The 144179-nt window shown below is 44.2% G+C and overlaps 1 protein-coding gene across 1 annotated transcript; it reads right to left on the reverse strand.

Annotated features, from left to right (window-relative positions):
- Positions 1–395: 395 nt before the first annotated feature.
- Positions 396–99066, reverse strand: LOC148534452 (alpha-1,4-N-acetylglucosaminyltransferase-like). Its single transcript, XM_088466664.1, has 3 exons — positions 98966–99066; positions 52354–52844; positions 396–2971 (listed from the first exon to the last, which is right to left on the reverse strand). The coding sequence occupies exons 2-3, from the start codon at positions 52822–52824 to the stop codon at positions 2381–2383; spliced, it is 1062 nt and encodes a 353-aa protein (XP_088322790.1). The 5' UTR covers positions 52825–52844; positions 98966–99066; the 3' UTR covers positions 396–2380.
- Positions 99067–144179: the final 45113 nt, after the last annotated feature.

A 144179-nucleotide genomic window follows, 5' to 3' on the forward strand; every position in this document is an offset into this window, starting at 1 on the left:
GTCACCATTGTTTGTTTTAACTTATAGTCTAAAATTGAATGACTTGTCAAAAATAAATTTGACAAAATATTTAAAAGCCAACACTGTTGTCTGTGTCTTTATTTTAGAAGATAATTTACATTGTATTTAAGAAGGTATTATATGGTAACACGATAATACACATTAGTGAGTTTAGTAAGACCGAAGGCTGTCAATTTAAGCCTAAGGGACATTAAACCACGAGTGTTTTGAGTGTTGCCAGTTTAATAACGTGTTGGATATTGCCCCTTTAAATGTAGCTGGTCTTATGCAGCCAATGAATGTTTCATGGGGAGTGGTCTAAGAGTATTTAATGGAGTGATGTATGCAAATCAGCCTCTTTGTTACAGTTTTTCCCACCCTCCCTCCCTCTTTTTTGTTTTGTTTGTTGACTATCTGATGGTGTTTGTGTTTGCAGGAAAGAACGACACTTGGAGTTAGTTAATGTTAATAGTTAGGCTTAGTGGGTGTGCACTCATTGAAGTGGAGTAAGGCGACAGCCAATTGTCCTGGACGGGAAATGGCTATACCACCTGGACCAGTGGTTGGAGTTAAAGGAGCGTTGATCACCAATGCTTGGCTTGTGTGTGTGTGTTTGTATGGAGCCATTTGGTTGTTATTGTTCTGTGCGTTCTTTTGTGCCGTCTGATTATTAGTATTAACTTATAGTCTAAAAATGTAATCACTTGTCAAAAATAAATTTGACAAAATATTTAAACGCCAACACTGTTGTCTGTGTCTTTATTTTAGAAGATAATTTACATTGTATTTAAGAAGGTATTATATGGTAACACGATAATACACGTTAGTGAGTTTAGATCAGTTAATAGAGATATCCCGTCTGAATCAGGCCCATAGACAGGTGGCATTTAGTTCACCAGTCTATGAACTACATCCTGTTATAAAAGTGAAAGCAGGCAGGATGCTTACGTTTCTAAGCATTTCTTTTGGACCCACAACCCGGAAGATAATCACACAAAGTCTGTGCCAATGGTTGAATGGCATGTGCATGTTTTCTGCAGATAAATAGGCACATTAGCATATTATTGTCTCCTTGATGCCAACATCCAGTGTGGGACTGGGGCATGAAGGGCCCATCAGGGAAATGCAGTGGTAGGAGCCCATGCTTTAGGAGTGTGGCAAGCCACTAGTAGGGGTGTGGCCATCCACCGCATAGGTTGGTTAACTATTAGAGAGTGCATGGTCTGGGCCCTTTAATAAATACATATATAGTATATACTGATGGTGCATGCATGATAATGTACCAAACTGATAACAGCAATGCACTATAGTGTATACAACAAAAGGTCTGGGAATGCAGTATAATATAACATGTGTATAGTAATTAAGTACAATAGAGTAACAATATATAATTTGATTACACAGGGCCTGATTCAGCATGCTGCATAATCGCATGCAATTAAGCTACGAAAATATGCTATTGTCTGCTCAGCCAGCATAGAGACGCCCACTACTGCTTTCTCACATCCGTAATACCTCGCAGTCCTGCGTATACACCTGTACCATTGGAGAACATCGGCCCCTCATGCACATTTACAGCAGGTCTGATCTGTCTCAGAATTTGCAAGTCTTGTCGCATGCAGTGAGTACTCAAGCTGCGTAGGCAATCGCAGCAGCTAGTTTATGCATGCCCATGCAACGGCATTCAATTGGACAGGCATCCCTGCGTTTCTGTAACCACACCCCTGTCACCACCCCCAAAGGCTCACGGCCTGTCACTCACTCTGTGATGGATTGCACAGTGCATCTGTAATCACAGTGCAATCTCCACACATGCGCAGTGCAGTGCATACACAAGCGCAGTAAGCAACAATCAGCCGATCTGCGTATGTGGTTGCAATTGCGATCTATGCCAAATCAGGCTCACAGTCTGGATCCTGACCCCTAGAGGAAGGGGTGTACCCTAAGGCACCTGGGATTTCCCCTGTACCCATGTGGGCCAGTCCAACCCTGCCAACATCTCACAGGATTGATGGTGCGAGTTTGTCCTCAGTAAAAAGGAAAAAAAATAAGCTAGCAAGGATCATTTTGTAGGTAGGTAAATATAGACAGAAGAATGTATCTAAGAGAATAATGCTTAGTGTAAGATTATATATGTATATTTGTACAATGAAGCCTGCATCAATCAAAATACAGTGAGAGACACAGTAAAGCCTTTAGTTACTTGCATGAATTCACTATATGGTTACTGTTACTGTTGCCAAATCAGCTTTATGTACAGTAAGTGACCAGAAAGTATTCGCTGTGACCAAGTTCTACAGTTTCCTGTGCTGCCTCAGGGATATGTCCAAAAGGCTAACACATGTCTAACATAAATTGGTAGCTGCTAAACATGGTCTGTTTAAAGAGGATTTGTCTCATTCCTTAAAACAGCAGCATATGTAGAAGGACAGTACTGTTGGTAGAGATGCTCCACCAATGTGTTACTGCCAGGAACCATTGTTTTTTTATGATTTGAATTCATGTAATTCCACAGGTGCAAACCGTAAGAGGTATTGAAGGTTGGCAATGTTTCCCACACATGGTAATACTGTTCCCAAGCTGCGTATGGAATAGGATAAAACCGCTGAGGATGAAGGTAAGTGATGTTTCCACATATGCGATCGTTATTGTCCATAAACTCAGTTGTGTTACAGAGCTGTTTGACAGTACGGGTAAAGAGAATCGGCCCTTGTTTTCCAAACACTTTGCTTTCATAGTACCGAACAAAATCTTCCAAACATATCCTGGGAAAATAATGATGGGAAGAGAATCCAAAGGCACCATTGCTGGAGGACCCAGAATGTGATGCAGCCAGAAAGATCTGATGTGGGATGGTCCGCATTGAGATGAAGTCAGTATCCATATAAATGCCACCAAATTTCCATATCAGAGCCAACCTACAGCCATCAGATGCGACAAGGACCCAATGGATTTCTTCTTTTAGATTGACCTGCAGGTAGAATAAAAACAAGAAGAGTGTCAGTATTTATTATATAAAGGTAAACGGAAATCAGGTGTTCTCCTGTTATTTATATAAGTGGATGTTAATCCATGTTATCATGGTTTGAAGAGTAGAACCATGTAATAATAACCAAAGGAAATATGAAAACACTTAAGTAAGGTGTTAGCCGAAGTTTTGTAAGAAAGTGGGTTAAAGACTCAAAGGGTCCAATGTAGCAAGGAGTACATTTTATGGATGGAACTTTAGCTATAGATTGCAAGTAGAGATCCATATTTTATATCCAGGTCTCAAGTTTGAAATTGCTGCCTGTGTTTTTTTCAGCATAGAACTTGTACCAAGGCTTTTTTAAGTTTTTGTGGCTGGAATAGCAGGAGTAGGTAGAGAGGGAGAAGAAGGACACGATGATGAAGACCATAGACAATATAGAATGAAATAGAAGAGGAGGATTTTTGGAAATGATTAATATGAGCAAACTCAGCATGGAAGAAAAAATCAAATGGGATGCGCTGTCACAGAAGCTGCTGGTGCAAGGGGTAGTCACACCCTTAAAGGTCAGAAACAATAATAGAAAAGAACCAGCGCTTAAATAAATAAATTAAATACAATGATGGACAGTTATATTCAAACAATAAAATGACGTTTATTAATAAAAAACATTAAATAAATAAAATGTATCAAAATAAATATATATTGCACCATATGATAAAAAATGGCATATTCCAAATAAGTAGATCCTGAGCAAAATGAATAAATAAAGTTTCTGTTCCTGTATAGAAATGGTATGAATAGGACCTAGGACTCCTTCCACTGTATCCAATAAGTGAGATTGAATGAGCAGCAAAGATAATTAAGCATAGGTATAAATACAGTCTATAGCATCCGAAGAGCAAAGATAAGTCTGTATATATTGTAATCCACCTGTATTGGTCTCCAACGCCGCACTCAATTAGATGAGGATAAGGAAGTCCAAATATTAGTCCAGTGCAAAACAGGAATGTTCAGTTAGAGGTCTCAACACGTTTTGCTGGGTATTTGTACACCCAGCTTCTTCAGGAGTATAGGATCTATGGGGCAAGAGGTGCTTTAAATACACTAAGATAATTAGTTGATTGGCAACACTTGTGATACATATTAATATAAAAACCGTCCATCAAACATGATTAAAAAACATAATAATCCTAATAGCAATCCTATTAATCCTCGACAAATAAAAATCTTTTATTAGTAACAGTTTTAGAGCAATTCTACAGTCTTTAGGGAGAAATAATATGATACGTAGAGTCCGGATGTGACGTGACCCTATACCGATATCTAATTTGACAGAAAAGATCCCAATATCAACAGTTGTATCACATGATCCTCTATCACGTGACGCCACAATGTTACTTGGCCATGACAGTTTGGAGTCTCAGTGTGCACCACAATATGTCAGCAGTCACTACCGGTCACGTGTTTAACCATCCACACATGACGGAATGTGTTCCGATCACCTGACTGCATAGAGGCTGGTGATAGGTCTCATGGGGGGTACAATATAGACAACAATTACCGACAATCATCACTCCAAGTCATGTGATGCTACAGTATGTCACATGGCTTTCAGCCGGATTGATCAAATTACTATGAAAAACACTACGGTACCCAGCATTCAACGTTCCAGTCATGTGACAAGAGTTTTATTATCACAAGTTGGATAATAAAAAGTTCTTTAATAAACTTTATATCAAAAACAATTAATTTAAGGGTAATAAATTTCACAATTAGGAAAATAAATATAATATCCATATGAAAGTGTATTCAGATCAATAGATCTGTATATCCATATTTATAACAATAATTATATCAGTATATTATAATATTGATCATATTTTGATTAACATTATTATATTTTTATTATTATTAAAAGTTCATATATCAGAAAAATAAAGTAAAAAAATTCTCTCATAGTTCTAAAAAACAAGAAAGATATTATACAATCATCCCATTAACTGTCTCAATATTAATATCCACAAAATAGACCCCTCCTAAGTTTAAACAAAATTCCGAATAAAGGAAAGTGTATCTGTTTAAATGAGTCAGATTCTTTCAATCCTTACATATCAAAGCAGATAAAAGGTGATGTTCCCTACATAACATATGGACATAGTATACTGTGATCCATATTAGAAGATACCTATCTTAAGGATTATGGGCTCTATTTATTAACATTATTTTTACTAAAATAAAGTGAAAAAAGGTGTTTTCACACCCTTTTCAAATTATTTTAGTTTCACCTAAAGTTACTAAATGGCAATTGGAGTAGAATTCATAAAATTCTACTCCAACCCCTAAGTATCACTTATTTTTAGCAAGCAGATCGCATTTCCCATAATTGTAATGGGAAATGTAATCCAACCAAAGTTACTAAAAATAAATTGTAAAAAAATACTGGAGATTGCGATTGTGGGGTCGGGGCTTAACAACGGGGGTGAGGCTTAGCTCCGGGGGGTAGCAGCGGCGGCTGGTCAGCGCATGTGCGGGACACTAGTCACGGTATTTTGTGGCGAAAATCCCGTGACTAGTGTGCGGAGGGGATTCGCAGCGACAGAGCTTTCTCACAAGCTTTGTCCCTGCAAGGGATTTGTAGTAATTCCCTGTGATATTGCCTGAATTCGCAATGCAAATTCAGTCGGTATTATCACACTACAATCTGCTTTACAAATGCAGATTGTAGTAAATAGAGCCCTATATGAGACATTAATTAATCACAGAGTTAAGTTTGATGGCCTCATTGAGACATCGGGGTAAATGGAATTAAATCTAAACATCCAATAGACTTCCCTAGTGCAAAGTCTATTGAATCTGTTCCCCCCTCTAGCAGTAGGTGAAACGGTTTCTAATCCTATGATTTTAAGTCGAGAAGGGTTACTATTCTGTTTGTCAATAAATTGTTGTGAAACACTGTGTTTAATATTTTTGTTAATGATGTTACAGTGGTGTTCCATAAACCTAATTTGTAGAGATCTTATTGTGCGTCCCAGATAAAAGAGGGCACAGTTACATATCAGTAAATAAATAATAAATTTGGAAAAGAAGTTTATAAAAGAACCTAATTTGTATTTTTCATTACAAATTGGTATATCTATTTCAGTGGTACATCTTGCCATGTGGGAACACATGGTACACCTACATTTTCCACATCTATAGAACCCATTAGGTTTTAAAAATAACCAACTGGTGTTTATCTCATTTGTTGAATTTTTATTTATGGTATTTATATTTTTCAAGTGACTTGGTGCGAGAATAGTTTTTAGTGATCTATTTTTTTTGATAGGTAATTATAGGTTTTGATGGTAGGATGTCCCGTAAGATGTTGTCTTGTTTTAACACCCTATAATTTTTCATTATAATGTCTCTAATCTGCTGAAAGCTGTTTTTGTATTTACAAACATAGGATATACAGTCAGGTGCATAAATATTGGGACATTGACAAAATTTTCATATTTTGGCCTCTATTCACCACCACAATGGCTTTGAAATTAAACAAACAAGATGTGATTTAACTGCAGACTTTCAGATTTAATTTGAGGGTAATTACATCCAAATCAGGTGAACGGTGTAGGAATTACAACGGTTTCTATATGTGCCTCCCACTTTTTAAGGGGCCAAAAGTAATGGGACAAACTAAACAATCCTAAATCTAACTTTCACTTTTTAATACTTTGTTGCAAATACTTTGCAGGCAATTACAGCCTGAAGTCTGGAACGCATAGACATCACCAGACGCTGGGTTTCATCCCTGGTGATGCTCTGCCAGGCCTCTACTGCAAATGTCTTCAGTTCCTGCTTGTTCTTGGGGCATTTTCCCTTCAGTTTTGTCTTCATCAAGTGAAATTCATGCTCAATCGGATTCAGGTCAGGGGATTGACTTGGCCATTGCATAATATTCCACTTTTTAGCCTTTAAAACTCTTTGGTTGTTTTTGCAGTATGCTTCGGGTCATTGTCCATCTGCACTGTGAAGCGCCGTCCAATGAGTTCTGAATCATTTGACTGAATATGAGCATATAATATTGCCCGAACCACTTCAGAATTCATTCTGCTGCTTTTGTCAGCAGTCACATCATCAATAAATACAAGGGAACCAGTTCCATTGGCAGCCATACATGCCCACGCCATGACACTACCACCACCATGCTTCACTGATGAGGTGGTATGTTTTTCATCATAAGCAGTTCCTTTCCTTCTCCATACTCTTCTCTTCCCATCACTCTGGTACAAGTTGATCATTGTCTCATCTGTCCATAGGATGTTGTTCCAGAACTGTAATGGCTTTTTTAGATGTTGTTTGGCAAACTCTACTCTGGTCTTCCTGTTTTTGTGGCTCACCAATGGTTTACATCTTGTGGTGAACCCTCTATATGCACTCTTGTGAAGTCTTCTCTTGATTGTTGACTTTGACACATATACACCTACCTCCTGGAGAGTGTTTTTGATTTGACCAACTGTTGTGAAGGGGTTTTTCTTCACCAGGGAAATAATTCTTCTGTCATCCAACACAGTTGTTTTCCGTGGTCTTCCGGATCTTTTGGTGTTGCTGAGCTCTTTGGTGCGTTCTTTCTTTTAAGAATGTTCCAAACAGTTGATTTGGCCACACCTAATGTTTTTGCTATCTCTCTGATGGGTTTGTTTTGATTTTTCAGCCTAATGATGGCTTGCTTCACTGTTAGTGACAGCTCTTTGGATCTCATATTGAGAGTCGACAGCAACTGATTCGAAATGCAAATGTCACACCTAGAATCAACTCCAGACCTTTTACCTGCTTAATTGATAATGAAATAACGAGGGAATAGCCCACACCTGTCCATGAAATATCTTTTGAGTTGATAGTCCCATTACTTTTGGCCCCTTAAAAAGTGGGAGGCACATATAGAAACCGTTGTAATTCCTACACCGTTCACATGAATTTGGATGTAATTACCCTCAAATTAAATCTGAAAGTCTGCAGTTAAAGCACATCTTGTTTGTTTCATTTCAAAGCCATTGTGGTGGTGAATAGAGGCCAAAATATGAAAATTCTGTCAATGTCCCAATATTTATGCACCTGACTGTATCTCTGTTTTGATCTATCTCCTTTTGAGAGTGTTTAAACAAATCTCTAGGTTTCAATAATTTTGTCTATCCATTTGACGTATTTCTTGGAAAGATCTATCTAATAAGGTTTCTGGATAACCTCACTGTTTAAAGGTATGTATCATGTCAGATGCCTGTTTTGAAAAAGTCTCTACATCTGTACAGTTACGATACAAGCGCATAAACTGGCCTTTCAGTATGTTATATTTCCAAGGTGCAAAGTGTGCACTATCGAAATGTAGATAAGCGTTTGTGTTTATTGGTTTCATAAAATTAGATGTTATAATTAAATTATCTCTAATTTCGAGGGTCACATCCAGAAAGTCCATCTGGCTCTTGTGAAAGGTATGTGTAAAGTGAAGGTTGTGAGTATTAGTATTAAGAAAAGTGATGAAAAATGAAGCTCATAGTAAATCCCCATCCCAAATCATAAAAAGATCATCTATATAATGGCCATAGAAGAAAAGGTTCACAGCCCAGTCACTCCTTCAAATATGGGTTTCCTCAAGGTCCCCCATATAGAGGTTAACGTAACTAGGTGCAAACCTGGTCCCCATGGCCATTCCCATCACCTGTAAATAATAAGTGTCAAGAAAAAGAAAATAATTGTGAGAGAGAATAAATGAAATACAGTCCAGAAGTAATAATTTGTGTTTTTCCCCCAGGTCATCATCAAGGTCCAACCATCTAGATATAGTGTCCCTACCGAGAGAGTGAGGGATATGTGTATATAATGCAGTTAAATCCAAGGTGAGAAATGCATATGAAGGTTTCCACTGTATCAACTGAATCTGATTAAGGAAGTGTGTTGTATCTTTGAGGTGTGACCTGAGGGAACTAACACAAGGTTGCAGATAGGAGTCAATGTAAAATGAAAGATTAAAGGTAAGAGAGTTAACCACAGCACAGGGAAGAATTTCAACCCAATTGTTAAAGAGCTCTTTGATGAGAAAAAAAGAAGATACTATTTTTAATGTTTAATTACCACCTCTAATCAATACAGGGACAGAGTCTACCATCCGTATTAACTTAACAGAAGCCAGCACCAGCATTAAAGGTAGTTGGGCAGATACAGCCTTACTGTAGATTTTCTGTAAACTATTCCTAAATGACTTGAGTCTCTGAGAGAGACAGTGGATACTTCCATTTACCTAGTGGAAGTTTGTCTGTGAAGTAAATTCATGGGGCAGTCCAATTCCTGATGAGCAGCAAACCTGAAAAGCATCTATACATAAAGGTAAATCTTGCAGGTAATGCATCAACTGTGCTTGGTTGCCTCACATATTTTACAATTTTTAACTGGACCCAATAAAAATTTGGAGTCGATTTAGAAGCAGGATTCATTTCTAGCCAGGATTTATTGTTATGCTGCACAGTGAATTCAAGGACCCTCATCCAATCTACCCTGATTTAAGACTAGTAACCTGGAGGTGATGGAGTCTCCTGGTTTTCACCAAAAACTGACAAAAAGTGACCACTGGATATCCAACATGCGGTTTCTGTGGTAACTGACAATGGATTTTTTAACTAGAATAGAAGAACGAACATTAGCAGCATTAATCCAGTGTCTTGCTGGATTTTCAATGCTGGGAGTCTACAAGTTATCACAGGGTGAGACCAGTGAGGTACAAAGGGTAAAAGAAGGCTCCCTGAGATTGAATGGAGCAATGAGGTGTGAGGCATTGTTAAACATTGGGGGCCAGGTCCTTGTTACTGTGTCTGGCAGTGTTACCTTACTAGCATCTGTATCCTAACTGGTTGCCTGTGGCATTCCTAAGACTTGTGGTCACTCATCTTTAATGTTGAGTACCTGCTGTTATGCAAAATGGGTGCCAACATCTTGTAAAGTATCATATGATCCTCTCTTACCAGGGTCATTAAGAGCCAGTCTATGCCCGGGGGAAGGTGCGTGGCCTAATCATGGGAGGCATGGTCTCACCCCTTTGAAAAATTAGAATAAAAAAAATCTGATAGCTGGGGAGGGGGTGCTGTGAGCCCCTCAACCCTGTTCAAGTCCAGGGGGGGCATGATCAGTGTGATTGCTCCCCTCACAGGCAGGAGAAATTTCTGCTCAGCAGCAAGTAGTTTCCCACTGCAGCCCAGCACACAGCAGCGTGTCCTGGGCTGCTGACAGGAAAGAGGAAGGGGAGGCGATATTGGACCTGGACCCTCGGTAATTAGTACCCACTCCCCCCTCTCTGCACTCCTGTCTTTGACAAACTAATCTCCATCAACTCTGCTCACATGATTCATCCAGCCTATCAGTTCTAAGGGTACCCTGTTTAAACCAGGAACCTGCTGACTGCTCATTGCCTGAAAAACATCTCTCTGAAGATCAGCACCCTGACTCCTGGTTCAGTATCTGCACCAGTATTGCTTAACAGCATTTTATGCCAGACCTATTCAGAAAACCTATTCCAGTATTGCTTCACAGCATTCATCTCCAGTGCTATCCAAAAAAACTCCAATATTGCTTTACTGTATTCTGCTCCAGTGCTATCGAGAAAACCTCTTCAAAGCCTATTTCATTGCAGCCTGACTCAATTGTGCTTTTGGCACCCGGTTCCAAGTAATTGCTATCACAAGAACACCTGTGGCTCCCCGCTGCAGGCTCCGCCAGCTGCAGAGCAGGATCCTTTCTGGGGATTCCCTTCCTACAGCTATGGCTGTGGTCTCTGCTGCTTGTCCCTCTTCCCTCAAGTGTCTGTGTGCAGGGCTTGCTGCTTCCTGTGGCGTTCTATGTGTGGCAGTTCCCGCTGGCTTCTGGTACTGGGCACTACCATGTTTCTCCAACAGCCTGTCCAATCATAACCCAGATCCCAGCCACCTGACTCCAGCAGCCTGCAGCTGCTATGAAAGGTTTTCCTGGAACTGCAGCAGGTTGCCAGGGTAATGTCAGTCACAGCCTGTGCTTTATGAAGATGTTCTGTGCTTCTCAGAGTATGCTCTTAGCTTCTGCTGACAGTGATCCTGCTATGCCTTCTAACCAGTCAGCAATTCCGGTTTCAGCCAAGATTCAGACAATACCGGTCCCAGACCAGTTTCCTGCAATTCCGGTTCTAGCTCGAATACCGCCAATACCGGATCCAGTCCGATTCCCTGCAATTTCTAATCGAGCCTGGATTCAGACATTACCGGTCATGTCTGGTTCCCTGCAATTCCAGTTCCAGCTTGGATTCAACCAATATCAGTTCTAGTCCGGGGCCCTGCAATTCTGGTTCCAACCAGGTTTCAGTCATTACCGGTCCCAGTCCTGTGCCCTGCCATTCCGATTCCAGACTGGATTCAAGCAATACCGGTTCCAGTCCAGTTTCCTGCAATTCCAGTTCCAGCCCAGATTCCAAAAGTCTCAGTACCAGCTCCTAACCCAAATTCTGTGGAATCCAGTTTCTAAGACAGTCCTAGTTCTCCTCAGTGCACTCACTGCTGCTCCAAGCAGCTTTAACAAGTTCCTACTTTGTGCTACCCTTCCACCCTATCCAGCATGAGTAGAAACTTTATTTAGCCATCAGCTTTGTTTACTTTACCTCCAATCCATCTTCAACCTCAGATTCCAGTCAGGGTACATCAAATTCAAAAGTCGTGACAATTGCAGACTGCCTCTGAATATTCTACTTTTAGCTGCAGCCACAGGTAATCCTTCTAGTCTGCATATGTTCTCAATACCATTGTCCAGCATCAGTTTTCTACTGCTAGTATATTTGCATGGGAAACAGAATTATTAACCCAATTAGCTTCATCCACACTCCAGCTCACACAGCTAGCCCAAGGGTCACAGACCCAAATAAACACACTCCTAGTGCTGTGACAAGTATGACATAGGATGCACTGCAGACAGGAGCTGACACTAGAGCATTCAAGGTGAATTTGGAACATTGAGAAGTTACAAAGAGAATGGATATTCTCAAACACTGAATAGATCAGCAATGCATGAGGCATAAGTCACCACAGAGGCTCACTGAAGATACTCAAAAAACAGGCTTCAGCTTAAGACACCTGGGGGCCTATTCATCAAAACATAATTATCACATGTGATAATTATGGTTTGAACTCGCTGTGAGTTGAAACACAGTTTAGGAGGCACTCATCATGCCTCCTGCCCTAAACTATCACTTCCGAATAACTGCTATTTCTACTAAGCAGTTTTTCAGAAATAATAAAATTTTCTCCTGCAACTGGTCATTTTTCACTGCCTGTCTTCAAGCTGTTCATGCACAGCTTGAAGACAGGCTGCAAAGAATGAGCTGCAGCAGAAGAGACCTCCTTCTCCCTGCCTGTCTGCCCGTCCACCAACCCCACCAGTGTCTGTCTGTCCTGTTTCCCACATCTTTGCTACACCCACCGAAGCTAAAGAGTGTGCCCCCCCACCTACCTCAGACCTACAGCTCTGGTCCCCCGTGTGGCTGTGCAGTGTCTGACACCCCTCTTCATCCTCTGCAATGCTCCAGCATCATCCGCCGCAACCTCTGGAGACTTGGGCCGCCCCCCTCCTCCCTCCGGTCAGACCTGCAGACCCGTGCAGATCCATGGTTGCCACTGCTGTGCCCTCTCCTGCTTCCGGCTCACAGAAGGACTGTTCTGGGAGCCGGGAGTGAATTTGTTGAAGTAAGAGGACACAGCAGGGAGGAATCTTTTCAGATCCCTCTGCTGTATCAGATTCTGTGGGCCATCTCGGGGTAGTGTACAGCATCACTGTCAAGTTCTGAAAAAAATGCCTTTTCGGAACTTGATGAATTTCATAATTTCCACATCCATGTTTAGTATGGGGACTGATATCTCCTGGACAATTGTAACCAGGAGATATCAGTGATATCTCCTGTGTTACATTAATGATGAATAGGGCGGACACTTAATTTAAAAATCTTAATTTTCACCAGCTTTTGTAGAAATTGATGAATAGACCCCCCTGAACACCAGAAAAAAACTAGAGACACAAGAAAACCAGAAGCCAGGGAACTGTATTTACAGAGGCTAAGAAAATGTTCTGAAAAAAAAACAAATGCCAGAACTAAGGGCTGCCTACAGCAATGTACACCAGTGATCAGCCTGATTCAGTCACATAATTGGAGTTAACAAGGAAGAGAGGCAGCAGCTTCCTTGGGGATCAACAATATGGTGGCCAGTATGTAAAGTTGCAATCCCACGGTGAGGCAGTAGAAGACCCACCATGCATACCGGACCACGATGGAGGCCCTCAGACACCAATGGTCCACAGAGAAAGCTCTCACACTATGCCAGACCTAGTAAGAAGCACCTGCAGTCTGCCTTGTGACAGGTGACAAAGCAGCCAAATGTGTGCATGATATTTTGTGGTATCAGGCTATTTTTGTGGATTTGTATCTGTTTAAGTCAGAGGTGGGAAGCCTTTTTTCTGATATATATAACATTATTCGCGGGTCTGGTGCAGGCCATGTCCTATCCTTGTGATGTTATATGGGGACAGGGGTCAAAATCGCCAGTGATTACAGCAATGCCTGGAGCATCCTGTGGATGCTTCGGGAAGCTGTAAGGACAGTGGTGTGACCATCTGAAGCATCATGAGGATGCTCCAGATTGAACTGCTGCATAAATTCTGCCTGCAGGGTGCCATTATAGGCAACTTGCTATCCAGATGAGGAAGCAGAAAAAAGCTCTGAGGGCCAGACCGAATGATTCCGGGGGGCCCCGGCCTGAGGTTCCCCATCCCTGGTTTAAATAAATACAGTAAGTGATTGACTAAATGCATTACTATGGTGATATATGGAGGATAAAAATCTTGTTTGTGAAACAATTTGTGTTTTTCTTTCTGAATTCAGACTATCTTCCTCAATTCCACTTTCTCCTTCACTCCTCGTGTAAAGCCATCCATCGTACTTGCTGCTCCCAACTCTGCAACATCAGCAGAATTTGTCCCTTATTTATCCCCAATGCCAACAAAACTCTTATTCACATTGTCATCATTTTCCACTTAGAATTTTATAACTTCCTCCCTCTCTCGCATAACCACACTTTAATATATTCTTACCACCACTGGTCATCTTGCTTTCACCTCCTGCCATATGACTTCTGCCTCTCCCCTGCAACTTGCTTCTCTGGCTCACTATCTCAATAAAATAACTCACTTACTCCTCCACACCCTACAGCACTATCCTAGTCTCTCTTTACACTCCCTCCCAACCATTCCATTCTTCTCTGAACAATGCCTCTCATCCTCCCTGGTCAATTCTTCTCACACTCTCCTCCAATATTGTGATTGAGGTGCCACCATCTTCTGGAATTCATTCCCTTACCCAGTCATACTCTCACCAGTCTCCCCAGCATTAACACACCCTTAAAATATACTTGTTTATTAAATCCCACTAGCACCCATCATAATTATTATTATTCTCCACCCCCCACAATTTATGCTCAAGTTCACCCTCCAACTGTTCCCACCTCACCCTAAGCACTGTATGTAAGCTCTTAAGGGCAAGGCCCTCCTCTTTCTTGTTCTTTTCTAGCAAACTCCATATCACCAGTGCTCTTCTTTCTTGTCTCCTTCTCCCTTTCAGTGACCCACACTTTGGTCTACATTAAATTGAGTAAAGTACTGAATTGATCCCACCTGCGACTTGCCTCTGGGTATGATTCAGACCCGCTTGCAAGCACTATGAGCTCGCAAGCAGGTCGATGTTTCCCCCCTGTGCATGCGCCGCCTCCAACGCTATGGGTCTCGCACCAAAACGGGGTGGCGGTCAATGGTGATTGACAGCTCAACGCGTTTTGGAGTTGGGCAGGGGGGTGGCTGGACAAACTGAGGTGTTCCTGAAGGAACGCTTGCTGTTTGTGGGCGGCCCTACTGACATCACCAGTGATGTCGTAGTGAACTTCCGGCTCTATTAGAGCCGGAAGCTTACTGGGGCTTTCGGCAGATGAGACCCTACCACAAGGGTCTCGTCGCAAGCCTGATGGTTGCGACCATCGTGACCATCATCTGGCCACTTTCAAAAGTTGTGGGTGGTCATCCAAAGCTTAGCGAGCGGCCAGGAGGCAGAGCAAAAAAAAAAAAGGCTGCCCAGATTCAGAGCAAGTGCTCTTAAAGAGCGTGCGGCTCTGAATCAGGCCCACTGTACAGTATATTCCTGCTAGCTTCAGTGATCTGTCCTACCTATGCCCCAGTATCTATCCTATATGATATGTGGTGTGAAACTAATGTTTGGTACTTATGCTATGTTCTGCCAAAGTGTATTTTACTGTTTTTCTGATGGAATAGGTAGGTAATGCTGCCGGATCTATTCCCAGTAGATAAAATACCGATGCCGGAAGGCTGAAGCATGAAGATCCTGACTGGGGCAGGTAAGTACCTTAACCCTCCCTTAGTGGTGTCTAACCCTAAAACTCCCAGGCTGCTGCCTAACCTTAAGACTACCCAGTGGTGCTTAAACCAAACCCCACCTCCCCGCACCCTAAACCTTACCCTCCCGGGTGGGTGCCTAACCCTATGTCTGCCCAGGGGTGCCTAAACCTAACCCTCCCCCCGTGGCTACATGCTACGATACCCCGCTTACCTTCATTCGGGATGCTGGCCATTGGGATTTTGGCGTCTGGCTAAAGATAGGCATCAGGATTTAGATGCCTATCTTTAGTACCATGTCGGTCTTCCAGCTTCGGGATTCCATCAACCAACATTCCGGACGCCGGTAATTGAACTGCATCCTGTTCTGATACCATTACTGTTTTTTATCTTTATTCTGTGCCACGCTGGATATACTTTATTAATAGCAATATAAATACAGTAGGATATTTCCTAACTTTTCAGTTCTGGTTTAAGATATTTAAATGCATTACCTGGGGCAAAGTTTGGCTTTTAGAAGGAATCTACCACTTTCTCAGGTGTCTAACAATTATCTGATTATTTTTACACATCCTCTGTGATGGGAAGATGTGGAAATCCTATTGTACTTAAGATATACAGTATATGTAACAAATCAGCCACACTACTTAAAGTAAAGTACTGTATATTTTAATGAGCACAAATTCTAGTGTGATGACAACATTAATATGTAAAATTGTGATACATGCAATATCGACAGTCCCAATAGGACCTTACTCTCCTGATTTAGATCATTTAGAAAAAAGGCCCTAATGAGAAGTATTTTAGTGGTAACATGGGAACATCTTTATTATGTTACAAAAGTGGTAGAAGGCAGGATGTTTACATTTCTGTGCATTTACTTTTGGGCCCACAACCCTGAACGTAGTCACACAAAGCCTCTGCACTTCCCAGTGGTTGAATGTGGACATGGCTTTTGCATGTTGTCTTCTTATTATTGACTTCTTGATGCCACATCTCACAGAATGGTCAGAGTTTGTCCCCAGTTAAAAAGAAAATAAAAAAGCTAGCTAGAATCACTTTGTATTTTCCTCGTGTTTTGGTTTTAGTTCTAATTCGTCGTCGAGTTTTGGTTTTGCCAAAATCGCCTTCACGTTTTGGTTTTGGATCTGTATTTTTTTTCAAAATCACTTAATTTGGATCCGCTTTTGTTTTTACAGTATTATTAACCTCAATAAAATTAATTTCCGATAATTTTCAGTCAATTTTGACCACCTCACAGAATGTTTGCGGAAGCCTGCACTGATCAGTGTGATCTGTGTAGTGCTTCTGTGTGTAAAGAATTGAAAAACAAATGCACAGAGTCCTTCCCCCCCAAAGCTCAACCTGCACCGGGACTTTTTTGAGCCGGTCCTGGCTGTGAAATTACGGGGGGGAGGGGAAATGTAGGGATCCCATGTATTTTACACAACTAGCACCGGACTCCTGAGCCGGTACTGGTTGTGAAAATATGGGGAAAAATTACGTAGGGGTTCCCCGTATTTTACACAACCATGACCAGGCTCCTGAGCCAGTCCTGTTTCTGAAAATACAGGGGGAGTATTACTTAGGGGTCTCCTGTATTATACACAACCAACACTGGACTCTTTCTATCAGGGGTGTAATGCCACAGCAGGAGGACACACTTCACTGGATTCCTCTGCCAAAGTGTTCAGCACCCCCTACCTATCAGTGGAGGATAAGATTTTCTTGGGAAGTGTGGAACCCCCACTAAAGGGTCCCCCATCCTGGGAACACCCCAGGTCCAGGCTGATAGCCTGGGGCTAAACTTGGAACCCCTGGTGGTGATGGGTGGCTAAGTTCATGGTGTAATAGAAAAAATACTATTGTTTTTTACAGTGGACTACATGTCCCAGCAAGCCTGCCCAACTTGCCGGTACTTGGAGAACCACAAGTACCAGCATTAAGGACCCACTGGTGTCTGTATTCCTCCTGTAAAAGAAATAGTCAAAAAAATATAAGACACACACACCAAATATTGTATTATTTTATTAAACATTCACACACACACACACACACAATCACTCACTCACACACACTTGTGGTTCTCCAAGTAATGGCAAGCAGGGAATGCTTGCTAGGAACTATAGTCCCATGTAAAAGATGATAGAAAAAAAATACTATCTTTTACACCATGAACTTTGCACCTACCACCATCAGAGGTGCCAAACATAGCTCTGGGCTATCGGCCTGGGCCTGTGGTGTCCCTGGGAGGGGGACCCCTTTATTGGGGGAAGTTCCTCACATCTTGAGGAATCCCTGGCCTAAGCTGACTAGTAGAGGGTGCTGAATGCTTTGCAAGGGGAGCCAGTGAATCGTGTCCTCCTGATGTGGCATTACACCCCTGTTAGAAAGAGCCCAGTGCTGCTTGTGTAAAATACGGGTGACCCCTAAGTCTTTTTCCCTCCATATTTTCACAACCAGGACTGGCTCAGGAGCCTGGTGCTGGTTGTGTAAAATACGGGGGACCCCTACATAATCTTCCCCCCTGTAATTGCACAACCAGGACTGGCTCAAAAAAGCACAGTGCTGGTTATGATTAGGATAGGGGGACCCCATGCCAGTTAAAAAATATATATTTTGTGCAGGCTTGTGTGTTTGATGCAACCAGCAGTCGCTACCATGGTAACAGCCCGCTGGTTGGCTGAGGTGGCTGAGATGGGCCCATTGAAGTCTATGGGGACATGTGGATTTGCTGAGAGATTAGCCATTCTCAGCCAACCAGCGGCCTGTTGCCATGGTAGTGGCCGCTGGTTGGATCTGGCAGTCTGCACTCTGGGTCCATAAAATGGGAGATCCAACACCGGAGCTGGTGAGAAGATTCAAGCTAGCAAGGATCATTTTGTAGGTAGGTAAATATAGATAAAAGAATGTACTTAAGAGAATAATGCTTAGTGTAAGATTATATATGTATATTTGTACAATTATGCCTGCATCAATCAAACTACAGTGAAAGACATGGTAAAGCCTTTAGTTACTTGCATAATTTAACTATATAGTTACTGTTGCCAAATCATGTACAGTAAGTGACCATAAAGTAATCACTGTGACCAAGATCCATATTTTCCTGTGCTTCCTCAGGGATATGTCCAAAAGGCTAACACATGTCTAACATAAATTGGTAGCTGCTAAATGTGGTCTCTTTGAAGAGGATTAGTGTCATTCCTTAAAACAGCAGCATATGTAGAAGGACAGTACTGTAGGAAGAGATGCTCCAGCAATGTGTTACTGCTAGGAACCATTGTTTTTTTATGATAAGAATTCATGTAATTCCACAGGTGCAAACCGTAAGAGTTATTGAAGGTTGGCAATGTTTTCCACACCTGGTAATACTTTTCCCAAGCTGTGTAAAATATAGGATAAAGCGGCTGAGGATGAAAGCAAGTGATGTTTCCACATATGCGATAGTTTTTGGCCATAAACTTCATTGTGTTACAGAGCTGTTTGACAGTACGGGTAAAGAGACTCGGCCCTTGTTGTCCATACACTTTGCTTTTATAGTACCGAACAAAATCTTCCAAACATTTCCTGGGGAAATAATGATGGGAAGAGAATCCAAAGGCAGCATTGCTGGAGGACCCAGAATGCTCTGCAGCCAGAAAGATCTGATGTGGGATGGTCGGCACTGAGATGATGTCAGTATACATATAAAGTAGAAGGTGCGCCGGACCATTTTTGCCGGATTTGGATTTGGTTCTAATTCGTCGTCCGGCTTTGGATTTGGATTTGGATTTGCCAAACTGCGGTGAATGGATTTGGATTTGGATTCGGATTTGCCAAACTGCAGTGACTGGCTTTGGATTTGGATTTACAAAAATTGACAAAAAAAGCTAAATTCACATAAATTGGTCCTTTTTTTCTTCTTAGAGTATCATTAACCTCAATAACATTAATTTCCAGTCATTTACAGTCAATTTAGACCACCTCACAGCTTATAATATTGTTTTCAACATTATTGGCCAAAGGTTGCAATGAGTTTACTGGTGACAGTGAGCGAAAAAGCAGCGACACAGCGGCACAGACACCACAATTTAAAGCACATCTATGAAACATTGCCACACAGTGGCAGAAATGAAAAGTAGTGCACCCACCCAGTGGGGTACGGCCAGCAGAATCACAGAACTTGTTTACAAAGTAGGCTACGGCCCAAGGAGTCACAGTGCACAATCTTATTCACATTACACCGCATATGATACCCCTGATTCACATTACACCATAAAGTAGTGTCTCTTATTTATGTTATGACACACAGTAGTGCCCCTTTTACACAATGCCCACAGTAGTGCCCCTTTAACACAATGCCCACAGTAGTGACCCTTTTACACAATCCCCACAGTAGTGACCCTTATACACAAAGCCCACAGTAGTAATGTCCCTTATACAATGCCCACAGTAGTAGGGCCACTTATACAATGCCCCCAGCAGTGGTTTCCCTTACACAATGGCCCCAGTAGTAGTGCCCCCATTAACATGCCCCCAGTAGTAGTGCACCCATTAACATGCCTCCAGTAGTGGTATGCCCCCCCTTAGCAGGCCCCCAGTAGTAGTAGTGTCCCCAGTAGTAGTGCCCCCAATAGTAGTGCCCCAATTAACATGCTCCCAGTAGTGGCATGCCCCCTTAGCAGGCCCCCAGTAGTAGTAGTGCCCCCCCTTAGCAGGCCCCTAGTAGTAGTAGTGCCCCCCTTAGCAGTTCCCTAGTAGTAGTATGCCCCCCATTAGCAGGCCCCCACTTAGCAGGCCCCCAATAGTAGTATGCCACCCAGTAATGCCCCCTTACACACACACACATAAAAAAAAAAAACTTACCTGAATCCCCGCTCCCGCCGCCCTCCGCTCTGCTGTAGAATGCGCGGAGGAAGCCGGAAGCCGGAGCTCATGAGTGAGCTCCAACCGGCTCCCTCTGTGCAGCAGCCAATGAGAGTCTGTGTGACTCGCATTGGCTGCTATTACAAACACACTGCTGCCGCTGAGGCTGTGTGTTTGATCTGTGTAGGGCAGACCGCTATCACAGCGGTCTGCCCACCACTAGAGGAGCCCTGACGTCGGATTCTCTCGCGAGAATCTGACTTGAGGAGACTGCTGCTTGGCCTCGAACGGGGATCCGAGTCAGGCAGGGAACACCCGAACAGCATTCGGGTGGACTCGGATCCCCAGTGTTCGGAGCAGTTCGGATTCCACAGAATCCGAACCACTTATCTTTAATATAAAGGCCACCAAATTTCCATATCAGGGCAAACCTACAGCCATTTGAAGCAACATTGACCCAATGGATTTCTTCTTTTAGATTGACCTGCAGGTAGAATAAAAACAAAGAAAAGTGTCAGTATTTAATATACTGTATAAAGGTAAGGGTGTGGATTAGGGGTGAGCAGGTTCGGATTTCTGAAACCCGAACCCCCCCGAGCCCCCCCGATCCGAGGCAGATCTGAGTCAGGCTCGACTTTTGCCGCCTGACTCGGATCTGAAATCGAGGCAAGAGGTCATCATCCCGCCTTCCGAGTCTCGCGGGTTTTGGAACCTATATAAGGTACCCACATCGGCGCCATTTTCTCACTTGGCTGTGGACAGTGAAGAGGGAGGGTGGGAGTTAGGGCTGGCTGGGCTGTGTAGTGTAGTGTAGTGCAGAGTAGTGTTGTGCTGTGCTGCGCTGTGCTGCTGTTGTCCACTACTTCAAAGTCCATAGGGGCTGGCTGTGCTGTGCTGTGCTGCTGTTGTTAATAGGGGCTGTGTCCACTACTTCAAAGTCCATAGGGGCTGGCTGGACTGTGTTGTGCAGTCACTTGTCCATAGGGGCTGTGTCCACTCCAAAGTCCTGTGCAGTGTCCCATTCCTAAAGGGGTGCTGTAGTGTTGTCCAGGGGGTGCTCTGTCCATCAGGGGTGCTCCCCCCAAGTGCTAAAAAAATAATATTTTTTGTGTGTTTGTGAATTGTGTGCGCAGTAGCCGCACGTGCATCAACAAAGTAGTGCCAAGCGTGCGCCTGTGTCATAAGTAAAGGGCCGGCTGGCTTGACCATTAAAGGGTGCTGTGACCCCCAAAGTACACTCCAGTCCAAACCAAAAAAAAAATTATTTTCTGTGTTTGTGAATTGTGTGCGCAGTAGCCGCACGTGCATCAACAAAGTAGTGCCAAGCGTGCGCCTGTGTCATAAGTAAAGGGCCGACTGGCTTGACCATTAAAGGGTGCTGTAACCCCCAAAGTACACTCCAGTCCAAACCAAAAAAATATATATTTTCTGTGTTTGTGAATTGTGTGCGCAGTAGCCGCACGTGCATCAACAAAGTAGTGCCAAGCGTGCGCCTGTGTCATAAGTAAAGGGCCGGCTGGCTTGACCGTTAAAGGGTGCTGTAACCCCCAAAGTACACTCCAGTCCAAACCAAAAAAAAAATAATTTTCTGTGTTTGTGAATTGTGTGCGCAGTAGCCGCACGTGCATCAACAAAGTAGTGCCAAGCATGCGCCTGTGTCATAAGTAAAGGGCCGGCTGGCTTGACCGTTAAAGGGTGCTGTAACCCCCAAGTACACTCCAGTCCAAACCAAAAAAATATATATTTTCTGTGTTTGTGAATTGTGTGCGCAGTAGCCGCACGTGCATCAACAAAGTAGTGCCAAGCGTGCGCCTGTGTCATAAGTAAAGGGCCAGCTGGCTTGACCGTTAAAGGGTGCTGTAACCCCCAAAGTACACTCCAGTCCAAACCAAAAAAAAAATTATTTTCTGTGTTTGTGAATTGTGTGCGCAGTAGCCGCACGTGCATCAACATAAGTAAAGAGCCAGCTGGCTCATTTCTTAAAGGCTGGTGTAACCCACAAAGTGCACTACTCTCCAGCAAAAATAAAAAAAATATTTTCTGTGTTTAGCCGCACGTATATATCAAATCGATATAACATAAATGGAGGACCAAACTTTCTCCGATAAAAATAAAATAGAGAAAGATCAAGAACCACTTCCTCCTAGTGCTGAAGCTGCTGCCACTAGTCATGACATAGACGATAACATGCCATCAACGTCGTCTGCCAAGGCCGATGCCCAATGTCATAATAGAGGGCATATACAATCCCAAATGTCAAAGTTCAGGAAAATGACCTTGAAAAAAAACATTTAAATCATCTGAAGAGAAACGTAAACTTGCCAATATGCCATTTACGACACGGAGTGGCAAGGAACGGCTAAGGTCGATCCCTAGTATGTTCATGACTAGTGGTTCAGCTTCACATGACGATAGAAGCCCTCCTCCCACTAAAAAAATCAAAAGAGTTAAGCTGGCAAAAGCACAGCGAAGAACTGTGCTTTCTAAGAAGATATCACAAATCCCCAAGGAGAGTCCAAGTGTGGTGGTGGTTGCGATGCCTGACCTTCCCAGCACTGGACTGGAAGAGGTGGCTCTTTCCACCATTTGCACGCCCCTTGCACCCACAGTCCACTTGCTGATATGCAAATTGAAGATGTCACTGTTGAAGTACAACAGGATGAGGATACTGGTTTAGCTGTCGCTGAGGAGGAAGTTGGCGAGGAGGATTCTGATGGTGATGTGGTTTGTTTAAATCAGGCTCCGGGGGAGACAGTTGTTGTCCGTGGGATGAAAAAGCCCATCACGGTCATGCCTGGGCAGAAGACCAAACATTCCACCTCTAAGGTCTGGCAATATTTCTATCCAAATCCAGACAACAACTGTCTTGCCATATGTACCTTATGTAAAGGTGGAATAAGTAGGGGTAGGGACGTTAACCACCTAGGAACATCCTCCCTTATACGGCACCTGCAGCGCGTTCATAATAAGTTACTGTCAAGTTCAGAAACTTTGGCTAAGACCGTAAGCAGTCCAGGGACACCTAAATCCCGTTGTCCTGCTGTATCCAAGCGCCTGCAAACCACACCATCAACTCCCTCCTCATCAATTTCCTCCTTAGTCAGGATCGGAAGTAGTCCTGCAGGCCATGTCACTGGCATGACTGACTCTCCTATCGGGGATTCCTCTGGAGGATCCTGCATTGCTACGCCTCCTGTTGCTGCTGCTGCTGTTGCTACTGCTGGGAGTCATTCATCATCCCAGAGAGGAAGTAGGAACACTACTACTTTTACTAAACAATTGACCCTCCAACAGTCCTTAGCGATGAGGATGAAGTACGACAGCAGTCATCCTGAAGCAAAACGTATAACTGAGGCCTTGACTGCTATGTTGGTGTTAGACGTGCGTCCGGTATCCGCCATTAGTGCAGTGGGATTTAGACAATTGCTGGAGGTAGTGTGTCCCTGGTTCCAAATCCCGTCTAGATTCCACTTCACTAAGCAGGCGATACCGAGACTGTACAGAAACGTCAGAAAAAGTGTCCTCAGTGTCCTGAAAAATGCTGTTGTACCCAATGTCCACTTAACCACGGACATGTGGACAAGTGGAACAGGGCAGACTAAGGACTATATGACTGTGACAGCCCACTGAGTAGATGTATCACCTTACACAGCAACAGCAGCAGTGTCACCAGTCGCAGCATCTCAGAAACGCCAGCTCGTTCCAAGGCAGGCTACGCTGTGTATCACTGGTTTCAGTAAGAGGCACACCGCCGACAACCTCTTAGAGAAACTGAGGGAAATCATCGCCCAGTGGCTTACCCCACTTAGACTCTCCTGGGGATTTGTGATATCTGACAACGCCACCTATATTGTGCGGGCATTACATCTGGGCAAATTCCAGCACGTCCCATGTTTTGCTCACACAATAAACTTGGTGGTGCAGAATTTTCTGAAAAGCGACAGGGGCGTGCAGGAGATGCTTTGGGTGGCCCAAAAAATTTCAGGCCACTTTCGCCATTCAGCGACTGCGTGCCGAAGACTGGAGCGTCAGCAAACACTCTTGAACCTGCCCTACCATCACCTGAAGCAAGAGGTTGTGACGCGGTGGAACTCAACCCTCTATATGCTTCAGAGGATGGAGGAGCAGCAAAAGGCCATTCAAGCCTATACATCCACCTATGACATAGGCAAAAGAGGGGGTATGCACCTGACTCAAGCGCAGTGGAGAATGATTTCTGTGTTGTGCAAGGTTCTCCAGCCCTTCGAACTTGCCACACGTGAAGTCAGTTCAGACACTGCCAGCTTGAGTCAGGTCTTTCCCCTCATCAGGCTTTTGCAGAAGCAGCTGGAGAAAGTGAAGGAGGTGCAAAGACCTGCTGGTGAACACACTGTCAGCTGAAGCGGAACGTGACACGTCAACAGCTCCTTCTTCATTTTCTCCCGCAACTGGGGCTGCCAGGAAAAAACTTAGGTATCCTAAGCAACCCGCTGGCGGTGATGCAGGGCAGGCAGTACCAAGTTTGGACATCTGGTCTGGACTGAAGGACCTGGCAACAATTTCTGACATTTCTACTGTCACTGCATATGATACTGTCACCATTGACAGAATGGTGGAGGATTACATCGGTGATAGCATCCAAGTAGGCATGTCAGACAGTCCATACCTGTACTGGCAGGAAAAAGAGGCAATTTGGAGGCCCCTGTACAAACTGGCTCTATTTTACCCGAGTTGCCCCCCCTCCAGTGTGTACTCCGAAAGAGTGTTTAGTGCAGCCGGAAACCTTGTCAGCGAAAGGCGTAGGAGGTTGCTTCCACAGAATGTGGAGAAGATGATGTTCATCAAAATGAATTATCAGCTCTTCCAGGGAGACCAGCCTCCAGAACGTACAGAGGGACCTGTGGTGGTGGATTCAAGTGGGGACAAGTTAATACTTTGTGAGGATGAGGATGTACACACTGAAGAGGGTGAGGAATCGGTGGATGAGGAGGATGAGGATGACATCTTGCCTCCGTAGAGCCAGTTTGTGCAGGGACACATTAATTGACAGCTTGTTTTGTGGGGGCCTAAACGAACCAATCATTTCAGCCACAGTTGTGTGGCAGACCCTGGCGCTGAAATGATTGGTTTGTTAAAGTGTGCATGTCCTGTTTATACATCATAAGGGTGGGTGGGAGGGCCCAAGGACAATTCCATCTTGCACCTCTTTTTTTTCTTTGCATTAGGTACAGTTTGGGGCCTAGTTTTTCAAACTGCCATCCTGTCTGCCACTGCAGTATCACGCCTAGATGGGTCACGTGTTTGTGCCGCCCACTCGTGTCGCTTAGCATAGTCATCCAGCTACCTCGGTGCAACCTTTTGGACATAAAAACACTATTGTGAGGTGTGAGGTGTTCAGAATAGACTGGAAATGAGTGGAAATTAAGGTTATTGAGGTTAATAATAGCATAGGAGCAGAAAAACCTACAAATTCTGTGATTTTAGCTGTTTTTATGCTTTTTTTCAAAAAAATACAGATCCAAAACACAAAACCCAGAACCCAAAACACGGAAGGGTGGTTTTGGCAAAACCAATCCAGATCCAAAACACGAAGAAAGATCCAGATCCAAAATCAAAACACAAAACACAAAAGTGGCCTGTGCACACCCCTAGTGTGGATTAACAGCTAGACAGTAAAAAGGTCAACAGTGTCTAGATAGACACCAGATGTTAGACAGTCAATAGGTCGACTGGGACAAAAGGCCAACATGGATAAATGGCTGACACACTAAAGGTAGGCAGACATGTAAAAAGGTCGACAGGTACACATGATCGACACAAAATTGGTCAACACATGATTTTTTATTTATTTTTTGCCCTAATCTTCACCCTAACCCTCCCCTTGGTGTGTAACCCTAACCTTCCCTCCTGGTGCCTAACCCTAACCATCGGGGTAAGTGCATAACCCTAAGCATCGGGGTAAGTGCTTAACCCTAACCTTACAGTAAGTGCCTAACCCTAAAAATAAAACAAAAAATGTGTCGACCATTATTGTGTCGACCATTTGTACCTGTTGACCTTCTTACATGTCTACCTTTAGTGTGTCTACCTTTTGACTGTCTAACACTTGGTGTCTATCTAGACATTGTCGACCTTTTTACTGTCTATCTATAGTCCGGAACACTACAGAAAAATGGAGATCAGATGTTCCCGTTATTTATATAAATGGATGTTAAATATAATTCTGACAAATAATTCTATACATATTTGCATATTTACAGGCTTTTAATTTCTAATGTCAATTGTTTATGGATACTTCTCCTTCCCTTCCAGTTTATTGGAAATGTGGGTAAAAATAAAGACCAATCTATGTAAACCCATAGCAAAACACATATGTCTATATGCATGTTTACTTTTCTTGTGTGTTTTGATGTGCATTAAAAAATACATTTCATAAACCAGTCTAAGGGGCCTATTCATCATCACTTAATTTTCACAAAAGCAGATAAAAATGCACATTTTCACCTGCAATTGTGAAAATTAAGTTATAGGGCCATTCATCAAGAAGATAAAGCAGGAGATATCACAGATATCTCCTACTTTCCTTCCTCTGGCAGAATGGCTCACTGTCCCCATACACTAGTATCACAGATATCTCCTACTTACCTTCCTTTCGCGGAATGGGCCGCTGTCCCCATCAACTAGTATCACAGATATCTCCTACTTACCTTCCTCTGGTGGAATGGCTCGCTGTCCTCATACACTAGTATCACAGATATCTCCTACTTACCTTCCTCTGGCGGAATGGCCCTCTGTCCCCATACACTAGTATGGGGACAGTATTCATCAAGCTCTGAAAATATAATATTTTCGGAGCTTAACTGCGGGAGCAATCGCCATCTTCAGATGGTGAATGCTCCTGCTTTGGCATCGCATCCTGCTTCTTCCCTATGAGAATAAGGTTCGGGTTGTGAAGAGGTATCCTTTAGGATCCCCCCACCGGTGTCTGGCTCCTTCCGCCGGATGTCGGGGCACTTGTGTGCATGCATGACCTGTAGGATTCACTGGTCCAAAAATGATCAGTGTAGCCACTTGCGGGGGCAGCTGATTTCGCATCAGATGTCAGCATGCCGGAGCAATGATGAATTGCTCCGGCAGCCATGGTGAGTTAGGATGTTAATTAGTGGGCTCCATTCGGACCCCGATAATTAACATGATGAATAGGCCCCTAAAACAGGTACTGCACCACATATACATAGAGAATTATCACCATGAACTAAAACAGGGGTATGCAAGGAAAGAGACACCATGCACCACTGGGAAAGATGCCAGATAAGAAGAAAGTGCCAATAGCTGGAAGTGGCCAGAAGATGATACAGTATGTCAAGAGTATGCTGTTTGCAAAGGAGACAATAGGGAAGAGCTATTACCTTTAGTCTGCTGTCTTCGATCCTGTATGGGACACATTTTCTTTTCTCAGTAAGAACCAGAGTACAGGGCCTTAACACAATCAGGCCACCAGGCTGTGCCCCATTGCTCAAGCATTCTGTTCAGTAGATGCCCATCTGCAGGCCACTAAACCCCTAAGACATCAGCTTGAATACCCCTTTACCTGCTTGGGCTTCAGATTTTACCCCACTAGATCACCAGGAAGTAGGCTGCATATACTGAGGGTGGTTTTGTAATTCACCCTATTGTGCTAGGCCAAATCATTTTGTTAGGAAAGGGGCCTGTTGACCCATTAGTAAATTGCAGGGAGTGTATTCAGGGTCGCACCTTGAGGTCCCATTTTGCAATCTCCATTTTCCTGCCCAAACCAGGCTATGCCCATAATTTTACATTAAATTGGCCCACACCTACTTCATAGGATATTACCCTGGTAGATTGAAATAGTTGTAGGCAATAGATACCTCCCCATGTTCCTCTGTAGTATGTTCCCCATTAGTCAGGCCCCAATTAAAATCAAGGTTTGGGTGTACCTGCTGTTCATTGCACATTGTTTTCTGCCTGTTCTCTGTTGTTTTACTTTCATTTGCATTGTACATGTTTCCATATTGTACAGTTCTGTACAAAGTTAAGGTTGCTTACCATACCTATGGCCTGATTCAGATATGATTGGTAATGCAATTGCGATTGCATACGCTCTCGCAATAGTGCTTGTGGGAATATCGACATTTGTGGTAGCCTACAGTTTACACTAGCTACTCTCCTTAAATCCAATTTAACATGGCCTCCGAACCAATGGATTTGCAATTGGAAGGCATCAGCATTCCTAATCACTTCCATGACACTGCCAAAACACACGCATGAAACAGACCCTTTTTGCGATCACTTTAGATAACCTCCTAGTCTCCTCTATGAATCACCCATGGATCGCAAACCTTTTCACAACTGTTAGCGATGCTGTATGCATTGTGAATGACATCAGACACTTCATGCGTGCATAGTGAGGGTTTTCAACACTTTTTGTGCATGTGCAGTAGCAAAACATCAGCACTGCTTGCATCTCAGAATCTTACCCCTGGTTGATTAGTTTGTAGTTGTGCAGTTGTACTGTATGGTCACATAGATGTTGCTTGTTAGGGTCAGCACCTTGTGAGATTGGAGTGGGTTGCACACATAATCCTGTGGGAGTGCATTGCATTGTATCATTTTCAGGATGTGCCAGGTGAGACAATAAGGATCAATCAAGATGACTCTGGGCCCTATTCAGCTTTGATCACTACTGCAATCTAAGCTGCGATTACGCACGCAGTTCAACTGTGATAGCATGCTAAATCATTGAGATCACTATGTCGCCGCAGCACTACATAAGGATGCCCACTTTACCTTACACACATTCGTAATGTTTAGAAAGACTGTACTGCCCCGCACTAAGTGTCTGACAAATTTGGAGCAGCCAGCATAACCAAAACTCTATCTTCCAATAATCCAGTCAGATATGATCTGAAGAACTGAGTTTATTATTCAATAGAGGAACTTGCATAGAAATGATAAGTAATATGATGATAAGTGATGATATGACAATTGATGTGAAGTAATGGCAAGTGGTGTGAAGTAATGGCAAGTGGTGTTGGTAAAACTGAAAACAAACAATGAAAAGCAATTACTATATGTACATGGGAATGCAAGGCAAACATATACATAACATGGGATATGCAAACGACATGAAACATGCAGTATGCAAAGTAAAGGCTGCAATGTCACATAGTACAGCAAACATGCATTACTGACTAAGCAGATCTATGGCACAGTTGAAGTTTAGAACTCACCATCGGATGCTGTACCAGGTTGAGCAAATGTAATAATGACTGTCTGGGACCATGTGAAAAAGGAAATGGCTGCTTACAGCTCCTTTAGCCCAGAATGCACTGCTAGACTGCTATGGAATGCTAAGAAGGTCAAAATGGATCAGATTTAAACTGCTGCTGTCCTGACCACTAGGTGGGGCTGCTAATGTGAATTAGTGCAACATAACAAACCCTATGCTGAAGGCATGATACTACCCGTCTTGTATTGTTGATACCACAAATTTAAACTCTAAGTAGGTAACAATAAGAACAGTTCAGACACTGGTCTGAGAAACAACTTAGTCTCTCCTTGCTTACAGATCTTGACTTTGACCTTATGAATTTTCCCATCCTTACATGGGAACGTCTTGGTGACAATACTCAAAGGCCACTCGTTACGTTGTGACTGACAATCTCTGACAAGCACAATGTCACCAGGTTTTAGGTTGGGTTTGGCAACTTGCCACTTGGTCCTTAGCTGCAGGGTAGAGATATATTGTCTTTTCCACCTGTCCCAAAAGGTGTTTGCTAGGCTTTGAACTTGCCTCCATTGTCATTTGAATAAGTCTTTGTTGGTAAACTCTCCAGAAGAAGCATAGATAGTCCCGGTCTTCTGAGTAAGAAGAGTAGCTGGAGTAAGTAGAAGCGGATCTTCTGTGTCATTAGAAACTCAAGTCAAAGGTCTAGCATTGACGATAGCTGAGACTTCAGCCATGAAAGTTGTTAAACTCTCGTGAGTAAGTCTTGCAGTACCTACTTGTAGGAATATGGAATCAAGGATTCTGCATATGATGCCAATCATCCTTTCCCATGTACCTTCCATATGAGAAGAATGAGGAGGGTTGAAAGTCCATGTACAACTTTGCTCACTGAGGTATCTCTCTACACCTTTAGTGTTAATGTTTGAGTGAATTTGTAATTTTTTGGTTGCATAAATATTTTGGCAGTGATGCCAACCTATACATTCTGTCACTCTTAGAAATTTGGCACGTTTAAATGAACGGGCTATATGAGTTAGGCAGGTAATTGCTCTAAGAAGTGATTTCCAAGTAGAGAATCTTTGGAATCTGTGTGGCTCAAGTTGACATTGTGAGATCATGGTATGGATCGTTTTCACAGCTAGCGCTGCAGCACAAAGTTCTAGCCTGGGTATGGTATGCTCTGGAAGTGGTGCTAACTTTGCTTTGCCCATGACAAACCCAATATGACACTGGTCTCTAATATCCACAGTTTTAAGATATGCAACAGTGGCAATTGCTTGGATTGAAGCATCAGAAGATACACATAGGGCCAAATGTAATAGGGTGAGAGTTTAGAAAATGTGAGAGTTTAGCAGTAAACTCTCACATTAGTTGAGTTTTATCTTCAAAATGGGAAAACATCTGAATGAGATTTTAAATCGTGAGAGTTTTTTAAGTCTGAAAAAACATGCAAGTTCACTCTGTTACTTTGTTTTTGGACTCTATTACATTGGCAAAGTTTAAAAAGTGTCAGAAACTCTCACTTTTCTAAACTCTCACCCTATTACATTTGGCCCATAGTCTCTGGTTTTGTACTTCTGTAGAAGGCACAGTAGCATATGAACGTGTAATATAAAGGTTGGTTAAGGTGGACAGAGAACTTTTCCACTCCTCCCACAAATCTCTTTTCTGAGGAGATAGTGGCGCGTCCCAGTCGGATGAATCGCAGGTTAGGTCTCTGAGCAAGGCTTTACCATGGATAGTGACAGGAGCAGCAAATCCTAAGGGGTCATACAAGCTATTTATAACAGACAAGACACCTCTGCGGGTGTAGGGTCTTTCCCCACTGTTCACTTGGAAGGTAAAGGAGTCAGATTTTAAGTCCCATAAGAGTCCAAGGCTACGTTGAGCTGGTGGAGATTCAGTTCCTAAATCTGAATCCCTTAAGTCACTGCTATGATCTTGAGAAGGGAAGGCTTCCATCACTCTTTTGCTGTTGGAAGCTATTTTGTGAAGCCTGAGATTTGAGCAGGCAAGCATTTCCTGAGCTCTCTTGAGGAGGCTGATTGCTGTCTCATCCGTTGGCATAGATTTTAAACAGTCATCAACATAGAAATCTTTTTCCACAAGTTGTCTAACATCAGAACCATACTCTAGCTCACCCTCTTGAGCTGAACGTCTGAGTCTGTAGATGGCAACTGCAGGGGAAGGGCTGTTACCAAAGATGTGTACCCTCATGTGGTATTCTGCAATATCTTTAGAGGGGTCGTTGTCTCTGAACCGAAGGAATCTTAGGAAATTCCTGTCACTTTCCCTCACGAGGAAGCAATAAAACATTTGTTGAATGTCAGCTGTGAAGGCAATAGAGTCCTTGCGGAAATGTTTGAGTACTACAAGGAGTTTGTTGTTAAGGTCTGGTCCTGTCAGGAGAACATCATTTAAGGAGATGCCTTCAAACTTGGCACTGGAATCAAACACGACTCTGATCTGACCTGGTTTCTTTGGGTGGTATACTCCAAACACTGGTAAGTACCAGCATTCATCTGTGTCTTTAAGAATGGGAGCTATCTCAGCATGACCGTTCTCAAATATTTTGTCCATGAAAGAGAAGAAGTGATTTTTCATTTCTGGCTGCCTGTGGAAATTGCGTTGTAGTGAAAAGAAGCATTTAAATACTTGTTCTCTGTTGTTAGGTAGGCGCCGTCTGTGTGTTTTAAAGGGTAGAGGTGCAACCCAGCTGTTGGCATCATCTTTGACTAGTCCCTTTTTCATTATTTCCAGGAACAGATTGTCCTCTATGGACATTGCGACTTGGTCATCCCTTTTTGTTCTTTGGAAGACTGTGCACCCCAAATGTTCTTGGTAGCTGTCACAGATGTGGTTGTCACTAGGAGAGTCTATGACAGTGCAGTGTGGTAGTTCCTTTATGAGGAAGTGATTGTGACATGGTTGAAATAGAGATGGGCATCCGTTTTCTAAAGTACAGGTAAGCATGCTGTTGACAGTAGCTGGTTTATGCACCTTTCCAAGACATACTTCTCCTATTATGACCCATCCTAGGTCTAATCTTTGAGCATAAGGAGCAGTGTGTGGACTGTTAATCTGACTTCTGACTTTGTGGACTCATAAGATATCTCTCCCAATGAGTAGAATTATCTGGGCTAGTGGGTCCAGTTCTGGTATCAGATGTGCTATACATTTCAAATGTGCATGATGGATAGCTGCATCTCGTGTTGGGATTTCAGACCTATTATCAGGAATTTCATTGCATTCAGTGATAGTGGGTAAGGGAAGGCATGTCTTTCCATCTAAGGACTCAACTTGATAGCCGATTGCTCATCTCCCCATTGTCTCGAAACTCCCTGCACAAGTCCTTAAGGAGTATGGAGTGCTGGGTCCTTTGATATTAAAGGTCTCAAAGAAGTTTGATCTGGCTAGGGACTTGTTACTTTGATCATCTAGGATTGCAAAAAAGTTTGACGGCTTTCTCTGGTTGGCAGTTAGGGTAGACTCTGACTAAACAGCTTTTGGCGCAAGATCTGCCACTAATAGTGTCTTTGCAGACTTCAGTACATTGAGAAGTTATCTCTGGTATGACTGCAGTAGTGTCTCTTTGCTCCACACTGAGCTCCCCGCCATGCTCTGTGTCACCATAACTGTGTTGTAAAGTCAATGGGGAAAGTCCAGGGTGTAGAGCTGTTTTGTGTTCTGTGCTGTGACATTCTATGCAGTTAACACAAACCTTACAATCCTTGGCAAGGTGGGTTTTAGAAGAGCAGCACTTGTAGCAGATGCCGTTTTCTCTTAGGAATGCTTTGCGGTTCTCCAGGGACTTTTCTCTGAAGGCTCTGCATTTCAAGAGAGGATGCGGTTTGTTATGCAGGGGACACTGCTTGGCAGGATCTTTATCTTTGTTCTCTTGATGAGTAGAATAGGTAGACCTGTGGGAAGAATCTGTATAATTCACATTAGTCTTGTGAACTACGACTGACATTTTGTGGGGGTTAGGTAGAATAGGGTTTGAGCTGGTCAGTGTAAAGTCAAAACTAGGATCATTCCTGGTCTTAGCTTGTTGGTGCACGAAGTCCACAAAAACAGAGAATGGCGGAAATGGCACATTGTGCCGCTGCTTATATTTGGAACCATGGGTGAGCTATTGCTCCTGCAGATTGTAAGGTACCTTTTGCACTCTAGGGTTAATGCCTATGGCTGTGTCGAGGAAGGCAAGTCCTGGTAAGTCTCCCTCACACTTGGCTACTTGAAGCTCCATTAGTATGTCACTTAATTCTCTCAGTCTCTGATAGCTTTTGTTAGGTAACCAAGAGAAATCATCAATTCTTTTGAATAGTGCACTTTCTATTATCTCTGGTGAGCCATAGCACTCATTTAATCTATCCCAGATATTATTAAGGCCATTCTCAGGGTGGTTAATATTGATCACTCTTATCATTCTAGCATGTTCAGCGGATTCATTCCCAAGCCATTTAATTAAAAGGTCTATCTCTTTGCTATGTGAAAGGTCTAACCCTCTGATTACATTTTGGAAAGAGGATTGCCAGGCTCTGAAGCTCTCAGGATGATAATTGAACTTTGAGAGTCCGTTTGTGACCAGCTCACGGCGAGCAAGAAACTTGGCAAAGTCTAATATGTCTTGATTGGCTCTAGGAGATGCTGTTTGTGCGTTAACATGGTGAGTAAATGGTGCGTGGTCATACCTGTTAGGATTGTATGGTTCCTGTTGGCTTGTATCATACCACTTTTGTGTGTGGGTAGTTGTGCCTTTGTTGTAGTTTGCAGATTCAGACACCTGGTGTGGGGGAAGGTTGTTCCTCATGGGTTCCTTGTGTCTAGAATTTTCTTGTTTGCAAGTTGGCAGTTCACTGTTGACTAGTGGGGGCACTACATTGTGTGTTTGGCTTGTTTCACTGATGAAATATGAATGCATGCTTCGTACTGATTGAGGTTTGCTACTCATTTTGGATGCTTGATTGACATATTCTGATGTGCGTTGCAATGAATTCTGTGATCCAAGCTCTGCATCAAGCACACTGAGCTTCCTTATATTAATAAGTTCTACAGATTCTAAGAATGCTGCTTCAGCGATGGCAGCTGCTGCCTCCTTCTCTGCAGTGAGCTTCTCACTAATTGCTTCTAGGCATTGTTTCCCCATAACTCTTTCTGCATCCAGACATGACCTCTACCATATCTCTTACTGCATCCAGACATGACCTCTCTATTTTCAATTGCATCTCTTGTTCAGCAAAGGTGACCCGCACTTTTGCAGCTTCCGCTTTTGCGCTTGCATTATGGCTGCATTGCTGAGAGATAAAGATTTGGAGGAACTAGAGACTTGGGACCTTGTTTTGTATGAAGATGTTGTTTTCTGTGACATGATGATGATGCAATGGAAATGCTTGACTGTGTAGAGGCTGCTGTATTGTAATGTGCAGATAACTGAGCTGACACTGTAGCAGGTCTCTGAGTAGTCAGGGTCTTGGGACTGTTGTTAGGCTGTTTGACTGTGCAGGGACTGTTGTCTTGCCATATGCAGGTGGCTGTACTGACAGTGTGAAATTCCTGTGTAGTCAATGGTGGTACTCCTATTGCTGAGCTGCCATGGTTAGACTGTATAGAAACTTTTGTGCTGTCATATGCAGGTGGCTATACTGACAGTGTGAAATTCCTGTGTAGTCAATGGCGGTTCTCCTATTGCTGAGCTGCCAAGGTTAGACTGTATAGAAACTCTTGTGCTCTCATAGGCAGATAGCTCTGGCTGGCAGTGTAACAGATCTGTGAGTCGGTATGTGAGTCTGACTGAAAATGTTGCTGACGAAGTCAGATATATGCATCACGCGCTGGGAGCCCAATGTTTTACTGTACTGCCCCGCACTAAGTGTCTGACAAATTTGGAGCACCAAGTGTCTCACATGTTTTGGATCCAATATAAGTCTCTCCCATGATTCGGTATCTTTTGTCTTAGGACCGCCTTAGGGGTAGGAGCTCAGGTTAGTTTGTGAGAGAGTTAGTTAGTGAGTGAGACAGAGTTCAGAACAGGTTCAGTGACACGGTGTTTGAAGTGCAGTGCCAACCACATTAATCCCCCCGGTAATAATGCCCAAGCTAGTTTTTTGGAAAGGCAGTCAGCAAATCATTGTTTTTTTTTATAGTGCAGGAAAGTAATTTATTAATATTACTAATAGTAATAATAATTACTTGTGTGTGCTTTAAAAAAAAGTGTTTTTTTTTGTTTAAAAAAAAACTTAATGCAGTAATACTGTGATATATAACAGTAACGGTCAGTAGGTCAAGGAACACCACCTTAATATTATCTGTGCAGTGTGTCATGGTCGGTGGACATTTTTTTTTTTAATTATTAAAAAACTTCAGGTGTTGATATGGAACATGATGATCAATCAATAGAACAGCAGGAGCAGCAGCCAAACACTAGTTTTGCAGCTGCTGCCACCACCATACTACTACAACATCATCTACACAAGGGCATAGAGGTTTTTAGTCATGGCTTCTAAAATCCCCCAAAAATATTTTACTACATTGCCAAAGAAAAAACACCTTTTATAAAGGGAAAGTTTCTGGCAGAAAAACATAAAATTGCCAACACACTCAGTGGTAAGGATAGGCTCTCACTTGTCCTTTATTTCTGAGTGGAGGTTCTGCAGTTGCCTTCAGTCAGGCATCTTCATCTGCCTCACATGACGATGCAAGAGCATGCAAGAGTTTAGAAGTGGTGTCAAAAAATGAAAACCATAATATCAGTGGTGAGACAAACCATTTATACAGTAGAACAATCTTTGTATTGTTCAGAAACATCACAAATCCCTGAGGAAAGTCTAAATGTGTTCGTGAATGCTATGTTTGAGCCTGACCTTTCTGATACTGCACTCATTGAGATGCCTCCTTCCACCATATCTGCACCTCTGCCAATGTGGGGATGAGCAGCACAAGTCAAGATGATACTGATCTAAACATCGAAGATGCTACGTTGGAAGTGCAACAGGATGAGGGTAATATTTGTGTAGCTGATGCCAGAGTTATTGAATATGTTGATGGTGAGGATGTTGATGATGAGGATGTTCTTTGTGTAAGTGAGGCATCAGTGGAAGCAATTCTTGCCCTTGATAAGAAGAAGGCCATTGTCATGCCTGAGCATAAGATGAAAAATCCACCTCTTATGTGTGGAATTATTATCCAAATCCTGACAACAATTGTCTTGCCAACTGTTGCATTTGTAAAGCCACAGTATGTAGAGGTATGGGCTTTAACCATCTAGGAACCTCATCCCTGTTACATCATTTGCAGCGCATTCATGAGAAGTTCTTCTCTAAATTAGAAACTTATGCTAAAAAAGTAACAACAAACAGTCCAGCATCAGCTAACTCCCTTCTTTCTGCTAGACCCCCGTACCTACAATCTCCACCACCAACACCTTCATCCCAGCAGGGGACCAATAAGATTACTAGTAGTAGTTTAAAAAACAATTGACTGTCAAACAATCCTTTGCTAGAGGAAGTAAGTACAATATGACATCTCTCACCCAGTTGCACAGCGTATCACTGATGGCATGACATCTATGCTGATATTTGATCTGCATCCAATATCTGCCATTAATGCAGTGGGTTTTAGACAGTTAATTGAGTTCCTGTGTTCCCACTACATAATTCCATATAGATTAAATTTTACTAGAAAAGCAATTTCCCGCCTGTACATGGATGTTAAAAAAACATAATTATTGGCCTACAACATGCTTTTTACCCACTGTCCACTTAACTACAGGTATGTGGACAAGCAAAACTGGGCAAACTAAAGATTACATGGCTGTGATATATCTCTGGGTGGGTGTATTGCCATACGCTCTGAGCGTATGGAAATTCGGCTAAGTGACATCAAGGCTGCAGCTCGCAGGACAAGTCATAAGCACTCCCACTTTGTTTTGATGAGCAATCACTTTTTGTGTGTAGACACCCACCAGCCTGTCTAAAGACACCCACTTGCGTACGTCATCTCCAGGAAGTGCATGAAACCATTGGTACATCGAGCACCATCGGATGCGATTGCAGTGCTCGAGGTTGACTATACCCTGCCACAAGCACTGCGAGCACTTCAGTGAATATTTCTAGCAAGTGATGTATCCTAGGATGCTGTCTGTTAATTATGCATGCCTCTGAAACGCTCAGGCATGCCTGCATCTGCAACTCCACTCCCCCATTAATGGGCAGGGCAGTAGTAACACCAACAAATGGCCTCTCCTGTCACTCATTCTTCTGGGCTGTCTTTGTAGGGTGAGTGAGCATATCCCGATCACTCGTACTAGTTTGCACACGTGCACTGTGAACTATATGCATGCGCACATTTGAAAACATCGCCAGCAATGAGCGGTTGCTTGCTAGCGAGCAGGTCTGAATCAGGTCCAAAATCCACCAGTGATTTTAAATAAAGCACTGGCGGATACTATAAAACTAACACAAATTGTATATACGAAAAATAAGAATCTCAAAAAGTCTCAAAAAGTTCCTAGCACCTAGCTTTATTAAACTTATTGACAAAGAAGAGGATGTAGTCATATAGATAATAACAAGACCATAACATTCTCTAATGTAAATTCAGCAACAACAGTTGATATTAAACAATTTATCAATTGTGACATGGTGTTTATGACCATGTTATTATGTAGGTAGAACCACCTCCTGTTATTATGTAGGTAGAACTACTTCCTGGTAAAAGAGAAGATTTTAGAACACAGATGTAACATTCTAAAGAAAGCTGTAAACCATAGTGTTCCAAGACATTTCTTGGAACACCATGAGGGACAAATAAAAGATCTAAGGGTAATTGGCTTGGAACACATCCCCAATACTAATAGAGGTGGTGAAAGATACCTAAAACTATGTCAACAAGAAGTATATTGAATGTATAAATTAAACACCTTGATTCCTGAAGGTCTGAATGAGGCAGTGGAGTTAAACATTATTAGGTGAGCAACTCGGCATAGGGGGGATTTTAGAGACTGTCTGGTCTCATTATCCGATACCTGCCTCTCTCACCTGATGTTTTTTAGAACTCCCCCATAATCACAGACTAACACTTTTACTAGCCCTATCTGAACATGTCCCCCACTTGAGATCCATCTTTTTCTGTTCTTTTTTCTTGTTGTTTTTTATGTGATTGTTTATACGATTTATATGTATACACTGGAATAATATCATTATTACTGAGAGTATTCTCTCAGGTTTAATGTATATCAAACATATTGTCTCCTAATATAAGGGGGGTATAGAAAAGAATTCTGTGACTTTTTATAATATAGTAACAAAGTGTAAGATAATTCTATCGCTTATAATACATATGTCACGCTGGGTGCTGAGGTATTGAAAGCCGAGGCCTTAGGTTGTGGGAAGAAATGAAGGCGAGGGGCCTGGATGTACGATCTCCGCATCCACAGGTCTTGGTCATTGGCGAGACCTGGTGAATGGTGCGGATTCTAACTCACAGGGAGGTGTTCGCCAGTGACCCCTCCAAGTGGGATATGGGCTTAGCTGCACCCTGCAAGCAGATCGCGGTCCTTTGACCAGGTGTCCAAGACCAGCGGGGTAGAGGAACAAATATCCATGGCCCGAAGGAGGTGCCTAACAAGGCACGTGCAAGGTAACTGGGTGATGCTCCTGTGACTCCAGGTTGGCACTTGAGGTGCTAGTAGATAGTGGATGCACTCTTATACTACTTCCTGGTTAAAGAGGAAATCTCACGGGTGCGGCAGGATGCACTTCATATATTGTTTGCTAGCAGGTGAGAGACACTACGGTAGTGTGGTGGGACGCACTATAGTGCAGGTTTCTGGCTTAAAGGCTGGGAAGTAGGACACACTGCTGCTATGAAGATGGTAGAGAATGGGCACACAGGCTGAGGTGGTGGACGCACCGCTGCTATGAAGATTGTAGAGAATGGGCACACAGGCTGAGGTGTTAGACGCTCTGCTGCTACGGAGAAATACACTAGTAACGGCTCACAAGAATCAAGGGGACCTGGAACGAGACTCCACTAGTTTGCACTAGAAGCAACAATTGTTGTTCAGGCAATTACCTGGAGCACAGGAGCGCACCAGCCGCCCGACTGGCCGGGAAGACAGGAGAAGCCAGCGTGATGGTAAGGGACTGCCGATGCCCGGCTGAACCTTGACAACATATACATATGTCTTGTCATGGATCAATTAGTGATTTAAATAAATTATGCAAATGAGAATGTTTTATTGTCATTTTAGGTAGATATATATATATATATATATATATATATATTGTGACACAGTTAAGTTAGGGGGTCCCTCTCCTGGGTAGAGGACTCCTTCCTTTCACACACAGCAGCTGGGAAACAGTACGCCTGACTGGATGCAAGTACAAGCTGGTCGGTGCCAGTCTTTATTGTGCAATGTCAGAAATAACACAAAGAAAACATAAACATAAATCCTAGCCCTGTCGGGGCGTTAAAATTCACAGGTAGTTCCCTCACTACCAGAACCTGGCAGGGCCGAATGCCCTCACCAGCAACAAAAGCACAGCACAACACTTACAGTTAGGTTTTCAAGTGTCTCTGAGCAAACTCCCTGTCTGCTCTCCCTGGTGAGACAATCAGCCCTCAACACACTAGGCTTATATTGGCCACCCTCAGGTGGAAACCCAATCAAGCCTGTTACCAGGCTGCTAGAACCAAAACCTGGAGTGGCCGTGGGTGGAGCCCTCCCTCTCCTCTCACCCACAACCCCCAGGTCCCAAACCGGCTTTTCAAAAAGCCGAGACTCAAGCCTGCTACACTGCAGACTTTCTCCTGGGGATTTTAAACACATAGGACAGGAATCTGGGATAAATGTCCCTGCCACAGACCACTTTACCAGTGATCCTATCACAATATATATATATTGTGAGTGTCCCCAGCGCCAAAGAAGAGAGAGCAAACACCGTTTTGTCCCTTCCATTGATTTTTAAAAGTTTTTTTGTAAACAGTATCAGTGTAATGCACTCCTTAATAAGTTTAAGTGTCAGCTCTAACAACAAGATGAATGGTGGTGGCTAACCACCATATATAGTAAAAATAGTGTACACAGGGGTTGAAAGTGAGCGACCAAGGTACTTTATGCACAGTATTATTCCTTAGATAAACAATTCCTAAAGTGACAAGTGTCTTTAAAAATAAAATAAAATGAAATAGATAAATAATTGATTACTTATTATCTCACATAAAGTTCTTGGTGATTGAATGATATATCCAGAACAGTTGTCATACCTTCAGCATAGGGTTTGTTATGTTACACTAAATCACATTAGCAGCCCCACCTAGTGGTCAGGACAGCAGCAGTTTAAATCTGATCTATTTTGTCCTTCTTAGCATTCCATAGCAGTCTAGCAATGCATTCTGGGCTAAAGGAGCTGTAAGCAGCCATTTTCCTTTTTACATGGTCCCAGACAGTCATCATTACATGTGCTCAACCTGGTACAGCATCTGATGGTGAGTTCTAAGCTTCAACCTTGCCATCATATTGTAGATCTGCTTAGCCAGTTATGTTATGCATGTTAGCTGTACTATGTGACATTGCAGCCTGTACTTTGCATACTGTATGTTTCATGTTGTTTGCATATCCCATGTTATGTATATGTTTGCCTTGCATTCCCATGTACATATAGTAATTGTTTTTTATTGTTTGCTTACAGTTTTACCACATCACTTGTCATATCATCACTTATCACATTACTTATCATTTCCACGCAAGTTCTTCTATCGAATAATAAACTCAGTTCTTCAGATCACATCTGACTGGATTATTGGAAGACAGAGTATTGGTTATGCTGGCTGCTCCAAATTTGTCAGACACTTAGTGCGGGGCAATACAGTAAAACATCGCGTTCCCAGGGTGTGATGCATAAATCTGACTTCGTCAGCAACATTTCTGTCAGCAAGTGGGATACATACCAACTCACAGATCTGTTACACTGCCAGCCAGAGCTATCTGCATATGACAGCACAAGAGTTTCTATACAGTCTAACCGTGGCAGGTTAGCAATATGAGTACCGCCACTGACTACACAGGAATTTCACACTGTAGGTACAGCCACCTGCATATGGCAAGACAGCAGTCCCTGCACAGTCAAACAGCCTAACAGCCCCAAGACCCTGACTACTCAGAGACCTGCTACAGTGTCAGCTCTGTTATCTGCACATTACAATACAGCAGTCTCTACAGTCAAGCATTTCCATTCCATCATCATGTCACAGAAAACAACATCTTCATACAAAACAAGGTCCCAAGTCTCTAGTTCCTCCAAATCTTTATCTATCAGCAATGCAGCCATAATGGCACAAGCAAAAGCAGAAGCTGCAAAAGTGCGGACCACCTTTGCCGAACAAGAGATGCAATTGAAAATAGAAAAATCACGTTTAGAAGTAGAGAAAGGAATAGAGAGAACACGTCTGGAAGCAGAAAGAGATATGGAGAGGTCACATCTGGATGCAGAAAGAACACGTCTGGATGCAGAAAGAGATATGGAGAGGTCACGTCTGGATGCAGTAAGAGATATGGAGAGGTCACGTCTGGATGCAGAAAGAGTTATGGAGAAACAACGCCTAGAAGCAATTAGTGAGAAGCTCACTGCAGAGAAGGAGGCAGCAGTTGCCATCGCTGAAGCAGCATTCTTAGAATCTGCAGAACTTATTAATATAAGGAAGATCAATGTGCTTGACACAGAGCTTGGATTACAGAATTAATTGCAACGTACATCAGAATATGTCAATCAAGCATCCAAAATGAGTAGCAAACCTCAATCAGTACAAAGCATGCATTCATATTTCATCAGTGAAACAAGCCAAACACACAATGTAGTGCCCCCACTAGTCAACAGTGAACTGCAAACTTGCAAACAAGACATTTCTAGATGCAAGGAACCCATGAGGGACAACCTTTCCCCACACCAGGTGTCTGAATCTGCAAACTACAACAAAGGCACAACTACCCACACACAAAAGTGGTATGATACAAGCCAACAGGAACCATACAATCCTAACAGGTATGACCACGCACCATTTACTCACCATGTTAACGCACAAACAGCATCTCCTAGAGCCAATCAAGACATATTAGACTTTGCCAAGTTTCTTGCTCGCCGTGAGCTGGTCACAAACGGACTCTCAAAGTTCAATGATCATCCTGAGAGCTTCAGAGCCTGGCAATCCTCTTTCCAAAATGTAATCAGAGGGTTAGACCTTTCACATAGCAAAGAGATAGACCTTTTAATTAAATGGCTTGGGAATGAGGGCCTGATTCAGAGCCGGACGCTCTGACCAGAGCGCTCGCTCTGAATCAGAGCCGGCCTACCTAAAATTGGTGCGGCCTCCTGGCCGCTCACATAGCTGTCGGTGACCACCCACAGCTTAAGGGAGCGTCCATGATGATGGTCGCGATGGTCAAGACCATCGCAACCATCGGGCTTGCGACAAGACCCTTGTGGTAGTGTCTCGCTGCCGCAAGCCCTGGAGAGCTTTTGGCTCTATCAGAGCCAAAATCACTCCCACTTACATCACTAGTGACATCACTAGTGATGTCAGTGTGGCCGTATCCAGACGGTAGGCATTCCCATGGGAATGCCTCCATCAGGGCAGCCATGCCACCGGCACGCCCACCAAAGGGGGCGTGCTGTCACTCACCATCGACAGCACGTCCCCTTTGGTGCGAGACCCCGAGCGACGGCTTCCCGTCGCTCGCCGGGTCTCGCACATGCGCACGATGGAGGCGACTCAATCGAGCGCATGCGCATTTGGGTACCACTGACCTGCTTGCGAGCATCCTGTGCTCGCGAGCGGGTCTGAATGAGACCCTGAATCCACAACATGCTAGAAGGATAAGAGTGATCAATATTAACCACCCTTAGAATGGCCTTAATAATATCTGGGATAGATTAAATGAGTGAAACGGCTCACCAGAGATAATAGAAAGTGCACTATTCAAAAGAATTGATGATTTCCCTAGGTTACCTAACAAAAGCTACAATGTGCCATTTCCGCCATTCTCTGTTTTTGTGGACTTCGTGCACCAACAAGCTAAGGCCAGGAATGATCCTAGTTTTGCCTTTACACTGACCAACTCAACCACTATTCTACCTAACCCCCGCAAAATGTCAGTCGCAGTTTACAAGATTAATGTGCATTATACAAATTCTTCCCACAGGTCTACCTATTCTACTCATCAAGAGAACAAAGATAAAGATCCTGCCAAGCAGTTTTCCCTGCATAGCAAACCGCATCCTCTCTTGAAATGCAGAGCCTTCAGAGAAAAGTCCCTGGAGAACCGCAAAGCATTCCTAAGAGAAAATGGCATCTGCTACAAGTGCTGCTCTTCTACAACCCACCTTGCCAAGGATTGTAAGGTTAGTGTTAACTGCATAGAATGTCACAGCACATAACACAACACAGCTCTACACCCTGGACCTTCCCCATTGACTTTACAACACAGTTATGGTGACACAGAGCATGGCGGGGAGCTCAGTGTGGAGCAAAGAGACACTACTGCAGTCATACCAGAGATAACTTCAGAATGTACTGAAGTTTGCAAAGACACTATTAGTGGCAGATCTTGCTCCAAAATCTGTTTAGTCAGAGTCTACCCTAACTGCCAACCAGAGAAAGCCGTCAAACTTTATGCAATCCTAGATGATCAAAGTAACAAGTCTCTAGCTAGATCAACCTTCTTTGAGACCTTTAATATCAAAGGACCCAGCACTCCATACTCCTTAAGGACTTGTGCAGGGAGTTTCGAGACAAAGGGGAGAAGAGCAATCGGCTATCAAGTCGAGTCCTTAGATGGAAAGACATGCCTTCCCTTATCCACTATCACTGAATACAATGAGATCCCTGATAATAGGTCTGAAATCCCTACACCAGACTCAGATATCCATCATGCACATTTGAAACGTATAGCACATCTGATACCAGAACTGGACCCACTAGCCCAGATAATTCTACTCATTGGGAGAGATATCTTACGAGTCCACAAAGTCAGAAGTCAGATTAACAGTCCACACACTGCTCCTTATGCTCAAAGATTAGACCTAGGATGGGTCATAATTGGAGAAGTATGTCTTGGAAATGTGCATAAACCAGTTACTGTCAACAGCATGTTTACCTGTACTTTAGAAAATGAATGCCCTTCTTTATTTCAACCATGTCACAATTACTTCCTCATAAAGGAACTATCACGCTGCACTGTCATAGACTCTACTAGTGACAACCACATCTGTGACAGCTACCAAGAACATTTGGGGTGCTCAGTCTTCCAAAGAACAAAAAGGGATGACCAAGTCGCAATGTCCATAGAGGACAATCTATTCCTGGAAATAATGAAAAAGGGACTAGTCAAAGATGATGCCAACAGCTGGGTTCCACCTCTACACTTATAAACACACAGACGGCGCTTAACAAGTATTAAAACCCTTCTATTCACTAAAACATAACTTCATCAGGAAGCCAGAAATGATAGATCACTTCTTCTCTTTCATGGACAAAATATTTGAGAACGGTCATGCTGAGATAGCTCCCATTCTTAAAGACACAGATGAGTGCAGGTACTTACCAATGTTTGGAGTATACCACCCAAAGAAATCAGGTCAGATCAGAGTCGAGTTTGATTCCAGTGCCAAGTTTGCAGGCATCTCCTTAAATGATGTTCTCCTGACAGGACCAGACCTTAACAACAAACTCCTTGTAGTACTCATACGTTTCCGTAAGGACTCTATTGCCTTCACTGCTGACATTCAACAAATGTTTCATTGCTTCCTCATGAGGGAAAGTGACAGGAATTTCCAAAGATTCCTTTGGTTAAGAGACAACGACCCCTCTAAAGATATTGCAGAGTACCACATGAGGGTACACATCTTTGGTAACAGCCCTTCCCCTGCAGTTGCCATCTACGGACTCAGATGTTCAGCTCAAGAGGGCAAGCTAGAGTATGGTTTTGTTGTTAGACAACTTGTGGAAAAAAATTTCTATGTAGATAACTGTTTAAAATCTATGCCAATGGATGAGACAGCAATCAGCCTCCTCAAGAGAGCTCAGGAAATGCTTGCCTGCTTTAATCTCAGACTTCACAAAATAGATTCCAACAGCAAAAGAGTGTTGGAAGCCTTCCCTTCTCAAGCTCATACCAGTGACTTAAGGGATTTAGATTTAGGAACTGATTCTACACCGGCTCAACATAGCCTTGGACTCTTATGGGACTTAAAATCTGACTCCTTTACCTTCCAAGTGAACAGTGGGGAAAGACCCTACACCCGCAGAGGTGTCTTGTCTGTTATAAACAGCTTCTATGACCCCTTAGAATTTGCTGCTCCTGTCACTATCCAAGGTAAAGCCTTGCTAAGAGACCTAACCTGCGAGTCATCTGACTGGGACGCGCCACTGTCTCCTCAGAAAAGAGATTTGTGGGAGGAGTGGAAAAGTTCTCTGTCCACCTTAACCAACCTTTATATTACACATTCATATGCTCCTGTGCCTTCTACAGAAGTACAAAACCAGAGACTATGTGTATTTTCTAATGCTTCAATCCAAGCAATTGCCGCTGTTGCATATCTTAAAACTGTGGGTATTAGAGGCCAGTGTCATATTGGGTTTGTCATGGGCAAAATGAACTTAGCACCACTTCCAGAGCATACCATACCCAGGCTAGAACTTTGTGCTGCAGTGCTAGCTGTGACTACAATCCATACCATGATCTCACAATGTCAACTTGAGCCACACAGATTCCAAAGATTCTCAATTTGGAAATCACTTCTTAGAGCAATTACCTGCCTAACTCACATAGCCCATTAATTTAAATGTGCCACATCTCTAAGAGTGACTGAATGTATAGGTTGGTATCACTGTCAATATATTTACGCAACCAAAGAATTACAAATTCACTCAAATGTCAATACTAAAGGTGTAGAGAGATACCTCAGTGAGCAAAGTTGTACATGGACTTTCAACCCTCTTCTCATATGGGAGGTACATGGGAAAGGATGATTGGCATCATACGCAGAATCCTTGATTCCATATTCCTACAAGTAAGTACTGCAAGACTTACTCACGAGAGTTTAACAACTATCATGGCTGAAGTCTCAGCTATTGTTAATGCTAGACTTTTTACTTGAGTTTCTAATGACCCAGAAGATCCACTTCTACTTACTACTGCTACTCTTCTTACTCAGAAGACCGGGACTATCTATGCTCCTTCTGGAGAGTTCACCAACAAAGACTTATTCAAACGACAATGGAGGCAAGTTCAAAGCTTAGCAAACACCTTTTGGGATAGGTGGAAAAGAAAATATATCTCTACCCTGCAGCTAAGGACCAAGTGGCAAGTTGCCAAACCCAACCTAAAATCTGGTGACATTGTGCTTGTCAGAGATTGTCAGTCACAACGCAACGAGTGTCCTTTGAGTATTGTCACCAAGACGTTCCTGAGCAAGGACGGAAAAGTTCGTAAGGTCGAAGTCAAGATCTGTAAGCAAGGAGAGACTAAGTTGTTTCACACACCAGTGTCTGAACTGTTTTTACTGTTACCAACTTAGAGTTTAAATTTGTGGTATCAACGATACCAGATGGGGAGTGTCATGCCTTCGGCATAGGGTTTGTTATGTTAGACTAATTCACTTTAGCAGCCCCACCTAGTGGTCAGGACAACAGCAGTTTAAATCTGATCTATTTTGTCCTTCTTAGCATTCCATAGCAGTCTAGCAATGCATTCTGGGCTTAAAGGAGCTGTAAGCAGTCATTTTCCTTTTCACATGGTCCCTGACAGTCATCATTACATATGCTCAACCTGGCACAGCATCCAATGGTGAGTTCTAAGCTTCAACCTTTCAGTTTTACTAACACCACTTGCCATTACTTCACATCACTTGCCATTACTTGACATCACTTGTCATCACTTGTCATATCATCACTTATCACATTACTTATCATTTCCCCACAAGTTCCTCTATCGAATAATAAACTCAGTTCTTCAGATCACATCTGACTGGATTATTGGAAGATATAGTATTGGTTATGCTGGCTGCTCCAAACTTGTCAGACACTTAGTGCGGGGCAGTACAACAGTGCTTCAACTTAAACATAAAGTATAAATTCATTCATAATAATAACAATAATTTTAAATTAGTACATTTCAGATCACATAAAAAATAACAAGGAGAAAAAAATATACATAGATTTCATAGAAAATAAAAACCAATATAGAGGATAAATTTCAATATGCTTATCTGTAAATAGAGAAGTTTGAAAAGTTCATGGAGGTAGAATGGAGTAAACTTCCCTACACGTTTCGTCAGTTATATGACTTCAGCAAGGGAATATATTGCCAGTAGTGTGCTCCAGCTTTTAAACCCCACAAAAGAAGGTACCCCACAGTTTGTGATCCCTTCAGCTCTCTGGACCCAGAGCCCACTCCAGCACTATAGACCTCTGTTCCTCTGTAGTGCTGGAGTGGGCTCTGAGTCCGGAGAGCTGAAGGGATCACAAACTATGGGGTACCTTCTTTTGTGGGGTTTAAAAGCTGGAGCACACCTCTGGCAATATATTCCCTTGATGAAGTCATATAACTGACGAAACGTGTAGGGAAGTTCACTCCATTCTACCTCCATGAACTTATCAAACTTCTTTATTTACAGATAAGCATGTTGATATTTATCCTCTATTTTTTACATTTTTATTTTCTATGAAACCAATGTATATTTTTTCTCCTTGTTATTTATTATTTGATCTGAAATGTACTAATTTAAATTATTATTATGAATTAAATATATACTTTTTATTTAAGTTAAAGCACTGTCCTGGATATATCATTCAATCACCAAGCACTTTATGTGAGATAATAAGTAATCAATTTATTTCATTTTATTTTATTTTTAAAGACACTTAGCACTTTAGGAATTGGTTATTTAAGGAATAATACTGTGTATAAAGCACCTTGGTCACTCACTTTCAACCCCTGTGTACACTATATATATAAGTCCAAAATGGTCCACACTCACGTCCAAAACTTCCATTTGCTGGGGTAGCTACCCACAGGGGATCACATGTATCTTCTGCATACAAAAAATAGAAAGAAAGGGGGTGTACTCACCAGTCTTCTAAAAATATTTCTTTATTTCATCTTAGTGAAAAATTACAGCATTCATATATATATATATATATATATATATATATATATATCAATTTATGTTGGCACTCCTTGAAATAATACAAAAAATTATAACAACTGCTCCGATGCTCAATCCCAAAAAATTCATAGATTCTACAGCAAAAAATTGGCACTCAGAGACTTCCATAAATACAAAATATATTGAAGGCAACTTTTCGGGGTGCAACCCCCTTTATCAAGCAACAATAGACAATGAAAAACATTGTCTATTGTGGCAATGTTCTTTTGTATTTTGCAATGCCATCCATCACTAGCTTCTAATCCAGGCATTTGGGTTCCTTTTCCTGTAACTTCTTAGCAGATGCATATCGAATCCAAAACCCATGAAATCTGATATTGCTAATTTCCTGATGATGCCGCCGATACTTTTGAGAGGTGAAGAAACGCACAGAGTCTGTGAACAGCCGCGACTGTGATCACACCACCTATACTGATTATTTAATGCTTTTAACAAACCATCTACTATAAATGGCAACATCGGTCTAAGAACCTTCCAAATATTTCACTGAAACATATAGGAATATTCCAGTCGCAAACAGGATGGAGCAATTATATGTGAGTGCACCACATTTCTTTATATAAAGATTCCTGCCTTATTTAGAGCACAGGTAATTTATGCTCTCTCAATAAGAACCTGCAGATATTTAATGTTACAAACTTACCTGGCATAAAAGCACAATAACTAATTTGTTATAAAGTAATATATGTTGAACTAAAACAGAATGACTGATTTGTATCTGCCGGGATACTGTTGAGCTGCATGTGGACCATTTAAACGTATTAATATATACAGGCTGTAGGAAAGCCGAGTTAAGGAATTTGTTAAGGAATTAATACAAGGAGGAAATGGTGTTTCTTATTCATGCCACCGGCAGAGAGTTTTTATACGGTTTAATACCTGCTACAATTATTGAGAACATAATATCAGGAGGAAACTGTGGACCTGATTCATACCCAGTCGTTAGAATGCGTTCGCTCGTAGCTGGCCAATTTGTGCATTCTGCGCATGTGTAGTTATCGCAGTGCGCGTGTGCAAACCAGTGCGAGAGATCGGGAAAGCACTCACTCCCTGCGCATAGACAACCCAGCAGAGTGAGTGACGGGAGAAGCCTTTTGTGGGTGGAGACAGGGGCTCACCATTAACAACACGGGAGTGGAGGTGCGAACGCAGGCATGTCTGAGCATCTTAACGCCACTTCAGAGGCATGCATAAGTAACAGGCAGCGTCATAGTACACGTCACCAGGTTGTATTTTACACTGAAGTGATCGCAGTGCTTGCGGTAGGGTATAGTCAACCTCAAGTGCTGCATTCACTTCCGATGGTACCCAGTGTACCGATGGTTGCATACACTTCCTGGAGATGATGTGCGCAAGTGGACATCTTAATACAGGTTGGTGGGCATCTACATACACAAAGCGATCACATGCCAAGACATAGTGGGCGTGCTTGTGCCTTGACATGCGATCGCCTGCCTTGGTGGGTGTATGCCAGATTTGCATACGCTGGGTGCGAACGTATCTAGCAAGTGGGACGGAATCAAGCCCTGTGCCTCTTACTTTTGCCTATAAATAAAACGTCTTCCGGGATTCAAGTAATCTAAGGACCGAGTATATACTGTACATTGTAGCTATATGTGTTTGCATGCTAAATAGAATAGACCAGCTACACAGACGATTGTTTTTTAATCTATGTTTACGTATATATTTCTTTGGGGCATGTCTTTTAATATATTATATAATTATTGAGATATGGAATTTTTATGTGTCATTAAAATATTGATTATTCGGACAGCGTGCTTTTCTCTGCTATTTTTGGTTGTATGCATTTCTGAAAGGTTTAGTATTACCTATCCTGATTTTGAAGCGTCAGTCCGATATCTCTAAAATAATTTGAATATTTTGTCATCTAAAGGCCAGCGCCATATTTTGCTATTTTCTGGTTTCCATTTTATAGATATGAATGTGGATTATTGATCATATAGAATAATATGCAAAAGGGATATTAAAAAATGTAAAAGACGAATGTTGGATCGCTAATGAGTAGTCAGGCTATAATAGGAGCGATGGAATAACTATGCCACCCCTTGATGAGGTGTGAGACAGACGATTGGCTGGGAAGAGGCGTTCACTGAAAGAGTGTGCATGAATCCATGACCAAAGAAATAATGGCCATGTGCACGATGAACCTCTGATGTGCTAAAGGCTTTGTCGTAGGCTTTCATGTATATTTCCAGGTATGTATTGACATATAATTAATATCCAGTACCTCCTCTTTATGTTTTGAATGATTTAGATGTTTTGCCCTAGAGGAGGGGCTATCTGGATTGCAGACTTTACTATTAGTTTTTTGCAGCTTTGCAATGCAATCCTTGCAATCATGCAAATGCAGCAGGATGTGTATGACACCCCCTTTTGCATTTGCAATCCCAGCACTGTGTCGGAGGTTGCAGTGCTGGGATCACCATCACGACCATCGGTGGTCAGTGGTCATGATGGTGGTCGGAGCAAGGCGGCCGGCCAGCTGAGTAAGCCTCAGCTTACTCAGGCTGGCCATCTTGTGAGACCAGCAGCATGACCATGGGGCATTTCCAGGAACACCAGCTGACCCCACCCCTGCACCGCCCCTTAAATGCCTCTGCCTATCAATCAGGCAGTGACATTCAAGGGCTAGCGTGCGTGTTAGCAGGACCCATTTTGCACTCTCACAGAATGGGTCTTGTGCATGCACAGATTCCCGAACATGTCCTCTTGTTCTAATAATTCTATTCTTTGAAGAATGTCTCCTTCCTTTGCCTTGTTAAAACCCTTTATATATTTGAACGTTTCTCCCCCCCGTTTCTCCCCCCCTTTCATGTCCCCCCCTTTCCCTTCTCTGCTCCAAACTATACATATTTTAGACTTTCCTGGTACGTTTTGTGGTGTAGACCTTGCACCATTTTAGTTGCCCTTCTTTGTACAGTCTCTAATGTATTAATATCCTTCTGGAGATATGGCCACCAGAACTGAACACAGTATTCGAGATGAGGACGTACCAATGACCTATACAGTGGTATTACCACTTCTTCCTGCTACTGATTCCTCTCCCTATGCAACCAAGCATCTGACTTGCCTTCCTTTCCTTGCCTTCAACGCATATCTCTACGAACAGGTCATGTTTTGTGGATTTTCTTTAATCAAACACAGGTGAGTTAATCTATTTTCCTGTGTCCGTAATTATCCCACCTGCTTCACAGACAGAAAACATGACCTGTTTGGAAACCTTGAGGGTTGATGCTTAGAATCAGTGTTTTATAGCAAAGTATAATGAAAAATTAATTGAATAAGACTTTTCATGCCTGATCTATTCTTTCTCAACGGAAGTAACATAGGTGGGTAAAATTCTTTTACATTTTTTCTAATGCAAAATGGTAAACAATTGAATGAAGAAAAGCTAAAAATGTATTGTGTTTTTGCACATAAGAATAAGAAATGAATTGGCCCCTCAGGATCCAAAAATGTTAAATCTTGGGAAACATTTGACCTGGGGTTTGGAAAATTAATGACAATGTACTGTAGAAAAGCACAATTTTGTAACAGGAATTTTTACATAATAGAGAATACTGCATACAAAATAACTTTTTTTTTTCTACCTTCAAGGAATAAATGAATAAAGTATGATGCTTTACCTTTTCATACCAAGCGAGAAGTGGCGTGTCTCTAAAAACCTCTTCATATCTCAGAGGGAAGTAATACACATTCTTAAAATTTGACAGTGTTGGAAAATATTTCTTTGCTGTGTCTTCAGAGTTTGTATTATTCAATCCTTTCATGAAGTAAATCACTGGTCTTTCACTATACACCCGAGCTGCAGACTCAATAGCACATAACACTAGTGAAGGTGGGTGCATCCTGTCTGTGGTCTCCAAGAAAATAATGCTATCACCCCCTCCTAAAATGTCTGATGGATTTAGAGAATTGGAGCCAACGTCTTCTGTTATTTTATTGGAAAACAGTCTTTTTCTGAAGCCATTAAATATATCTCCTTCTGAGAAGAAAGACTTGTAATGACGAACAAGCTGAACATTGTAGGTTCTGTAGAGGAAACCAATGGCTACCAATAGAAGAAAGAAGGTCAATCTCTTCCAGGCTTTTATCATTGTTGTAAACGGCAGTCAGACTGCAAGAGAAAGCACATTACTTTATGGTATGCTGAAACAATCTAATACAAGTTAACACAATTTAACATTGCAACAAAAATCCAAGGGGTCTATTTATCAAGTAGTGAAAAGGGTGGAGAAGAGGACCAGTGGAGAAGTTACCCACAGCAACCAATTAGCTCCTACCTATTATTTTATAGACTGTACTTGATAAATGCTACTTCAAAGCTGATTGGTTGCTATGGGCAACTTCTCCACACTTTTCACAGCTTGATAAATAGACCCCTAAGAAATTAAAGCAAAAGAAAATGTATCACATACAGCAATATGGGGATGTAGTTAATATCCTGGCAGTTCAAATGCTGGCGCTTAGAATTCCCGTGCCAGAATCCTGACACCAGTCAGAATCCCGGCGCCAATAACCTGATCGCCAGCATCCTGACAGTAAGTATTTGGAGGAGGGTTAGGGTTAGGATGTGGGAGGGAGAGTTAGGTTTATGGACAGGTTTAGGATTCTTACTGACAGGTGTCGGTATTCTAACCATGCCAAATGCTGGCATCATGATTCTGCTCGCCTGGATCCTTATCGCTGGCATCATGATGGTAAGTATGGTTAGGCACTAGTAGGAGGGTTAGAGTTAGGCTGTGGGGTTGGGGGTTAAGGTTAGGCTGCAGGGGGGAAGGCTAGGGTTAGGCTATGGGAGGGGGGGTTAGGTTTAGGCAGGGATTTAGGTTTAGGAATCGTTTTAGGATACTTACTGACAGGTGTCGGTATTCTAACCCTGCAGCATGCTGGCATCGGGATTCTGACCGCCTGGAGTCCGAGCACCGGCATCCTCCACATAACCCATTAAGACAACTCTATATATATATAGTCCACATAGTCAGTCCATTCTTAATTAATCATTATGAAAAAAAGTACATTTATTGAAGGTGGGTGGTCTTAAAATAAAAGTAGATTGATTTTGAGGTGACATTTCACTCTTTCCACCAATAGTATTTTCAGGTGCATTTACAACTCTAGCTGCAGATTTATTTTCTGGGTGCAGTTTTAAGATACTTGAAATCCATTTGATGTAGAAAAAGTGCCAGTTGCTCAATCACAAAACCAATGCAGTTTGTAAATGAGCTTTAGGCCCGTGTTAATTTAACGTGGCCCAGACTTAACACCAACTTCGACCTGTTTTCCAGGCGTTAAAGTATCGCGCGCGTACCCGCGTATCCACGCATTCAATTTGAAAGTAGGTGAAAACGGGACCCGGCGTTACTTGGATCGGCGGTAAAAAAACGGGAATTTTCAGGAAATAATCCTAGGACCCCCTAAAGATGTCTAGACATGGGGATCACTATGGGTACCCTCATTTTTGGCTGCAAAAGAAAGTCGGGTTTTTAAATAGCCACGGCAGATGTTTTTTTTCCCGACTTTGAAGAAGTGATGCAGAAGAGCATTTTGCTTATTTTTTTCATTTTTAAAAATGGTCCCATCAAATTTGGGGTAAATGAAAATGGGTACAAGCATATTTTTAAGTCCCAAAATGCATTTTTTTTTAATTCTGCAAAAATGCACCTGCCACGGCTATTTGAAACCGCAACTTCCTTCAGTAGTCAAAAATGGAGGTACCCATAGTAATCCCCCATGTCTACACATCTTTAGGGGGTCCCTAGAATATTTCCCGAAAATTCCCATTGTGTTGTACCTGTAAAAAAAAGAAGTAAAAAAATAATAAAAAAATTACATAATGTCCCCCCCAAAATCCAAACCAGCCCCAGGCTTGCCAGCCAGTGGTGGTTTCTAAAAATATGGGGAACAAAAAGTGTAGGGTTCCACCATATTTTAGAAACCAAGCCAAGGCTGCAGGGACCAGTTCTGGTTTTAAATATAGGGGTAAAAAAACACGTGGGGATCCCCCTATATTTAAGACCAGCACCAGACCCAACCGACCGGGAGTGTAATGCCACAGCCCGGAGACCCAATCACCGGGGCTCCAGGTCCCCCCAAATAAGGGTCCCCCCCCTCCCGAGCACCACAGGCTTACACTGAAGCCCGGGGCTCTTCCCCATACCCCTGGCTTGGTGGGTATGGAGGTAATGGGGGGGCCAAATAATGTAAAAATATTGTGTTTTACAGTGGAACTACAAGTGCCAGCATGCCTGCCATTTTGCACTTGTGGAACAACAAGTGCCAGCAGACATGCGGCACCTGTAACTTCACTGTAAAATAAATAGTTAAAAAAGACAAAACACACACACCGTGACAGTAAAACTTTATTACACACACCTACCCATTCACACATATTTACCTATTCCAGATGAATCTGACCCCTTCTCCAGTAGAATATTCTTAAAACATGGCACTGCAAAGAAGAATTCATACTCACCTATATCCTGGTGCTGGTCTCCGCAGCATCCCCGGGACTTGGCAAAACAAAAAAACGAGTTTACCCGATCCACGCAACAGCTATCAGTATGTGTGTTGCTACACATACTGATAGCTCCCAAATGACAGCTGCCGGGACTGAACGGGGCTTTGCAGTCCCATCAGCTGATCAACGGCCACGCTGACTGTAGAGCAGCCGCTGATTGGCTCTGGCTACTGACAGTTCCCACGTGGGCGAGTCACACAACGTGGGAACTGTCAGTAGCCGAAGCCAATCAGTGGCCGCTCTAGTCAGCATGGCCACTGATTGGCTCTCGGGACTGCCAGCTCCGTGCATGTTCCGTCAGCTGGCATTCGGGAGCTATCAGTATGTGTGGCAACACACATACTGATAGCTGTTGCATGGATCGGGTAAACTCGTTTTTTTGTTTTGCCAAGTCCCGAGGATGGTTTGGCTTTTGGGGGGGGGACCTTATGTAATTTTTTTAGTAAATTTTTACCCCGTTTTTTTACAGGTTAAACAAAACGGGAATTTTCAGGAAATATTCTAGGGACCCCTATAAAGTAGTGTAGACATAGGGGAGGACAGAGGGTACCCCCATTTTTAACTCCTGAAGGAAGTCTGGGTTTCTAATAGCCGTGGCAGGTGCATAAATGGGGCTTTGAATAAGGTGATGCAGAAGAGCATTTAGAAGTTTTATTAGGGCAAAACAACTATGGCCATCAAATTTGGGGTACTTGAAAATGGGGTTCAGCATATTTTAAAGTTGCTAAAGTGACTTAAAAAAATCATGAAAAACCCACCTGTCGCAAACACCTGCAATCAAAAAAACACTTGGGGACCCCCCTGAGTCAAGTTCGCTATTTTTTAAGTTTGTACTCCAACTTTTTTTTTTCGCCCCCTTTTTCAAAGTACATTTTTGGGGTGTCCTTAATTTTTTTTTTTTGACACAGATTACCTTTGGGGGACTGTCTGAAGGCTCTACAGGGGTTCCCAAAATGTTGCACCCCAAAACCCCAATTCTGCACTTTTAACGCCTGCCATTCATAAGCGATACTTTACCGCCTATTACATTGCATTGACTTAACGCCTAGGCGTAAAGTCTTTCAAATTGAATACGGGGTAAAACTAAAACAGGCGATAATGACGTCATCGGCGGTAAATTGCCGCGAATCCGGACTTAACGCCTCAAATTGAATACTGCCCTTAGTGCCTTAAGAACATTCTTCTTAACCGTTTAATACTCTTTTATTAAAATAAATAAATGAACAAGGACAACAGGAAACACTGGCACTTCATGTAAAATATGCAGGCTAGTTGACATTTATAATTTTCCATATCTGCCATCACATGAATATATTTTTCTGTGTCCTCTGCTGCTGAATCGGCACTTACAGTGTAAGCATAACCCGGTCCATGATGGCTAGTGACTAGAGATGTGCGCCGACCCCCGTGTTTTGGTTTTGGATCTGTATCTCCACTGGTTTTGGATCTGGATCTGATTTTGGATCTTTTTCCTTGGTGTTTTGTTTTGAGGTTTTGGTTTTGGATCTGTATTTTTTTTTAAATGATATAAACAGCTAAAACCACATAATTTGGGCCTATTTTTGTTCCTACATTATTATTAACCTAAATAACAATCATTTTCGGGCATTTCCATGCATTTATAACCACCTCACAGCTCACAATATTGATTTCACTATTTTTCACTAATATAGGCCAAAGGCTGCAGCGAACTGGCTGGCTAAAGTAAGCAACAGAGCAGTAGCACAAACGCACAGCAGTCTAAAAAAAGATAGGACATCTATGAAGCATTGCCACACAGCAGTGGCAGTTTAATAAACTATAATAATGTCAGTCGGCGATGCCCCAAATTGTGTACAATGTAAAGAAACAAGGAATTGTCCCTCCAACCCACTCTTATATGGGATATTGAAGACATGCACAGTTTAACAAACCAAGCACTTTAGTGACTAGGACTGACACTTTCGTGGCTGAACTCCTTGGTTTGTTTGGGCCCCCACAAAACATTTTTTTGAAGGACTACCTTCAATTAGTTAATTTACAAATTATTATAATTTTGTTAAACAAATTGCATGAACTCGCTGCAAATGACATAACAGGGAGGAGGTGCCTAGATGGTTAACGTCCTTTCCTCTGCTAACTTTGGCTTTACAAATGGAACAGATGCCTTCACAACTGTTGTCAGAATGTAGATTAAAATAATTCCACACCCAAGATTTGGCTTTTCTGTCTTTCTTTTCATCATGAGCAAGAACTGCTGCCACTGGTAACTGATTACACAAACCACATCCTCATCATCAATATCCTAATTAGCGTCAGATAGGACACAAATTTCCCCCTCATCCTCCTTTTGCACTTCCTCCACACTATCATCCTCATTTTTTATTATTTCACCATCTAATACTAGCACAGCCATCATGGCGTCAGTGATCCGCTGTGAAACTGGGTGACAGCTGTTATACTTACTTCCTCTATCAAAGGACTGTTTAATAGTCAATTGTTTTTTAAAATTACTACTAATTGTAGTCTTCTTGGTCCCTTTCTGGGATGAAGATCCACCCCCAGCAGCAACAGGCATAGCACTCAAGGATCCTTCTGAGGAATCACGGATAGAAGAGGAGTCAGTCATGCTTATGAAATTGGATGCAGAACTACTTCCGATCACAAATGAGAATGTTGATGATGATGCAGGTGTTGTGGTGGAGATTGCAGGCGCTTGGATCCAGATAGAAGGGAGCAGCTAGGCTTTTGTCCCCGAAGTTTTAGAATTTGAAATACCTTTTACAATTTGATGAATGTGCTGCAAGTGACGTAACAGGGAGGAGGTTCCAAGATGGTTAAGATCCTTACCTCTACTCACTTTTACTTGGCAATGGTTACTGATGGCTTGGCAAAGGTTGTCCGGATTTGGATGGAAATTATTCCATACAATGGAAGTGGATTTTTCTGTCCTTTGCCCAGGCATGGCAACAATAAGATTTTTCCCACAATGGGCAGCAACTGTTGCCTGATTTACAGTTTTCACACAAAAATCCTCATCTTCATTAACATCCTCATCATCCTTGTTGTTATCTCCAACTACATAAATATCCTCCTCATCCTCCTCGTGCAATTCCACAGAAGCATCCTCGATATCTACATCAGCATGTTGACTTGTGCTGCTCATCTCCACATTTGCAGAGGGCAACAAATTGTGGAAGGAGGATCCTCTTCAAGTACAGTATTAAAAAGGTCAGGCTCACACATGGCAACCACCGACACGCTTGGACTCTGGGATTTGAGATTTTTCGGAGCACAAAGTTGGTTCCAGTGTGTTACTCGTCTTAACAATTTTAATTTAAATTATTTTTGTAACTCTCCTACAAGCAGAGGGACTTAAATCATCACTAGAATCACCAGTCATAAATAATAAAGGCCAAGGCCTTATCCTTTCCTTGCCACTTTGTGTAGTTAATGGCATATTGGCAATTTTTTGTTTCTCTAAAGCTGACTTAGCTTTAGATTTTTTTTTCTTTAACAGGGTAAAATTAGATTTTTTTTAGCCTGACTCTTTAGCCTGATTTAAGCCCTGGTACATCGGCCTTCATAGATGATGTTGACGGCCTTGCATCGTCATCATGACTGCTGCCGGCAGCTACAAGACTGGTATGTGGATCCTGCTCTCCTGTCATTTGACTGACCTCCATACTCACTGCAGTCTTACAGCAGTGTCACCAAGCAATTATAGCACAGCTAAGTTGCGGCTAATGCACACGACCAACCACACACACAACTTTTTTTTATTTTCACACTGGTGGTGTGGAAGGCTAATACGCACACAAAAAATTGTTTTTATTTGAACACTGGTGGTGTGGCAGGCTAACACGCACACACAAAAAAAATGTACTATTTGAACACTGGTAGTATGTGGCAGGATAACACGCACCCAACAAAAATTGTTTGTTTTTTTCACACTGGGGGTGGGTGAAGAGCACCCCTGAAAGAGGCTGCAGCCCCTTGACAGACAGTAGCACAGCACCCCTGCCCACCTACATTGATGATAGGTGTGGCTAACACGCACACACAATAAATTGTTTTTATTGGAACACTGGTGGTGTGGCAGGCTAACACGCACATACAAAAAATAGTTTTTATTTGAACACTGGTAGTATGTGACAGGCTAATACGTACACAAAAAAATTGTTATTAATTGAACACTGGTAGTGTATGGCAGGCTAACATGCACACAACAAAAATTGTTTGTTTTTTTTCACACTGGGGGTGGGTGAAGAGCACCCCTGAAAGAGGCAGCAGCTCCTTGACAGACAGCAGCACAGCACCCCTGTGCACCTACGTTGATGACATGTGTGGCTAACATGCACACTGGGGTGAAGAGCTCCCCTTATAGACAAAGCACCCCCTGGACAACACAGCAGAACAGCCAGCCCCTATGGACAACAGCCAGCCCTTATGGACTACAGCCAGCCAGCCCCTATGGACAGGACAATGGCCAGCCAGCCCCTATATATGAACACCAGACAGCCAGCCCCTATGGATGGACAGGACAACCTCAGTCACAAAAACAGCCAGCCAGCCTCTATATGGACAACAGCCAGCCCCTATGGACATTAAGCAACACAACTGTAGCCATCCCTATGCACAGCAGCACAGCTCCCAGCCTCTTCACTTTCCACAGCCGGAATGAAAAATGGCGGCGATCGTGGGACCTTTATAGAATCCAAAACTCATGAGAATCCGACAGCGGGATAATGATGTTTTGCCTCATTTTCAGATCCAAGTCAGGCGGGAAAATCCGAGTCGATTCGGATCTGACTCGGTTCCCCTGAGTTCGGGTGAGTTTGGTTCTCAGGGAACCAAACCCGCTCATCTCTACTAGTGACACAGATGGGTCCTATGTGACTATTCAAGCACTTTCTATGACTAATGTCCAAGGTAACATACGAAAGAAAATGGATATATGGGAAAATAATGATAAGTACCAGGGTTTACCTCAAGTTCCTTATTGCATCTGTAAATATTGTATTATGTATAAGATTATCTACAGTAACCAGCGCACAATTCTTACTGCAGCTAAGAAAGCAAATGGAAGGATAGCACCAATTCCCCATTATTAGTGAATATTTAATTATCTCAGTGTTGTATATATTTCAAAATATGACAGTCAATGTGAAAACATATGTAAATGCATACAATATGGCATTATCCCAACATAATAAAAAATATACAAAAAAAACTGTCCATAGAAATATGAAAATTGATTTACTTATCCCAAATGTGTGTAGATAAGATCCATAAGTTAGAGACTTCCATGACGCCAAATCATATAAAGATTGAATATTCTTACTTGAGGATATAATATATGGGCATGTCAGCATATCTTTATGGTCCTCCTTTCTATTTATGAAGAAAATCTCCTTACATTTGCCATGCAAAGAAGTGAAAATAGTATGTACTGTAACTCAATGGTTCAAATTTAATATGCAGATATCACACTCACAAAATAATAAAAGCAGTAATACATGTAAGTAGGGGTGTGCACCGGCCACTTTTCGTGTTTTGTGTTTTGGTTTTGGATCTGGATCTTTCTTCGTGTTTTGGATCTGGATTGGTTTTGCCAAAACCACCCTTCCGTGTTTTGGGTTCTGGGTTTTGTGTTTTGGATCTGTATTTTTTTTAAAAAAAGCATAAAAACAGCTAAAATCACAGAATTTGTAGGTTTTTCTGCTCCTATGCTATTATTAACCTCAATAACCTTAATTTCCACTCATTTCCAGTCTATTCTGAACACCTCACACCTCACAATAGTGTTTTTATGTCCAAAAGGTTGCACCGAGGTAGCTGGATGACTATGCTAAGCGACACGAGTGGGCGGCACAAACACGTGACCCATCTAGGAGTGACACTGCAGTGGCAGGCAGGATGGCAGTTAGAAAAACTAGGCCCCAAACTGTACATAATGCAAAGAAAAAAAGAGGTGCAAGATGGAATTGTCCTTGGAATGTTGTATAAACAGGACATGCACACTTTAACAAATCAATCATTTCAGCGCCAGGGTCTGCCACACAACTGTGGCTGAAATGATTGGTTCGTTTGGGCCCCCACAAAACAAGCTGGCAATTAATGTGTCCCTGCACAAACTGGCTCTACGGAGGCAAGATGTCATCCTCATCCTCCTCATCCACCGATTCCTCACCCTCTTCAGTGTGTACATCCTCATCCTCACAAAGTATTAACTCGTCCCCACTTGAATCCACCACCACAGGTCCCTCTGTACCTTCTGGAGGCTGGTCTCCCTGGAAGAGCTGATAATTCATTTTGATGAACATCATCTTCTCCACATTCTGTGGAAGCAACCTCCTACGCCTTTCGCTGACAAGGTTCCCGGCTGCACTAAACACTCTTTCGGAGTACACACTGGAGGGGGGGCAACTCAGGTAAAATAGAGCCAGTTTGTACAGGGGCCTCCAAATTGCCTCTTTTTCCTGCCAGTACAGGTATGGACTGTCTGACATGCCTACTTGGATGCTGTCACCGATGTAATCCTCCACCATTCTGTCAATGGTGACAGTATCATATGCAGTGACAGTAGACATGTCAGAAATTGTTGCCAGGTCCTTCAGTCCGGACCAGATGTCCAAACTTGGTCCTGCCTGCCCTGCATCACCGCCAGCGGGTTGCTTAGGATACCTAAGTTTTTTCCTGGCAGCCCCAGTTGCGGGAGAAAATGAAGAAGGAGCCGTTGACGTGTCACGTTCCGCTTCAGCTGACAGTGTGTTCACCAGCAGGTCTTTGCACCTCTGCAGGCTTGTGTCGGCCGGAAAGAGAGACACCACATAGGCTTTAAACCTAGGATCGAGCACGGTGGCCAAAATGTAGTGGTCTGATTTCAACAGATTGACCACCCTGGAATCCTGGCAAAGCGAATGAAGGGCTTCATCCACAAGTCCCACATGCCGAGCGGAATCGCTCCGTCTTAGCTCCTCCTTCACTTTCTCCAGCTGCTTCTGCAAAAGCCTGATGAGGGGAATGACCTGACTCAAGCTGGCAGTGTCTGAACTGACTTCACGTGTGGCAAGTTCGAAGGGCTGAAGAACCTTGCACAACACGGAAATCATTCTCCACTGCGCTTGAGTCAGGTGCATACCCCCTCCTTTGCCTATGTCATAGGTGGATGTATAGGCTTGTATGGCCTTTTGCTGCTCCTCCATCCTCTGAAGCATATAGAGGGTTGAGTTCCACCGCGTCACAACCTCTTGCTTCAGGTGATGGCGGGGCAGGTTCAAGAGTGTTTGCTGGCGCTCCAGTCTTCGGCACGCAGTCGCTGAATGGCGAAAGTGGCCAGAAATTTTTCGGGCCACCCAAAGCGTCTCCTGCACGCCCCTGTCGCTTTTCAGAAAATTCTGCACCACCAAGTTTATTGTGTGAGCAAAACATGGGACGTGCTGGAATTTGCCCAGATGTAATGCCCGCACAATATTGGTGGCGTTGTCAGATATCACAAATCCCCAGGAGAGTCTAAGTGGGGTAAGCCACTGGGCGATGATTTCCCTCAGTTTCTCTAAGAGGTTGTCGGCGGTGTGCCTCTTACTGAAACCGGTGATACACAGCGTAGCCTGCCTTGTAACGAGCTGGCGTTTCTGAGATGCTGCTACTGGTGACGCTGCTGCTGTTGCTGCGTAAGGTGATACATCTACCCAGTGGGCTGTCACAGTCATATAGTCCTTAGTCTGCCCTGTTCCACTTGTCCACATGTCCGTGGTTAAGTGGACATTGTGTACAACGGCATTTTTCAGGACACTGAGGACACTTTTTCTGACGTTTCTGTACAGTCTCGGTATCGCCTGCCTAGTGAAGTGGAATCTAGACGGGATTTGGAACCGGGGACACACTACCTCCATCAATTGTCTAAATCCCACTGCACTAATGGCGGATACCGGACGCACGTCTAACACCAACATAGCAGTCAAGGCCTCAGTTATACGTTTTGCTTCAGGATGACTGCTGTCGTACTTCATCCTCCTCGCTAAGGACTGTTGGAGGGTCAATTGTTTAGTAAAAGTAGTGGTGTTCCTACTTCCTCTCTGGGATGATGAACGACTCCCAGCAGCAGCAGCAACAGCAGCAGTGGCAGCAGTAGGCGTAGCAATGCAGGATCCTCCGGAGGAATCCCGGATAGGAGAGTCAGTCATGCCAGTGATATGGCCTGCAGGACTACTTCCGATCCTGACTAAGGAGGAAATTGACGAGGAGGGAGTTGACGGTGTGGTTTGCAGGCGCTTGGATACAACAGGACAACGGGATTTAGGTGTCCCTGGACTGCTTACGGTCTGAGCCAAAGTTTCTGAACTTGACAGTAACTTTTTATGAACGCGCTGCAGGTGCCGTATAAGGGAGGATGTTCCTAGGTGGTTGACGTCCCTACCCCTACTTATTTCACCTTTACATATGGTACATATGGCAAGACAGTTGTTGTCCGGATTTGGATAGAAATATTGCCAGACCAAAGAGGTGGAATGTTTGGTCTTCTGCCCAGGCATGACCGTGATGGGCTTTTTCATCCCACGGACAACAACTGTCTCCCCCGGAGCCTGATTTAAACAAACCACATCACCATCAGAATCCTCCTCGCCAACTTCCTCCTCAGCGCCAGCTACACCAGTATCCTCATCCTGTTGTACTTCAACAGTGACATCTTCAATTTGCATATCAGCAAGTGGACTGTGGGTGCTCCTTTCAGCACTTGCAGGGGGCGTGCAAATGGTGGAAAGAGCCACCTCTTCCCGTCCAGTGCTGGGAAGGTCAGGCATCGCAACCACCACCACACTTGGACTCTCTTTGGGGATTTGTGATATCTTCTTAGAAAGCACAGTTCTTCGCTGTGCTTTTGCCAGCTTAACTCTTTTGATTTTTTTAGTGGGAGGAGTGCTTCCATCGTCATGTGAAGCTGAACCACTAGTCATGAACATACTAGGGATCGACCTTAGCCGTTCCTTGCCACTCCGTGTCGTAAATGGCATATTGGCAAGTTTACGTTTCTCTTCAGCTGATTTAAATGTCTTTTTCAAGGTCATTTTCCTGAACTTTGCCATTTGGGATTGTATGTGCCCTCTACTATGACATTGGGCATCGGCCTTGGCAGACGACGTTGATGGCATGTTATCGTCTATGTCATGACTAGTGGCAGCAGCTTCAGCACTAGGAGGAAGTGGTTCTTGATCTTTCTCTATTTTATTTTTATCGGAGAAAGTTTGGTCCTCCATTTATGTTATATCGATTTGATATATACGTGCGGCTAAACACAGAAAATAAATTTTTTTTTGGTTCGGACTGGAGTGTACTTTGTGGGTTACAGCACCCTTTAACGGTCAAGCCAGCCGGCCCTTTACTTATGACACAGGCGCACTCTTGGCACTACTTTGTTGATGCACGTGCGGCTACTGCGCACACAATTCACAAACACAGAAAATAATTTTTTTTTGGTTTGGACTGGAGTGTACTTTGGGGGTTACAGCACCCTTTAACGGTCAAGCCAGCCGGCCCTTTACTTATGACACAGGCGCACGCTTGGCACTACTTTGTTGATGCACGTGCGGCTACTGCGCACACAATTCACAAACACAGAAAATAATTTTTTTTTGGTTTGGACTGGAGTGTACTTTCGGGGGTTACAGCACCCTTAACGGTCAAGCCAGCCGGCCCTTTACTTATGACACAGGCGCACGCTTGACACTACTTTGTTGATGCACGTGCGGCTACTGCGCACACAATTCACAAACACAGAAAATAATTTTTTTTTGGTTTGGACTGGAGTGTACTTTCAGGGGTTACAGCACCCTTTAACGGTCAAGCCAGCCGGCCCTTTACTTATGACACAGGCGCACGCTTGGCACTACTTTGTTGATGCACGTGCGGCTACTGCGCACACAATTCACAAACACAGAAAATAATTTTTTTTTGGTTTGGACTGGAGTGTACTTTCGGGGGTTACAGCACCCTTTAACGGTCAAGCCAGCCGGCCCTTTACTTATGACACAGGGGCACTCTTGGCACTACTTTGTTGATGCACGTGCGGCTACTGCGCACACAATTCACAAACACAGAAAATAATTTTTTTTTAGGTTTGGACTGGAGTGTACTTTCGGGGGTTACAGCACCCTTAACGGTCAAGCCAGCCGGCCCTTTACTTATGACACAGGCGCACGCTTGGCACTACTTTGTTGATGCACGTGCGGCTACTGCGCACACAATTCACAAACACAGAAAATAATTTTTTTTTGGTTTGGACTGGAGTGTACTTTCGGGGGTTACAGCACCCTTTAACGGTCAAGCCAGCCGGCCCTTTACTTATGACACAGGCGCACGCTTGGCACTACTTTGTTGATGCACGTGCGGCTACTGCGCACACAATTCACAAACACAGAAAATAATTTTTTTTTAGGTTTGGACTGGAGTGTACTTTCGGGGGTTACAGCACCCTTAACGGTCAAGCCAGCCGGCCCTTTACTTATGACACAGGCGCACGCTTGCCACTACTTTGTTGATGCACGTGCGGCTACTGCGCACACAATTCACAAACACAGAAAATAATTTTTTTTTTGGTTTGGACTGGAGTGTACTTTCGGGGGTTACAGCACCCTTAACGGTCAAGCCAGCCGGCCCTTTACTTATGACACAGGCGCACGCTTGGCACTACTTTGTTGATGCACGTGCGGCTACTGCGCACACAATTCACAAACACAGAAAATAATTTTTTTTTTGGTTTGGACTGGAGTGTACTTTCGGGGGTTACAGCACCCTTAACGGTCAAGCCAGCCGGCCCTTTACTTATGACACAGGCGAACGCTTGACACTACTTTGTTGATGCACGTGCGGCTACTGCGCACACAATTCACAAACACAGAAAATAATTTTTTTTTGGTTTGGACTGGAGTGTACTTTCAGGGGTTACAGCACCCTTTAACGGTCAAGCCAGCCGGCCCTTTACTTATGACACAGGCGCACGCTTGGCACTACTTTGTTGATGCACGTGCGGCTACTGCGCACACAATTCACAAACACAGAAAATAATTTTTTTTTGGTTTGGACTGGAGTGTACTTTCGGGGGTTACAGCACCCTTTAACGGTCAAGCCAGCCGGCCCTTTACTTATGACACAGGGGCACTCTTGGCACTACTTTGTTGATGCACGTGCGGCTACTGCGCACACAATTCACAAACACAGAAAATAATTTTTTTTTAGGTTTGGACTGGAGTGTACTTTCGGGGGTTACAGCACCCTTAACGGTCAAGCCAGCCGGCCCTTTACTTATGACACAGGCGCACGCTTGGCACTACTTTGTTGATGCACGTGCGGCTACTGCGCACACAATTCACAAACACAGAAAATAATTTTTTTTTGGTTTGGACTGGAGTGTACTTTCGGGGGTTACAGCACCCTTTAACGGTCAAGCCAGCCGGCCCTTTACTTATGACACAGGCGCACGCTTGGCACTACTTTGTTGATGCACGTGCGGCTACTGCGCACACAATTCACAAACACAGAAAATAATTTTTTTTTAGGTTTGGACTGGAGTGTACTTTCGGGGGTTACAGCACCCTTAACGGTCAAGCCAGCCGGCCCTTTACTTATGACACAGGCGCACGCTTGGCACTACTTTGTTGATGCACGTGCGGCTACTGCGCACACAATTCACAAACACAGAAAATAATTTTTTTTTTGGTTTGTACTGGAGTGTACTTTCGGGGGTTACAGCACCCTTAACGGTCAAGCCAGCCGGCCCTTTACTTATGACACAGGCGCACGCTTGGCACTACTTTGTTGATGCACGTGCGGCTACTGCGCACACAATTCACAAACACAGAAAATAATTTTTTTTTTGGTTTGGACTGGAGTGTACTTTCGGGGGTTACAGCACCCTTAACGGTCAAGCCAGCCGGCCCTTTACTTATGACACAGGCGCACGCTTGGCACTACTTTGTTGATGCACGTGCGGCTACTGCGCACACAATTCACAAACACAGAAAATATATTATTTTTTTAGCACTTGGGGGGAGCACCCCTGATGGACAGAGCACCCCCTGGACAACACTACAGCACCCCTTTAGGACTGGGACACTGCACAGGACTTTGGAGTGGACACAGCCCCTATGGAGAACTGACTGCACAACACAGTCCAGCCAGCCCCTATGGACTTTGAAGTAGTGGACACAGCCCCTATTAACAACAGCAGCACAGCACAACACAGCCAGCCCCTATGGACTTTGAAGTAGTGGACAACAGCAGCACTACACTACACTACACTACACAGCACTAACTCCCACCCTCCCTCTTCACTGTCCACAGCCGAGTGAGAAAATGGCGCCGACGCGGGTACCTTATATAGGATCCAAAACCCGCGAGACTCGGAAGGCGGGATGATGACGTTTTGCCTCGATGTCAGATCCGAGTCAGGCGGGAAAAGTCGAGCCTGACTCGGATCGGACTCGGATCGGGGGGGCTCGGGGGGGTTCGGATTTCAGAAATCCGAACCCGCTCACCCCTACATGTAAGTAGGTTGTGCTCATACCAGCTTTACAGCAATTCAGTGCACATCAGTATACAAGGAGCCAGATGGTAATAAAGTCCTGTTAAGGTGTCCCACCGAAGAAACAGCAATCTCGGATAATGCAACAAATGGACAGACAGGATCCCACTACACGCATAGACACACTTCTATTGATCAATCATTCAAAAAAGGTTGACAGTCAGGCCTGGAGACGGGGTACTAGGGGTACAGCTGTGCTGGGCTTCGCGGTTCTGAGGGGTCTCAACGTGGCTCAGGGGCACAAAACACATCTCTGCCGCGGGTCCGTGGCTACTGTAATAGTAAATAACTACTACAGTGACCCATCAGCCACCCGCCTGGCTTGTATAAACTATGGTAAGATTAATGATTACACTTTGCAACACCCCAAAGGGTAACCCCAGTTCCCCGCCATCACTACTTGCTTGTTCGGAGTGTGGCCGGGCGTCGGACGCTGGCATCATGACGTCATACGCATGACGCTGCGCCGGCCCTCCTCACTGTATTCCTGGCCTCCTGCTGTGACAGCCATCCACCGAGGAGCAGGCTCAGCAGGAAGGGCAGCCAGGAACTATACTGAAACTGACCACTGCCGCCTGCCCGGCACATAGAGAGGCAGTTCACCTGTGTGCCTGCAGCTCTGCACTGTCCTCCACTGTCTGTCACAGCAGATTTAAGGTAAGTAAAAGTGACATCATGACACAGAGTGTTAATTTTATTAAGATTGACAGTGACCCTAATTAATTATACATATAGGCAGCTCTGGATTTCATTCATATATATGTGTGTGTGTATCTATATATATTACAAGGGCACAGTCGTGCCCTTATATTAAGGCTGCATCTAAAAAAACGTATTTCTCCATAGAGAATTCTGAAGGGGGGGCAGGGTGTTCAAGGGGCTACACCTCAAAAGTTATAGGAGGTACGGATCTGAAATTTTGCATGGCTCGGTAGAACTGTTGTACGGTTCAGCATGCCAAATTTCAGGGCAAAAACTGAAAGAATGAGGACATGGGAGTAATCTAAAGCTCCAACTGTCACATTCTTCTGACATTCTCAGTTAGGAACCTTTTCTGCTGTAGTCTATGGCGGATTTTTGGGAAGGCAGAACTCAGGGTAGAGGTTGAATTTAGACTTGGGGTTTGTTTTATTAGGTAGCTATTGTGCCAGGGTACATGCCTTTGGGGTTCAGGTAAATTAGAAAGTTACAGTTTTTAAACTATTACTTCAAAAATGCACCATTATAAAGATAGGACTTTTCAACTTGTTGCGCAGCCGCAGTAGGAGCCTCCAGCAGGTGTAGTCAATGTGGCTTCACTTGGGTGCACAAAGATGGCCGTCGTATGCAGGCGATAGCAGGCAATGGTAGCAGCGGCGGGCAGGACCGGATTAATAATGGGGTGGGTGGAGCTACAGCTCCAGGCCCACCTTGAAAATAGGCCCACTGCATCCCCTGCAGTGCAGACAGTGCTGACAGGAAAAAAAATAAATTACCTGTCAAGACTGTCTGCACTGCACTTGAAGGATCCGGAGCACCGATCATTCACCGTCCCCCCTCCCCACATCGGCCTTCTGAAGCTCCGCCCCAGACCGTCTGAACTCTGAATCTCCATCCCATGGCCATGCATGCAGTCTCTGCATGCAATCCGAAGCCCCGCCCCCATGTAGTTCTAAAGCGTCCCTGTGTGTTCCCTAGAAGTTCTGGTCCCCGGGTCATCCCCCAGTGCCCCTACCTGCCTCCCTTGGCAACTGAGTTCTGGGCACAGACATGATGAGAAAAGTCAGGCCTGCAGGTGGAGCGCAGAGGCTGAGCTGCTGCCACCACCAGCCATAAGAAAAAAACAGCATTCATGCACAACCAAAGTACCTTCCCACAGGTTGGTGTGTAATGTGTGGCACCTATGTATGTGTGTAGTTGTGTATGTATGTATGTATGTATGTATGTGTGTGCGTGTATGTATATATATATATATATATTACTGTATGTGTACTGTATGTATTAGAGTGTGTGTGTGTGTATATATATATATATATATATATATACATACAGTGTATATGTGTGTGTATTTGCATATATATATACATATACACTGTATATGTATGTATGTGTGTATTAGGGGTGAGCGGGTTCGGATTTCTGAAATCCGAGCCCCCCCGAGCCCCCCCGATCCGAGTCCGATCCGAATCAGGCTCGACTTTTCCCGCCTGACTCGGATCTGAAATCGAGGCAAAACGTCATCATCCCGCCTTCCGAGTCTCGCGGGTTTTGGATCCTATATAAGGTACCCGCGTCGGCGCCATTTTCTCACTCGGCTGTGGACAGTGAAGAGGGAGGGTGGGAGTTAGGGCTGTGTAGTGTAGTGTAGTGTAGTGTAGTGCTGCTGTTGTCCACTACTTCAAAGTCCATAGGGGCTGGCTGTGTTGTGCTGTGCTGCTGTTGTTAATAGGGGCTGTGTCCACTACTTCAAAGTCCATAGGGGCTGGCTGGACTGTGTTGTGCAGTCAGTTCTCCATAGGGGCTGTGTCCACTCCAAAGTCCTGTGCAGTGTCCCAGTCCTAAAGGAGTGCTGTAGTGTTGTCCAGGGGGTGCTCTGTCCATCAGGGGTGCTCCCCCCAAGTGCTAAAAAAATAATATATTTTCTGTGTTTGTGAATTGTGTGCGCAGTAGCCGCACGTGCATCAACAAAGTAGTGCCAAGCGTGCGCCTGTGTCATAAGTAAAGGGCCGGCTGGCTTGACCGTTAAAGGGTGCTGTAACCCCCGAAAGTACACTCCAGTCCAAACCAAAAAAAAATTATTTTCTGTGTTTGTGAATTGTGTGCGCAGTAGCCGCACGTGCATCAACAAAGTAGTGCCAAGCGTGCGCCTGTGTCATAAGTAAAGGGCCGGCTGGCTTGACCGTTAAGGGTGCTGTAACCCCCGAAAGTACACTCCAGTCCAAACCAAAAAAAAAATTATTTTCTGTGTTTGTGAATTGTGTGCGCAGTAGCCGCACGTGCATCAACAAAGTAGTGCCAAGCGTGCGCCTGTGTCACAAGTAAAGGGCCGGCTGGCTTGACCGTTAAGGGTGCTGTAACCCCCGAAAGTACACTCCAGTCCAAACCAAAAAAAAAATTATTTTCTGTGTTTGTGAATTGTGTGCGCAGTAGCCGCACGTGCATCAACAAAGTAGTGCCAAGCGTGCGCCTGTGTCATAAGTAAAGGGCCGGCTGGCTTGACCGTTAAGGGTGCTGTAACCCCCGAAAGTACACTCCAGTCCAAACCAAAAAAAAAATTATTTTCTGTGTTTGTGAATTGTGTGCGCAGTAGCCGCACGTGCATCAACAAAGTAGTGCCAAGCGTGCGCCTGTGTCATAAGTAAAGGGCCGGCTGGCTTGACCGTTAAGGGTGCTGTAACCCCCGAAAGTACACTCCAGTCCAAACCAAAAAAAAAATTATTTTCTGTGTTTGTGAATTGTGTGCGCAGTAGCCGCACGTGCATCAACAAAGTAGTGCCAAGCGTGCGCCTGTGTCATAAGTAAAGGGCCGGCTGGCTTGACCGTTAAGGGTGCTGTAACCCCCGAAAGTACACTCCAGTCCAAACCTAAAAAAAAATTATTTTCTGTGTTTGTGAATTGTGTGCGCAGTAGCCGCACGTGCATCAACAAAGTAGTGCCAAGCGTGCGCCTGTGTCATAAGTAAAGGGCCGGCTGGCTTGACCGTTAAAGGGTGCTGTAACCCCCGAAAGTACACTCCAGTCCAAACCAAAAAAAAAATATTTTCTGTGTTTGTGAATTGTGTGCGCAGTAGCCGCACGTGCATCAACAAAGTAGTGCCAAGCGTGCGCCTGTGTCATAAGTAAAGGGCCGGCTGGCTTGACCGTTAAGGGTGCTGTAACCCCCGAAAGTACACTCCAGTCCAAACCAAAAAAAAAATTATTTTCTGTGTTTGTGAATTGTGTGCACTGTGGCTGCACGTGCATCAACAAAGGAGCAGCGCCAAGCGTGCGCCTGTGTCCCATAAGTAAAGAGCCGGCTGGCTCATTTCTTAAAGGGTGGTGTAACCCACAAAGTGCGCTACTCTCCAGCAAAAATAAAATAATATTTTCTGTGTTTGTGTGCGCTTTAGCCGCACGTATATATATCAATATAACATAAATGGAGGACCAAACTTTCTCCGATAAAAATAAAATAGGGAAAGATCAAGAACCTCTTCCTCCTAGTGCTGTTGCTGCTGCTGGGAGTTGTTCATCATCCCAGAGAGGAAGTAGGAACATCACTTCTTTTACTAAACAATTGACCCTCCAACAGTCCCTAGCGATGAGGATGAAGTACGACAGCAGTCATCCTGAAGCAAAACGTATAACTGAGGCCTTGACTGCTATGTTGGTGTTAGACGTGCGTCCGGTATCCGACATTAGTGCAGTGGGATTTAGACAATTGATGGAGGTAGTGTGTCCTTGGTTCCAAATCCCGTCTAGATTCCACCTGCATCCTCAAAGCAGCAGCGACAAGCGTGCGTCTGTCTGTTAAAGGGTGGTGACACCGTCAAAGTGTTCTACACAAACAATTAAAATATTGTTCTTTTTTTTCGGTCTTTGTGAAATGTGTGGGCTGTAGCCTCACCTGCATCCTTAAAGCAGCAGCGACAAGCGTGCGTCTGTCTGTTAAAGGGTGGTGTAACTCTCAAAGTGTTCCAAAAAATAAAAAAACTATTTTTTTAATGTGTTTGTGACTTGTGTGCGATGTAGCCACACTTGCATCCTCAAAGCAGCAGCGACAAGCGTGCGTCTGTCTGTTAAAGGGTGGTGACACCCTCAAAGTGTGCTACAGAAACAATTAAAATATTGTTCTTTTTTTTTGGTCTTTGTGAAATGTGTGGTCTGTAGCCACACCTGCATCCTTAAAGCAGCAGCGACAAGCGTGCGTCTGTCTGTTAAAGGGTGGTGACACCCTCAAAGTGTGCTACACAAACAATTAAAATATTGTTCTTTTTTCTGTCTTTGTGAATTGTGTGGGCTGTAGCCGCACCTGCATCCTTAAAGTAGCAGCGACAAGCGTGCATCTGTCTGTTAAAGGGTGGTGACACCCTCAAAGTGTGCTACACAAACAATTAAAATATTGTTCTTTTTTCTGTCTTTGTGAATTGTGTGGGCTGTAGCCGCACCTGCATCCTTAAAGCAGCAGCGACAAGCGTGCGTCTGTCTGTTAAAGGGTGGTGACACCCTCAAAGTGTGCTACACAAACAATTAAAATATTGTTCTTTTTTTTTCGGTCTTTGTGAAATGTGTGGGCTGTAGCCGCACCTGCATCCTTAAAGCAGCAGCGACAAGCGTGCGTCTGTCTGTTAAAGGGTGGTGTAACTCTCAAAGTGTTCCAAAAAATAAAAAAATATTTTTTTAATGTGTTTGTGACTTGTGTGCGATGTAGCCACACTTGCATCCTTAAAGCAGCAGCGACAAGCGTGCGTCTGTCTGTTAAAGGGTGGTGACACCCTCAAAGTGTGCTACAGAAACAATTAAAATATTGTTCTTTTTTTTTCTGTCTATGTGAATTGTGTGGGCTGTAGCCGCACCTGCATCCTTAAAGCAGCAGCGACAAGCGTGCGTCTGTCTGTTAAAGGGTGATGACACCTCAAAGTGTTCTACACAAACAATTAAAATATTGTTCTTTTTTTTTTCGGTCTTTGTGAAATGTGTGGGCTGTAGCCGCACCTGCATCCTTAAAGCAGCAGCGACAAGCGTGCGTCTGTCTATTAAAGGGTGGTGACACCTCAAAGTGTTCTACACAAACAATTAAAATATTCTTCTTCTTTTTTCTGTCTTTGTGAATTGTGTGGGCTGTAGCCGCACTTGCATCCTCAAAGCAGCAGCGACAAGCGTGCGTCTGTCTGTTAAAGGGTGGTGTAACCCTCAAAGTGTGCTCCACAAACAATAAAAATATTCTTTTTTTTTTTCTGTCTTTGTGAATTGTGTGGGCTGTAGCCGCACTTGAATCCTCAAAGCAGCAGCGACAAGCGTGCGTCTGTCTGTTAAAGGATTACATCGGTGACAGCATCCAAGTAGGCATGTCAGACAGTCCGTACCTGTACTGGCAGGAAAAAGAAGCAATTTGGAGGTCCCTGTACAAACTGGCTCTATTTTACCTGAGTTGCCCCCCCTGCAGTGTGTACTCCGAAAGAGTGTTTAGTGCAGCCGGGAACCTTGTCAGCGAAAGGCGTAGGAGGTTGCTTCCACAAAATGTGGAGAAGATGATGTTCATAAAATGAATTATCAACTCTTCCAGGGAGACCAGCCTCCAGAACGTACAGAGGGACCTGTGGTTCCAGCAGGGATGAATTAATACTCTGTGAGGATGAGGATGTACACACTGAAGAGGGTGAGAAATCGGTGGATGAGGAGGATGAGGATGACATCTTGCCTCCGTAGAGCCAGTTTGTGCAGGGACACATTAATTGCCAGCTTGTTTTGTGGGGGCCCAAACGAACCAATAATTTCAGCCACAGTTGTGTGGCAGACCCTGGCGCTGAAATGATTGATTTGTTAAAGTGTGCATGTCCTGTTTATACAACATAAGGGTGGGTGGGGGGCCCAAGGACAATTCCATCTTGCACTTCTTTTTTTTCTTTGCATTATGTACAGTTTGGGGCCTAGTTTTTCTAACTGCCATCCTGTCTGCCACTGCAGTGTCACTCCTAGATGGGTCACGTGTTTGTGCCGCCCACTCGTGTCGCTTAGCATAGTCATCCAGCTACCTCGGTGCAACCTTTTGGACATGAAAACACTATTGTGAGGTGTGAGGTGTTCAGAATAGACTGGAAATGAGTGGAAATTAAGGTTATTGAGGTTAATAATAGCATAGGAGCAGAGAAACCAACAAATTCTGTGATTTTAGCTGTTTTTATGCTTTTTTAAAAAAAAATACAGATCCAAAACACAAAACCCAGAACCCAAAACACGGAAGGGTATTTTTGGCAAAACCAATCCAGATCCAAAACACGAAGAAAGATCCAGATCCAAAACCAAAACACAAAACACGAAAAGTGGCCGGTGCACACCCCTAGTGTGTATATGCATGTATGTATGTGTGTGCATTGCTTGTCTGTAATAACAGGGTGACTCTCAAAACATTGGAAACCTAATAAAGGGCCATTTTAAATTTATTTGAAAACGACTTGAATGCCTCCTGATTTTTATCTATCCATGTATGTGTGTCTATATATATATATATATATATATATATATATGGGGATGTAGTCGCCATCCCGGCGTGCGGGATGCCGACGGTCTTAATACTGGCGCCGGAATCCCAAAAGGTTGGGATCCCGGCACCAGTATCCCGACCGTCAGCATCCCAAAGGTAAGTATTGGTGTGCAGTGGGAGGGTTAGGCACTAGGGGGAGGCTTAGGGTTAGGCCCCGGGGAGGGAGGGTTAGGATTAGGGTGCGGGGAGGGGTAAGTTAGGTTTAGGGACTAGATGAGGAGGTTAGGTTTAGGCACTGGGGAGGGAGGGTTAGAATTAGGGTGCGGGGAAGGGGAGGTTAGGTTTATGTATTAGGGTAGGAGGTTAGGTTTAGGCACTGGGGAGGGCGTGTTAGGTTTAGTACAATTTCAAATAGAGTTTCCTGTTGCACTAGATACCATATATGCCTATATAAATTGATATCATAAACCCCACACATATCACTATCTCTCGTTTGGAAAACGTGGGGGTGCTACCACGGACAATGTATATAACCACAGAATAATACAAAAAAGAAGAAGGAAATGTCCATTGCGGTGCACTAATCAAACAACATAACATAAAACATAACTTTTATTAATAAATAATATAAGGACTAAAAAGCGAAATATTAAAAAGGGAATGGTGATATGTGTGTTATGAATGAGTGTATTAATAAAAAAGCGTGCGCTCCTTTTACACTATGTATCCTGATGTTGGTATTATTAGACTGGTTAGCAAGTGTAATCCAGGGTAGGTAAAAACCTTATCCTCTTTTTACTAGGATCCATATATGGGAATATTATATAATCTATATCATGTAGGTTAATATTGGCGTGACATGTGGGATCTAGTTCCCTAGCAGATATTTGTTGAATTATCTACATCCCAAAAAGGACTAAATTGTTCCCTTTATAGTGAGTAATATAATACTGTCCTTTTAATATCACAGCCTACGCTACCTGAATTGTATCATCAATTGGAGCATGTAAGGATTGCCATTTCACTGTTTTAAATGATGATAAGTGCAGAATAACTCTCTTATTGGTGTTTGTTCATAGATTATCACCCAATTCTAATAGAGTTCGTAAAACTTACACTATTATAATATTACACACAAATATGGTTTTTACTTCTGATATTAACACTTAATTATCTCTGCACATTGGTGATGTGATTCTTCTCACTATCTTCCATTCTTATAGTGATAGGCTTCCATGCTTATATCCTCAATATTCAGCCACATTTAGTATCTTGGCTCTCAAAATAGATATATATATCACCCACATAAATGTATTCAACTTTATTCAGTGTATTTTCATCATACAAATTTTCATCAATCTATATGCAAGTGTTGCTGGGAATTACTTTATGCAGATAGTGCATGTCTGTGATTCACACTATTGTGCTGTGTTCACATATCTCTCTGGTATGTCCGGGGGTTCCCTCTGTGACTCAGCACCGCACCAAACCAATGTGTCCTCAGTAATCAGAGTATTCCATTATATAGGCATGTTTTTCATTTTTTCATGCCTCTGATTTCAACAGATTCCACAGTCATGCCCACTTGCTATTCAATAGTGTGTACAGCCCTTAGCTAACAGACAGTCTCATGCAGGTAGCGCTGCCGTTTGTACATACATATTTCAGTTAAACATACATTATTTATCTTGCAGCATTTACTAACATAGTATCTTAATTAGACATAGTGGTATAAGGAGCGCCGCTGACCGACGCGGCGTCTCGCTAGGTAGCTTTATCAAGGTAAGCCGAGCTGCTTACCGGAAGTGTCTTAAATACCCTTCCAAGTTTCACATATCCAATCCAAAGCTCCTTAGACTGTGCTTCTCCAATCCAGTAGCTCCATGTTTCCTAATACCTCCCCTCTTCTATTAGATTGACAGACTCACTCCATTTCAGTGAATATTAATGAGTCTTGTTCACGTATTTCAGACCAGATTAATCAAATCCTGATTGTTCAGTTCTTACATTTACTCATATCATTGTGTTGTAAAGAAGTTATTTCTATATGTATTATGATGACACTGAATGTCTCCAAACCTATTTATCTGCTATGGAAATCTCCATTATCAAATAAAAGTGGAAATATTAAGTACATGGAGTCTATCTCAGTATAGGGTCCATTCAGGTTGGTAAGGTGATTGCAGATACATGGATTTCATCATTCTCATAGGAGAATCTATAATACATCTATTCCTATGGTAATGAAATAATTTTTTATTATTTTTAATAATAAGATCAGGGAGTTTTTTAGCTTCTTTCCTACTTCATGTAATGATACTTTATCCTGTAAATTAGTTCATAACATTTCGATTTGATATCTCAATAAAATAATAAATAACTCATAATAAAATAATATAATTCCCATCCCATTATTTAATATAATATATCATTTATAATTTGAATTTTCTACACACCCATATAGATCAATATAAAGGTTCAATCGTATTTAGTAAGGTGATTATTAATCTCCATTTGTGATTTTAATTAATATATCCATCCACATCAACGTGTGTGAGTTATTAGTGTCCATATATATACGTGTTCGGCCCATACCACATGTAAGTGTATATTACACATAAGTACGTACCTCTATAAATATAGGCATGCACAAATATATATATATTCCTGCTGCATATTACCCATTAAAGTGTCAAAAGTTTGTTAGAAAAATACCTATCTTAAATGTACTCATCTCTAAATCTTAAAAGTGTGAAAATGTGTAAGACCAAATCAATAAATAAGGAATAAATAAATAAAAAAGTGAAAGGAAATTGATAACAAGACCCTAAATTAATAATTAGCCAAAAAGTGCCTAATGTTCGTAAGAGAGGAAAATCATAAATCATAAAATCTTAAGTTCCTCATATATCTGGTGATGTAGATATACTCTTAAATCTAGAAATGTAGTCCCATTGATCTCATTATTGCAGATTCTAATTCCATGAACCAGTTTTTGTCAATTAATTGATTCTATCATAGTTCTTACTACTGCCTCATATTCTAATGACATTCAAGTATCCTTTTTATATTTTACTCCCCCAGGAAAGGTATGTAGCTATTCTCTTCATTCAAACCCATAGGATTTAGTGTATTCATAAGAAAAATCAGACGAGTTTCTTGTTTCAATAATTTCCTATCCACATCCCCTCCTCTAATGTTCAAATTGATTTTCTTCATTCCGTATGCTCTTAATCCACTGGGGTTCCCCCCATGATATTTTAGGAAGTGTTTCGCTATTGGGGTCAAAGGTTTAAACATTCCACGGTCTCTTTCTGCATTCTTGATACTGTTTAGATGTTCAAATATCCTCTTTTTGAAAGGTCTTTTGGTCTTTCCGATATAGCTTTTGTGACATGGGCACTGCAGATTATAGATTACAGCTGTTGTATTACAAGTAATGTAATCCTTAATATACCATTTCTTGTTAAACCTGTCAACATATGACTCCATTGGTATCATAGTTGGACAGGCTTTACATGTTCCGCATTTGCGGGATCCTTTCTTGAAATAAATTTGTTTGGCCGGTGCTTCTAAGTGGCTTCTAGTTAGAATATCCTTCAAATTCTTTGATCTTCTCCAGCTCACTGATATTCTCTCTCCAACAATTGTGGCCAAATCATTATCCATTTTCAGTATACCGAGATGTTTCTGTAGAACATTCTGAATAAATCGCCATTCTCTACAGAAGGTCCCTATGCATCTGACAGTCTCATCTTGTTCTTTTTTCTTTTTAGGTGTCAGCAGTTGTTCTCTTGTGTATTGATGAGTTTCTTTATACCCTCGTTTAATCATTCTGTTGCTATATCCTCGACTTTTTAGTCTTCTTGTTAGTTCTTCTGACCTTTTCAAAAAAGTGCATTCTTCGGAGCAATTTCTCTTCATTCGGAGAAATTCCCCTTTAGGTAAGCCCTTTAATACTGACGGGAAATGTGAACTCCCCTTATGCAGTATACTGTTTGTGGATGTTTTTTTACGATATAGATCTGAAGACAGATGCCCATCTTCCTCCATTTTTAAAGTGATATCCAGAAAATTGATGCTCTCTCTGCTTGCTTCATATGATAGTTTGAGATTTAAGTTGTTGTTATTCAATTTTGTCAAGAATTCCTGGAATACTTGTATATCACCTTCCCACAAAATCAAGAGATCGTCAATATATCTCAGCCAGAGTATTATCTGGTTGGTATAGAAATCATTCTCCTCACCAAAAACCACCTCTCTCTCCCACCATCCCAGGTAGAGGTTTGCGTATGTGGGGGCACACGTGGTCCCCATCGCAGTCCCTCGTACCTGGAGGTAGAAACTGTTGTTGCATACGAAGTAGTTTCTGGTGAGGACAAATTTTAAGAGAGATATCAGAAATTTACTGAAGTCCATCTTTTGGCCCATACTCAAGAAATAATCAACTGCTCCTAGGCCATATTCATGATTAATACTTGTATATAGACTCTCTATATCACATGTTATAAGCCACGTATGTTTATCCAGTATTACATCCTGTATTTTACTTAGTACGTCAGGTGTATCCCTGATGTATGATGGGAAGGCCAGAACATGTTCTCTTAGGTGTGAGTCCAAAAATCTACTCGCATTTTCTGTAAGGCTCCCCATCCCCGAGACAATTGGCCTCCCAGGGGGGTTATTCTCATTCTTATGTATCTTGGGGAGCATGTATAGTGTTGGTATTTTCGGATTGTCTTTCTTTAGATATTCAAAATCTCTCTTGGATATGATTCCATTCCTCCTGGCTGTTCCGATCATCTCATTGTATAGATCCAAAAAATTCTGGGTCGGATTGAATGTTAATTTCTTGTAACATGAGGTATCCTCCAGTTGTCTATTGAGTTCTTTTATATATTGGTTGCGGGGCCACAGTACAATTTTCCCACCCTTGTCCGATGGTTTTATTATAACATCATCCCATCGTTTTATTTCCTTTAGGGCTTCCCTCTCATTTTTTGACAGATTAAATTCCAGATCTTTGGTCATCTTATTATTCTCAAGATTATCAAGATCTTTACTGACCAAGTCCATATAGATCTTAATCTGTGGACATATTGAAAAATCTGGATAGAAGGTAGATTTCTTTTTCAATTGAATATGAGGAGTGTCAGATAGTTGATTATAGATAGGAGTTTGAGATGATTCCTGGGGTTCTCGTGCAGATGAATCTCTTAATTCCTCCAAGATAGAAATTGCTTTCTCTTCCTCTCTAGAGAGACTCATCATGTTAATACCTAATTTTTGAATATCCTCCTTCTGATTCTTATTAAGAAAGAACTTCTTGAGGAGCAATTTTCTAACAAAAAGGTTTAGGTCTTTTTCTAATTCAAACCTATCACATGTCTGTGTTTGGTTTAGGGTGCAGGGAAGGGGAGGTTAGGTTTAGGCACTAGAAGACGAGGCTATGGTTAGGCCCCGGGGAGGGAGGGTTAGGATTAGGGTGTAGGGAGGGGGAAGGTTAGGGTTAGGCACTAGGGGGAGGGTTAGGTTTAGGCACTGGGGAGGGAGGGTTAGGATTAGGGTGCAGGAAGGGGGAGGTTAGGTTTAGGCACTAGGGTAGGAGGTTAGGTTCAGGCAGTGAGGAGGGGGTGTTAGGTTTAGGGTGTGGGGAGGGGGAGGTTAGGTTTAGGCACTAGGGGAGGAGGTTAGGTTTAGGCACTGGGGAGGGGGTGTTAGGTTTAGGGTGCGGGTAGGGGGAGGTTAGGTTTAGGCACTGGGGAGGGTGGGTTAGGGTAAGGGATAGAAAACTACTCACTGTTAGCTTTTATGGGTATTGAATTCTGGCTGTCGGGGTGCTGCTGTCGGTATTCTGACCAGCAGCATGCCGACAGCCGGGAAATCATACCCAACACTATATATGTGTTGGATATGATATCCTGGCTGTTTTATATATATATATATATATATATATCCACACAAAGATCAGTGAAGGGTGGTAATGATCAATAATCATCACCCCTCAGAGGTGTCGCAGACCATGGATGGCAGCTGTGTCAGCCTCCTACATCAGCTCTGCTTCACTACAGCGCAGCTGCAGGCACAATGTGTCTGTTGTGACACACTGGCTGCGGTACAAACAGTATGGAGGGAGGCGGGAGTGAAGGATGGAGGAGGTAGGCGGAGACAGGGCTTTGCTGCATTATACAGATCTGCCAGCAGCTAGCTATCTGATTTATCCCATTTCAGGGACCATAGTGTATGGCTATGATGTTATCTGTATTTTGTGGTGGTCGTTGGTGTTCTCTGTATTATATGGTACTCATGCAATGTTCTTTGTAGTGTATGGTGGTCGCTTGGACGCTTAGGGGCATATCCAATTAGCCGTGGGGTTTCACCCGCGTTTAATTGCCGGGCAACAGTCCCGCTGGGATTAGCTATTCAATGAAATAGCTTTTTCCCCGTGTCATTAAAATGGGACTCAAGCGTGAGAACACACTGATTCCATGAGAACTGCAGAATCAGTGTGTTATACCCTCTCGCACAAGGCCGATTAGGCCGGCTTCACATGGATTTTACCTCGCTCCTACATGAGGTGCGAGGTAAAATCTGACAGCGGGGACTCGCGCACGAGATCTAGAGGACACCCACGTGTGGAATCCCCGCTAATTGAATCCCGACCAATGTGATAATTAGCCGTGGGTGATACCCCATGGCTAATTGGATATGCCCCTTAGTGTATTATATGATGGGCAATGATACACTGTGTTATCTGCCACTCACCGCGATTCTCTCTGTATTATATGGTGGTCTACTGTAATGCTCTGTATTATATGGTGGTCACTGTGATGCTCTGTATTATATGGCTGTCACTGTGATATTCATTGTGACAGAGGCCATGAATTATGAGTTATGACCGATCTGTGTGTAGTTTATATGTCACCCATTTTCGTTTGTATGGGTTTCGCCACAGCACTTGTCACCCACTGCAGCGGCACACAATAGGTCCTTCCTAAATTTCAGCTCCAGGCCCATGTGGACCTTAATCTGGCACTGGCGGCGAGGACATGGATGCAGCGGCGGCGGGGACAAAAGCGGCGGCGGGGACATCAGTGGCGGTGGCTGGTCGTGACTGTCAGCAGCAGCACGGGGGTGTGGGGCAGCGGCGGCAGGTCGCGGGTGTCGGCGGAGGGTCCGGCGGTGGCAGAGGGTCCGGCGGTGGTGGAGGGTCCAGCGGCGGGCCTGGATTCAAGAGGATCCTGTCCCTGCCAGCCATTATGCCGAATACGGCAGTGGCGCCCATTTCAAAAAGCCAATCACGGCTCGTGACGTCATCACCCCGCCCCCTCGGCCGGCTTAAATACAGCCAGCAGCGTGAGCCCCATCCATTCAGTGGACGGCCGGGGAGCTGGGAGACCAGTTGAAGCATGAAGACACCGGAAAGCCTTGGATGGGTGGCGGCCGCACAAAAGAGCTTAATGGCCGCCGCCATCCACTTTTATCCCATCTGCACAGCTCTATTTTCTGCTTTGACCTCAGTTGCATAGACTGTATGTGTGTATTCCAATGAGCACACAATTCTTGGGAACAGCCCTCAACGGGTGACACCTGGGTGCGGCCCGCATCCCCCTTGTGATGCTACTGCGTAGACAAGATATGTACATTCCAATGACAACTGGTTTCCATATAATGTTAGAAACCAGAAGTTCAGCATTTTGTTCTGCATTCCACCTATTCAATGGGTGTAGTACACAGTGGCGTAAGTTCATCCCAGATACCCGGAGGTAAGTTATAATTTGGTGCCCCACCCCGCATCACAGCCGCTGACATTATAATGTAGCAATTTACATGCAGATAGGCTATAGATAGATGAAGACAGCATCAGATGGTCTGACATGGAGCTCTCCATTAGTGTATGGTGGCTTCTCAGGTGCCAGAAAGGAAGGGGTGCCATGTATTGGGCGGCCATGATGGCACACGCCAGGTCCACAACATAAGTGGGGTGAATATGTTGTGGACAATGGAGGAGGTGCCCCTTCAGAGCTGGAGCCCGGCAGCAGGTGCCTCCATTGTCTCCCATAGTTCTGCCCCTGGTAGTACAGTGAGCAGGGAAACAGTGAACATAAATGTAAGTTCCCCTTGCACATTGCAAAATAAAGAAATAGATAACAGTTTTTACTAAATTAGCAGTTATTGCATAATGACGTCATTGAAAGTTATAAACATCAGTACTTATCATAATATGCCATTATATTTAGTACATATAAGAAATTCCATTGTTCACAATACACATTCCATATATAGACAATAGCATGTGTAAATATATATATATATATATATATATATGAAAAACAAGAGAATTGACAATCAGGCGACTAGTTTGCTAGATGTATAAATTCACACACAGTAAAATGTACAGTAGATAAGTTAATGGTTTCCAAATGTAGTTATACCTCAGACCATATAGAGGGGCGTGTTTCATGCTAATTAATAAATATAACAAACCAATAAATAGCAAGGTGCTTAGTGCAAAATATGATATATCTGATTACATCAAGATAAAAAATTTTTTGTTGAACTCATATAGACAACAAAGTGCTAGTGCAAAAATATAATGAATCTGAAACAAAGTGCTAGTGCCAAGTATAATAAAAATTATGACAATTTATTGAAAAACAGTGCACATAAAAATATATAAATAAATATGACCATAAAAACAACGACTGGCAGTAAATAGATAAAAACAAAGTAGAGGAAAGTTGATATTTTTAAGCAGCTTATCTGATTGAAGGAGAGAGGTAGTTCTCCACAGTGCATGAGGCAGCCAACAGTCCCAATGCATTTCGTCACTATGACTTCATCAATTTAGTACATATAAGAAATTCCATTGTTCACAATACACATTCCATATATAGACAATAGCATGTGTAATTATATATATATATATATATAAATATATATATATATATATTCCATTAAGGTTTCTTAGACATGATCTGAAATTTCACAAGATTTACTGAATTTCTGCCACTTAAAAAAGCAATGAAATTCCGATCATTAAGGCGGGCGCCTTAATCGATGTGTTCGTTGCGCAATACAGATATGGAATGCTATCACACCCTGTGGTTAACTGCAGATTCAGCACTCTCACAGAGTGAGCTAAATTGTGGAACTACTGTATAAATCAAATGAGAAACAAAGGCATAGAATCAAGCAACCTAATAGCAATAAGAAAATGTAAATAACTGAAATAAACAAATCAGAAAAAATTAATAAATCCCCTCAAAAAACACATTAGTGCACCAAAGAAAACCTGTCATAACAAAAATATCAAGATAGAAATCAATTACACACTTTCAAAAAAAGGATATAAATAAATACAGTATGTGTATAGCAGCCCTTAAGGACAGCACTGAATGGTATGTTAGCCAATGTTCAAAGAAAAACATTAAATGGTAGCTCCTCATTAAGCCCTCTAGGGCATACTGTCTGGAATCTGTAAATGAGTTTACATTCTTTCTGCAGTAGTTATTATTTAAATTCCACAGGCAACTGAAATTACGTAATTTATTTCATAATAGCCAGAGAGATTCAAAAGCATACTCCCATTTCCATGTCCCCAGTGCTTTTGACCCCCCCTTGATCAAATGCCTCAATTGAGACATTCATGAGACTAATCAAGTAGGATGTGATACCATCATTAAATAAACAAAAAATCTCTAATGTATTCTCTAATGTAACCAATAAGGAAAGATTGTCAATCCAACAACTGAATAATAATAAATCGATCATCTTTCGCCCTGTCAATAAAGGCAGGGGCACGGTTGTAATGAATAAGAGTGATTACATCAGTGATGTACATAGACAACTTGCCGACTCTACATGTTACAAGGTACTGAGGTTTGATCCCACTGGAGCATTTAAGCATGAGATTGATTTGATCATCCATATGGGTCTTTCCAATGACTGGCTGGATGAACACACTGTCAAATTTCTTGTGCAAGATCATCCGGTGATCCCGCTCCTATACATCTTACCCAAAGTACATAAATCTCTCATGAAACATCCGGGGAGGTCGATCATCTCTTCCCGGTGGTCTTTGTGTCAGTCATTGTCACAATACATAGACTCTTTCCTCCAGCCAGTCGTTGGTAATACCCAAGGCATATTGAAGGACACCACAGACTTTCTACTCAAGTTGAAAGACTTTAGATCTCCACCAGAAGGTTGCCTGTTAGTGACCCTTCATATAGTTAATCTATATACTAACATTAACAATGATGAGGGGAACAATGCAATCAGAAAGGCCATTTCAAACAATATCTTGTATACGGGTCAACCTACTGAGTTTTTTCTCATTTTGATTGATGTGATTCTACACAAAAATATTATTTTTGAAAATTCCATTTACTTCCAGCTACAGTGAATGGCTATGGGGTCGAATATGGCCACTAGCTATGCTAATCTCTACATGTATGACTATGAGATAGCACACATTTTGAATAATAGGTAATTCTCCAGGTATATTAAATTATACTGTAGATTCATTGACGATATTTTTTTTATTTGGACGGGGACGTGACAGCCTTGAGCAATTTATTTTGGTCCTTACTGGATTAGACAGCACCATCAGGTTCAACTGCTCTAGCAGCCCTCAAGCACTCAACTTTTTGGATGTCATGATAGCCATTATTAATCAGAACTTTGAGACTAGCATTTACAAGAAACTGACAGACTTGACATGGTTCTTCTGGTGGATAGTGTTGACCCAAAGTCAAAGTTAAATAAGTGTTACCTTGACCTCGTGCTATTGGTTACCGATGAGGCCAAGAGAGAATTGAACATCATGAGAGACAAATTAAGTGATTTTGAGGCCACTCACAAAGGGACTTTGGAGACAAACTGAATTCACAGGTGGCGCAATATACCGCGGAGCTGATCAAGTTCAAGAAAAATAAATTTAAGAAAGTAAATGAGGATTATGAGAAACAACATGTGTATGGGTGGCTGACTGGCTCTACTCAATATACTACACGGTTTCAACGTACAACATACCAACAAAAACGTACTCCGTTTAATACTGCCTCACCGGGTAGTTCTTCAGTGCTGTTGAGTGACAGTGACGGTCACTCTGATTCCTCACTCATCGCTGTTAACCCTTTAGGAGCTCGCACAAGGGCACATCCCTCAGCCAAAGATAACCCAGATGAGGAGGTCGGGACAGTACAAGAGGCAGAAGGGCAGGTTCTCGCCCCCCTTACCAGCAGAGGACTTAGGGCCTGATTCAGAGCCGAACGCAATTAGCGCTCGCTCGTTCAGAAAAAGGGGGTGGCTATTCAAATGAACCGTTCACTCCTTACGGTCTGTTGCCGCCTCCATGTCTGAACGAGCGAACAAAACATGTGGACGTTTATTTGAAAAATACGCCCCCTGGCCGCTCACATCATACGTCATGTCCGCTATTTATTAGATTAATCGAGTACATCGAACAGCGTATGAACTGCTCGCTATTCTTGTGGTTGGTTTTTCCTACCACTATATTGCGAGCAGTTCTGACTATAAAACAACCAAGTGATGTGGTCAATGACGCTGCTGTATTAATTATGCACACCCATAAAACGCCCGCTTTGACCTTTAAGCACGCCTGCGTTCTGATCTCCACTCCCCGTTTTCAAGCACCATCCCCTGTTACCACCCACATATGCCTCATTCTGTCACTCAAAATAGCAGGCCTTCGCTATACGATTTTCGGCCGCACTGACTGGTTCGCGCATGCGTATTAAAAACCGTACGCATGCGCAGATGGCCGAACATCGCTCGGAACGAGCGTACTACCGCTTACAAGCGGCTCTGAATCAGGCCCTTAGTGTTTAATCTTTCCGATAGCATATTGACCAGTGATGAAATTAAGGTCCTCAATCGTGGTCTCTCCTTTGTTCCATATGTGGGCGTAGGTCTTTTCCAATGGCAGGTTGTTGTAAACAGAATGTTACGTTTGAAATAATTCTTCAAGGAGAACAGACCCCCATGCCCTAACAACAGTGAGTACTTGTTACCTGAAAAGTTCAATCTAGATCGTGTTTTAAACCTACCTCTACTAACAGTTCGATTGAAACGTTTTCTCATTTACTTAATGATGGTGTACTCACTGATGTGTCCAAGGAATGTGGATAGTGGTTCAGATACCCTAATTTATCTTATCCTGAAAGGAATGCTCTGCATGATTTGTGTAAATATGAGGATATTGTTATCCATCCCTCCGATAAATCAGATTATAAATTGGAGGTTTATCGTCAACTAGCAGATACTGACGCCTATGAGAAATTGAGGTTGAACCCAATCATGAGATTTAAATGTGAGCTAGATGACTTGCTAGCCATGGGGATACAGGAGGGTTTCAATTCTGTTGAGACAAAAAAGGCCTTATCTATACAACACATTATTGTCCCCATTCTATATATCTTGCCCAAGGTACACAAGACACTGCACAAACTTCCGGACCAACCGATCATTGCGGACAGAGGGTCGTTATATCATGCAGTGTCTGTATACCTGGATTATCCTGTTCAGCCTTGCATTCAGAATGAATATACATACTTAAAGGATACTACGATGCTATTGAACACTTTAAATTGTTTACCTGTTTGCCGGGATTAGACAGTCAGGATGCCGACAGTCGGCATTAAGACCATTGGCATCCTGACTGCATACCGTTCTTTTACCTGTATTTTTGAACATTTAACTATATTCATCTACACTGCCTATATCACACAGCCTCCACTCCAGTTTTCATCTCACTTATTACCTCGTCCACAGCATGAACACCTTTACTTCAACCACCCCCCTTATTCAGTTACCACATAATCCTCTACTCTATTGTACCTACATTTTTCTCCCTTATCTGCCACCTTGCTGTTCCCATTTTCTTCTCTTCCCAGTCTTCCTTCCAAACCTCTGCTTCTCTCCCCCACCTTTCTTGCTCCTCCACTCTCAACCACTCTCTCCCCTTACTCAGTGCCCCCAACAGTGGTTGCCCATTATGCAGTGCCCCATGTAGTGGTTCCCCCTATGAAGTGCCCCCAGTAGTGTTCCCCCTTATGCAGTGCCCCTTATATAGCGCCCCCAGTAGCAGTCCCCCCAATGCAGTTCCCCCAGTAGAAGTACTCCCTCATGCAGTGCCCTTTATATAGTGCCCCCAGTAGTAGTCCCTCCTATGCAGTGCCCCCAGTAGTCGTACCCCCTATGCAGTGCCCTTTATATATAGTGCCCCCAGCAGTCAGGGGCTTAGAGAGCGTCACCGGCCCCGGTAAAGAGGGGGCATGGCATAATCGTGGGAGGCATGGCCACGCCCCTTTAGAAAAAAATGGGAAAAAGCCGGGGGGGGGGGGGGGTGCGATCAGTGTGATATGGCATAGAAAATTGCTGTGGCCGCGAGCAATCTGCCACCTCATTGAGTTCAATTTATCCACTTAATATTATCACCTGTCTGTTTGAGAAAATTGAACAAGAGAGCTATCATTTCTGTATTGGTATGCATTATTAATTGCCTAATTGTATTTTTTGTAGTGTGATCCAGTTATCAATCCTTATCAATCCTTGCTTTATCTACATATACTACAATATCATTGTGTGTTTACATGAGACAACTGAATAGGAAAACCGTTACTGTCTGTGTTTGCAATTGCATGCCCTACCAATTATTTGATTGTCCAACTATATAGTACAATCTAGCGATCATCTTGATAGTATACTAATTATACATATATACTCTAACTACCATCATTTAGCACTGTTCAACCACTTTTCTTCTATGCCACAGCATCCGTTGGGCTGCTGTGAGGGAGGGAAGGGGTGGCGGCGCTGGACCCGGGCCCCCGCCGGGCCCCTCTGGAAGCCTGGGCCTGGGTAAATTGTACCAGCTCCCTCTCCCCCTCGGCACCCCTGCCAGCTGTAGTTCCTGCCCATGCAGTGCCCCCAGTAGTGGTCCCCCTTATGCAGGCCCCCAGCAGTGATCCCCCTTATCCAGTGCCCCTTATACAGTGCCCCCTGTAGTTGTCCTCCCTATTTAGTGCCCCCAGTAGTGGTCCCCCCAGTGCAGTGCCCCCAGTAGTAGTCCCCCTTATGCAGGCCCCCAGTAGTGATTCCCCCTATCCAGTGCCCTTATAAAGTGCCCCCTGTAGTGGTCCTCCCTATTTAGTGCCCACAGTAGTGGTCCCCTAGTAGTAAGCCCCTTATATAGTGTCCCCAGTAGTAGTTTCCCTTGTGCCCCTAGTAGTAAGCCCCTTATATAGTGCCCCCAGTAGTAGTTCCCCCCTCCAGTAGTAGTCCCCAGTAGAGGTTTCCCCTCCTGATGCAGTGCCCCCAATAGTAGCCCCCCCAGTTGTAGCCCCCAGTAGTACCCCCTCCAGTAGTAGTAGTTCCCCCCCATAATGTAGACACACAAGTTTGCAAAAATATATACACTTACCTGAATCCATGATCCGGCTCCAGACAGTGCTCCCGCCACTGCATGTCAGTCCTCTGGGGCTGGCGCGCTCTGCATTATGGGGGAGACATCATGACATCTCTCCCATTACCCACTGCAAGAGCTGGAAGACAGAGCTCATGAGTGAGCTCCAGCCCGGTTCTTACAGTGGGCGCAGCAGCAGTCAATGAGAGTCTGTCTGACTCTCATTGGCTGCTGGTTAACACACACATCGCTGCCTCGCTGGTGGTGATTTGTGTGTTAAACTGCACAGCCTGAGCCTGCCTCCCACCCTCCTCCTGGCACTATTGGGTAAGCGCTCAGGGGGATGGAAGGGACTCGGCTGTGCAGCACAGGACCAGCGCTGGGTGCAGGGAAGCCTAGCGCCAGTTCTGTGTAAATGTTTAGCGCTGACCGCACACGCTGCGGTCAGCGCTACACTGCCTAACTAGGACGGAACGGTGGCGCCCCCCCACACACAAACACCACCTGTCCTATGGCGCCCAGGGCACATGCCCCACTCGCTCTGCACTAGTTACGCCACTGGCACCCACTCACAGAAACATGGCATAGCACCCAGCAGCAAGGACAAATGTATTCACTATACAGGATGGCAGGACAGTCCCATAATATCTGCATCTTTAGCTGGAAGTATTTAGATGCTATTATGTAACAGACAAAAATTAAAGTGCAAAAACTTTATTTTGTACAGTTTTCATGTAAACAACACATAAATAAAATCGATTTTTAATTATAGAGATAAATGAACAAATTACTTAGGTTTGACATAACATAAGGTCATCTTAAAACACATATATTCTGCAGCATATATCCTAACCCACTGCTCCATGCTCCTTCCTCACTATCTGTCCTATTTGTGTTGCCCCTGTCTCTCTGCCCCTCCCTTTTAGAATGTAAGGTCTCGCGAGCAGGGCCCTCGTCCCTCATGTGCTTCTCTTTCCCCTACTTATACTATCATGTACTCTTCATAACTCCCCAATTGGCACCTAACACTTGGTTGCTGATGCCCTGCTGCTTGTGTTATGCAGCAATGTTTATAAATCATGTCCTTGTCCTGCATTGTTTTGTACTTCTAGTAACAGTTTTTTTGTGTGCTCATTTATGTACTGTGTAAGGCACTGCAGAACCTTTGTGGCACCATATAAATAAAGGATAATAATAATAGCTTAAACCAGTGGCAGCCATCAAGAGCTACCAACAGTGCATGTTTTGCAGGTCTCCTCACAGAATCACAAGTGATATAATTAGCTCCACCTGTGGATCTTATCAAATGTGTTAGTTAGTAATGAATACACCTGTGCACCTGCTAGGTGGTCTGGAAAATGTGAACTGTTGGTAGCTCACGAGGACCGAGGTTGGCTACCCCTGGCTTAAACCATAGTGCTGCTGCCTGGTCCATTCCAAGTGCATTGTTGTTCTGGTCTCCTGCTCTGCATATGCCCAGCTGTGTCTGGGTCTCATTCAGAGCCGCTCGTAAGCGCCCGCTCGTTCGTTCCTAGCGATGTTCGCACATCTGCGCATGCATATGGGTTTCAGTACGCATGCGCGAACCAGTCAGTGCGGTCAGAAATCGTGTGCTCGCAATATAGCGAATGCCTGCTATTTTGAGTGACAGAATGAGGCGTTTGTGGGTGGTAACAGGGGAGGGTGCTTGAAAACGGGGAGTGGAGATCCAAATGCAGGCGTGCCAAACGGTCTAAATGGGCGTTTAATGGGAGTGCATAATTAACAAAGCAGCATCATCGCCCACGTCAGTTGGGTGTCTTTTAGCCAGAACTGCTCGCGTGATTGCGGTAGGAAAAACCAACCACAAGAATAGTGAGCAGTTCATATGCCGTTCGATGTACTCGATTAATCTAATAAATAGCGGAGATGACGTATGATGCGAGCGGCCAGGGGGCGTTTTTTACAAAAAAACGTCTGCATGTTTTGTTTGCTCTTTCAGACCTAGAGGCGTCAACAGACTGCAAAGAGCGAACGGTTAATTTAAATAGCCACCCCCTTTTTCAGAACATCCGTCCGCAAACAGCGTTCGTCTCTGAATCAGACCCTCTGTTTCAGGTTTACTACACACTTGTTGAACTTTAATTATTGTTTAAACTAACTGCAAGTACTACCAAATCTACACAGGGAATCAGGGGCGTTTCTAGAGAGGAGGGGGCCTGTGTGCAGCCTCCGACACGGGCCCCCTCCTCTCTGTCCAGCGGCCAGCAGCGCACTGAGCTGTGCACGGCCAGCACCAGAGTTATAGACTCTGGGCACTAGAGTGCGCCCAGAGTCTGTAGAGTATGCGCTGGTCACCGGGAAAATGGCCGCGGCGACCATTTTCCCTGTACTGCGCATGCACAAACAAAGAGAAAATGGCCGCGGCGTCCATTTTCCAGTCATTTTTACAGCACCGGACCCCCGCACCGACATGGGACTCCGGAGAGGTAAGTAATACTATGGGTGCAAGGTGTGCGGTGCGGGGCCCCCCTGGACCTAGGGACCTGTGTGTCCCACACACCCTGCACCCATTATAGATAACGCCTCTGCAGGGAATTCAATCTCTGCTGTTTTCCAACTGCAAGTTACTGTATATGTATCTGAGCTCACACCGTGATTATCATCTCTGGTGTTGTGTTTCTGCAAATACAAATATCTGCCTTGCACAAGTGTATATATATATATCCACGCAGTTTATTTCTGGAAGTACAAAGCCTGGAATAGGTACTGTATGTATGACCACAGGAAGTTAGGCCGGCGGTTGAAAGCCCGACGCCGGCAACCCGATATGTGAAAATCCCGACAGCGGAGGTAAGTATGCTATCTCTACCCCTTCCCCCCCCCCCTAACCACTCTTAGGGGTTCCTAACTCTAAGCACTCCCCCCTAGTGTCTAACCCTAATCTCCCCTCAGGGATGCCTAAACTTAACCCCCTCTCCCCACACCCTAATATTAACCCCCTGGTGGGGTGCCTAACCCTAACCCCCCCCTTCCCCTAGCCTAACCCTCCTGTGGGGGGTGCCTAAGCCTAAGTCCCCCCGGGAGTCCCTAAACCTAACCCCCCCTACCACGGCTAAGAGGTCCCAACGCCCAGCTTACCTTTGTTCGGTAGGATTTCGGCGGGTGGATAATGATGGGCATCTGGATTTGACAGTTGGGAAGCCGGCGGTCGGCATTTCGACCGCTGGCTTCCTGACTACATACCTAAAGTCTTAGTAAATGTTATTCTGCTAATTACCAACTTTGAGCTATAGTATTTCTGCCATTCAATATATATGTTGTGTTGGATTCTGTGCTGCTGCTGTATCTGCAAGCCGTTCAATTTACATACTGTGTTGGATTCTGTGTTTCTGTTACACCTACAAGCCTTGCTATTGTGGACAATTGTTGCTGTCTGCTAATTCACCTGTTCGCTATCCAAACAGTCTGTCTTGCAATTAACCCTGTTGATGCTGGTTAAGGTTCTGCAATTACCTTGACCTTGCGACCGCCTAAGTACAGGTGATTTTATTCCACTCTATGGGAACAAACGGGTTGCTGTTATAGTCAGAAGATCTCAGTAGGAGGCTCTAGGGGTCTTATACATATGCAGGGGTGTTTCATAACAAAACAATGTCATAAGATGTTGGATAATTTTAAAAGTATATGTAGGAATTGTGGCAGAATCCCAGAAAATCATTGTATCTATGGTGCTATGTAATGGACAAGTCAAATGTGCCCATGATGAGTACTGATGGAAGTGAAAAGAGAGAGGTGATGGAAATCTAAATAGATCAAGATTATTATGAAGAACCATATTACCCAGAAGAACTAAACAATTCAGTAGTAAGGGCTGAGACATATGGAAAACACATGTTTATTGAATTGGCTACCACAGCCACATGGAGCAATGCGTTCTGTGTAGTACCATCTATGCCTGTAGGAGAGGCATATCAAGCTTGTTTTATTTGCATTCCAGTTTCTTTATGTGTAATAAACAACACAGGGTTGTTGCAGAGGACTCAATGCGACATGTACAGACAAACCATACTTTCTTCTAGGACAGGCAGACCCACATGATAATTCTATAAGGTGTCATGTTAGGAAGTATAAAATAGAATTACAACCCAGTGTCATGTTGGGATATCACTCATGAGCCACAAATTCCTAATTTAGGAGACAATTGTGTTGTGATCTCACAGGGTACATGCTGTGTGTTATATGTTTATAGTATACCAAAAGGTGTATTTGTGTAATATAGCAATTTCCCTGGACACTCATTAGGACTATGGGCCTAATTCAGAAGTATATGTAAACCCAATGGTTAGAGATCTGTGCAGGATCCATGTCCAGGTCTCTTCAGTGACTATGGTCGTAGTGCCCCTAACTTGCAACATGATTGACATGCTGCAGCCATTTGGGGGCAGTGACAGGGCAGCATTGGGCTGCACTCCTGAAAAGGGGGGTGTCTGCCCCATTTTCTGGGAGTGCCGAGGCCAGTGTCTGCATCTTCTGATGCATAGTTAGACCATTGTGAGTAACCTGAGGGTAACTCAGATGGCCAACGTTCATGCAAGTGAGCCGATGCTTAATTGTCTCCCTGGCAGTGAAGTGCGATGAGGTAAATAGCTGGGGAGGCACTGGCTAGTATCAGAGCCAGATTTACACATACATATTGTATATGAACCCAGGGGTTCATCCAGGCATGATACAAACGTGCAGCAGAATACAGTGTTGGAAATTTGGTGTGTTTTGATCAGGGATGTATGGAAATGGTAGGCAGGGGAGGCAGTGCCTCACCTACCATACACTTTTTACTCCAGAGTTTTGACTATAAAAATGTTTTGAATAATACAAAGAAGATATTTATAATATATTTTTTTTAATGTTTCTTACAATTTTTATAGTCAACACTCTGGAGTATAACAACAAAGAAAAAGGAACCAAGCGCCGAAAAAGTATTGTTCAGTAAACAAGTGTCCAAATGTGAAGGCTGCTGCTCACCACCTGGGAGTGATGACACCACTCAAATTGTGAAGTACAGTAGTTAAAAGCAGGTGGAAAGAGCGCTGCACACACAAAGGTCACTGCAGAGGTTATAACATAAATAAATATTTAATGAATCTATTCAAATATTCACCAATATAAAATATAGCAAAATTAGACGATGACAATCTGAATTGCATGCAGTCTATTCATAAAAAAGTAAACATGGATATCCACATAGTGTATATAAATGGTAAATAAAATGATAAGACAGGTTAAAAAAACAACTGAAATGTTCCGCTAGGATGCAACAATGTAACTGCTATAGATCGTAGTAGAGATACATGCTGTCCAAAAGTTGAAAAATGCAAAAAGAGTCAGTACTTGTATAAGAACAGTAATTATACGTGTAGCATTGAAAAATAGTAATGACGGCACTAGGCTGGATAGAAGATGGTTCCCAACAGCATGGATAACAGATATTCCAATATATCCCTGTAGATGCATATTAATCAGTATAGAAAAGAAGCCATGTAGCCAGCAGATCCGTATCTGGCAGCACAGTGGGAACACCGCTCCTGCTAGCCAAGTAAGTACTGTGGCTATCTGCCTCACGGCTGTGTCTTTCCACCAGCCCTGTTGTAGAGCACCATGGTTAGAGTTCAAGCTTGGCTGCGGCTGGACGGTTTGGCATGCACTAAGCCAATGTAGGGATGGTGTGGCCACAGTTCAAGAGTGGAAGTGGAAGAATCCAAATTGAAAGGCTAAATCAGAAGTGCAGTCCCGGAGTATTCCTAAGTATGAAGGAAAGGCTCTGCCTCACCTCACCACACATCACTGCTCCCTGGTCGGAGTGTCCAGCTTTTAGTATGTACAATGCTAAGGTTATAAATAGAGATGTGCGGGTCCTGTTCCCAGAGAACCGACAACAACCAAATTCATGGGTATTGAGTTCAGAATCACTTTGGGGTTCCGAGTTGAACTGAGTCCTGGTTCAGTTCGGAACTCAGAGGGAGGGGGCGCTGTGAGCCCCTTTGCCTTGGACAAATCCTGGGGGGCACAATCAGTGTGATCACTCCCCCCCACAGGCAGAGGAGACTGCTGCTGCTCAGTGGCAGCAGTGAGCAGTGGGCCTAATTCAGGTTGGATAACACGTCTGTGTTCGTACGCAGCCGGTCGAAGTTTGTGCTCTGCGCACCGAGACTTAGGCACCCGTATCACGTGCGTGCGGCGAAGCTGCGCATGACTGGAAAGGGAGTGTGGCCTAATAAACATAAGCCACACCCCCTAAATGAAGTTATTTGGGGGTCATACCCGCATGGCACGCCTCCCATGTAACGTCAGGCTGGGGGCGACCCCAGCACTCTGTCACTAGATAGACTTCCCCCAGCCCTCTCCCTGCAGTGAATGGATGCCGCGTGCATGTGCGCAGCATCCATTCAGCTTCTCCGGGGTCAGGCACTGCCACACATCTGTGGTGGTGGGGTGCCCAACCTCCGACCACCCACGGGACACTTTGACATAAGTGTGGACAGCGGGACAGTGCCCGAAAAGTGGAACTATCACGCTGAAATCAGGATGTTGGTAGGGGTGCTCCCTCTATGGGGTGACACCCCTGTTTGAGTGCACTAGTCGAACATGCCTCGAGGCGGCCCTGGCTCTGCGCATGTGTATTCATCACAGTGCACGTGTGCGAACAGGCCGCTGCGATCGGGAACCAATTGCAGTGAGCATGCAGTCCAATAGCATAGTGATTGACATGAAGTGAATGTTTAGGGGTGGTCGGCGGAACATTTGAACGCCATTACAGAGGCATGCATAATTAAGCCCCTGTGATTGTATACGCTGGCAGAGATTTAGATGGCGACAGGTAGTTTAGCAGTTTGTGAAGTAGGATCAGGTCAAACACAACTGTGCGAATGGTTCCGATGTTACTTGGTGTTACTGATGTTTTCGCTGACTTGCAGATGCAGGTCATGGAAAGTGGGCAGCTTTATACAGTAATGGGCATCTTGGTATAGTGCTGCGATGGCCGTGCAATTGCAATCATTAGCATATTTTCACAGCAAGTGGGTGCATGCAAACGCAGCCGTGCGATCCAACCTGAATTAGGCCCAGTCTCCCACTGCAGCCCAGCACACAGCAACATGTGCTGTGCTGCTGACAGGCAAGAGGGATGGTGGGGCATCCAACAAGCCTGGGCCCGGGTAATTAGTACTTGATCCCCCCTTCTTAGCGCCTCTGCCCCTCAATGCTACTAGTACAGCAATCTCACTAATAAATCAAGAACTAACTGATGTTAGAAATAGAATGCCACAGAACAGGGATGTAGTAGATTTCCTATTACTCAGGGCAGGGATTGAATGTGAACATTTTAAAAGGAATGTGATACTTCAATATTTCAGACAATTATGATTCAATTGAAAAAAATAAAAATAAAAAGAGCTATAGAATCTAGTAAGTAATAGGATTGCAATTGGAATATTTTTGGCAAGCTTGGACTAGGGTTTTCTAAATAGTTTACTCAAATCCCACACTACGTAATGATGGGACTGATAATAATCTTTAAAGTTTATATAAGTATTCAGTGCTTGCCTACTATTGTGCATGGCTTTAAGAGAATAAGTAAGTCAACTGCAAAAAACCAGTACACTCGTAATGGTAATGCATAAAGCTGACTCTCTAAAGACTGTCACTTACACAGTACATGTGTGAGACAATAAACATGAAAACAGACACACAAGAATAATAAATACACACATTACTCTCCCTCCTATTCTACAGTACTTATACTTTCCATTTCCACACACACTAGAAACCCAATGTAATGTCAGCAAGTCATGTGTCTCAGTCTACAGTATTACTGAAGTTTCTCTACCCTGTCACGATCTCTTTTTACCAGCCCCAGATGGGATAGTGCGCTCCACACTGTCATTAATGGTTCTCAGGCTGGCAAAATGCATCCAGGGCAGGTACTGTACACTTAAAACTTTGATTTCCTTATCCTATCACAATGCCCTAACTGCAATATACAAATTGAACACACTAATAAGGTATTCAAGAAAAACATTTGATTATGAAGAATAATAAGTGTTAATTACATACTAAGGGGTGGGCTGATGATGTAAAATCAAATGTTTCTGTATTGCCTCAATGATCATGTATTTTAATGAATGTGTTAAGGTTGATTCTTTGCAGTAACACCTGATGTTGCAGGGTTAAATGCACCAAAACACTTGGCCCATATTCAATTAGTTGCGAAAAGACGAAAACTTTTCGCCTATTGTACTTTCCGCCACATTTGCCTGTTTGAGACGCAAATTTGTGGCATGTGCATCCCCGCAAATGCCCTATTCATTTACAGGACAGGCGAATACGCAAATAGGCAAATGCATAACAGGCTGAAAGTACTGAATAGATTGGGGAATAGATTGGAGAAATCAGTCTGTACCCCAAAAAAAGATGCACTGACACTGGAAATCATTACAGATGTGTACTATTAGCCCTAATAAATGTACTTTGTGTCCTTAAGTTGTGTTAAAAGCTTTCTAGAAACATATTTGTAAAAGTGGTGAAGAATGATATAAAACAGTATTTTTTGTGGACAATAAATAGTCCTGTCAAATTTGGGGTACTTGAAAATGGGTGCTAGCATATTTATGTGTCTCTATAGTGCACTTTTAAAAAATGTAAAAGATCCACCTGCTGAATGCACCTGCAATCCTAAAAACACCTGACCCATCCACACATCCCCCCCCAAGAGACCTATTTTTCATCCTTGTCCCCCACTTTTTTCATGTTTGCCCCAAAAATGGCATGTCTCTTTTGGGGTGTTCTAAGATTTTTATTTTTTGGCTGATTTGTCCTTTCGGGGGGGGGGGCGACAAAGGGTTCTGAATCAATTCCCCACATTTGCACCCCAAAATAGTGATTTTGCACTTTTTTCCGCCTGCCATTCATTCTGCCTGTTTCAGTGGATTGTGTTTACGCTTAGGCGAATTGGCCCCGGAATTGAATATGGAGATAAGACGCAAACAGGTGAAAAGCAGCAATGGGCGAAACTTTTTTGCCGATCTCGGCTTTTCGCCTCTAATTGAGTTACACTGCGCACGTGGCCCGATGGTTACCACCAAAAGATGCAGAACAAATTTGGATGCAAAGAGAAGCAATTTCGATGGGCATTTCTGGCTGGTAACAGAGGAGATGTCTAGCCAGACGCAGGTGTGCCGTGGGCATGTCGTGGTCAGCAATTGCATTTTTTATCCCATTTGCATTGGCACCGGTCGCTTTGTCCAGACATACATACTGCAAATCCGTAGGGCTGGAGCAATCTCTGATGGTGCTACCAATGGTGCATCTTAGTGCTGCATGGTGCGTCTTAGTGCTGCATAGGTCAGCTGTGGCATTAGCATAAAGACAAATGCAAAATATGCATTAGTGGCTCCAATAGTGGGCACCTCGCTCTGAATCAGACCCTCTGTATATATGAAATTATGATTCATAATGGATCCTGGCCTTGCAGATTATAGGAAATGGAAAACAAATGATATTATGAAAGTCCTCAAGTATCGAACTTACCAGTGTCAGCAGGTTACTATCAAGATGGACCACGGACCCTCAGATATACTCATAAGAATTATATGATCAGGACCTGTTATGTTGAAAAGGTGCTCACACAATGTAGTCTATAAACTATGACAACAACCTAGTTTCTAGAGTTCATAACGTACAACCCTAGACCTCCCAAGTCACTCCCTCTTACCATGTATTAACAAAACAGGTATATACTGTAGCTCAGGGCATAATTGTGAAACACCTTTCTTTAAATGGTGTATGTTAAATGCATGGTATTTTGCCCTGAAGGTAAAATTGTTATTACATTCTCTCTGTATTGACCTAAAGCACAGTGCACAGGTTATGGATGACAGAGGTCGTAACTAGACTTTTTGGTACACTGGCCAGGAAGAGCATTGGTGCCTCCTCACCCCGTTTTTCAAATAGGGATATAAGATGTGCGCCCAAAAAAGTGGTGTGCCTCATGGAATGCCATCAGAAATTGTGGGGCAGATACTGTAGCTCCATGTGTAAGGTGTCTGACTGCCATGTGAGAGGTCACCACCAGCATCTCTCACTACAGCTACACGGAAACCTCGGGCTGCCACTCTTTGGACCCGTTACTTACACTCCAGGTATTATATACTATAACTACTTTTAGAACGGGACATCAGTATGCAATAAGCTTATTTCATCTGCACCTTATTCAAACAATCACTTTTTACAATACCTCCGTGGTTTCCAGCAAGAGTGTTTAATTTATACAAAGTGCAGCTTGCACTGGCACTTTTTCAATCTCTGCGAATAGTCATAGTTGTTGCATTTATTTGTTACACTTCTCCCAGCTTACCATCAGGAAAGTGGATTAGTCATATATGGACAAAGATTTTTTGTTGAATTTTGTGTGTGTGTGTTACATTCTTCAGGTGTTTTAATAAATGACTATATTTTCCACATAAAAATTTTTTTTAGGCAAAAAAAACCCTCTCTCTCATTTACTTTCATATATTTTGAATGCATATAAAAGCATGTAGGAATGTATATGTATGTACGAATGTATATATAAATATACAGTGTATATACAGTATATATATATAAATATATATAAATCAAGAACAGCACACATTTGGTAGGTATTATTAATATTCAGGTGCTGCAATCCCATAATAGATAAATAGAAAAATATCCGGTGGCAATGCACAGAAAAGAAGACCAACACACTTCTTATAAATGCAAAAAAGGCATAATAGTCATATTGTATTGTATAAAAGTATACAGTATGTAATAATCCTCTGAAGGCATGTCACTGTGTAACAAGGCAGCATTTATACTAACACAATGGTCAACCTAACACTTGGTTGCAAAAAACAATGAAAGTGTGGACCAGCAAAGATGTGTAGTATACTTATCAATGGCCTGGTGACTTATAATGTAGAAACAGTGGTAGATGGCCCGATGGCCTTTTCGGTGTGTTTACACCTTCATCATGGGCACACTTACCCCAGAAAAATGTACTGTATAAATAGAATAAAGGGCACCAACCTGAAAATCAAGCAAAGACACTGAACTGTACCGTGAACCACGAGACTACGCATCCCGGAAGTGTCTCACCGGACTCCTGCATGGAAGCGGCGTGCCGTGCCGCTGACATCATCACACCTCAGAGACAAACGCAGTGCTGGGACCAGTGCTGGCATGAGACTCAGGCGCATAGTGATGACGTAGCGGTAACCTAGGTGACCTTAATAAACTATATTCAGATCTAGCCCGGTGCAATCGTTGACACCAAAAGACAGTGTCCTGCTGGAAGTCTGGTTGACGCCCCTCATAAATTTTAAACACAACCATGACAATGAAAAAACAAACTAATTCTTAACCCCAAATAATATAGACTACTGTATCAAAAAAAATTGAGAAAATAACTGAACATAAATAACCAATCTATGTAATAACTATACAACAAATAAAACAAAAGCATTTTAAAGATATTTTAGAAAAAAGAAAAAAAGAAACATAGAGCAGATTCTACCCCAAATATATAGAGCTAATGAGTTCATTAAAAAATCATACACAAAAAAAGGAAAAAATTGTTATTAAAGAAATAAAGTCCAACAAAAACGCAGGAACCGAAGGCTGGGGAGTGTTTGTAATAATATAAATCTTGAGCAAAAAATTATTACTATCATAAAAAAACACCAAATGAGATCATTTAACAGTATATAAACTTTTGGGACATCATGGATCTTGATGCCGGGGATTTGTTGGGAACAAAACGTTTTCCTGACAAAGACGTGTCAAAGAGTACTTTTTCCAACACTGAAACTTTGAACTTTGACTCGGATACACCAAATGAAGTCTTTTCAGACCTCGTTAAACTGAAAAAAATACAGGTTGAGCTTAACCTACACAGAGTTACACTCTCCCAGTAACACAAGGTAAAATTAATACCAAGAGGTTTTCGTATTCGAAACCAACCGACTATTGGTCGGGCTAATAAAGATTTTTGTAAACAGTGATGCTCTATATTAAATCAATGCAGCTTCGACCTGATGCTATTGGTAATCCAACAGGTCAACGCCGACCTTATGATCCTTGACAAAGAAATTTTAGCATGTGAACATAAAGGTACCAGTGTTCTCAAGAGTGATGATTCTTGTGATTGGTTCACAAAATTGGATAATAATATTACCTAATTTAAGACTGAATTATTATCTTTTAATAAAATAAATATAAAAAGGTAAAAGATGATTACAAGGAACTAAAGGTTTATCCATGGGTTTTTCCCAAGGGAGGTAGACGACGGTGGAATACCGACCAAACTGGTAGAAAGAGATTTGACAAATCCTATATGGATTTGGAATCACAGACATCAGATTCTGATAATTCTGGCACAAGAGGTCAACCATTTTTAAGAGGATGACCTTCCACACGCACCAGAAACAGAAAAAGCACTGTAGGAGGGGAAGAGGTAGTACCAGGTCCAAGTATAGATGTGATACAAAGGGGTCGAAAGAAATAACAATTTATAACATTTCAGATTATAGACCCACGACGATTGAAATGACAGTATTATCGAAGGGCCTCTCATTTGTGAATACTCACAAGCAGAGGGCCTTTGATACAAATTTTACAAATTTCAGCGTCAGCTTTGACTTAAAGATTTCTTTCACAAATCAAACAAAGAGCTTAATGTCAAATCCCCGTTTCATGTCCCCAGTACCTTCGACCCGTCATGCTCTAATTCATCTATTGAGACTTTTTTTGGACTTGTTAGACAGGATGTAATACCCTATATCTAATTCTAATATTACAAAGGATGAGCAGCAGGCTATTAAGAGTCTCAAAGAAAATAAATCAATCATTATACGACCAGCCGATAACGGCGGAGGAATGGTGATAATGAACCGAGTTGATTATATCAAAGAGCTCAAATTACAGCTCTCTAATCAGACGTGTTACAAAATACTCAGGTTTGACTCCACTATGCCCTACAGCAGAGAGAGGTTGATTCCATTATATCCCTAGGGTTTTCTAGTGGGTGGCTGGATGAGCATACAGTAAAATTTCTTACACAGGACTTTCCAGTGATCCCTTTGTTGTATATTCTCCCTAAAGTTCATAAATCAATGACTAGGCCCCTGGGAGGCTGATTATTTAATCGAGGGGATCATTGTGTCAGTCATTGTCACAATTTGTCATTTTTTTTCTTCAGATGGTCAGTGATGTCACCTGGATTCTCGGGGATACCACTGATTTTCTGCTGAAACTTAACTCCTTTGGACCTCCACCAAGTGGATGCCTCCTTGTTTCCCTTGATATAGTAAGCCTCTACACAAACATCAACCATGTAGATGGCATGGCGGCCATTAGGAGAGTTATTTTGAATAGCTCAAAGTATACAGGCCCCCTAGTGAATTTCTATAACTTTTAATAGATGTGATCTTTCACAAGAACTATTTTATCTTTGAGAATACTTTCTACCTGCAACTACAAGGCACGGCTATGGGGTCAAACATGGCCCATAGCTACGCTAACTTATACAGATGTGTCCACATACACCTTTCTGAAAACTGTGCCATGGCTCTCAATTTGGCATGACATCAATTCTCAATATTGTCGTGCCATGCTATCTGCAGTGCAGCAAAGGAGCAATTAATACTTTCACCACTGGGTGGCCAGTGTATCATGTAATGTAGCACTTAATAGTGTTCAACCTATGTAGCAAAGATACAGTAGTGGTCTCCTTTTTATTTTAATAGAGGGCAAACAAGGAGTTTTGAGGAGTGTTTATGTTAAGGTGCAATATGCATTTGCATCTAAATCACTGTACTAGCCGATGAAACACTGTACTAGCACCAAAAAAACTCACTAGGAAACTGTCATCAGTTCCTCAAAAGACTGATTCTGTACTTCCCATCCACCAGTATTGTGGCATAGTGGTAAAGTCACTGTACATCACACTTGGCAGTTAGGGTTTGAATCCCAGTTAAACATTTTTTTTTGCTCCAAAAATAAATTTATATAATTCAATAATATAATAATATCAATAATATTATTGTAATGACAATAAAACTTTTTAGAATAATATCATATTTCATCTAGAGGTTGTGGGGATCTGAGTCAGTGAGGACGGCGTGTGTGTGTAGTGATTTCTTACTGTAGAAATTTCCACCTGAAAATATGGCTCGATATTTCATATACAGTACTGGTTCTAGATATACATTATAATTCAAAAACTGGCCATCAGTAATTTACAGTATGTTAATGTCCTTTTTCAGATTAACCCATTGCTTGTCTCAACACAGAGGGGGGAGGAGGAATTCTTTTGTATAGGCTGCACATTTTCCACAGACAGCAAATCAAGTTTTCATTAGCCCTCCCCCTGTGTTTTGTTTTGTTACTACTCATTAATGTTGCCCTTTTTGTATTGAGACACTTTTGTACTTTTGGCCCATCCCTTCCTCCCAAAATAGTACTCATTTTCCATGGTTCTATTGGTTTGACCAGTAATGTAGCTAGAAGAAGTATACACAGTATGTCAGTTGCGCTCTCTCTCTCTCTCTCTCTCTCTCTCTCTCTCTCTCTCTCATGTGTGCCGACCCTCGTGTTTTGGATTTGGATTTTTTCTTAAAATATCATAAAAACAGTTAAAATCACATAAAATTGCCTGTTTTTGTTCCTACAGTATTATTAACCTCAATAACATTTATTTCCAGTAATTTCCAATCAATTTTAACCACCTCACAATATTTTTTTTTCATCTAGTTAAGGCCAAAAGGTTGCATCCAACTAGCTGGCTTACTATGCTAAGTGATACAGTGGACGGCACTAAAATGTGGCAGTTCAGCTTCCAATTTCCAAAAAAGATACAGTGTGTAATACAGTGTGGGTTGGATACACCAATAGTGCTCTTATTATGACAGCAGTGTCGACAGAGCAGGGTGTCCTCAGTATATGGAATGGCAGTGCTGTGGTGCTGGCAGTATCCTCAGTACAGGGTAATGGTGTTGTAAGCAGAGCAGGGGTGCCAGCGGTGTCTTTAGTGCAGGTTTGCTGGCCATGTCAGCAGTGCAGGGTTGCTGATGGTGTCCTCAGTACATCGAATGGCAGTGCTGTGGTGCTGGCAGTGTCCTCATTGTAGGGTACTGGCGATGTCGGCAGTGCCAGTGGTGTCTTTAGTGCACGTTTGCTGGTTGTGTTGGTAGTGCAGGGGATGCTGACGGTGTCCTCAGTACATGGAATGGCGGTGCTGTGATGCTGGCAGTGTCCTCAGTGAAGGGTACAGGCGATGTCTGCAGTGGTGGGGTGCCAGTGGTATCTTTGGTGCAGGTTTGCTGGCTGTGTCGGCAGTGCAGGGGTTGCTGACGGTGTCCTCAGTACATGGAATGGCACACTGCGGTGCTGGAAGTGTCCTCAGTGTAGGGTACTGGCGAAGTAGACAGTGCCAGTGGTGTCTTTAGTGCAGGTTTGCTGGCTGTGTTGGCAGTGCAGGGGTTGCTGACGGTGTCCTCAGTACATGGAATGGCAGTGCTGCGGTACTGGCAGTGTCCTCAGTGTAGGGTACTGGCGATATAGGCAGTGCCAGTGGTGTCTTTTGTGCAGTTTTGCTGGCTATGTCGGCATTGCAGGGGTTGCTGACAGTGTCCTAAGTACATGGAATGGCAGTGCTGTGGTGCTGGCGGGGGTGCCAGCGGTGTCCTCAGTGCAGGTTTGCTGACTGTGTTGGTAGTGCAGGGGTGTTCTCATTGCAGGGTGCTGGCAATGTCGGCAGAGCAGGGGTGCCAGCGATGGCCTCAGTGGAGGTTTGCTGACTGTGTTGGCAGTGCAGGGGAGTTCTCAATGCAGGTTTCCGGTGGTGTTGGCAGAGCAGGGGTGCTAGCAGTGTCCTCAGTGCATGTGTGCTGACAGTGTCGGCAGTGCAGGGGTGCTTGTGGTGTCCTCAGTGTGGGAGTGCCAGCAGTGTCGGCAGTGTGGGCATCACTAACGTTGTCCTCAGTATGTGGGGTAGCAGTGCAGGGGTGCTGGCAGTGTCGGCAGCACTGGTGTCAGCAGCGGGGGATGCTGCCAGTGGGGTGCCGGCTGTGTCAGCAGTGATGGTGCAGGCGGTGGCATGCAGCGGGTGATGATGGGCACCATCTTCTTTTGCTTCCTGTGTGCATATTAAATGGGCTTATATGCATTTACGGCTATATCACTGTACTAGCCGATGAAACACTGTACTAGCACCAAAAAAACTGTCACTAGAAAACTGTCATCAGTTCCTGAAAAGACTGATGCTGTACTTCCCATCCACCAGTATTGTGGCATAGTGGTAAAGTCACTGCACATCACACTTTGCAGTCAGGGTTTGACTCCCAGTGTAAGCTTTTTTTTTTTTGCTCCAAAAATAAATTAGTATAATTCAATAATATCAATAATATTTTTGTAATAATAATAAAACTTTTTAGAATAATATCAAATTTCATCTAGACGCTGTGAACACCACGTACACTATGTGGGGATCTGAGTCAGTGAGGACGGCATGTGTGTGTAGTGATTTCTTAGTGCAGAAATTTCCCCCTGAAAATATGGCTCGATATTTTATATACAGTACTGGTTCTAGATATACATTATACAAAAACTGCCCATCAGTAATTTACAGTGTGTTCATGTCCTTTTTCAGAATACCCCTGCCCATTGTTTATCTCAACACAGAGGGGGAGGGAGGAGGAATTCTTTTGTAAAGGCTGCACTTTTTACACAGACAACAAATCAAGGGGACGTACTAAAAGGAATGACAAGCTGGTCTGCCTAAATGGAATGCCAATTGACTATAATGGGAGCAGACTAAACTTTTATGTATATTTTAAAAAATCTTAAACCTATGAACTATGGCCCTCATTCAGAGCCGTACGCTCTGAGCAGAGCGCACGCTCTGCATGAGGGCCGGGCTCCTTTTTCATGGAGCGTCCTCCTGGACGCTCGTATAGCTGTGGGTCACCACCCACAGGCTATACGAGCGTGCATTTTGATGGCCGCGATGGTCGTGACCATCGCGACCATCGAAATTGCGAGCCGGAGCCTGCGGTTGAGGTTTTCAACCGCAAGCTCCGGAGTGATTTTGGCTCTATCAGAGCCAAAATCACTCCCACTGACATCACTAGTGATGTCAGTGGGCTGGCTTCTGACGGGAGGCGTTCCCGTGGGAACGCCCCCGTCAGGGAGGCACGCCCCCGGCACGCCCACCAAAGGGGCGTGCTGTCAATCAACATTGACAGCACGCCCCCTTTGATCGGACACAACGAGCGAAGGAAAGTCCTTCGCTCGTCGTGTCTGGCGCATGCGCACGACGGAGCTCCCTCCGTCGTGCGCATGCTCAGTGCAGACCATCGACCCACTTGCGAGCGTACAGCCGCTCGCGAGTGGGTCTGAATCAGGCCCTATATCTTCTGTACACTTCTTGCTAAGATGATTTCACATATTTTACATGTGGAATGACAAGGAATGATGCACGTTTACTACGGAATGACAGCTGTTTTATTCGCCATCCCCAGACAAATCTGTCATTAAAACAGTGCATATGTCCCATATAAAGACTCCAATTTTTATATGATCCCTTCAGCACAAACTTTTCCTTTTCTACATACATCCACCTATACCTGTACCCTACTATACATGTCACATAGTGCGGAATGACGCATGTTTACTACGGAATGACAGCTGTTCCGTTTGCCATCCCCAGGCAAATCTGTCATTAAAACAGTGCATATATCCCATATAAAGACTCCAATTTTTATGTGATCCCTTCAGCGCACAAACTTTTCATTTCCTACATACATCCACCTATAAGTGTACCATACTATACATGTCGTATAATAAGGAATGACGCACGTTTACTATGGAATGACAGCTGTTTTATTCGCCATCCCCAAACAAATCTGTCGTTAAAACTATGCATATATCCCATGTAAAGACTCAATTTAAAAATCAAGTTTTCATTAGCCCTCAGCCTGTGTGTTGTTACTACTCATTAATGTTGCCCTTTGTGTATTGAGACACTTTTGTACTTTCGATCCCTACCATCCTCCCAAAATAGTACTCATTTTCCATGGTTATATTGTACATTCATTGACCAATAAAGTAGCTCAGTGTTTTGTTTTCCACTTTGTTATTACAGTAAAGTATACACAGTATGCCAGCTGCTATATATATATATATATATATATATATATATATATATATATTAGGGGTGAGCGGGTTCGGATTTCTGAAATCCGAACCCCCCCCGAGCCCCCCCGATCCGAGTCAGGCTAGACTTTTCCCGCCTGACTCGGATCTGAAATCGAGGCAAAACATCATAATCCCACCTTCCGGGTCTCGCGGGTTTTGGATCCTATATAAGGTACCCACGTTGGCGCCATTTTCTCACTCAGCTGTGGACAGTGAAGAAGGAGGGTGGGAGTTAGGGCTGGCTGGGCTGTGTAGTGTAGTGTAGTGTAGTGTAGTGCAGTGTAGTGTTGTGCTGTGCTGTGCTGCGCTGTGCTGCTGTTGTCCATAGGGGCTGGCTGGACTGTGTTGTGCAGTCAGTTGTCCATAGGGGCTGTGTCCACTCCAAAGTCCTGTGCAGTGTCCCATTCCTAAAGGGGTGCTGTAGTGTTGTCCAGGGGGTGCTCTGTCCATCAGGGGTGCTCCCCCCAAGTGCTAAAAAAATAATATTTTTTCTGTGTTTGTGAATTGTGTGCGCAGTAGCCGCACGTGCATCAACAAAGTAGTGCCAAGCGTGCGCCTGTGTCATAAGTAAAGGGCCGACTGGCTTGACCGTTAAAGGGTGCTGTAACCCCCAAAGTACACTCCAGTCCAAACCAAAAAAAAAATTATTTTCCTAAAGGGGTGCTGTAGTGTTGTCCAGGGGGAGCTCTGTCCATCAGGGGTGCTCCCCCCAAGTGCTAAAAAAAAATATTTTTTCTGTGTTTGTGAATTGTGTGCACTGTGGCTGCAGGTGCATCAATGAAGGAGCAGCACCAAGCGTGCGCCTGTGTCCCATAAGTAAAAGGCCAGCTGGCTTGTCCGTTAAAGGGTGCTGTAACCCCCAAAGGGCACTCCAAACATAATAAAAAAATATATTTTTATGTGTTTGTGAATTGTGTGCGCAGTAGCCTCACGTGCATCAACAAAGTAGTGCCAAGCATGCGCCTGTGTCATAAGTAAAGGGCCGGCTGGCTTGACCGTTAAAGGGTGCTGTAACCCCCAAAGTACACTCCATACCAAAAAAAAAAATATTTTCTGTGTTTGTGAATTGTGTGCGCAGTAGCCGCACGTGCATCAACAAATTAGTGCCAAGCGTGCGCCTGTGTCATAAGTAAAGGGCCGGCTGGCTTGACCGTTAAAGGGTGCTGTAACCCCCAAAGTACACTCCAAACCAAATAAAAAAATATTTTCTGTGTTTGTGAATTGTGTGCACTGTGGCTGCACGTGCATCAACAAAGGAGCAGTGCCAAGCGTGTGCCTGTGTACCATAAATAAAGAGCTGGCTGGCTCATTTCTTAAAGGGTGGTGTAACCCACAAAGTGCACTACTCTCCAGCAAAAATAAAAAAATATTTTCTGTGTTTGTGTGCTCCTTAGCCGCACGTATATATCAATATAACATAAATGGAGGACCAAACTTTCTCCGATAAAAATAAAATAGGGAAAGATCAAGAACCACTTCCTCCAAGTGCTGAAACTGCTGCCACTAGTCATGACATAGACGACAACATGCCATCAACGTCGTCTGCCAAGGCCGATGCCCAATGTCACAGTAGAGGGCACATACAATCCCAAATGACAAAGTTCTGGAAAATGACCTTGAAAAAAACATTTAAATCATCAGAAGAGAAACGTAGACTTGCCCAATATGCTATTTACGACACGGAGTGGCAAGGAACGTTAAAGGTCTTTCCCTATGTTCATGACTAGTGGTTCAGCTTCACATGACGATGGAAGCCCTCCTCCCGCTAAAAAAATCAAATGAGTTAAGCTGGCAAAAGCACAGCAAAGAACTGTGCATTCTAAGAAGATATCACAAATCCCCAAGGAGAGTCCAAGTGTGGTGGCGGTTGCGATGCCTGACCTTCCCAGCACTGGACAGGAAGAGGTGGCTCTTTCCACCATTTGCACGCCCCCTGCAATTGCTGAAAGGAGCACCCACAGTCCACTTGCTGATATGCAAATTGAAGATGTCACTGTTGAAGTACAACAGGATGAGGATACTGGTGTAGCTGGCACTGAGGAGGAAGTTGGCGAGGAGGATTCTGATGGTGATGTGGTTTGTTTAAATCAGGCTCCGGGGGAGACAGTTGTTGTCCGTGGGATGAAAAAGCCCATCACGGTCATGCCTGGGCAGAAGACCAAACATTCCACCTCTTTGGTCTGGCAATATTTCTATCCAAATCCGGACAACAACTGTCTTGCCATATGTACCATATGTAAAGGTGAAATAATTAGGGGTAGGGACGTTAACCACCTAGGAACATCCTCCATTATACGGCACCTGCAGCGCGTTCATAAAAAGTTACTGTCAAGTTCAGAAACTTTGGCTAAGACTGTAAGCAGTCCAGGGACACCCAAATCCCTTTTCCTGTTTTATCCAAGGAATCGCTGGATGAGGAGGATGAGGACGACATCTTGCCTCCGTAGAGCCAGTTTGTGCAGGGACACATTAATTTCCAGCTTGTTTTGTGGGGGCCCAAACGAACCAATCATTTCAGCCACAGTCATGTGGCAGACCCTGGCGCTGAAATGATTGGTTTGTTAAAGTGTGCATGTCCTATTTATTCAACATAAGGGTGGGTGGGAGGGCCCAAGGACAATTCCATCTTGCACCTCTTTTTTTTCTTTGCAGTATGTACTGTTTGGGGCCTAGTTTTTCAAACTGCCATCCTGTCTGCCACTGCAGTGTCACTCCTAGATGGGCCACGTGTTTGTGCCGCCCGCTCGTGTCGCTTAGCATAGTCCTCCAGCTACCTTGGTGCAATCTTTTGGCCATAAAAACAATATTGTGAGGTATGAGGTGTTCAGAATAGACTGGAAATGAGTGGAAATGAAGGTTATTGAGGTTAATAATTGCATAGGAGCTGAAAACCCCACAAATTCTGTGATTTAAGCTGTTTTTATGCTTTTTTAAAAAAATATACAGATCCAAAACACAAAACCCAGAACCCAAAACACGGAAAGGTGGTTTTGGCAAAACCAATCCAGATCCAAAACACGAAGAAAGATCCAGATCCAAAACCAAAACACAAAACACGAAAAGTGGCTGGTGCACACCCCTAATAAATATATATATATATATATATATATAAACTTGATAGCCCCCCCACATTTGTTGCCCAGGAATCCCCACAGACCTAAATTTGGCCCTGGGTGAGGGTTGCACACTGACCCACCACTGCGGTGTTCATAGAGGGGAAAGGAGGAGGAGGAGGTGAGCTGCTGCTGTTTCACTGTTGTGGGTGGGGGAGGGGGGCACGCAGAACCAGTGATGATGTTATCAGGCATGGGGGGAAGGGCAGAGCTGCTTGGAGTGTGTGCACTATGGATAGGACATAAAAAGACAACATTGCAAGTACTATACCAATGTTTTTAACATTAATTACAAAACATTGTTAAGAACTAAACATTGGTTCTGAAACCCGATGGTTAGCGCACATCTCCGATGGTGGTAGGACTGCGCATGCGCAGGAGGTGTACTGAGCATGTGCAGCCCTCTGACTGTGAGTCCGCTTGCAGCGTCTCCCGGCCACAGCCTGATTGACAGGTTGCGGTGTTTTGGAGGTGGAGCGGCAGTGTTCCCGGAAACAGGGACGTGTTGCCCCATTTTTCAAGGAGGGGCGAGGGCAGAGTCCGTATTGGTGCGCGCAGACTTTCTGGCCTCACAAGCTGGCAGGACCCAGCCAGGCTGTGGGAAGTTTTAGCTCCCGCAGCCTGGCCTAAGGAACATCGGCAACCATCAGTCGCAATTGTTCTGATGGTGTCACCAGGCTGAGGCCTCAGTCACAGAGCTGAGATCATGCAAATGCAGAAAGGAGGTGTGCGATACCTCCTTCTGCATTTGCATTTTAAATGAACAGAATTGCACAGTCTCTTGTGTGCGCTTATGTGCGGCTCTGCAATTCCATCCAGGCCCCTTGTGTCCTTATATTTACCTTAAAATGATGACATTGACAACAAAAGGAAACAATCAAAGGCACCCATTTATTAACTAGTTTTATCACTAATACGAGTGACAAATGTCACTGTGTATGATAAATGTTGCTCCAGGCAATCAGCTCCCAACTGTCACTTTTCTAACAGTTGACAGTTGGGAGCTGACTGGCTGGAGCACCATTTATCATACACAGTGAAATGTTTCACTCGTTCTGGTGATAAAACTCGTTAATAAATGAGACCCATAGTGTAGTATTTTAAAATTATTGTTGTTCCACCCAATGTGAGGGATTATTTATATCTGAAAAATAGGTGTTGATAGAACAGTCCCAGCCACCTGATGTTCAAGGTACATACCTCTTGATATATTTAAAGCAAACACCTCTTATTACCCCTTCAGGTTTTAAGGTTACCTTATAATTTTCTTCACATAAAGAGGATTCAACAGCATACAGTAGATTTCAATAAAATCCTTTATTGCAACTCCAACAGATGATTTCCAGATGATATGTCATGCACTAACATAGAAGTAAATAGAGGTACAGTACATACAGTGCATCCAGAAAGTATTCACAGCGTGTCACCTTTTTCACATTTGTTATGCTACAGCCTTATTCCAAAATGGAATAAATTAAATTTTCTCCTCAAAATTCTACACCAAATACCCCATAATGACAACATGTAAAAAGTTTTTTTTGAGATTTGTTCAAATTTAATAAAAAAACCCCGAAAAAATCACATGTACATAAGTATTCACAGCCTTTGCTCATTGCTTTGTTGATGCACTTTTGACAGCAATTACAGCCTCAAGTCTTTTTGAATATGATGCCACAAGCTTGGCACACCTATCTTTGTGCAGTTTTGCCCATTCCTCTTTGCAGCACCTCTCAAGCTCCATCAGGTTGGATGGGAAGCGTCGATGCACAGCCATTTTCAGATCTCTCCAGAGATGTTCAATTGGATTCAAGTCTGGGCTCTAGCTGGGCCACTCAAGGACATTCACAGAGTTGTCCTGAAGCCACTCCTTTGATATCTTGGCTATGTGCTTAGGGTCGTTGTCCTGCTAAAAGATTAACCGTCGCCCAAGTCTGAGGTCAAGAGTGCTCTGGAGCAGGTTTTCATCCAGGATGTCTCTGTACACTGCTGCATTAATTTTTCCCTCTATCCTGACAAGTCTCCCAGTTTCTGCCATTGAAAAACATTCCCACAGCATGATGCTGCTTCCACCATGCTTCACTGTAGGGATGGCATTGGCCTGGCGATGAGCGGTGCTTGTTTCCTCCAAAGAGAATGCCTGGCATTCTTGCCAAAGAGTTCAATCTTTGTCTCTCATGGTCTGAGAGTCCTTCAGGTGCATTTTGGCAAATTCAAGGAAGGCTGCCATGTGCTTTTTACAAAGGAGTGGCTTCCATCTGGCCACTCTACCATACAGGCCCGATTGGTGGACTGCTGCAGAGATGGTTGTCCTTCTGGAAGGTTCTTGTCTCTCCACAGAGGAATGCTGTAGCTTTGACAGAGTGACCATCGGGTTCTTGGTCACCTCCCTGACTAGGTCCCTTCTCCCCCGATTGCTCAGTTTAGATGGACAGCCAACTCTAGGAAGAGTCCTGGTGGTTCCAATCTTTTTCCATTTATGGATAATGGAGGCCACTGTGCTTATTGGGACCTTCTAAGCAGCAGATATTTTTCTGTACCCTTCACCAGATTTGTGCCTTGAGACAATCTTGTCTTGGAGGTCTACAGACAAATCCTTGGACTTCATGCTTGTTTTGTGCTCTGAGGTGTATGCCTTTCAAAATCATGTCCAATCAAATGAATTTACCACAGGTGGACTACAATTAAGCTGTAGGAACATCTCAAGGATGATCAGTGGAAAGAGGATGCACTTGAGCACAATTTTGATCTTCATGGCCGTGAATACTTATGTATATGTGATATCTTAGTGTTTTTTTTTATTAAATTTGCAAAAATCTCAAAAAAACTTTTTACATGTTGTCATTAAGGGATATTGGACCTCATTCAGAGTCGGTCGTTGTGGCCGCATGGTCGTACGGGAAAAGGGGCCGGATATGCAAATGATTCCCTCGCAAGTTGCGTACCTAAGATCGGATCGGTAGCTGGCTGCCCAAGGGGAGGAAGCTGCTGGAAGACTAAAAAATACGCCCCCTTCTCGTACGCATTACACGTCATCTCCGGGCATATAAGGATTAATCGAGACCATCGAGAACCATCGGAACTGGTTGTAGAGCATAAGGTTGACCATACCCTCTCTTAAGCTCTACGATCATGTCAGTGTAAAAATCTCCCATGTCACATGTGCCATGATGCTACTTTGTTAATTATGCACTCCCATAAAACGCCGTTCGCATAATTAGGTATGCCTGCGTTCGGATCTCCACTCCCCCGTTTTCAAGCACCTTCCCCTGTTACCACCCACAAACGCCTCATTCTGTCACTCAAACTACTGACCTGGCTGTGTTCAAGGAGAGAGAAATTTGTGATCATAGCAGCTAGTTTGCACATGCGCATTGCGAACTTTACGCATGTGCAGTTTAGCGAACATCGGTGGAGTACGACCGTGCAGCCGCTACGACCGACTCTGAATGAGGTCCATTGTGTGTAGAATTTTGAGGACAAAAATTAATTTATTCCATTTTGAAGTAAGGCTGTAACATAACAAAATGTGGAAAAAGTGATGCGCTGTGAATACTTTCCGGATGCACTGTAGCATAATACTGCTTCAATCAGCTATTTTATTAAAAATATTACATATAAAAACAGGACCTCTATATTTAATAACAAGTCCTGAAAATAAAAAAAAACACTAAGACTCGTTTGAATGAGGATGCCTACCATCCAACTGCCAGGGACCACCCCCGCTCTGCCTCCAAAATGCCACAGCCTGTCAATCAGGCTGCAGCCGGGAGACACTGCAAGCAGACTCAGAGCCAGAGGGCTGCACATGCGCAGTCCTCCCACCATCGGAGATGTGCCCTAGCTATTGGGTTAGCGTACATCTCTGAATCAGGCCCAAAGAGCGCCATTCCAAGGGAGTGATATACAGTATGTGGGACTATACATACTGTAAGCCCTCATAAATTAAATATAAAATAAGTATGATTTAAGGAGTTTATTGGTGTTTTATATGTTTAAGCACCTACAGGCCCATTAAAAACTAGAAAAATTGGTTAACATCGATGTTCCAGAACCAATGTTTAGGTCTAAACAATGTTTTGTAATCAACATTAAAAACTGTACAGTACTTTCAATGTTGTCTTTTTATGTCCTATCCTTAGTGCACACACTCCAAGCAGTTCTCCCCCTCCCCCTATCCCTGATAACAGCATCACTGGCTCTGTGTGCCCCCCTCCCCCACCCATAGCAGTGTAATGGTGCATACACACGTAGCGATCTGCCAGCAATACAATATCGCTGGCAGATCATACTGCACAGTCCATGGTGTATATAGATCATCCAACACACCAATAACTTGCCAGCAACTATAGCGACCCGCAAGCAGGTTGTGCAGCATGCAGGGATGATGGGCAATATCGCTATCATCCATAAGTGCCTGCACATTGCTGGTTGAAGGTAAGTTGGTAGGGTACATTAAAAAAGGATGATTTGATAGATAACGGTAATGATATCGATATCATTTAAATCGTATTTTTAAATTGCTACGTGTATGCACCTTTACATCAGCAGCTCTCCTCCTCCTTCCCCCTCTATGAACAGAGCAGCGGTGGCTCTGTGTGACCCCCTCACCCATAGACACCACTGGCACTGCTGACATTGCCATTACCCATCACTGAGGACACTGCAGCACTGCCATTACATGTACAGAGGACATCGTCAGCAACCCCTGCACTGCCGACACAGCCAGAAAACCTGCACTGAAGACACCGCTGGCACCATGCAATGCCAACACCGCCAGTACCCTTCACTGAGGACACTCCCAGCACTACAGCACTGCCATCCCATGTACTGCAGACACCGTCAGCAACCCCCGCACTGCTGACACAGCCAGCAAACCTGCACTGAAGATACTGCTGGCACCCCCACACTGCCAACACCTCCGTTACCTGTCACTGAGGACACTGCCAGCACTGCAGCACTGCCATCCCAGTATTCATATACAGTACTGGTTCTAGATATACATTGTAATTCAAAAACTGGCCATCAGTAATTTACAGTGTGTTCATGTCCTTTTTCAGAATAACCCTGCCCATTGTTTGTCTCAACACAAAGGGGGAGGGAGGAGGAATTAATTTGTAAAGGCTGCACTTTTTACACAGACAACAAATCAAGAGATGTGCACCCACCATTGTGTTTTTGTTTTGGATCTGGATCTCTCCTGGTTTTGGATCTGAATCTGGTTTTGGATTTTTTTCCTTGGTGTTTTGTGTTTTGGTTTTGGATCTGGATATTTTCTTAAAATATCATAAAAACAGTTAAAATCACAATATGGGCTTGTTTTTGATCCTACAGTATTATTAACCTCATTAACATTTATTTACAGTCATTTCCAATCAATTTTGACCACCTCACAATATTATATTTTTCATCTTGTTAAGGCCAAAAGGTTGCATTCAGCTAGCTGGCTGACTAAGCTAAGTGACACAGTGGGCGACACTAACATGTGGCAGTTCATCTTCCAATTTTCAACATGGATACAGTGTGTTATACAGTGTGGGTTGGATACACCAATAGTGCACATACTGTGACAGCAGTGATTGCATAGCAGGGTTGCTGATGGTATCCTCAGTACATGGAATGGCAGCGCATTGGTGTTGGCAGTGTCCTCAGTGAAGGGTACTGACAATGTTTGCAGTGCCAGTGGTGGCTTTAGTGCAGGTTTGCTGGCTGCATCGGCATTGTAGGGTTTGCTGACGGTGTCCTCAGCATGTGGTTTGGCCATGCTGTGGTGCTGACAGTGTCCTCAGTGTAGGGTACCAGTGATGTTGGCAGTGCGGTGGTGCCAGCAGTGTCCTCAGTGCAGTTTTGCTGACTATGTTGGCAGTACAGGGGTTTTCTTAATGCAGGGTGCTGTCGATGTCGGCAGATTGGGGGTGCCAGTAGTGTCCTCAGTGTAGATTTACAGGCTGTGTCAGCAGTGCGGGGGTTGCAGGTGATGTCCTCAGTGCATGGAATGACAGTGCTGTGGTGCTGGCAGTGTCCTCAGTGAAGGGTACCGGCGATGTCGGCAGTGCAAGGGTGCCTGCAGTGTCCCCAGTACTGGTTTGCTGACTGTGTTGGCAGTGTAGGGTTGTTTGCATTGCAGGGTGATGGCAATTTCAGCAGAGTGGTGGTGCCAGCGGTGTCCTCAGTGCATGAGTGCTGACAGTGTCGGCAGTGCAGGGGTGCTGGTGGTGTACACACTGTCGGCAATGTGGGGGTCGCTGACTGTGTCCTCAGTATGTGGGGCAGCAGTGCAGGAGTGTCAGCAGCAGTGGTGCCAGCAGCGGGGGATGCTGCCAGTGGGGTGCCGGCAATGTCGGCAGTGGGGGTGCAGGCAGTGTAGGGCAGCAGGGGATGGTGGGCGCCATCTTCTTTTGCTTCCTGTGTGCATAATAAATGGGCTTAACGCTGATTGGCTGAGAGCCGTGACGGAAGGCTCTCTCAGCCAATCAGTTTTAAGCCCGCTCACTACAAAACCTCGTGACCCCACAACCTCACGACCCAAGAGTGGGATCGCGAGGTTTTGCCTCAGGTTAGGGATCTGGGGCAGGTAGAGAAATCTGAGCACCCTCTATGGGTCAGCGCCCTTATTTGACCGCACTGGTCGAACATCCCAAGAGTTGGCTCTGATTACGGGTCCTTAGCTCCCCAGGGATCCCAGGCCTGGGCTGATTAGTGGTCAGGTTTAATGCTTTGACTGGGGAGCCCAGTGAAAGGGCTCCCCTGGCTGTGGCATTAGCCCCCTCACTAGAAAAAGTCTGGTGCTGGTTCTGAATTTTACAGGGGGACCCTACTCATTTTTTCCCCCTGTATTTCCAAAATCAGATCAGTGCCCAGTGCTAGTTGCGCACTGTCCCTATGTCGTTTGTCCCCCATATTTTTGCAGCCAGAGCTGGTTCTGACTAGCCCAGTGCTTGTTGTGCTTAAGTACAGGGGACCCCTATGTCATTTGTCCCCTGTATTTAATAAAAACCAGCACTGGGTCACTAAAAGCTCAGGGCTCTTTTGTGGAGGGGGGGCATGCCATTTTTTATTTATTTGTTTTCACAGAGTTTTTTTTTTTACCACAGCAACACAGACGGGTCTCTCTGATCCCATCTATGCTCCTGTGTCAGTGTACAAAAGTGTCTTATGAAAATGTGGTTTGTTTTCTGTCTGTGGAAAATGTGCAGCCTTTACACAATGAAGTCCTCCCCCTCCCCTCTGTGTTGAGAAAAGCGAAGGGTTTACCTGGAGAAGGACATAAACATATAGTGTATTACTGATGGTCAGTTTTTGAATTATACTATATATATATATTGAATCATAAAAATTTATTTTTGGAGAAAAAAATAGGATTACACTGAGATTCAAACCCTAATTTCCTGGTGTGATGTGCAGTCACCTTACCACTACACTATAACTTCTACAGGCAAATACTGAAGTCTTTTACCTCTTACAAAGTGAAAATGAACTGAAACTGACAGCTTTTGTTCTAGATCCAGCTAGAAATATAGCAATAGTTTTTTTTTAGTATATGAAATATGGTGCTATATTTCAAGTGCTATTTTCTATTCTGTAGGACTTTTTACTGTATATGTAGCCAAAGTATGCAGGAAATACTGTAAGCCTGTCTGGCACTGCAATGGGAAGCAGCTTACTGTATTGGATCTTCCTACCCACCTTTCTACTTAGGCAGCTACAGTATACTTTTCTAAAAATGCCACTTGCAGTCTGAAAAGTGGTACTACACTATATTTCAGCCTCCCTACACATATCCCGACATGCATTGTATATCTTGGAAGGGCTGGTTATCTGATGCCATGAATGGGAGGCCATGGCTCAATTTTCACAAAGGTGTAAGTGGACACATCTGTACATGTATGATTATGAGTGTACACACAATCTTAACAATGTAATTTTTTTCTAAATTTATTTCTTTATATGTCAGATTTATTGATGACATTTTCTTTTTGTGGACTGGGGGACTGGAAGCACTTGAGGAGTTCATTGGGCAACTGAATAACATTACTATTACTATACATTTCACATGCTCAAGCAGTCTCTGTACTCTTATTTTTTTGGATGTGGCAATTTCGATTGTGAATAACAAATTTGAGACCAACATTTTTAAGAAACCAACTTACTTAAACACAATTTTGATTGCTGAAAGCTTCCATCCTAAACCCCTTAAGAATGGTTTGCTTTTCTCTCAATTGATCCGAGTGGCCAGAATCACATCTCATATTGAGAATTTGCCTAAAGCTCTAAGGATAGTGTATGGAGATGGACAGGAACTCACTACGTAAACCAAAATCTGCAGAAACCAAACTTGATCGAGTAGTATTTCCGACTACTTTCTCAATCTCTTCACATAAAATGAGGGAATCGATCCTTCGTCATTGGCATATAATAAGTACAGACCCTATTCTTAGGGATTCCTGCCAGAATAATCCTCTTTTTGCCTACAAAAGGAGTAGCAATTTAAAGGACCTGGTGACAAATGCAGATGTGAGTATGAGACAGCCAAAGGAAAATTGGCTTACACCTAAAATTGGGGCGTTTTGTTGCAGGGGCTGTGTCTAACTACCGATATCTTCTCATAGGTGAAACCTTTGTGCATCCTACCAATGGATTACGCCACTGGTTATGACACTGGATGACCGGTGAAAGCAGGTTTGTTGTCTACCACATCACCTGTCCTTGTCATATGCTATACATCAGGAAGACCACCAGAATGTGAAAGAACGCATTGCTATGCATCGTTCCTCAGTCAAGAAAACCTCTACTCTAATCGATCACAGTACACTTCCGGTTGCGAGACATTTTCGTGATATGGACCATACTATCAAGGATTTTCATTTCATGGCACTTGATCAGATAAAACCTCCTAAAAGAGGTGGAGAGAGGGGGAAACTACTCCTACAGAGAGAATGTGAATTTATTTATAAATTTGAATCTTTACAACCAAAGGGGCTTAATGAAGAGATCTCATTCAGTGTTTTTTTATGATAGTAATAATTTTTTCCTCATGATTTGTATTATCACAAACACTCCACCAGCCTTCGGTTCCTGCGTTTTTGTTGGACTTTATTTCTTTAATAAAATGTTTTTTCCACTTTTTTGTGTATGTTTTTGAATTAACTCACTAGTTCTAAATATTTGGGGTTGAATCTGTTTTATGTTTCTTTTTTTCTTTTTTCTAAAATATCTTAAAAATGCTTTTGTTTTATTTGTTGTATAGTTATTACATAGATTAGTTATTTATGTTCAGTTATTTTCTCATTTTTTTTTTGATACAGTAGTCTTTATATTATTTGGGGTTAAGAATTAGTTGTTTATGTCATTGTCATGTTTGTGTTTATAATTTATGAGGGGCGTCAACCAGACTTCCAGCAGGATACTGGACCTCATTCAGACCTGGTTGCAAGCGCTGAGCTCTCAAAACCAGGTCGATGTTTAGGCCCTGCGTGCGCACAACTGCCACACTGCACGTGCGCAAGGCCCGGAGCGAGAGAGAAATTCTCTCGCTCTGGAGCTCACTACAAAAGGGGCAGCTGTCGATGTTGATCGACAGCTCGACCCATTTTGTAGGCATGGCAGGGGGTGGTTTCACAAATGGAGGCGTTCCTTAAGGAATGCCTGCCATTTTGTGGGCGGCCACACTGACATCAGCAGTGATGTCAGTGGGGAGCTTTCTGCTCGATCAGAGCAGGAAGCTCCCTGGGGCTTGCGGTTGCCGAGACTAAAACCTTAGGGTCTCATCGCAAGCCCAGATGGTCATGATGGTCTGGATCATCGTGACCATTAACCTGGTCAGTCGCTAAAGCTGTGGGTGATAACCCACAACTTAGCTAGCGACCAGGAGGCAGCACTAGAAAATTCAAGCGGCAGCCCTCATTCAGAGAGAGCGCTTGCTTCTTGCGACCGCCTCTGAATGAGGGCCACTGTCTTTTGGTGTCAATGATTGCACCGGGCTAGAGCTGAATATAGTTTATTAAGGTCACCTAGGTTACCGCTACGTCATCGCTATGCACCTTAATCTCATGCCAGTGCTGGTCCCAGCACCATGTTTGTCTCTGAGGCATGATGACATCAGCGACATGACAAGCCGCTTTCATGCAGGAGTCTGGTGAGACACTTCCGGGACGTGTTGTCTCATGGTTCACAGTACAGGTGAGTGTCTTTGCTTGATTTTCAGGTTGGCACCCTTTCTTCTATTTATACAGTACATTTTTCTGGGGTAAGTGTGCCCATGATGAAGGTGTAAACACACCGAAATGGCCATCGGGCCATCTACCACTGTTTCTGCATTTTAAGTCACCAGGCCATTGATAAGTATACTACACGTCTTTGCTGGTCCACACTGTCATTGTTTTTTGCAAAAAAGGGACTTATGGGTTTATGGTACCAGCGCAGAATTATGAAAGATGGATGTCAATAGTATAAAAAAGAAAATTGACACTTTATTTCATATAAAAATGTGCAAATAGCAAAATAGATGACAATATTCCATATACACTGATCCCAAATGGGCCACATAGATCTTGAATATGAAACTTAAATATAAAGTGCAACAATGGAATACAAATCCCACATGGGCCACAAAAGATCTAAAATAAAGTGACAAAGTACAGATGGAAAAAGACTTCCTTTTGGAAGATAATAAAAGTTCCAGTTGGTTAGGAAGAATGTTGTTTTCTCACCCCTCATTGGTGCTGTGGTGGGCTAGTCTGCAAAGTCAGAGGGTCCCGGGATGGAAAGCTCGGCACCACTGCAGTAGATTTTCCAACCTCAAATCCTGGGGGGAGTTCAAATCCTTCGATGTATGCTCCTTGCAACGCGTTTCGGTTATGAGACCTTTTTCAAGAACGGATAACATACCTCAAGTCGATCAGGGATTTTATACCCCTCTTCTCATTGTTTCCTGTCCGGCTTATGCGTTCCATATGCGGCCCACCATGAGTGGTGAATGGACGTGACGCATTCTGTCTATAACGTCACTTCCGGTTTCGGTCGTCTCAGCTGGTGGCCGGATTTCATGCGTCTAGTTCATGACGCCTCCTCCAGTTCCAGTCGCCATATTATAGGTTTCCTGACTGGATACTTCAAAGCGCTCATGTGACCATGAGTCACGTGTATCTTTTAACCAGAAATTATTCGACGTCCTCCATTTTTTATGATAACCAGTGTCTTCTATCGCCATCTTGGAATCTGGCAAAAACTTCATACTCATATAGTTCTTTCTGGAGTTGTATTTCCCAAACTTTCTTACATCTTTTTGAATGAGCAGTACTCTCCTCTCCTCTAAATCTTTTATCTACTGGCGTACTTGGTATTCCCACAGAGTCTTACCCTATACCAGAGGAGAGGTTTTCCATACTCATTAAGAATCCATAAATACATGTAAAACAAAATAAAACATAAAAATTAGTATAATATAAAAATCACTCTAAAAACCATTTAATCTCAAAATCAACATTATGTCCCATTGGTTTTAATGAGTTTAGTTAAAAAAAAAACACCTAATTTCTTTCTGGGCTAAAACTTTTTGTGCACTTTTATTTTTCCAATTTGTTTTTATTTGATCTATCCCTATAAAGCGTTTGATATGACCCTCACATTTGGCATGTTTGAGGGCAAAATGTTCTGATAACGGGTGTGATATTAACCCTTTTCTGATATTATATACATGTTCTGCAGATCTAATCTTTAAGGGTCTGGAAGTTTTTTCTACATAGAGGAGACAACAGTCGCATTCTAATACATATATTACTTTACGCGAATGACAACTGATAAAACCAGATATTTTATATTTTTTTCCATTTATTTCAAAATCTACCTTTTTCCTTTCTATATTTGGTTTAGTGGTGGTTTTGCACATCAAACATGCTCCACACCTGTGGAATCCCTTACTGCGAACCATTCTAGTGGTATTATCCTGTAGACTACTCCTTACTAGCTGATTTTTTAACGATTCTGCCTTTTTGTATATAAAAACCGGTTTTGAAGGTATATGTTGTCCTAGGATTGGATCATCCTGCAATATTCTCCAATTTTTTCTAATGATATGCTCAATATTTTTATAATGTGCTCCATATTTAGTAAGGACGGCCCATTCATATGGAGTTTCACACTTTTTAGTTTTTGGTTTTTCTTTCATGAGATCTTTCCTTTCAATTTCTTTTACTTTTTGTTTGGCCTCCAATAAAGTCTCTTGTTTGTATCCTTTCTCTGTAAACCTTTCCAAAATCTCTTCTTTTTGTACCTCCAAGGTGGTTTCATCAGTGCAGTTTCTTTTAAGCCGTTTAAATTGCCCTATAGGAATATTATTCAGCCATCTATAGTGATGCTCACTATTTATATGAATGTATGAATTCGAATCAGTAGGTTTTCTGTGTGTTTTTGTACATATTTTTCCTTTCTGGATATATATAACAAGGTCAAAAAAAGTAAATTCTATTTGGCTTATATTAAAAGTAAGATGAATATTCTAAGAATTAGTATTGAGACTTTCACATATATTTCTCAGTGATTCCTCATAACCTCTCCATATAAAGAAATGTTGTCAATAAAACCCAACCAGCATACCAGGTTTGCCCCCGCTACTCTCATGGCCTCAATCGTAAGATGTTCCCAATAGGCCATGAATAAATTAGCATAGCTGGGGGTAAACCTGGTGCCCATTTCGGTGCCCTTTTGTTGTAGATAATAGGATCCATTAAAATAGAAATAATTGTTCATAAGTATAAAAGATATAGATTCTAAAATGAATTCTTTCTGATTTTCCACATAGTTACTTTTTTCTAGAGCAAACACAATGGCTTCCTTCCCCTGATTCCAATCTATAGTAGTGTAAAAATGTACTTACATCTGCACTCACAAGTGAGCAATCCGTATCCCAATTTACACTCTCAAGTTTCCTCAAAATATCACCTGTATCTTTTAAGAATGATTTACTAACAGTTACTAATGGTTGAAGAAACAAATCTATCATCGCTGAGAGGTTGGATGTGATGCTATTAGTTCCAGTTTTAATGGGGCGTCCAGGGGGATTAGTGGAACTTTTATGTATCTTAGGTAATATGTAAATCGTCGGAGTTGAGGGATCCTTAATATTAATACATTCCATCTCCTCTTTAGATATTGTACCATTCTCCATTGACTTGCTACTAGGTTCCAATAGTCTCTTAGTGATCCCTATAATGGGATCACCCCTTAGTTTTTTATATGTTGTTTGGTCTCCCAATTGCCTTTTTATTTCTGCAATACAGTATAATCTGATTTATTTAACAGAGCTACCGATCCTCCTTTATCGGCTGGTTTCAAAATTAATTCAGAATCCGCCTTTAAGGACTTTATAGCTAATATTTTTTTTTTAGTAATAATCATCTTTTTAGGTTTTGGAATATTTCTTAGTTCTTTACTGACAATCGAATTGAAGCAATCTATGCTTCCACCTTTTACATGTTTAGGATAAAACTTAGAGCGAGGTTTGAAATTGGTCTTTTTCTCAATATGTTGGCTCTCTTCCAACACCTGTTCCTTCGATAGGAAAAATTCTTGACACTTAACTTCCTTATACATTTTTGGAGGTCTACAAAGATGTCAAAAACATTAGTGTTGCTGAGGGCACAAATTTTAGTACCTTAGTCAGAAAACTAATTTCATCCTTATTAAGGATATGACTGCTAAGATTAAAGATCTTACTAGTGCTCGCCCCTTCTTCTCTTTTGCATTCCTGGGTTCTTTTTGAGGAAATTTTCCCTTTCTTTTACTTTTTCTTCTCTTTCCCCCCTCTTTTTCCCCTTTTAGTTTTCCCCTTATCCTGGTTGGTCATTTCTAATCCCTTCTGGGGGACCAGGGGTCCCTCCTTAAAAAAGGCAGAGTGGGGTATCTTTCATTAACTTGCTGTTCATCCCCTTAAACCTTCAAATCTATTATTGGTTGGTATCTGCAACCTTCTAGGTTCATATGATCTAGATGCTTGTGTTGGTGTGAACCTAATGTCTTCATGCTGTTTTAAATTTTCATTCCTTGGATATTGATATTTTCTTACTTTGTATCTATCCATTTGACGTCTTGCCCATGATGAAGGTGTAAACACACCGAAATGGCCGTCGGGCCATCTACCACTGTTTCTGCATTCTAAGTCACCAGGCCATTTATAAGTATACTACACATCTTTGCTGGTCCACACTTTCATTGTTTTTTGCAAAAAAGTGTTAGGTTGACCATTGTTTTAGTAAACATGCTGCCTTGTTACACAGTGACATGCCTTTAGTGGATTATTACATACTGTATACGTTTATACAATACAATATGACTATTATATCTTTTTTGCATTTATAAGAAGTGTGCTGGTCTTTATTTCTGTACATTGCCACTGGATATATATATATATATATATATATAGTCAGAATAAATTCAGGTGGCACTCAAGCAAAACATCAAGAATAAAACACTGAGCCTCCGCTCGTCAACATTTCAATTCTATTTGAAGAATTTTCGTCAGGACATATATATATTTATATATATATATATATATATATATATATATATTAGAGAGAGACATCTATATATATATAATAGAGAGAGAGATTTATATGTATAGATATATACAATTGAAAGAGTGGTATACATAGATACACATACACATTTAAAGTGAAGATATTTATTTATTGTAAAGTTGTAGCTACTAAAAATTTTATTATATTTTCAAATACTTTATCTATTAGGACAATGGAGATGAGCTAGAAGAGGGCATGTTTGGCGGCCACCCTCCCCTGCACACTCTTCCCACCATTCCTCCCCTACCTCCCTTGCACACTGCTCCCATCATTCCTCCCCTACCTCCCCTGAACACTCTTCCCACCATTACTCCCCTACCTCCCCTGGACACTCCTCCCATCATTCCTCCCCTACCTCCACTGCACACTCTTCCCACCAGTCCTCCCCTACCTCCCCTGCACACTCTACCCACCATTCCTCTCCTACCTCCCCTGCACACTCCTTCCACCATTCTTCCCCTACCTCCCCTGCACACTCCTCCCACCATTCCTCCCCTACCTCCCCTGCACACTCCTCCCATCATTCCTCCCCTACCTCCCCTGCACACTCTTCCCACCATTCCTCCCCTACCTCCCCTGCACACTCCTCCCACCATTCCACCCCTACCTCCCCTTCACACTCCTCCCACCATTCCTTCCCTACCTCCCCTGCACACTCCTCTCACCATTCCTCCCCTGCACACTCCTCTCACTATTCCCCCCTACCTCTCCTGAACACCTCTCACCATTCCTCCCCTACCTCCCCTACACACTCCTCTCACCATTCCTCCCCTGCACACTCCTCCCACCATTCCTCTCCTACCTCTCCTGCACACACCTCTCACCAATCCTCCCCTACCTCCCCTGCACACTCCTCTCACCATTCCTCCCCTGCACACTCCTCCCACCATTCCTCTCCTACCTCTCCTGCACACTCCTCTCACCATTCTTCTGCTACCTCCCCTACACACTCCTCCCACCATTCCTCCCCTACCTCCCATGCACACTCCTCACACAATTCCTTCCCTGCACACTCCTCCCATCATTCCTCCCCTACCTCCACTGAACAATCTTCCCTCCTTTCCTCCCCTTCCTCCCCTGCACACTCCTCCCATAATTCCTCCCCTACCTCCCCTGCACACTTCCCACCATTCCTCCCCTACCTCCACTGCACACTCTTCCCACCATTCACCCCCTACCTCCCCTGCACACTCTACCCACCATTCCTCTCCTACCTCCCCTGCACACTCCTCCCACCATTCTTCCCCTACCTCCACTGCACACTCCTCCCACCATTCCTCCCCTACCTCCCCTGTACACTCCTCAAACCATTCCTCCCCTATGTCCCCTGCACACTCTTCCCACCATTCCTCCCCTACCTCCCCACACACTCATCACACCATTCCTCCCCTATCTCCCCTACACACTCCTCCCACCATTCCTCCCCTAACTCCCCTGCACACTCCTCACACCATTCCTCCCCTACCTCCCCTGCACACTCCTCTCACCATTCCTCCCCTGCACACTCCTCTCACTATTCCACCCCTACCTCTCCTGAACACCTCTCACCATTCCTCCCCTACCTACGCTGCACACTCCTCTCACCATTCCTCCCCTGCACACTCCTCCCACCATTCCTCCCCTACCTCTCCTGCACACTCCTCTCACCATTCCTCCGCTACCTCCCCTACAAACTCCTCCCACCATTCCTCCCCTACCTCCCATGCACACTCCTCCCACCATTCTTCCCTGCACACTCCTCCCATCATTCCTCCCCTACCTCACCTGCACACTTCCCACGATTCCTCCCCTACCTCCACTGCACACTCTTCCCACCATTCCTCCCCTACCTCCCCGGCACACTCTACCCACCATTCCTCTCCTACCTCCCCTGCACACTCCTCCCACCATTCTTCCCCTACCTCCCCTGCACACTCCTCCCACCATTCCTCCCCTACCTCCCCTGTACACTCCTCAAACCATTCCTCCCCTATGTACCCTGCACACTTTTCCCACCGTTCCTCCCCTACTTCCCCGCACACTCCTCCCACCATTCCTCCCCTATCTCCCCTACACACTCCTCCCACCATTCCTCCCCTACCTCCTCTGCACACTCCTCAACACCATTCCTCCCCTACCTCCCCTGCACACTCCTCTCACCATTCCGCCCCTGCACACTCCTCTCAGTATTCCTCCCCCTACCTCTCCTGAACACCTCTCACCATTCCTCCCCTACCTCCCCTGCACACTCCTCTCACCATTCCTCCCCTGCACACTTCTCCCACCATTCCTCTCCTACCTCTCCTGCACACTCCTCTCACCATTCCTCCGCTACCTCCCCTACACACTCCTCCCACCATTCCTCCCCTACCTCCCATGCTCACTCCTCCCACCATTCCTTCCCTACATCCCATGCTCACTCCTCCCATCATTCCTCCCCTACCTCCCCTGCACACTCTTCCCACCATTCCTCCCCTACCTCCACTGCACTCTCTTCCTACCATTCCTCTCCTACCTCTCCTGCACACTCCTTCCACCATTCTTTCCCTACCTCCCCTGCACACTCCTCCCACCATTCCTCCCCTGCCTCCCCTGTACACTCCTCAAACAATTCCTTCCCTATGTCCCCTGCACACTCTTCCCACCATTCCTCCCCTACCTCCCCGCACACTCCTCCCACCTTTCCTCCCCTATCTCCCCTACACACTCCTCCCACCATTCCTCCCCTACCTCCCCTTCACACTCCTCCCACCATTCCTTCCCTACCTCCCCTGCACACTCCTCTCACCATTCCTCCCCTGCACACTCCTCTCACTATTCCTCCCCTACCTCTCCTGAACACCTCTCACCATTCCCCCCTACCTCCCCTGCACACTCCTCTCACCATTCCTCCCCTGCACACTCCTCCCACCATTCCTCTCCTACCTCTCCTGCACACTCCTCTCACCTTTCCTCCGCTACCTCCCCTACACACTCCTCCCACTATTCCACCCCTACTTCCCATGCACACTTCTCCCACCATTCCTTCCCTGCACACTCCTCCCATCATTCCTCCCCTACCTCCCCTGCACACTCTTCCCACCATTCCTCCCCTACCTCCCCTGCACACTCCTCCCATCATTCCTCCCATACCTCCCCTGCACACTCTTCCCACCATTCCTCCCCTACCTCCACTGCACACTCTTCCCACCATTCCTCCCCTACACACTCTACCCACCATTCCTCTCCTACCTCCCCTGCACACTCCTTCAACCATTATTCCCCTACCTCCCCTGTACACTCCTTCCACCATTCCTCCCCTACCTCCCCTGTACACTCCTCAAACCATTCCTCCCCTATGTCCCCTGCACACTCTTCCCACCATTCCTCCCCTACCTCCACGCACACTCCTCCCACCATTCCTCCCCTACCTCCCCTGCACACTCTTCCCACCCGTCCTCCCCTACCTCCACTGCACACTCTTCCCAACATTCCTCCCCTACCTCCCCGCACACTCCTCCCACCATTTCTCCCCTATCTCCCCTACACACTCCTCCCACCATTCCTCCCCTACCTCCCCTGCACACTCCTCCCACCATTCCACCCCTACCTCCCCTGCACACTCCTCTCACCATTCCTCCCCTGCACACTCCTCTCACTTTTCCTCCCAGACCTCTCCAGAACACCTCTCACCATTCCTCCCCTACCTCCCCTGCACAATCCTCTCACCTTTCCTCCGCTGCACACTCCTCCCACCATTCCTCCCCTACCTCTCCTGCACACTCCTCTCACCATTCCTCCGCTTCCTCCCCTACACACTCCACCCACCATTCCTCCCCTACCTCCCATGCACACTCCTCCCACCATTCCTTCCCTGCACACTCCTCCCATCATTCCTCCCCTACCTCCCCTGCACACTCTTCCCACCATTCCTCCCCTACCTCCCCTGCACACTCCTCCCATCATTCCTCCCCTACCTCCACTGCACACTCTTCTCACCATTCCTCCCCTACCTCCCCTGCACACTCCTCTCACCATTCCTCCCCTGCACACTCCTCTCACTATTACTCCCCTACCTCTCCTGAACACCTCTCACCATTCCTCCCCTACCTCCCCTGCACACTCCTCTCACCATTCCTCCCCTGCACACTCCTCTCACTATTCCTCCACTACCTCCCCTACACACTCCTCCCACCATTCCTCCCCTTCCTCCCATGCACACTCCTCCCACCATTCCTTCTCTGCACACTCCTCCCATCATTCCTCCCCTACCTCCCCTGCACACTCTTCCCACCATTCCTCCCCTACCTCCCCTGCACACTCCTCCTATAATTCCTCCCCTACCTCCCCTGCACACTCTTCCCACCATTCCTCCCCTACCTCCACTGCACACTCTTCCCACCATTTCTCCCCTACCTCCCCTGCACACTCTACCCACCATTCCTCTCCTACCTCCCCTGCACACTCCTTCCACCATTCTTCCCCTACCTCCCCTGCTCACTCCTCCCACCATTCCTCCCCTACCTCCCCTGTACACTCCTCAAACCATTCCTCCCCTATGTCCCCTGCACACTCTTCCCACCATTCCTCCCCTACCTCCCCGCACACTCCTCCCACCATTCCTCCCCTATCTCTCCTACACACTCCTCCCACCACTCCTCCCCTACCTCCCCTGCACACTCCTCTCACCATTCCTTCCCTGCACACTCCTCTCACTATTCCTCCCCTACCTCTCCTGAACACCTCTCACCATTCCGCCCCTACCTCCCCTGCACACTCCTCTCACCATTCCTCCACTGCACACTCCTCCCACCATTCCTCTCCTACTTCTCCTGCACACTACTCTCACCATTCCTCCGCTACCTCCCCTACACACTCCTCCCACCATTCCTCCCCTACCTCCCCTGCACACTCCTCTCACCATTCCGCCCCTGCACACTCCTCTCAGTATTCCTCCCCTACCTCTCCTGAACACCTCTCACCATTCCTCCCCTACCTCCCCTGCACACTCCTCTCACCATTCCTCCCCTGCACACTTCTCCCACCATTCCTCTCCTACCTCTCCTGCACACTCCTCTCACCATTCCTCCGCTACCTCCCCTACACACTCCTCCCACCATTCCTCCCCTACCTCCCATGCTCACTCCTCCCACCATTCCTTCCCTACATCCCATGCTCACTCCTCCCATCATTCCTCCCCTACCTCCCCTGCACACTCTTCCCACCATTCCTCCCCTACCTCCACTGCACTCTCTTCCTACCATTCCTCTCCTACCTCTCCTGCACACTCCTTCCACCATTCTTTCCCTACCTCCCCTGCACACTCCTCCCACCATTCCTCCCCTGCCTCCCCTGTACACTCCTCAAACAATTCCTTCCCTATGTCCCCTGCACACTCTTCCCACCATTCCTCCCCTACCTCCCCGCACACTCCTCCCACCTTTCCTCCCCTATCTCCCCTACACACTCCTCCCACCATTCCTCCCCTACCTCCCCTTCACACTCCTCCCACCATTCCTTCCCTACCTCCCCTGCACACTCCTCTCACCATTCCTCCCCTGCACACTCCTCTCACTATTCCTCCCCTACCTCTCCTGAACACCTCTCACCATTCCCCCCTACCTCCCCTGCACACTCCTCTCACCATTCCTCCCCTGCACACTCCTCCCACCATTCCTCTCCTACCTCTCCTGCACACTCCTCTCACCTTTCCTCCGCTACCTCCCCTACACACTCCTCCCACTATTCCACCCCTACTTCCCATGCACACTTCTCCCACCATTCCTTCCCTGCACACTCCTCCCATCATTCCTCCCCTACCTCCCCTGCACACTCTTCCCACCATTCCTCCCCTACCTCCCCTGCACACTCCTCCCATCATTCCTCCCATACCTCCCCTGCACACTCTTCCCACCATTCCTCCCCTACCTCCACTGCACACTCTTCCCACCATTCCTCCCCTACACACTCTACCCACCATTCCTCTCCTACCTCCCCTGCACACTCCTTCAACCATTATTCCCCTACCTCCCCTGTACACTCCTTCCACCATTCCTCCCCTACCTCCCCTGTACACTCCTCAAACCATTCCTCCCCTATGTCCCCTGCACACTCTTCCCACCATTCCTCCCCTACCTCCACGCACACTCCTCCCACCATTCCTCCCCTACCTCCCCTGCACACTCTTCCCACCCGTCCTCCCCTACCTCCACTGCACACTCTTCCCAACATTCCTCCCCTACCTCCCCGCACACTCCTCCCACCATTTCTCCCCTATCTCCCCTACACACTCCTCCCACCATTCCTCCCCTACCTCCCCTGCACACTCCTCCCACCATTCCACCCCTACCTCCCCTGCACACTCCTCTCACCATTCCTCCCCTGCACACTCCTCTCACTTTTCCTCCCAGACCTCTCCAGAACACCTCTCACCATTCCTCCCCTACCTCCCCTGCACAATCCTCTCACCTTTCCTCCGCTGCACACTCCTCCCACCATTCCTCCCCTACCTCTCCTGCACACTCCTCTCACCATTCCTCCGCTTCCTCCCCTACACACTCCACCCACCATTCCTCCCCTACCTCCCATGCACACTCCTCCCACCATTCCTTCCCTGCACACTCCTCCCATCATTCCTCCCCTACCTCCCCTGCACACTCTTCCCACCATTCCTCCCCTACCTCCCCTGCACACTCCTCCCATCATTCCTCCCCTACCTCCACTGCACACTCTTCTCACCATTCCTCCCCTACCTCCCCTGCACACTCCTCTCACCATTCCTCCCCTGCACACTCCTCTCACTATTACTCCCCTACCTCTCCTGAACACCTCTCACCATTCCTCCCCTACCTCCCCTGCACACTCCTCTCACCATTCCTCCCCTGCACACTCCTCTCACTATTCCTCCACTACCTCCCCTACACACTCCTCCCACCATTCCTCCCCTTCCTCCCATGCACACTCCTCCCACCATTCCTTCTCTGCACACTCCTCCCATCATTCCTCCCCTACCTCCCCTGCACACTCTTCCCACCATTCCTCCCCTACCTCCCCTGCACACTCCTCCTATAATTCCTCCCCTACCTCCCCTGCACACTCTTCCCACCATTCCTCCCCTACCTCCACTGCACACTCTTCCCACCATTCCTCCCCTACCTCCCCTGCACACTCTACCCACCATTCCTCTCCTACCTCTCCTGCACACTCCTTCCACCATTCTTCCCCTACCTCCCCTGCTCACTCCTCCCACCATTCCTCCCCTACCTCCCCTGTACACTCCTCAAACCATTCCTCCCCTATGTCCCCTGCACACTCTTCCCACCATTCCTCCCCTACCTCCCCGCACACTCCTCCCACCATTCCTCCCCTATCTCTCCTACACACTCCTCCCACCACTCCTCCCCTACCTCCCCTGCACACTCCTCTCACCATTCCTTCCCTGCACACTCCTCTCACTATTCCTCCCCTACCTCTCCTGAACACCTCTCACCATTCCGCCCCTACCTCCCCTGCACACTCCTCTCACCATTCCTCCACTGCACACTCCTCCCACCATTCCTCTCCTACTTCTCCTGCACACTACTCTCACCATTCCTCCGCTACCTCCCCTACACACTCCTCCCACCATTCCTCCCCTACCTTCCATGCTCACTCCTCCCACCATTCCTTCCCAGCACACTCCTCCCATCATTCCTCCCCTACCTCCCCTGCACACTCCTCACACCATTCCTCCCCTCTCTCCCCTGCACACTCCTCCCACTATTCCTCCCCTACCTCCCCTACACACTCCTCCCACCATTACTCCCCTACCTCTTCTGCATAATCCTCCCACCATTCCTAACCTACCTCCCCTCAGTACTGCTCCAGTCAATCCTCCCCTACTTTCCCTCAGCACCACTCCAGTCAATCCTCCCCTACCTCCCCTTAGCACCACTCCAGTCAATCCTGCACTACCTCCCCTCAGCACCACTCCAGTCAATCCTCCACTACCTCTCCTCAGCACTGCTCCAGTCAATCCTCCACTACCTCCCCTCAGCACCGCTCCAGTCAATCCTCCACTGTCTCCCCTCAGCACCACTCCAGTCAATCCTCCACTACCTCCCCTCAGCACCACTCCAGTCAATCCTCCACTACCTCCCCTCAGCACCACTCCAGTCAATCCTCCACTACCTCCCCTCAGCACCACTCCAGTCAATCCTCCACTACCTCCCCTCAGCACCACTCCAGTCAATCCTCCACTACCTCCCCTAAGCACCACTCCAGTCAATCCTCCACTACCTCCCCTAAGCACCACTCCAGTCAATCCTCCACTACCTCCCCTAAGCACCACTCCAGTCAATCCTCCACTACCTCCCCTCAGCACCACTCCAGTCAATCCTCCACTATCTCCCCTCAGCACCACTCCAGTCAATCCTCCACTACCTCTCCTCAGCACCACTCCAGTCAATCCTCCCCTACCTCCCTCAGAACTGCTCCAGTCAATCCTCCCTTACCTCCCCTCAGAACTGCTCCAGTAAATCCTCCCCTACCTACCCTGAACAATCCCATTACCACCACTCCTCCCCTGGCCTAGCTTTATTGGAGTCTTCTTGGGGTTTTATATATATTAAACCTCATAACTTGAAATATATATGTTAACAATTTATTTAAAATATGCTAATGTTTCCAAAGTTTACCTGAGCATAGGGATGCCCACTATTGCCTCCTCATATCCATCCAACATCATGCACCAGTGTTAACATTGACAGTGATGTGGGGTCAGGCACCTTTACTGTCATACTTAGGTGTAATACAAAGTTTTGACAATGAAAATTATAAGAAAAAACTACAGAAAATAGTATAAATATCTTCTTTGTATTATTCTACTCATTTTTATTGTCAAAACTCTAAATCTTGGCGAGACTAATCTCCTTGAAAACCGGGACCATCTCTATTCTTAGTAAATTTACCCCCAAATCCCTCTCAAAAATTAACTTCAAATCCCCAAATGAATAGACCTGTTGCATGCTTTCAAGTTTAGCATGAGCAGGTCTGATTGACACAGTTGCATGCACAGATCAGTGAGATTTGTGCTTGCAACTGTGTGTAAAAGCTTCTAAAGCAGTGGCTTGGGGGTGCTGAGGGATGTGGGGCAAGGTGGCTGCAGATTCTATGTAGACTAGCCGTCCACATGAAATTTGCAGAGAACAGCCCTCCCAAAATGGCCGCCGCCTAGGAGGAGACATATGCTAGAGGTCCTACTGGACCTCTAGCATCAGTTAGTCACCCAGGCAGGGCGGTAGTGTGGATGGCACATAAGTGCCGTTCGCACTACACTACTAGCAACAAACACACACCCGCTGGCACCGGCAGCTGTGTGTATGTTTTAGGAGCCGATGAGAGTCTGTCAGACTCTCATCGGCTGCTGCGCCCACTGTGGGTGCCGGGCTTCCGGCTCCTGCAGTGAGTGATGGGAGAGACTCCCATCATGCAGAGCGCGCCCTGCCCGGGAGGATGCTACACTGAGGAGCATGTCGGATTGGGGATCAAGGTAAGCGGAGTTTTCTTTTCTTTGTGTGTGTGTGTGTCTCACCGGGTGGGAGGCACTGCTGGGGGGACTACCACTAAGGGCACTGCTGGGGGGGAGGATGGACTACTACTAAGGGCACTGGGGGAGAGGGGGGACTACTACCACTAAGGGCACTGCTGGGGGGGGAGGATGGACTACTACTAAGGGCACAGGGGGACTACTACTACTACTACTAAGGGCAGTGCTAGGGGGGAGGGCTACTACTAAGGGCACTGCTGGGGGGACTACTACCAAGGGAACTGCTGAGGGGGACTACTACTAGGGGCACTGCTGGGGGTACTACTAGGAGCACTGCACACTGGTGGGACCACTACTGGGGGACACTGCATAGAGGGGGATTACTACTAGGGGCACTGCTGGAGTACTACTACTGGGGGGCATTGTTGGGGGGGACTACAACTGGGGCATTGCTGGACTACTGGGGAGGACTACTAATGGGGGGCATTGCTGGGGGGACTACTACTGGGGGCACTGCTGGGGGACTACTACTGGGTGTAATCCTGGGGGGGCCACTGAGGGCATTGCTGGGGGGGGATTACTACTGGGGGAATTGCTGGGGGGGCCATTACTGGGGGCATTGTTGTGAGGGAACTATTACTGGAGGCATTTCTGGGGGGGACTACTGGAGGTATTGCTGGGGGGGACTACAACTGGGGGCACTGCACTGGTGGGACCACTACTGGGGGCACTGCACTGGTGGTACCACAAATGAGGGCACTGCATAAGTGGGGATTACTGCTGGGGGCACTGCATAGGTGGGGATTACTGGTGGGGGACTGCTACTGGGGGCATTGCTGGGGGAGGACTACTACTGGATGCTCTGCTGGGAGGACTACTACTAGGGGCACTGCTGGGGGGTTAGGACTGGGGGCACTATATAAGGGGGATGACTACTGGGGGCATTATGTAAGGGACACTGTATAGGGGGACCACTACCAGGGGCACTGCATAGAGGGACCACTACTGGGGGCCCTGTATAAGGGGCACTACTGAGGGTACTGTACAATACCCCTGACAACAAGCAGGACATTTAAAAATATTTAGAAGCCTTACTGTGGGGCATAAAATGGTGTCAGGAGGCAAATATCTAAGTGGCACTTTGGTAATAGGCATTACAGTGTGTGGCATAATGTTTAATGGGCATTATGGTGTGTGGAATAATGTGTAAGGGGCATTACTACAAGGAGGAAAAATACTATAAACTGTCTAGGGGGGTTGGGGGCACATTTTTAACTTTAGCACTGGGAGCCAAATTGCGTATAAATGGCCCTGTAATGATTTTACCAAAATGCCATGGGCGGCGTCAGTAACATTTTTGGCAGGGGGGAGCAAAATTTATATTTATGCCACTGTATATGTGTGAGTGTGAGGTGGCTGAGGCAGTGCTGGGGTATATGTGTGAGAGGGAGATGGCTGGGGCAGGGCTGGGGTATAAACAGTAAGTGAAATGGAGATGTCTGAGGCAGGGCAGGGGTATATATGTGAGAGTGAGGTAGATGGGGCAGGGCAGGGGTATATGTGTGAAAGGGAGGTGGATGGGACAGAGCTGGGGTATATGTGTGAGAGAAAGGTGGATGGGACAGGGCTGGGGCATATGTGTGAGGTGGCTGGGACAGGGCTGGGTTAAATATGTGAGAGTCAGGGGGCAGGGCTGTGGTATATATGTGAGAGTGAGGTGGCTTGGGCAGGGCTGGGGTATATATGTGAGAGTGAGGTTGCTGGGGTATATATGTGAGAGTGAGGTGGCTTTGGTATATATATGTGAGAGTGAAGTGGCTAGGGTAGGCCAAGGTTATTTATGTGAGAGTGATGTGGCTGGGGTATATATGTGAGTGGGAAGTGGCTGGGGCAGGAGCATATATGTGGGAGAGGTATGTGAATGTGTCAGGGCTGAGGTTAATGTGTATGAGAGGGAGTTGGCTGGGGGATGGGACTCAGACATGACTGTGATCCAGGTCAAGCAGGTGGAGCCACAAGTCAGGCAGCAGATGTCCAGACTGGTGGCACTGCTGGCCCGCTGTGGAGAGTATGGGCTGCCAGGGCCCTGCATGTGTAACTGGACTAGCTAGCAAGCAGTTCCGTGGCCTGGCTATGGTCAGCTTTGACTCGGATGTTACAGAGAACAGCTCTGGTATGGAGAGTGATAGTAAGGAAACGACTCGGAGCAGGAGTGCCTGGTCTCAGGGTGAGTGCTGGCACTGCCCCCTGTGGGTATAGGCTGGAATTGTCCCCTGCATGTATAGGCTGGCACTGCCCTCTTTTTGCCCAAACAGGGAAGATTTTAAAAATATTTTGTCGGAGGACTCATTTTGGTTGAGTCAATTAGTTTCACATACTGGGACTGATTCTGACTTGTACACAGTGTCAGTGATCACATCATTTAGCAACATTTTATGACTGCACATGCCCATGCCACATCATTACCTACTCCCAGCTTCCCTACAGGTGGGGGGGCAGGGGGCAGGTTGCGGCGGAGTAGGCTGAAGTTTTGCCTATGGTGTTGAGAAACCTTGCACCTGCCCTGGTCCTGGTTGTGTAAATACAGGGGACAAAATGACTAGGAGTTCCCTGTATTTTCCATAACCAGCACTTGACTCTTCCTAATGGGGGTGTAATGCCACAGCCAGGGGAACCCTTTCACAGGGTACCCCGGTCAAAGCATTATGCATGGCCACTAGTCAGCCCAAGCCAGGGACCCCCCAATAAAGGGGTCCCCATCTCCAGGGCACCTCAGGCCTTGGCAGATAGCCCGGGGCTATCCCCGACATCCCTGGCAAGAGAGTGCATGGTTGAGTGTGTAAAGTGTGTGTATAAAAATATAAAATAACATTTTCTTTTACAGTTGAACTACAGGTCTTAGCAAGCCACCCCTGCATGCTGGTACTTGAACCACAAGTACCAGCATTTGGGGCATTAAGGGGCCACTGGTACCTTTAGTTCACCTGTAAATAAATGTTAAAATAAAGACAACACTCACACCATGAAAGTATAAGTTTATTTCACAAATACTCTCCTACAATTTCTGGACAGGTCCTCTTGTCCAAGTAGGCATCCAGCATCTTCTTAAAATAAAAAAATTAGAAGACCGAACCACGAACTCATTACCGTCCTCTAAGACAGTACATCCCAAATTACAGGTCAGGTGCCGCCGCCTCCACCTCTCAGACAATGAACGGTTCCCACAATTGACTTCAATGGTAAGAACCGCTAGGTTACTAAAGTCTCAGAAATTCAGTTTTATACAAGAATGCGGCTGCCAGTAGCTTAAGGGATATACTGCAGTGGAGGGGTCTGAATTAAATCCTAAGCCTTTATAGAGAAAATAAAGATTTTGATACTGTCCACTGGATATATTCGAGAGGTATTTCTCCTTCTTACCATGCTCCTCAAGTGCCGCTCGCCAGGATCCACCTTCCTCTTATCTCCAGACTCTCTTCTTTGCACTAGGTAGTATGAACGGGGGCCTGGCTGCTGCTGCTGCTCCGATCTGTCTTGATCAACCCTTAGGTCTGGGCAAGTCAATGAAGCTGAACCTTCTAGGAACTCTCCTCGTATTCTTGTTATATACAGAGGAGGTTGACATTAGCATGTAGCTCAGCCCGGGTCCACCTACAGCAAAGGGCGGTAGCCTTGGTCTCTCTATCTACAAGCTCCAGTCACAATCCCGCCTGTCAGCGCTGCTCTGTTTCCCGGTATTGGACATCTATGATGTGAAAACGGTGAGTAAAGTTGCGCAGCTCCTCCATCAGACAGTCTTCTAAAAAAGAAACAACAATGGTCCGGTACACGGTCATATTTATAGCCTCCTCTCCTCTGTTCCAGCTGGATCTGCTTGCTGCTACAAATCTCCTCCAGTCACTTTGCACTTGGTTCCCCTTTTGTCCAAGCAGGGCTCCCCACTTTTAGTCCAATTGGTGGAGTTCCATTCTTGAGGCCTCCTTGCAGATCTGAATAGGCTAGGAGGTTAAATAGTTCTATACTGGAGGGGGTAGCAGAATAGTATAATGGCATGGGGATTGAGTGCCATATGTACATAACAAAAATAATTAAAACATGGTTTTAAATATATAGACCTCGATTTTTCTTATCTTTTTAATACTGTGTTCATATACAGTGTGAATTCACAGGTAATTAAACACGCAGGAAATTTAGCATAACAAGGAGGCTATGCAGCCTTGAGCAGCATTTCCCTATCAACTCATCCAGCTTCACTGGGGTGAAGAACAGAAGAACAGACGTCTACAGCTGGGACCACACCAGAAAATAATGAGGCTGCATAAGAACAACGGCCTATGCAATGGCCAGTGCAAGGAAACCACCTAGAGCTGAGGCATGGTTACCCTCTGTGGGATTCAGTTCACTTGGACAGACCAGAATATATAAAAAAATAAGGCTTTATTATGACATCACAACACCATAGGACATTTACATAGTACAGGGTAAACTGTAGCATAATCCCTCCAGCAGCTTCTTGCAGTCACCACCCAAAAATAAGTTAACAATCTCTATAGGCTCCCACAGAGTTACCACTACTGTCAGCTAAGCAGTCCTGTGTCCCCCAGCCTGGGATACTGGCTCACAGATTCTGTCTTAATAGGGTTTACTCTGGCGGTACTGTGATACCTGGTTCAGAGGGTTTCATGATGATATCTTATATACCAGGATCCTCCATGATAGATTGTGCTCCATTGTGAAACTGCTCTCTTTATATAGTGCAGCGGTCGCCAACCCATTGCTCGCGAGCAAACGGTGGCTGACGGGCACAATCTGAGTAGCTCGCCTTACGACGACAGCGGTAGCATTGTGGGGTAGCTCACCTTATGGCTCTAACCTCACGGCGTGTCACGTGGCACTGCGGCTGTCACTGCATGACAGACACTGCCAGCAGGCTTGCTGCTGACCGCATTATGATAAACACTGACTGGACACTGTTTGGTGGGAGTGTGGGACCAGGTCATCCACTATCCCACTTTCATAATCTACCCAGCAGCACCCTGCGTCCCCTTTACAGCTATTGTGAGGGTCTATAATAAATTATAGAGTGTTTATTTAAAACATAAGATTCATCAGTACTTATGAGAAAAAGCAATTTTCCTTTACACAAATATCATGGGATTGAACCAGCAGCTGATATAGAGGAACAGCTGACAGCTCCCAAAATAGGATACTAAGGGCCTGATTCAGAGCCGGATGCTATTTGCGGTCGTTCGTTCAGAAAAAAGGGGTGGCTATTCAAATGAACCGTTCGCTGTTTGCGGTCTGTTCACGCCTCTATGTCTGAACGAGCGAACAAAACTTGCGTTCGTTATTTGGAAAAATACGCCCCCTGGCCGCTCGCATCCTACGTCATGTCCGCTATTTATTAGATTAATCGAGTACATCGACAAGGGTATGAATTGCTCGCTATTCTTGGGGTTGGTGTTTGCTACCACAATTTTGCGAGCAGTTCTGACTATAAAACAACCCAGTGACGTGGTCAATGACGCTGCTGTTTTAAATATGCAAACCCCTATAAAATGCCCGTTTTGACCTTTAAGCACACCTGCGTTCTGATTTCCACTCCCCATTTTCAAGCACCTTCCCCTGTTACCACCCACATACGCCTCTTTCTGTCACTCAAAATAGCAGGCATTCGCTATTTTGCGAGCACATGAATTTCGGCCGCACTGACTGGTTAGCGCATGCGTCTAACGATCCGTACGCATGCGCAGTTGGGCTAACATCGCTCGGAACGAACGAGCGGCCGCTTACGAGCGGCTCTGAATCAGGCCCTAAGTTTGGATTTCAAGGAGACAAGACAAAGTGAAGATCCTCTGACACATCCCATGTACTTTTTAACCAATCATATGTATACTTTTCTGTTAATACATTTTTGGCAAATATACATAAAAGGATGTCTTGTGCTACAAGATGGCGCTGGATATACAACTGGATGCAGAAATTACAGTAAAGATACTTAGTCCATATGTAGTAATTCAATATGAAAAGAAGTCCTTTCAGTCAGTTGTACTTTCAATGTGGAAATCCCAAAAGTTCAAAGTGATCTCCGTTTTGTGCATATGTGAAAAAAACACAATATGGAGACAATTGCTTAGCAATGATGCAGCATCGTAATAAGTTCCCTTTAATCAAAATGCAGAATTCTTTTAAAACAATATATTAGTCCAAATATGTTCTTTAAGTGTAAGCGTACCCAAACTCACATGTAAAAATGTGGGAATAATCACATCGAGGTTTCTCTAATGTTCAGTCTTCTAATAATGTATTCACATATAGGACCTCATTCAGAGTCGGTCGAAGCGGCCGCACGGTCGTACGCCACCGATATTCGCTATACTGCGCATGCGTGAAGTTCGCAATGCACGTGCGCAAACTAGCCGCTACGATCAGAAATTTCTCTCTCCTTGAACACAGCCAGGTCGGTAGTTTGAGTGATAGATTGTGGCGTTTGTGGGTGGTAACAGGGGAAGGTGCTTGAAAACTGGGGAGTGGAGATCCGAACGCAGGCGTGCCTAATTATGCAAACGGCGTTTTATGGGAATGCATACGGTTTATGGGAGTGCATAATTAACAAAGTAGCGTCATGGCACATGTGACATGGGAGGTTTTTAAACTGACATGATCGTAGAGCTTAAGAGAGGGTATGGTCAACCTTAAGCTCTACGACCAGTTCCGATGGTACTCGATGGTCTCGATTAATCCTTATATGCCTGGAGATGATGTGTAATGCGTACAAGAAGGGGGCATATTTTTTTGTCTTCCGACCCCTCCCTCCCCTTGGTCGGCCAGCTACCGATCCGAACTTAGGGACGCAACTTGCGAGGGAATCATTTCCATATACGGCCCCTTTTCCCGTACGACCGAGCGGCCGCTTCGACCGACATTGAATGAGGTCCATAGTCCTTATATAAAAGCAAACCCAAACTCACAGGTCACACTGTAGAAGTAATCATATCAAGGTATCTTTAATCTTTAACTTCTGCAATCTCACAACACAAGAACTTCAAATGGAGTTAATGTATAAGGTATGGCATACCTTACTCACATGTGTGGTGTAAAATTAAATGCTCATCAAGGTATCTTTCAGCCTCTTATGTCTACTTTCCAATGTTTTATGAACAGCTCCCATTCATCCTCGGTGGAAAAAAGGAAAGCAATATGTATAGTAAATGATATTTATTATACATATATAGAGACACAGCACTGAATGGTGCACAACAACAAACAGAAAAAGTCTAAAAAAAATAAAAAATAAAAATAATAGGTAGATGGTGACCTGATGTATCGGTGTGGTGGAGTCCGGAATCCACCGTGGCATGTTAAAATGGTCACCAATCCAACAGCAATAGAATGTCCCAATGTGCATCGAAAAGTCAGCTAAAATCAACACGTTTTGATCCATTTATCTTTGTCAAGGTGTAGGGGGACAGCTACCAAAATGGTGCCTTAAATACCTTAAACAATTAGACAATCAGACAATCATCCCCATAGATCCTCCCACAATACATATAACCCATCCAATGGATACATAATACTAAACGCCACAAGTCCCTCTAAATCCAATAGTTCCATCCATAATCCCTGGTTTGTGGATACACTTTCGTGTCTCATAACACGAGTACACTTCCGGTAGCCACACTTCTGGTTCCGCCATGCTCACGCAGCTTTTTGAAGGTCCTTTGGTCACAAGCAACCACGTCTCACTGGAACCCATGTGAACAAATCTATGTTCCTCCAGGGCTTCCGGATCAGATGCACCATCAGGGTTCCTGGAACTTCCGGAAGTGACGTCCGCAATAGATGACGTACTTCCGGTGATCGTAAATAGGATGGAAAATGGTTCAATTAATTTCTGTCTTTTCTCACGGGCTCCATCTTGGAGACCTGATCTTAACTAAAAATACCTATAAATAAGCAGAACACATATAAATAAGTACAAAAGTATATAAAAAAGCACTATTAGACATAAATAATCTTAACATACAGAATACATTAAGAAAATTTTAAAATATTAAATACTCAATAGCAATAACGTTTATTAAAACCATTTTAATTCAAAGTCCTGATTAAGGCCGCCAGGAGTCAAAGTACAATATTTATATATGATTTTCATTTCTTCCTTTGCAATCATGGTCATATTATCCTTATACCTAATTGAACTTTTGACAAATTTTAGTCCTAAGAAATTCTTAATCTCATCTGTTGAACAATTATGCATAGTTTTAAAGTGGGCTGATAGCAAATGGGACTCTAGACCTTTTTTAATGTTTCTAAGGTGTTCACCAATATGAGTTTTCAAATTCCTCGTGTTGCAACCGATATAAAATAACCCACAGCTACACTCTAAGTCATAGACCACATTTTTTGAATTGCAGGTTATAAAATCCACTATTTTAAAGTCCTGTCCATTAATTGTTACTGCAGTGAATTTCTTTTCTTTACCTGGGTTTTTCACATTTCTACACCCCAAGCACAGTCCATACCTGTGAAACCCCATAGGATTTGTTGGTAATGTGAGTATTATCTGAAGTCAAATGTGCACTCCTGACTAATTTCGTTTTGACATTAGCAGCTTTCCTATTTATATGCACAGGTTTTGGTGGAATAATTTTACCTAGAACCGGGTCACTCTGTAGTATAGACCAATGTTTTCTAAAGGCCTTTTCCACCTCCCTATATTGGGAGTTGAAATCGGAAATAAATGCCCATTGAAATTTTTCGTCCTATTTACGATCACCGGAAGTACGTCATCTATTGCGGACGTCACTTCCGGAAGTTCCAGGAACCCTGATGGTGCATCATTGTTACTGATGTTCACACTGTTGCACATCGCTATATGGATATGAAGCCATAGCGTGTAATAAAGGGCTGTTTTCAATTTGAAGCGAAAAGCCGTTTTCCACGAAAAAGTATCGCAGATCATGGCTTTTCTCGTGGTCAGAACTTGTCTCCAAATTCAATTCCAGCCGGTTTTCGCCTACGCAGAAAGTCAATGAAAAAGATTCGCCTAAGAAAAGCAGGAGAAAAGAAGAGCAACATTTTATTTTGTGGTGGAAACATGGGGAAACCACTCAGAACCCTTGGGACAACTCAACAAAAGACATCTGTGTAAAAAAATCCAGGGAAAAAACATAACACCCCAAAAAAGTACTTACATTTTGGGGGTGAAAAAGTACAAAGTGGGGGGGGACAAGCATAAAACTAGCAAATTAGCCTTCTTAGAGGTCTGCAAGGATGGGTCAGGTGTTTTCAGGATTGCAGCAAGAGGTGCGTTTTTCTGATTTTTTAAAACTTCACTTTAGAGACATAAAAATATGATA

This window comes from Taudactylus pleione, unplaced genomic scaffold, assembly GCF_031769625.1.
Source record: "Taudactylus pleione unplaced genomic scaffold, aTauple2 ptg000066l, whole genome shotgun sequence".
Taxonomy (NCBI): domain Eukaryota; kingdom Metazoa; phylum Chordata; class Amphibia; order Anura; family Myobatrachidae; genus Taudactylus; species Taudactylus pleione.

What these genes read in the sequence shown, in the direction of transcription:
- LOC148534452 (XM_088466664.1), bottom strand. Translation starts at nt 52,824, where the DNA reads ATGATAAAAGCCTGGAAGAGATTGACCTTCTTTCTTCTATTGGTAGCC. An exon ending in TTCTCGCTTGGTATGAAAAG is followed by an intron (nt 2,972 to 52,353) that starts GTAAAGCATCAT and finishes TTCTACCTGCAG; the next exon opens with GTCAATCTAAAAGAAGAAAT.